Raw genomic sequence first — 144,179 nt, forward strand, 5'->3', positions numbered from 1 at the left:
GCTCATCCTGAACACTCTGTCCTCGAGGTTCCCGCCAACAGGTTGCACAGATGGCAACTCGTGCAGCAGTTGCATCAGTCCTTCAGGAAGAGGTGGTCCACAGAATACATACATGATTTACAGCAACGCAAAAAATGGACATCGGAAGGTGCTTGGCAACCTCAGATCGGCGATCATGTGCTGATCAAGGAGGATAATTTGCCTCCCTTGGTGTGGAGGCTGGGTGTCATTGACCAGCTGTTTCCTGGTCCTGATAAGTGCGTGCGTGTGGTGATGGTAAAAACTGCTAATGGGCAGATTATGAGGCCTATAGCAAAATTGTGTCCCCTACCTAAGCAGTGAATCAGTTCCCTCAGATCTGTGTAGTGGTCTGCCAAATTGCCTTTTACTGGAATAACCTCATAATTCATAAGATCAGCTTGGGAAGCTGTTGATGTTTCTTGTGGACTAACTGCTTTAGTATTGATTTCATGTTTTTATGCAGGATAATACTAATACTTTATTGTTTTGTGTCTTGCATGTTAGTACCAATCGTGTGTCACATGCAGCGTGACAGTGGTGTTTTGGTGATGTGGGCATCCCAAATGTTAGTGTATTCATGTTTTATGTGCATAGATATTGTGCCTAGTTATATTTTTATTGTTTACTTGTTTTGGTTTTGTTGTTTGTTAAAATTTTGGTATTTGTAAAATGAGAAAACTCATTTTAGAGTGGGAGTATGTTTGGACTCTGCTACTCACTCCAACTGCCATCTAGTGGCAGCTTCAAACTGGGCAGGTCAGACTGTCCAGTATAGTCTGCTCCCTGTCGGAAGAATTTGCAACCTACGCGCGGAAGTGAATCTCCCAGGTCCTTTGTGCGCGCAGGTAGGATTAGCCGTTGTAACGGCCGAGGCGAGCAGGTAGCTGCGAGGCCCCGTAGCGGACGGGCGTGTATGTCTCCCAGTTAAGCCAGGAGTCGCAGTTGGCGCACTGCCTATGCAAGTTGTAAGGTTTAATGTAATAAACAATTATACCAGACAACTTGTTCCGTCTAGTTATTATGAGTGGAAAGAAGGGGAGGACAGTGAGTCCTCTCGCACTATACATTCACACTCCAATGTGCCACCACGGGAGGAAGAGCTCGCGCGCACACTTTGTGACAAAAGATTATTTCAGTACAATAAAAAGTCTTTGGAAATCAACTTGGCCCACCTGTCAAGAAAAGTAAGATAACAAACACTTTGCACCACGAAATCGATGACATCTATGTGCAGTCTTGTGATCATACAAGTAGAATTTCATGAATTGCACGAGACTCAAGGAAAATGTTGGTGCGAATGGAAGCTATAAGAAACGCAGTTAACTAATTACTCTGTGCCACGTAATTATCAATTCATTTGAAGATTCAGAAGAGAAGAAACTAACAATTAGGCCCATTAAGACAGAAACTAAAGTGCAGATGTGTGCACTGTGCAGATCTACGCTTTTTCATCTTCAGGTTGAAGCAAACCAAGCGCTGTATCATGTGTGAGTTACAGAGACGAGCGAGTGCGCCGGGACTATTAGTGCCACATCACCTTAACGCGTCTGGCATGTAGTGCACAAGTATTGCACCACAATTTAGTGTGAAATTAAAAATCAAAATTTATGTTTAAAACTTTGCTAAATTATAGTTTAGTGTAATAATGTTCCAAATACCAAGTCTTGATGTTTTAAACTTAATAGTTTATGGGAAAATGCCGTTTTTAAGAGAAAAATCGGAGGCGCTAAATAATGACGCTAGGGAGCCAGAATTTGGTCAGAAGGTGCAGTTAGAAGTTATAAATAAGTGATGCTGGTTTCCAAAACCATAAAACAAAAATTAACACCAGAATCCATGTTTTTTGGAAAAATCAGAGGCGCTAAATAATGGACATAGAAACTTGAAAATTTGTTTTATGCTTCAGTACACCAAAAAATTATAACAGAGAGCCCACGTTGATCTACCTCTTATAGTTTTTGAGTAATTAAGTAAAAACTAATTTTGTAACTAAAATGTGCCTAAGTGTTGTAGATTAAGTACTTGAAATTTTAATGATAGAGGATTTTGGTTAAACCATATGATCAAATATATCAAATAATATAGCTACACCAAGTTTAAGACTTGTAACATAAATAGCAACTGATATAAGTCTTAGCAAAGGTATGGTTCAGAGGTAACAATCTACCGTTAGTTCCACTAAATAAATTCTATTAAGCAAAGTTTTCATTCTAGCGAGCTGAAACTTTCTGCGGGATGGTTCCTTTGAAAGGGCACGGCCGATTTCCTTCCCCATCCTTCCATAACCCGAGCTTGCGCTCCGTCTCTAATGACCTCGTTGTCGACGGGACGTTAAACACTAATCTCCTCCTCCTCCTGAAATTTTCTACGTGCTTTCAAACTGCTTATCTGCATACTAGCAAAAATTAAGAAGTTTCTGAAGTAATTGGTAACTATATTATTAAAGATTATGTGCCCAAGATAGCTGTCGTTTGCAGACTGCCGCCGTATGCAAATAGACAGAGACAACAGATGTTTTCTCGGTAGTCCGCACTGGCACCTTATAACATACAGCCTCTGAAGCAGTAGGAAGGTTCACTTCGCTCTCAGACACTGTGAGGTCCACGCCAGTTAAACGTCTTGTCGCGCTCTGCCTCGGATGACGTCAGAGCCGAACTGTGACAAGCGCGTATTTGGCAGTGAAAAAATGGTTCAAATGGCTCTGAGTACTATGGGACTCAACTGCTGTGGTCATCAGTCCCCTAGAACTTAGAACTACTTAAACCTAACTAACCTAAGGACATCACACACATCCATGCCCGAGGCAGGATTCGAACCTGCGACCGGAGCGGTCGTGCGGTTCTAGACTGTAGCGCCTTTAACCGCTCGGCCACTCCGGCCGGCGGCAGTGAAAACGGATAGGGAACTTGCGAGGACTGTACACCGTCCTGGATCGTTTAGAATTCGGTAAAATAACTGTTAGTGTGCCGTCCGTGTTAAATTCAATTCTACATGGCAAGTGGTGAATTTATTTCCACTTTTATGACGAGCATGAATTTTTGAACATTTATTGCGAACTTTCAGTTGTGTGATGTTAGTCAGGGCGAAAAACAATCTGGTAGGAAGTTACCGTAGAGGTCGCCTCTGAACTGCTGAAGGTGCTGTTAAATTAGAAAGACTTGTTTTCAATTGAACATAACGCAATTTTAAGTGTTGTTTGTGAGAAACTTTAATTAAATTAAATCTTGATTGTAACTTTAAACTTTTACTGAAGTCACAGTCCTGATCCCGTAAAGAAATGGGAAATAGACACTTTTCTTTCAGTGGGCTGGACCGGAATGTGTGGACTGGAAACTAAGGTCAGTATGTTTCCCTTCGCTTTCTGGCAGACCACCAAATTAGTTGCCAGGATAACGTGATTTAAGACGGCATCAAAATATTAAACCAGTCAAGTAACTTACTCGCCGCCCCACAAGGTCTATAGAAATAATGTATACAGTCAGCATATTCATTGCTTTCTTTTGTTTCCCTCTTGTTTAGTCTTCTAATGATGAACTGGATCCACGCCCATGAGTCTGATTGTTTCGTTGTATCCTTCCATCTACTATCTTTGTGTGTTAATGCTCAGTGCCCGCATCTCGTGGTCGTGCGGTAGCGTTCTCGCTTCCCATGCCCGGGTTCCCGGGTTCGATTCCCGGCGGGGTCAGGGATTTTCTCTGCCTCGTGATGGCTGGGTGTTGTGTGATGTCCTTAGGTTAGTTAGGTTTAAGTAGTTCTAAGTTCTAGGGGACTGATGACCATAGATGTTAAGTCCCATAGTGCTCAGAGCCATTTGAACCATTTGTTAATGCTCGGTGTTCAAAAAGCAAAATATTATGCCTGCTCCCACGAGGTATTAGAACGAGGTCACAAGAAGGCTAATGAATTATGATCAAAACACACTGAGACGCCGAGTTGTCTGTCGTCATGGGGTTAAGTAGACAGAAATGTTGGGTATTATTGGCTGCATCGCCGGCATCCCGTTGTCGTTTTCTCTTACTGACATTTTCATATTACCCTGAACACAAGACGCCGAGATAAATGTGTATATTCTCCGTGACGAAACATCCCACATTCCATTCATCCTGATCCATTCGTTACGTGCATCGGCAGCAATGAGTGTTAGGGAAGCTGTTGTGAGGTGACAAATAACAAAAACAATGGTAGTAATAACAAATCAGTAATCAATGATGTTTACTGCATTACAGACAATCGTTAACAATTAACAAAATAACCAAGAAAGGCTTAGCGTTTAATTGGCGCACTGCATTGGTGCTCTTACCACTTTGTTACTGAAGTCTGTTCTGGTTGTTTGCAGAGAGAAAGGAAAGAATCCTGTGGCCGTACATATCGCTAGCACAACGAGATATTACATATCAACTATCCTTGCTTTACATCACGAGACGAACATGACGTCACTGAGCTGATATTTGTAATATATTTCTGTTTTCTCTCTCTGTCTCTCTCTATCTTTTTTTTTCTTTATATTTCGAGCATCGAGAAGCGCGTGTAATAAACAAGTACACATATAATCTATTTACAGTTATTTTCATTAGGATACATAATGCAAAAATACACCTTTTAAGTAATTATTGACAGTCTATTCTTGAGCTTGCTCGCATTCAGTGGAGTGAAACTTATCACAGAAGCAAGCAAAACATAAATATTTCTTGCACCATGCGCAATACACGAACGACATCTCAGTGCACTGACGTGTTGTCTGATATATTGCTAGGAAAACATATCTGATTCACGTTGCTAAATACAGATCTATCGGATATCAATTTGGATGCGTACCAAGTGTATAAAAGTATATCTCGAAATACACAGAATGGCGCATAGAGGTATTCAACTGAAATATAGCCATTACCAAGATCGTAACTGGGCTTGACAGCATCGTCGTCTACCACCTTGACAACTCGCGCCTTCTCTCCGTATTCTCCTATGACACGAACACGGGATTCTCCTCGCATGCCACTACAGAAGTGTTCCTAGCACAGCTGAGAATTGGCAACATCGTCACAAACATTTGGCAACACTGTGACAGTGCAATCACTTCTGCATATGGTACCGAATTGACCCGCTAAATTCACTTGATATTCCCTTTCCATGTAAATGATTCGTGCTATATAATCCTCATGTAAACTAAGACACTGAGACAGAAAATTCAATTTTTTGGCTAAATAAATGCTATTCTTCACATAAGTGACAACTTTTATTATCATTCTCAATGCGTTGTGAGGCTGAGTGACCAATACCATGATGAGAGTGGGGTGCTGGTAGCAGTGTGTCCGTAGCCACGTGGTACGGCCCCTTGTCTTGTGTAGCAATGCCTCAATCAGTCGTCAGTGCTAACCGTGGTAGGACCCAGCGTGTGCGAGCATTTTCTTCTGATTTATTTTATGGAGCTGCGAATTTCAAGAAAAAATTCTGTAACGAAATCAGAAGAAAACCTTTACACATCAAGTCCTCTTGGTAGCTCGACTCAGTAAGTAGTGTTAATGGTCATAGATCACGGCTTTCTGACTGCCAAGCTGCTTCACAATACAAGCGTCTCTGAAGAAATTCGAATCAACCGTCAACGATGCGAATTTCAGTATTGTTCTTCACTGAAGACTCACATGCCAGGGTGATAAGTGTGAAGGAAATGAACCTCTTGATTACTATAGGGCCTCTATGCTAAATTTCCACAGTAACAATTAGGAACTTTATGCAGAAATTTGCTAACAGCAGCTCTAGCAACTTACTTTTTCTCCAGGTAGCTTCAAATATGGACAATTTTGTCGCCTTAAATCAAACTGAATGTTTTAAATATTACTTTTCAACAGCGTTCACTTCTCCATTAATTAATGTATGGGGCTCTTATTTTACTTGTACTTGATTGAACTAGAGATGTTGAAAAATTTGGTTCTAGACTGTGATTCGGATTCGTATCTCCTCTTTCGAGGAACTGATTCTCTCGGAACAGTATAGATCAATCATATCGTTGCTTTCCAATTGATACTTAAGCTATATTCGTGGATGATAAACAAGGACGGCAGGTGTGCGGTTCGATTGGCGCTCGCGCTCAGGCACAAAAATTTGTATCCTCATTTTAGATTCAAACACCTAGCAGCTGGTAAGAAAACCCAATACGTAACATTTCATTTTACTTAGTTAACAATCCGATTACGTGTTGGGTTCTTATCTCCATCACAGAACTTCGCACCATGTGCTTCATCTTTCAATGCATGCACACTTTGATACTTCTGAATGGAGGTACATCAGACATCTTTCGTGGTTAGTTAACAGGGACGAAAGGGTCTTCATAGAAGTCCCAGTTTATTAAAAAACTGTCGTCTTTTATTTTCAAGTTTAATTTGGTTACTGATATTGGCGAAAATTTCGGTAATTCATGAATCTTCATGGCTAGTCAGCAATATGATTAGATTAGATTAGATTAGATTAATACTTGTTCCATAGATCATGAATACGACATTTCGTAACAATGTGGAATGTGTCATTTTAATGAAAGATTTCTTTACATACCATGATTCAATTTCTTTACAACAATTTTTTACTCTCTCTTTCTCATTCTTTTTTATATTTATCTCTCTCTTCTCTCTCTCTCTCTCTCTCTCTCTCTCTCTCTCTCTCTCACACACACACACACACACATTCCGTTTTTATTTTTATTTGTTTGTTGTGCTCGACTATCGACCATGCACGAAAATGACTGTGAATGAGTTTCTTAGTTTCGAGTACACTTACGAAAGAAATATAAAAACAACTATGAGAGTTACTGATTTATGATGTTTAGTTTGCAATCAGTTCTGAGTATTAGTAACTACGCTCCAGTCCCTAAACCTAGTTACAGAAATGCGAATCAGAAGCATTACGTATTCCAGGCCTTGGCAGTCGTGTCTTTGAGACGCCAGCCTTGGTCACTTCCCAGCCTGCTGCAGAAAACATACATCGGTTCGTCTTCTTCCTGCTGCTACTGTTCGTCTTCTTCCTGCTGCTACTGTAACTGAGATTTGGCAACAAGGCAAGGTATGTTTGGCAATTCTGTGATCGACGAGCTACTTCCTGGTGTGCACGGATTGAAGCCTCAAAGTTCACTGGATTTTTCCTGACATTTCCATTGAATAATCTGAGTTATTATCGCTTGAGGTGTAACAAAAGATTGTAAATTTACGGTTTTCAGCCCAGGAAAGTCGTTGCACGTGGAAATCGCAACTAATCTCGTCCTTTAAATAGCGGTTTACGAGTTCTAGCCACTGTTGGCCCTATAAGAGGAACTGAATAGACATACCTCTTCGGCAGCTCTGTGGCAACGTGCTGACCTAACAATAGCGTCTATTACGATTCGCAGTTCCGGTCTCGCTCAGTGTTACGTTGTTATTCCTTCTGTGAAAGAGCTACAAGCAGTCAGATCAAACATCGATAAGGAAAATGCAAGAAAATACTTTCGGCTCACAGTGCAATGGTGAAAAACTTACAATGCTGCACAACAGGTAACGCTTCTTTCCACTGCTGACAAGCAAATTTTGGCTTTCTAGGAATACATAACTTTGTACTCAGTTTTATTAAAACAGACTTTCGTCGTAAGGCTATCGTGGGTAGTTTTATTTCATTTCTTATAATACAGTGCACAATTTTCGTAAGGTTTCTTTTAGTGTTGTTAAAACAACAGTATACGTGAGAGAAACAATATATGCGAATACTCTGATGTTGTCTATAACAGTCTGACAATGCACATGTAGTTTATTGATTACATGCATGTAGAAAACTTGATCTGGGTTAAAGCTGTCAAACAAGGTTTGGAGAAGAATAAAATGCCAGTACCACACGACAGCTAATGTAGAAAATACTTTGCTGATGCATTTTGGCACGATGCGCTCTCCCCATACGTAATACAAAAGTTTCGAGATGCATCTGCTGCCGGGCCGTCTATTAAACCCGAAAAGAACTAAATGTCACAGAATTTAGCCTTTTTTTCCACATGCGACTATTTTGGGTTGAGAAGTGGAGGGAATTATGTTGAAAGTTCCGTTAGATTGATAACTTCAGCAAACAAGAGAATTGCATTTAAAAAAATGTAACAGTGAATGTACTTGAACTCGCGATGTCTTATCTACGCTGTACGACGCTTAACGCTACACTACTAGCTGAGATGCAGCTACAGCCACTCCAGAAATCAACAATTCCTCCAGAACTTCCTTAGCCGGCCGCGGTGGTCTAGCGGTTCTGGCGCTGCAGTCCGGAACCGCGGGACTGCTACGGTCGCAGGTTCGGTTCCTGGCTCGGGCATGGGTGTGTGTGATGTCCTTAGGTTAGTTAGGTTTAAGTAGTTCTAAGTTCTAGGGGACTTATGATCTAAGATGTTGAGGTTCATAGTGCTCAAAGCCATTTGAACCATTTTGAACCAGAACATCCGCATTTCACAGTGCTGTGAGATAAGACATATGGCCAGATCTATACTTCTGAGAGACAGACAGTTACAGCTTTTCTTTTGCACTGCATGACGTTTTCAACAAACAGATAGCGCAATAGAGTAGCTCAAGTGGAAAGGAACACATCCTATTTAAATTTCTGCATCCTACACTGTTGGCAGTTCTGTGTAGGTGGCAGTTAGGTGATTTTATTTCGGTGATTACGAAATAGAATCGAATCTATGAATTTGGTAGCCGAGGCAGCAAGTTCATGGCGATTCGGTCGACCAAGTAATATTATGTACTGAACGTGCTGCAAACCACTACAGGGAGCCTGTGTGTCTGAATTCTCATTCAGTGTGGCGCAAAGGCGTTACGATAGAAAAATGAGTCGCAGAGAAGAGGATTTGGTGGTCTGTTGGATTGATGATGAGTGCATATACTTATGGTCTGCCGATGATTTTTGATAGGGAGAGACAGATTTTATTCTCTTCTGGCTACGCCATGTGAAGAAGGTCTAATGGCGTTGTGGTCTGAAATTCACATTAAACATGATATTCCTTCTCTACCAAGTAGAAATTAGGTTGAAACACAATAATGTCAGGAGTGGCAACATGTAGAAACTCTATCACCAGTAACCTTTCTTATACTAGTTATTTATTTCTAGTTACGAAACAAACGCTAAGTAGGGTCACAGGACAGTTATTCCAGCTTTTATTTGACCTTCTGTATGTCGATAAAATTGGTTCTGAACTGGGAATGCAATTCAGACCGTCCTCAATGCGGATTAAAATTCCTTCGTGACAATACAGCTCAACTACAAGTTGTTGATTCCTCAAAATCTCCATATGTTGCGCGTGAGTGGTTTCGAATCCTGACCCAGCACTAAAGTTTTCACTATGTATTATCAAGCTCTAGCGTGACAACACCTATCTGCTGGTGGGTAATAATTTTGATTTTTAATGTATTTTCATTCGTTGTCAACACTAACGATATCTGACGTTTTTGGCTCGCAGTGAGACACAGAACTATTTGCGAGATCACTGTAAGCTCAAGGATGTTATTCCGAGCTGCTGGTGGAGAAAAATTTGGTAGCTGACGTCTTTTTGTGCGTAGTCAACAATATGTGTGGGGTTCTCTTACCAGTCAAACGTGCTCACATGTCGCTGCTGGTGTATCAAACCCATATTTAAAGTTCGTTTTCTCTAGAGTATAACAGCGATATGTGCTGGGTTTGATTCCTGGGAAGGAAAAAATTAATGTTTCGTCTCGTCATTTCAGTTAAAACATCTTGCTACTGCCAAGAAAATCCGATATGTCACAGTTGATTGTGCTTCGATAACAATCTGATTAGGTTCTGGGTTCGAATCCCTGTCCAACACAAAGCTTTACCTCACGGCACTTCAAGTAAGTTACTTATAAAAAAGCAATATTTAACGTCCCTCGTAGTTCGTTAACAGGTATAATAGATGCTGGGTAGGAATTCGCATCTGTTAAAAATGTTTACGTTATGTAATTAAAGTTGATATTTGCTAACTGATACTGTCTAAAATCGAGGTATATCACTCTTTGTATGACTAGTCAGGAATGACTGTTAGTTTCCGTCAGTCAGGAAATCTTTGCTTAGTCTGCATGACCTGGGTTTGAATCCATACGCAGAACGAGACGGTTCGTCGTGTCATTTGAAGTTCATAGATATTCTCAACTAGTTGCTCGTGAATAACTTAAATTTTTAATGTCATTTTGTGTTAAGTAATAAGTATGGTATGTTACTTTGAAGAGGAAATAATGAATATGACGAACTTACTACGTGCATTACCTATCATACGTAATGATGACAGTGGTAACATTTCAGGTATGTCATTTATTGTAAGAAATGTGAGCTTACAAGCCTTACGGACAGTCTTATCTGTGATAAGGTGTTCCCAGATATTTGTAGTATCGTGGTGTTACTTTACATCTTGAGTTATTGCGATGCAGAGCAGTGTTTTCTAGTGGTGACTTGTTGGAACTAGTTTCAGTAGTCAAACGACTGTACCGAGGAGCGATTAGAGGACCTGCTAGACAACTTCGTTATGCGGGTTGCATGCGAATCAGGCGAAATGCAATTCAGATCGTCCGGAAACTTTTGAGCACGACTATACGTCCAATGTGTCTAGTACGCAGACAGATTGGTTGCCGGCACCAACTGGTCTTCTCCTGAACAACACACGGCGCCAGCACTGAGGCAGAACCAGCTTTCATCAGAAAACGCAACAGGCCTCCACCCTGCCCTCCAATGAGCTCTGGCTTACCACCACTGAAGTAGCAAATGGAGATGGTTTTGGATCAGTGAAATGTCCGCCACAGGACATCCGGCTCGCAACTGTCCTTGAAGTAATCAATCTGTAACAGTTCGTTGTGTCACTGTGGTGCCAACTGCTGCTCAGATTGCTGCTGCAGACACACGGTGCGCCAGAATCATACGCTGAACAAGATGGTCTTCCCTCTCGGTAGTGCCACGTGGCCGTCCAGAGAACGGTCTCTTTGCGACCTTACATTCTCACGACCACCGCTGCCAGCAATCATGTTGTAATGGTCGCCTAGTCGTAGATATAGCTAATTGCTATAATCGCACTATTTCACTCCCATTTACGGAGCTTGTTAGCACTTGATGTTAGGTTGGCGCCATTAAAATGCATTGTGTTGTGGTAATCGCTGCTACTTGCTGGATCGCTGCTGTGTCTCGATGCTGATGCTGGCTCTAAATCTGGTTGTCTAGGGTTAAAAACATGAGGTCCCGTGTTTTTTATGTGCTTTTGATGATAAAGAACGAGCGAAACCAACAAATATGTAAACTTCAAATGTTTATTACTCTGGTGGCCATCTTAATTCCACTGTCCACCAAAGACCATGACTCAACACAAAGTAGTACTTCCGTTACATGTTCTTTGCATTGTTTATCCACCTCAAACAATAACACACAAACACACTTTACAAAAGTGACATTCCGACTGCCTCCCGACCGTTCTTGCTGCTTGTATTTATAACATTGTCAAAGAACTACTAAAAAGAGATATAGTTTACAAGTCACATGTACATCTGTTATCATAATTTGTGCAGAAAAGTTATTAATTTGCATCGAGTGACATAATTTAACATGTTATTAAAATGACAGACAGATTTGTTGACTTGACAGAATAATTCTTTGTTACAAAAAGCCCGTTTTTTAGAAGTTTGTCAGTTGACTTCTCTAATTTGCATAAATAAGTAAATAACATGAATTATTAAAATTACATTGGTTTTCGTCTAAAATAGGATTGCTTACGTGAACACTGAGTGAAAACGCTCCTAGTGAACAAATAGGTTTCACTGGGTGATTTTTTATTTAAGGAGATCCAAAATACCTAAGTTGGCCACTATTTTTCGTGCTTCATATTAATTATTTAAGATGAACTTAGTGTTTTTACATGATGACATTTGCTGTATCAGTGATCAAGTGATATAAACTTTTGTGTAGGTCAGTTATTCAGTATAATTTAATGGGTTGACTGTTTATGGAGACATGTTATGCAATCATTGTTAACATACACAATAACTTTTCTATAATCATAAATACTCGTTAAACTGGTTGAATTTGGAGGGTATCGCATACTTCGGTACAGTAAAGCCTTTAATATGTTCCGTTACAATGTCCAGTGGCTACTTTTCTAAATGGCTCTGAGCACTATGCGACTTAACTTCTGAGGTCATCAGTCGCCTAGAAATTAGAACTAATTAAACCTAACTAACCTAAGGACATCACACACATCCATGCCCGAGGCAGGATTCGAACGTGCGACCGTAGCGGTCGCTCGGTTCCAGACTGCAGCGCCTAGAACCGCACGACCACTCCGGCCGGCGGCTACTTTCCTGCCAAGTCTTCCTGCAGTACTGTAGAAGGAACAGTTAGCTTCTTCTAGCTCTCGTTCAAACACAATGAGGTGTTGATAATAGCGTTTCTGTCGCCTTAAAGGTGTTCTTGACTCACATCTACTGACCACGTCCGATCTAAAAGGTAACTAACGCTCACAACTGTTTACAGCGTGTATATAAAGCAAACCTGATTTGCATCCTCTCATTGGAGTTGCTAGCGCCACTCTTATGCGACTGACGCGAAATTTGAATAGAAACACGCCTACCAACTTTCGTTTGTGCCACACAACTCCTCCTTTGTATTTCGATTTTTTTCCGTCAGTGTAGTTAAAAACAGCGTTTTATCGTTTGAGGCCAGTCTAACTGCACGATGGTCATAAAAGAAAGGCATTATGCCGTTAAAACTTACATGCAGTACAGCTCCTGTAATCCGTCACCTTTGTGATTAGGGTATGGGTCGGAACGCAAAAATGGTCATATTATCAGAAACTACAGCAAATCTCGTATTTACATTTTAAAAAATCTTTGAGCTCAAAAATTACTACTGTACACATGTATATTGCTCTCTAGAGCCAAAACGTTGTAATTAACAGTACAACAGCTGTTATTACATACTAAAAAAGAGAAATACTGTACAGTATGTATTTACTCTACTGTACTGTACATGCAGTACATATGTACAGTACTATAAAAATTTAAGGTAGCCTATACACTATTAAAAATTAGTTAGTAAGAAAGTCAGTTATCGATTTTTGTGTAGCAGATGAAGTTCTAGACTTAGCTGCAACATTCCTCCATTTGGTGATGCACAAAATGTATGTAGGTGTGGCAGTTGAGTTCTGCTCAGTGTAGTGAAGGGCAATATCTAATGCATTTTTGGCTCCACTGTGTGAAATGTACACAGGTGGTTAGTCATCATCTACGACCGAGTCCTCCTTCCCAGTTTCTTGATCATTTTTTTCCCCAAAAAAGCAGCATAGTCTGGTTGTCATTGAGCTCTGACTTTGTTACATTGGTTAATCCATGCCTCGATTTGACTGGTAAGGACATTCTATTTTACAATTTCTATATCTTTAACTTTTTCCTATGCGCCATTCTTCTGCTTGTCTTTGATCTGTCACTTTTGGTCATAACTTCCAAAGTTTATGCTAAGATCTTCACTGCATGTCAGGTTTCAATTCATCCCTTGACTCAGTAATCATATAGTTAGTATCTTTGACATTGAGGGATTTCGTAAGTTTCAAGTCCGTTACAACCTTCTTGAGGCTTCACTAAAATTGAGCTGATATACTTTCTGTGATACTGCCTCTTTAACCATTCTATCAGTCCCTGATCCATTGGTTGGATACATGGTTGGCTGGTTGATTTAGGGGATGGGATCAAACAGCGAAGTCACCGGTCCCATTGGATACGTGATGTGACATTTGGTGGATGGAAGATGGCTGTTATATCCCTTTTAACTAAATCCTCCTCATATGGATGTGATGGTGCATTATCCAACAGCAATAGAGCACTAACATGCAGCCTTTTTGTTCCAATTACTTTCCAACAGATGGAACAAACTCATCAAGAAATCAAGATTACAGTCCATCCAGGCCGATTTTTCGTTGCCGTAATAAACTGGCAAGGAAGATTAGTTAGTAGTGTCCTAGGCTTCTAACATTTGCCTATAACAAACAGGGGAAGCTTGTGTGTACCGTTAGCGATGCTGCAAGGAGCAACAATTCGCCTCTTCCATTTCTGCCATGGTTCATTTGATGCGGTGAGTGTTTTGGTTGGCAGCATTTCATAGTTTAATGCTGCCTCACCTACATTATAGACTTAGCAAGGCAATAGTTCATTTTCTCTGACAGTTTCTTGGAACTTCACAGAAAACTCCTCAGCCACCTAGACAGCTTCAGATAGTTTTTCATCAGAAATTGAAACACACCAAACGCCATGACAGTTTTACTATATTGATTGTGTTTTACGAAGTTTTAACAGTGTATCGTCTTTGTTTTATAGCCATCATTTGATTACACTGGAACAAACAATGAAAAGCTGTTTTTAACTATTTCATGTATGAATGTTGTCATTTTAAGATAGATTTTAGGAATGTGTGAAGCCATAATGGCATCAACAATGTTTTATGATCTGAAGATAGCAAGATTGTTATCCTAAACTAGTAATCTATCCAAATAAAGATTCATGTGCAATTTTAACATCAAGGGTTTTCAATCCCTAACATAAATTAAAAAGAATTCGAATTTATTAATGTAGTATTCAGGTAGGGCGCAACTGACCTGTTAATGTAGTATTTGGAGTAAGTGTTGTGAATATTTGTTTTTGTGCATGAAGCTTCTATCAACACAGTTTAACTCTTTTATCTTTGGTGACCAAATAGCTGAGACACACACCTTAAGTCTCTGCCATAACCTTTGGAAGGCTGTGCTTGTTCACATTTGTCACTGTCACATGCAAATTACTACACCAGTTACCTGAGGTACAGATGCAGTGTGTGTGATGGTGTGCAGCAAAAAATCAGGTCAAGTCCTCCAGTCAATCAGTACATTATCAGGCAACCTTTCTTTACATTTTAAACAAGAATGGTATCATGTTCTTTGATAATCTGATCACGTTTGCAATACCAGTAGAGACTAAAATGACTGATAGACGTGGTTCATTTTGAAAACAGTTGCATTGTTTGTCATTAAAGGCATTAATGTAAGGAATGAGTAATTTAACTGTTGTTACCAAAAGCCAATGCCTCGGTTGACAGTTTCCCCTAGGTAGTGGTAAGACATATCCAGTGTGGTCGTTGTAGCTATGGTCTGATGGGCTTTTGATACTTGGTGTAGATTTCGAGGTCACATTTAATGTGCTCAGGCTGGCATGAACACTTCAGAGAGGCAGCTGTTCCTGATGTGTGGGGCAAGATGGATACAGGGTGGAGGTGAGCCACTCAATTCTCCAAAAGTATGTGGACCAAGGATGTGGCATACCTTCCATGCAAACCAGACCCCTGCTAATGCCTCTCTTTGTACTTGTGCATACCTGTGCTGAACATGTCAAGATCAGTGCTCCCCACCATTCTGTCTGTCAACAACAGGATCCTAACCTACATTCACCACCAGCTGGCACAAGCCCAAACCAAAACATAATCTCTCTGCCTCCTTTGTGTAATAGCAAATGTAAGGGATACATGTGGAGTGTGGTTCATTCCAGAGACGATTGGTATGTAAGAGAGACTCTCACCTGGTTGAGTTTTGAGGCTGTTTGACCAGAGTCTTACAGGAAGTAGATATAACACTGTTTCCATAACAGATTCAAGAGACTACAGCTATCGTCCTTTCCCTCAAAATACACAGCGACAAAACAGAAATTACAGCATAGGAATCACACAGCCAATAGTTGTAAATGACTGTTTGGTACACTGAAGCAGGTTCTGACATCTCCAAGATGTCTTCATCAAAATGAAATTTTAAGAAACCATTAAATTACAATGCAAGAATGCAATGGTCAAAGTTTTGAGCAGAGATGCTCAAGTCAAAAATTAAAATTACACACATTCAAGCCTTTAGCATGTACGCCCTTCTAGGAACAACATCAGACCCAAATGCTTCAAGATGTTTAATTTTAATTTTTAACTTCAGCGTATCTGCTCGAAACTTTGACTATTGCTTTCTCGCAATGTAATATTAAGGTTTCTTAAAATTTCATGCTGATGAAGATATCCTTAGAGGTTTCAAAACCTAGGTCAATGTACCAATCAGTTATTTGCAACCAGTTTGCTGTGTGATTCCTATGCTGAAACTTACATATGGTTGCTGAGAGACAGCCATGTTTAAAACTGTAACACAGAAATTAGTGAGAATTATAAACTGGAGGAACGAATGGGTGCAATATAGAACCTATTCATAAAAAATAATTAAAAATGCCTTGTCTCTGGAGTATCACTCTTTGATTGGCCAAAGATCAAGCGTGGTCCTCTATTTGGAGCAGAGTGGACCAGAGACTCAGATGACTGCAACTGTATCAGATGCGAATTTATTGATCTCTGGTATTGAGTGGAGAGTTCTAGGGTTTTCCTTAATAATTCAGATGTGCGCTACATACAGGAAGTGGCTACTAAGGTAGTGGCATACACATCATATACAGGGTTTTTTTTTTTTTTGTTTTTTTTTTTTTTTACGCTAAAGAAACCCCTCCTCGGAATCAGAGACAAAATGCCTGCCAAAACTGAAGTTACATCACCCACAATGATCTCAGATAATCTCGTCCTCACCGACTGAATACAGAAAAGGTTAATATGACGCAAACTGAAGGAACACCCAAGGAAAGATCCCAGAATTATTAATGCTTATTGTAAGTTATAATATCCAGAGAGTATTAGGAACAGAAAGTTTGTTGAGGCTGGAAGTGAATAGCAACGAAAACCTAAGTTTAGACTGGTATGTTTATCGTAAGGATAGTCAAACAATGGAAACTCCAAGTTGGAATATCAATATTAGAAAAAGAATAGATTGCTACTCACTGTAAAGATGACCTGTTGAGTTGCAGACATGCACAACAAAAAGACTGTTACATATTACAGCTTTCAGTCAAAGCCTTCTTCAACAAAAAAAAACACACACACACATTCACACCTCTCGCATACATGACTGCTAGCATTGGTAGCTCTAATTGGAATCTGGAGATTTCAAGTGAGTATTTAAAGAGCTCGGTGCTGCCGGTGGTTGTGGTCAGTGTGCATGAGGTGGGCTTGTTTATGTGAATGTGTTTTCCTTGTTGAAGAAGATTTTGGTCAAAAGCTATAGTGTGTAACTGTTTTTTTTTTTTTGTTGTGCCTATCTACAACTCAATGGGTCATCTTTACAGTGAGTAGCAATTGTCTTTTTCCTAATATTGTTGATTATCATATGGTTAAGTTAGTCACCAACGGTGGTGGCGTATTTATTGCAGTAAAGAAGATAATATATAGTGAGATTATCATGGATTCTGAATGTGAATTAATCTGAGTGGGGGTAAACATCAAAGGTCAGTCAAAAACTGTAATTGCATGCTTTTATACATCCCCAGGCTCAGGAACTGTAGTGGCACAGCGCTCCAGAGAGAACTTGCTGAACATTATTAATAATTTTCCTGTTCATGCCATTGTAACAAGGGGTGACTTCAACTTGCTAGGGAGAGATTGAGAGAATCATGCCATCAAAACTGGAGCCAGAGACAGATATTATTGTAACATCCACAGTAATGTCTTGTCCAAAAATTACTTTGAGCAGTTGATTAGAGAACCAACTTGTGACAGTAATGTCATAGAGCTCCTAGCAACAAAAAGACCTGAATTTATCAAATCAGTTAACGCAGATGAGAAGGTACCAGTGATCATATGGCTGTGATAGAGGCTATAACCTCGTGTGTCACAAGGAATGTTAAGAGAGGTACGAAAATATTTTTGCTTAGCATGAGTGACAATGCAAAGTCAGCATCAAATATTCATTGCTGAGGACCAAGCTGTGTAGCACAACTGTAAAAAATTCAAAAGCAGCATTCAGTATATCTTCGACAAATATGTTCCGAGCCAGGTCTTAAGGGATGGGGAAGATCCCCGTGGTTTAATAGACATGTTAGAAAACTGCTATATAAACAAAGAGAGCTTCACTGCAGATTCAACAGAACTCAAAACCTAGTTGACAAACAAAAGCTGTTGTTGTTGTTGTTGTGGTCTTCAGTCCTGAGACTGGTTTGATGCAGCTCTCCATGCTACTCTATCCTGTGCAAGCTTCTTCATCTCCTAGTAACTACTGCAACCTACATCCTTCTGAATCTGCTTAGTGTATTCATCTCTTGGTCTCCCTCTACGATTTTTACCCTCCACGTTGCCCTCCAATATTAAATTGGTGATCCCTCGATGCCTCAGAACATGTCCTACCAACCGATCCCTTCTTCTAGTCAAGTTGTGCCACAAGCTCCTCTTCTCCCCAATTCTATTCAATACCTCCTCATTGGTTATGTGATCTACCCATCTAATCTTCAGCATTCTTCTGTAGCACCACATTTCGAAAGCTTCTATTCTCTTCTTGTCCAAACTATTTATCGTCCATGTTTCGCTTCCATACATGGCTACACTCCATACAAATACTTTCAGAAACGAACAAAAGCTGAAGGAAGTGAAAATGGGCATAAGGAGAGCAATGAGAGAAGTGTTCAATGGCTTTGAGAGTAAAAGTTTGTCAAGCCGTCTGAGCAAAAACCTTAGGATGTAACAATATTATGAGAAGGAAAGTTGCTGCTCACCATACAGCAGAGATGCTGAGTCGCAGATTGACACAACAAAGACTCTCACAATTACAGCTTTTGGCCATTAAGGCCTTTGTCAACAATACATGCCCCCCCCCCCCCCCCCCACACACACACACACTCTGCAGTCGTGTGTGCGAGTTGCGTTTGCGAGGCAGTGTGGTTTCAGTTGTCTGAGACTGCAGTCTGTGTGTGTGTATTGTTGACGAAGGCCTTAATGGCCAAAAGCTATAATTGTGGGTGTCTTTTTTGTGCCTATCTCCACTATATGGTGAGTATCAACTTTCCTTCTCATAATATTGTTACATTCAACCCTGGATTTTCCATTGTTTGAAAACCCTAAGTTGTTTTGATCTTATATAAAATAAGTGAGCGCTTTGCAATCCTCTATTCATTCACTCAATGACAATACTGCCACTGAAACTGATAATAAGAGAGAGAAGGCTGAAATATTTAGTTCAGGCTTCCAAAATTATTTGACTGTGAAAGATCGTAACACAGTCCTTTTCAATCATTGTATGAATGCCAAAATTGGAGCTATTGAGATAACTGGTTGTGGAATAGTTAAGCAACTGCAACTGCTTAGTAGTAGAAAGGCATCAGGACCAGATAAGATACAGGGCTATTACAAATGATTGAAGCGATTTCATAAATTCACTGTAGCTCCATTCATTGACATATGGTCACGAGACACTACAGATACGTAGAAAAACTCATAAAGTTTTGTTCAGCTGAAGCCGCACTTCAGGTTTCTGCCGTCAGAGCGCTCGAGAGCGCAGTGAGACAAAATGCCGACAGGAGCCGAGAAAGCGTATGTCGTGCTTGAAATGCACTCACATCAGTCAGTCATAACAGTGCAACGACACTTCAGGACGAAGTTCAACAAAGATCCACCAACTGCCAACTCCATTCGGCGATGGTATGCGCAGTTTAAAGCTTCTGGATGCCTCTGTAAGGGGAAATCAACGGGTCGGCCTGCAGTGAGCGAAGAAACGGTTGAACGCGTGCGGGCGAGTTTCACGTGGAGCCCGCGGAAAATTGGCGCATGCCACAATTGGAGACCGACAGCGCCGACTTCATCTTTCAACAGGATGGTGCTCCACCGCGATGTTCGGCATTTCTTAAACAGGAGATTGGAAAACCGATGGATCGGTCGTGGTGGAGATCATGATCAGCAATTCATGTCATGGCCTCCACGCTCTCCCGACTTAACCCCATGCGATTTCTTTCTGTGGGGTTATGTGAAAGATTCAGTGTTTAAACCTCCTCTACCAAGAAACATGCCAGAACTGCGAGCTCGCATCAACGATGCTTTCGAACTCATTGATGGGGACATGCTGCGCCGAGTGTGGGAGGAATTTGATTATCGGCTTGATGTCTGCCGAATCACTAAAGGGGCACATATCGAACATTTGTGAATGCCTAAAAAAACTTTTTGAGTTTTTGTACGTGTGTGCAAACCATTTTGAAAATATCTCAAATAATAAAGTTATCGTAGAGCTGTGAAATTGCTTCAATCATTTGTAATAACCCTGTACTTGTAAGATCCCACAAAGATTACACGAAAAAACTCGTTTCCCTTCTAAAAGCAGTTTATCATAGGTTGTTGGAGTAATGAAGGGTACCTAGTAACTTGTACAAAAGTGCAGATCATTCCCATTTTCAAGAAGGTTCATAGGGCAGATGCACATAATTATACACCTGTATCACTGATGTCAATCTGTTGTAGAATTATGGAATATGTTTTATGTTAAAGAATAATGACTTTTTTGGAGAACGAAAATCTCCTCTATAACAATCAACAAGCATTCTGCAAATAGAGATCTTATAAAACTCAGCTTGCTTTGTTCCTCTGTGAGATCCACAGCACTGTAGACTATGGCGCTCAGGTTGATGCCATGTCCCTTGACTTCAGGGAGTTATCTGACACCACCCCACATTGCCTTTTAGTGAAAAACATATGAGCTTACCCTGTTTTGGAGCAGGTTTGTAACTGGATTCAAGACTGCCTTACAGACAGAACTCAACATGTCGCTCTCAAGGTAACAAAATTGACAGATGTAAAGATAATTTCTGGAGTACCCCAAGGAAGTGTGATAGGATTGTTACTGTTCATACTACATATAAACGGTCTAGTTGAAAGAGTCGGAAGCTCTACAACACTCTCTACAGATTATACAGCTGTGTATAAGAAAGTAGCAATGCCAGAAGACAGTATCAATTTGTAGAATGACCTGCAGAGGATTGATAAATGGTACAGGTTCTGGCAGTTGACCCTGAATACCGTATTTACTCAAATCTAAGCAGCACTTTTTTCCGGTTTCTGTAATCCAAAAAACCGTCTGCAGCTTAGAATCGAGTGCAAAGTAAGAGGAAGCTCTGAAAAATGTTGGTAGGTACCGCCACAACTAACTTCTGCCGTCGAATATATGTAGCGCTACACAGGCATGCTTTGCAGGCACAAAGATAAATACTGACGCCAAAACCTCTGATTCAGTAAATAAATTTAAAAAAAGGTGGAAGACGAGCTTTTTTCTCTGCCCCGAGTTTCGACCACTGCATTTTCCTACATTATCCAACGAAGTAAATACAAACTCCGTATTGTTCATCTTCGAATGCAGCAGCATTTCAATGCAATGAAAATCTGACTGGCAAGACTGTTTGGGATGTTTGTCAATATGGCCAACTCTACGTTCCGAATTTTTTCCTACCTGTGAGAAGAGATGGTTGCTAATAGGAACTTTTATGAATTGTGAATCACATGCAGTATTCTCTTCACCATAAGAATAATACAAATATAACCATTTTACCATGTATTCTTTCGTGTTTGCTGCTATCTCGTTTAAATCCTGTCTGCCTAATAAACTACGAAACTAGTGTGAGACAACAGCAAACGCGGAAGAATATACATATCATGTCATGTTTATATTCGTATCATTCTTATGCCTAATAGTGATATTCAGAAATGAAGCACGGCAATTGACTAGATTTTTAAATCTAAGATGACTAATTTCTGTGCAGAATGTAATGTACAAAAGAGGCGTCTGCAAAGATTTTCAAACGGCGAAAAATTTTAGCTAAACTCTTGTTCAGAACATCTTATATCATATGCAGTCTATTATTTGATTCTTGTTGATCATTATCAAAGAAAGCAGCAGTGTAAGTAACAACAAATAGCAGTATCTTGCCATTGTTTCGCTAATGAGACAATTCCTCTTTTTTTTTTTTTTTTTATCGTAAGCGGCGGTAGTGCGCACAAAAGCAAGCCATGCCGCGAGCGGCGACAGGTCATAAACACACATTATCAGAATGCGACAAACAATGCATGACACAGTACAATAACGCATTTTCAGCTTAGAGTGACAAAGAGAACAGCACTTATCAGATCAAAGAAAAATAAACAATCGATTCAAACCAGACGAAGCACGTGAAAAAGGAAGGGTACCCGTATAAATACGGGTCTGACGCATAGCAATGGCTACTTGGTAAAGCTTAACTGTTAAGCTTACGAGTCGAACCAAACTACTGTAGCTGTATATTCATCCAGTTGACTTAAATTGTGTCTCATGTTACAATGGACCAACTTTGTTTCAATTTGGAAGTGTGGCCTAAAACTTCTCTCTCCCTTGAATTTCGAGTCTCAAATTTCAGGTGCGGCTTCGATTCGGAAATTTTTTTTTCCCTTGATTTCGAATCTCATTTTTCAGGTGCGGCTTAGATTCGAGTAAATACGGTATAAATAAATGTAACATATGAATAAAATAGAAAGAAACATTCCACATGGGAAAAATATATTAAAAACAAAGATTCCATGACTTACCAAACGGGAAAGCGCTGTATACCTGTCCTTTTTTCCACCTAAGAAGGTAAGTCTTTCCGCTCCCGGGACTGGAATGACTCCTTACCCTCTCCCTTAAAACCCACATCCTTTCATCTTTCCCTCTTTCCTGACGAAGCAACCGTTGGTTGCGAAAGCTTGAAATTTTTGTGTATGTTTTTTTTAATTGTGTCTATCTACCAGCACTTTCCCGTTTGGTAAGTCATGGAAGCTTTGTTTTTAATATAAATGTAACATATTGCGCACATATGGGAAAAAGAGCCCTATTGTACAAATACAATATTGATGACAAACGGCTGGAAACAGTATCTACCATAAAATATCTACAAGTAACTGTCTGGAGTGATCTTAAGTGGAACGACCACATAAAATAAATACGAGGAACAGCAGATACCAGACAGAGATTCATAGGAAGAACCTGAAGGAAATAAGACTCGTCCACGAAGGAAGTGGCTTTGATGGTGCTTGTTGACCGATTCTTGAGTACTGTTCATTCACTCGGGATCCTTACCCAGTAGGACTAATAGAAGGGGATCATTTAGCCAGCACGAGAACGTTACAAGGATGCTCAACAAACTCCAGATGCTACAAGAGCGCCATTGTGCATCATGAAGAAGTTTACTACTGAAATTTCAAAAACACTTTCCGGGAAAAATTGGGCCACTTATTACTTCCTCCCGCATACATCTCACGAGATGACCATGACAAAATTTGAGGCATTACGAGCTAACACAGATGTTTACTGACAATCATCCTTCCCACGCGCCATTCAGAAGTGGAACAGGTAGGGGGATCAGTTAGTGGTACAAGAAGTACCCTCTGCCACACACCTTTTGATGGGCTGCAGAGTATGATGTAGATAGATGAATTACATACTAGGAAAAGCAAATACCAGACTGACATTCATATGAAGGACCTGAAGAAAATGTAACTCATTCGCGAAGGAAGTGGCTTTTAACATGCTTGTTTGACCGATTCTTGAGTATTGTTCATCCAGAACAGTTAGTCATCTTACTAAAGTGTTCCCAACTTCTGCTTTTGTATATTAAGTGCAACACTGATGGTGGGACTTTTATTTAAATTGAAAGGATGTTGTAAATAAGAGCAGGAAAGCTGCTTCGAAAATCTTTTTGAGATGCAAAGGGCACCAATTTTGGCCATTAGATGGAATGATACCAAAATTCCCTACAGCCTGGTGCAAAGGATAAAACACACAATACACGTACATTGCTTTTGACACTATATGGTCATGTTTTGCAGAAGTGTGTGATGTGCTTGCCCTCGGCTTGGGCAAAGCGAGTCTGGGACAGTTCCTTGAGATGACCATCATTTGATTTGGTTTGCGGAAGCTATGAAGCCACTAGCATCTGACGAAAGTGCAGCTGTGCAGTTTTTCTCGGTCTGCCTCCACAGACCCAACGGTCGCAATTGTGTGAGCAGTTTTCCCACGACAGGAGCCCATTTCAACATTACTTCCACTTGTTGTACACTCCCATTCTTTCCACTCTGGTCGGACTCTTAAAATAAAGCAATCCTAGGGGAGACTAGCTGTTGCAGAGTAGTGTTCTGTTTCTACATTTTCTGTAAAATGTGCATTGTGTGTGTGTGTGTGTGTGTGTGTGTGTGTGTGTGTGGCGCGCGGGTTGCGGGGGGGGGGGGGGGGAGGGGAGGGGGGGCAGAGCTCACTTCAATGTATTGTTCCATTTAATTTTCATTCATCATCTCCAGGTCAGCGGAGATCTCGAGGGAGACAGACAAACTGGCGTCGGTAGCACAGCAGGATAATGTGGAAACCTGCCACGAAGGGTGCATGACACGTAGGGCGGGCAGACCCACTGGCAGAGATGTGTACTGGCAGTTGGCAGTAGGCAGTAGGCCAGTGCTGAATTGAAGTTCATCCACTACAGATCTCACAAAGTGTATCATGCTGTGTGGTGTGCAAAGTGCCTAGCCAATTGCCATTAGCTGTCCACACCAGCCGCACACCGAATCCTTCCCGTGCTTGTCTCCACGTGGGTTCAGACATCTCTGCTTCCCGTAGAACGTCTCACATGGAGAGTTCATTTACCTCTCACAGTGTTCTGCTCCCTCGCTATTAACGAGCCACCATCAGCCTGTGATGTATCCGTGCTGACTATGAGGCGAAGAGGTGTTGTCACACTTGTACAGGTCCTGAAGCCATTGCTAGGTGCTAACTTAATCATATTGAACATGGTTTGACTATTTTCTCACTGGTAAATGCATTAATTTATTCCAGTTACTTTTTTCTTCTGACAAACATAACTTTTATTAGGTTGAATAATGCTGGCAGGAAGGAGATACCTTATCTCTTGCAAAATACAGTCAATCCTCTATCAGAAAAATTACAGGACACAAACTTTTCCAGAAAGTAGGCAAAGAAGTTCAAATCGATTGTGCATGGAATAAATTATACAAGCAACCTTGTTGAGTGTGAATTAATGTCACATGCACAGCAACACCTTCTGGAAACAATCTCCCCACCAACACCCAGCTACCACCACCCAAATAGAGCAAGTCAAAACGCTGCTCAGTCTCGCTCGCTTCTAGCTGAGTACGCGGCTCAATATCGCTGGCACAGGCGCTGAGGTGGGGATGACTGACGTCACACTACGAAACTGAGCTGAGACGAGGATTGTCGAATAGGACACGTGCCGGCCCGAGACTGCGAGAGCGCGAGCTGGCCGAGAGACTCGCATTATTGTAACTTAGCGGTAAGCTGTAAACTGTCACGGGACTAAACTCAGCATGAGTGGTTCCGGATCCAGGACCAGTGCAATGACTACCATCACAAAAGATGTTGTGTTGAAGAAACTTGCTGATGGGACGTACTTTCTGATAAATAAAGTGGGAGTAAGGAATGGCAGTTCCAGTTGGGAAAAATTTAAGGTAAGCCCTTCAATTATTACTAAATAATTACAGAATTCGATACGTGATAGTATTTGATTAATCGAATCGCTTTGTTTGTCTAGCATTTTTAATGAATTGATATGTTTCTTGTGTCCGTAAACGAAAAAAAAAAAAATGTCTTCGTGAAACATACATGAACATGTTTATTACGACTGTTTCAGGTGGTTGTTGAAAGAGACACACACCTTCCAGTTGGTTACGTTCAGTGCCAAAATGGAAATTGTGGAGCACTGCTTGCTTACACAGGAAGCACAACTGGAATGAACAGACATAAATGTAAGGATAATCGACACTTGTCAAGAATTGCAGCTGCCGGTGCTGATAAAATATCAATTAGGGACAAATGTGTTTTAATGTGTGCAACAGACCTCCGACCATTTAATATGGTAAGTGGTGAAGAATTCATAAGCTTAGCTCAAGAACTGATAAATACAGGAGCAAAATATGGACAAATCACCGCCCAAGACGTGCTACCTTCCCCAAGGGCTGTAGCACGACATATTAAGGAATTGGCTGATGAAGTCAGGAGTGAACTTATTCCAGTAGTAAAAGACGCAATTGGTAAAAACCAGTGTTCAATGACATGCGATCTGTGGACAGACAGTTATCGTAAGACCCATTACCTGACTGTCACATCCAGCTATATTGATGAGTCAACGAACAAATGGATACTAAAAAACAGTGTACTCTTAACTACGAGGTTTCCAGATGTTGCCAAGACTGGTGAACATATCATTACGGAAATATATGAACAAATAGCAGAGTTGCAGATAATGTCCTCGGAACTAAGACGGGTTACTTTCATTACAGATCAAGGAGCTAACATCAAGAAAGCACTACAAGCACACAAACGACTTCTATGTGTGATGCACTGTATTAATAAAGCACTGAGGCACACATTCAATGAAGGTTTCTTAATGGATGAGATTCCTGCAGTGTATGACTCCATCCTGACTGTACGTAAACTAGTAGGCTTTATGAAGCGATCTGGCTTAGTCACGAGATTAGATAAAACCTTACACCATGATGTAGAAACCAGGTTGAACCGTGTGTACACGATGTTAGACTCATTCCATTCACAGAGAGACCAAATAGAGACAGTTTTGCGTGATTCAAACAAACACGAGATGATGACGTCGTATCAGAATGCGACTGTGGAAAGCGTTATTCAATTTTTGAAGCTTTTCAAAGAGGCCACAGACGGTTTGGAAGGAGACAATGGGCCAACACTACCATTTCTAGTGCCGTGGATTTTGAAACTGATAGGTCTCTGCGAAACCGGAACCGACGATGTGACAATGTGTAAGCTAAAGAAAAGGGCAGAACTGTTTGTACAACAGAAAGTTCTAAATGAACTACATGACATTCATTACGTGGCAACGTTCTCGCATCGCTGTTTCAAGGAACTATTAGTTTTTCCCGAAGAAAGAAGAGAAAAAATTCATCAAGATGTGCGAAAAATGTTAAATAACGTTGTTGATACGAATGTAACCAAAGAGGTCATGCCTTCTCCCACAAAAAAATTTCTAAGTTGGCGAACATTCACCTCAAAATCGAAAGATGAGATTGAGAAATATATGAACATGGAGAGTCCAAATGATGAGTTCACAGACCTCCTTTCATGGTCAAAAACAAATTCGTGTACCCTGTCGAAACTCAGCAAAGAGGTTTTCTGTATACCTCCCAGTAGTGCCTCAAGTGAAAGAAATTTTAGTAAGGCAGGGTTAGTACTGACTCAGAAAAGAAGTTGTCTAGATTCCGATCGCGTCAATGATATTCTCATCATCCATAACAGTAAGAGAACCAAATAACCTAAATTTGAATCACAGAAGCAAAGACAACTGACAACTGGTCTTCTGAGATGTGTACATAATCAAATATAATACTGAGAAGTGATAAGTAATGACTGCACAATTACGCAGTGAATATTACATACTTCATACAAAGTAAAGTAAATTGTTGTATAACTATGGTACTAACAGGAGAACAGACTCAACTGCAGTGCAATATCTTCAGAAATGGGACTGCTGAATTAAGGTTTCAGATTAATTTGCGAAACTATATTCTACATTATTCGTTTTGAATATGTACACTTTCTTTTAATAAAATTAATTTATTATTGTGTACTACGGTCATTTACATCGCCTGATTAGAAGAAAATTGGTTGTGTATAAGACGCTACTTCCTCACTAAATAACAGATTTATTCGAACATACTGTTTAGCAGGTGGATCGGTTCCTCAGCTGCTGCTTTAAATCCTTTTTTTTTTTGGGTGCTATTGTACAGTTGCCGGTACAACAGTCTTTGGTTGGTCAGTTAGTTAAATTTTCGATAGATCATTTGAATGATTGTTTTACGGAAATGATGTGGAAATAGCGTCTTTTTTTTTTTTTCTCTGGCTACCACCTTTTCAATAGACATTCTTCAATGAAACAGGAGGAGTTGTCCAGGAGAAGTAATTTTTAAGTTCGATTTAAAACTCACTTTGCTACATGCCAGACATTTTAATTTTTAAGTTAGATTTGAACTTACCTTGCTACCTGCCAGACATTTTATGTTATTGGGCAAGTAATCAGAGATATTTGTTATTGCATATTGAACTCCTTTCTGAGCCACTGACAGCTTTAACAATGGGTAAGATATTTTTTCCCTCTAGTGTTCTCCCTAAGGCCAACACTGTTCTTCTCAAACTGTGATGGGCTGTTTATAACGAATGTCAGTAGCAAATATATGTATTTTGACGGTGCAGTTAAAATGCCAATCTGCTTGAAGATTATTGTGCCTACATGATTTCCGTGAATGAACATCACATATTATTTTTACTGCTCTCTATTGTGCAATCAGTATTTTCTTTCTAAGTGATGAGTTACCTCAGAACATCATTCCGTAACGCATTTCTCTTTGTCGAGTTGAAGCATCGTAATCTTAAGGTTCTTTCAGATTTAGCAACAGGTGGATCCGGCATTTTGTAGTTTTTCTTATGTCTGTTGCTGTGGTTTGTATATTTTCAGTCAGCTTTGGCAGATTTACTTTTGTAATTACGTGAACTGGATTTGTTCGAATGTCTCAGTTTTGATTCGTTCGACCGAAATGTGTCTTAAATCTCCCAAAATGCATTCATACATACCAGCACAACTGTGACATGTCACACGTGCATGTTCCTTAATAGTACACTTGTAACTCGGATAGCCGCACACAGCACGATCCGCGTTCAGAACGGGCCCATGCGACCGGCGGCGCTGCGGGGTGGCCAGCCGAGAGTGTCGGGTTGCCTCGTTATCGAGACCGCGCTCTCGGAACACGATAATCTCGCAGGCAGCATTCTCGCTGCTCAGTCTCTCTTACGAGAACGAGCGGGAATACGGCAACAGTTGACAGCCTCTACACCCAAACCTTAACACTCTCTTTAGATCTTCTTTGCTTTAAACAGCGTTTCTATACATTCCTACCACATATCAGCCTTCCTTTGCTTAGGCACTGATACTGAATATCAAAAGTTCTCTCAACTTGTGTACGCTTCTTATTCTGTTGCAATTAAGTGTTCTACAAAAGGACAATGAAACACGTTACGAAATCCTGTATTACCAATTATTTTTTCAAATTGGTTTTAAGTGGAAACTGGGCACCACACTTTCTTTTGTTTCTATTCAGAATGGAGAGTTTGGCTCTTTTGGAGGTCAAATTTGACACACTCATATAGTTACTTGACACTCCCATATAGTTACAGAAATCAAGAAAGCTCAATACCCAGCAACTTAACTGTATTTACAGCCTCTCTGAATCATAACTTTTTTAAATATTTAAGAATATCACCATATGGCTACGACGATCAACCCTTCCAGTTACTTTTCCTTCCAACTCTGATTCAGATGATTGAAAGTTAAGATCAATCAGTACATACAATTTTTGTCGAATTATAATTACCAACTAAATTAGACTTCATCAGAACTTCTCCTTAAATATTGCTACCTGTGCATGTGGCAGTGATTCTTCAGTATGAAACCTTGATGAAAGATTATTAAAACGAGGTCATTCTGACTGTAAGAAAGCTACAGTCTAAGCAAATTAATAGGAGAATTCAATAGTAGAGTGTAGTATTACAAATCTGAGTGTTAATCATTTATAGACTCAAATATAAATGTAGTTCCAGTAATTATTTTATTTGTACAGTCTACATCTTACGTGATCTCACTGTCTTCAGTAATTCTTCCCAGCAAAGTCATGCAATAAGTGGTCAAAGAATGCTGCTGCAACACTGAAAATATATATTATTATTGCTTCATGACAGTGCAAGATGAACTAGGCTCTTGTTAACCATTCAATAGATCACATTATTTTACAACCACTATTGTGGAAGAACAGAAATCAGTATAAACTATATTCTTTCAATTTCATTTTATCCACAGTGCACAAAATATTATACTAGAACTAAATTACCATAAAATTTTCTTGCAATTCCATATACATTTAACAAAAATTATGCACATTCACAGACTCTCTCGACATAAAAAACTGGAACTTTATCAGATGGAAACTGTGGAACTAATTTGGGGAAAAAAAGAAACAGTTCACTGTGTTTCTCATATGAAAAATTAAAAGTAGTACATACACATATTCTTTACTATTATTAAGCAATCAGAAACAATACACCTTTTCTGACAGCAGAAGTAGCATTTATAATCAATGCAAATTTTCCTTTCGGAAGTCAACCACATACAATTATATTTATAACATAAGCTTTATAGGAACATAATGGAAATATATACAACAGAAGATGTCTTTTTAATAATCTGAATAGTCTCTCAAGAATTCACTGAAATTCCAGTACCACCCTATAGCCACAGTGAAATTCAGTCACATGATTTTAATATCAATATTAGTCTGATAAATTGAAATCTCAAACATGTCTTCAAATGTCACAATACATAAATGTTTTAGCTCCTTAAATTAACATTCATAGAAAAAACTGTTCTTTACACACAGTTCTCAGAACAAATTACCTCAAAAATTAATAACTTAAGGAAAAAATATCAAAACATTATATTTCATCTTATAACTTCCATTACCTTAAAATGGAGCATGGGTGGATGAATGTCACAGTTACAGCCACTGTTACAATATTGTCTACACTTCTGACAACAAGAATTCATTAATCTTGAATGTTACACACAATCACACAACTTATTATTTGTGGGCATGTGTTCGATGGATGAGCATCCCACAATTCGATGTGAAAATTCTACCACAAACATCACATGGTGTCTTATCATACACCCATACGCGCCGCTTGTTGAAAACCATTTTCTTCCCTCGACCTCTGCTGTATCCACTTACACCCCGACCTCTGCCATATCGATTTACCCCCCGACCCCTGCTATATCCGCTTACACCCCTACCTCTGCTATATCCACTCATACCCCGACCTCTGCCATATCCACTCATACCTCGACCTCTGCCGACACTTCCTGTTGGATGTCGTTTTGGTAACTCTTTCTTATCCTCTTGGGGAATTCTGGTGCCCTGTAAAATGGAAAGTATTACAGAACTGAAACATTATTTGTATGTGTTACATTAGCTAATGCAAGCAATATAAACAAGGGATCATCGTTGCTACAAAGACACATTTATGTTCCACTGATATAACAATAAGAATGTGCATAAATAAAAGCAATTTCATAAGTCAATAATTGTCAGTTAAAGAGTTGGTACATTTTGCTACACAATGTCAGATGCAGTAAGTATGGCTCTTGCTAATACTTTTTTTGAAAGTTTCAAGCAGAGATTTTCTGTTGGCAGCTACTTGAAACCATCAACTTGATATGCAACTAAGAAAAGGGAGCAAAAAAAATAAATGTTTTTTAGTTGAAGAATTGGGCATATGTGGAGATGAAAACCAAATCAGACAAATTTCATGAATACTCTGCATAGACACTGAAGAGAGAGTTTAAATATAGTCTAAGAGACACATGCTGCCAGCCAGTTCAACACACCAAGACCAAATCTATAAAATCGCATCCTAAAATAGAACAGGGTCAAAATACCATGAAGGAACACATTTCACCATGACTCTTACAGTTTTTGTTTTCCAAAACTAGTCAATTTCAGTACTTGCCTTATGTTACATCTCTGTTTTAGCTGTTCCTATCATGTAGGCAAATTGTAATTTATTTACTTACATTAAAAATTCTCTTCTTAATAACAATGTCGAAAGATACTTTCCATGAAGATAATATGCTAAGTTGCAGACAGGCACAATTAAAAGACATTTACTTATAACCTACCGACCACAGCCTTCATTGGAGAAAGACAAACATACACCATTCATTCACACAATCAAGCTTACTTTACACACATGACTGATGATTCCAGCAGCTCGGGCCAGAATGCAGCTAACAAATAGGGTGGTAGCAGCAATCTAGAGCGTTTGGGGAGGGGGAAGGGGAAAGGATAGCAGTGTACAGGTGACGGCAGATAGGAGTGCTGTCTGACATAGCATGCAGGGACTAGAATGCCAACAGGTGCAGTGCCATGAGGCTGTGGGGAAAGGAGGCGGAGAAAATGTAGCGAAAAAGAAAAGGGGGGGGGGGGGGGGAGATGGGCAAGTACATTGGCAGAGGGTGGCAAACTAAGATTGTAGGAGATGGGAATGCAGAGCACATGATAGGATGGAGGGAGGGGTGGGGGGGGGGGGGTGGAAGCTGTTGGGTGGAAGCTGTTGGGTGGAAGATGTGGAGACAGTGTGTTACCGTAGGTTGACACCAGGATAATCACAGGAGCAGAGAAGTGTTCTAAAGATAACTCCCATCTGCACAGTTCACGAAAACTGGTAGTGGAAGGGAAGATGCAGATGACTCAGGTAGTGAAGCAGCTGTTGAAATCAACAGCTGGTGAATGTCATACCAATAGAAAAATCTGAGCAATGACTGCAGCAAAGCTGGTAAATGACATGGCTGCTTTCACAGCTGGCCCAGCTCCTAATGTGGTAGGACAAACCTACCTGCCACAGGACTGGAATAGAAAGCACTGGTGGGTGGACAGGGCAGATCTTGTACCTGGGTCTTCCACAGGGATACGATCCTTGCAGCAAGGGATTGGGGTTGAGTTTGGGAGTAGTATAGGGATAGACCGGGATGTTAAGGAGGTTGGGTGGACAACTGAACACCACTTTAGGAGGAGTGTAAAGGGGCTTGGATAGGATGTCCCTCATTTCAGGGCATGGTGATAGGTAATGAAAGCCCTGGCAAAGGATGTGGTTCAGTTGTTCTGTTCCAGCATGGTACTGGGTGACGAGGGAGGCACTCCTTCGAGGCTGGAACTTTTCTAAATTGTGCAGATGGGAGTTATCCTTGCAACACACTCTCTACTCCCCTAAGTATCCCGGCCTCAACCTATGATAACATACTGTCCCTACACCCTCCACCCAACAGTTTCCACCCCCCTTCTGCACTATCACTTCCTCCCCATTCCTGTCTCCTACATTCTGTTTGCCACGCTCTGCAAATGCACACGCCTATCTTTCCCTATTCCTCTCCTTTTTCAATCACTTTTTCCCCATCTTCCTGCCCCACAACCTGATGTTGTGCCTGCTGGTATTCTAGTCCTCTTACACTACACCAAACAGTGCTCTTTTCTCCTCCCACCCATACACTCTCTCCCTCCCCCTTCCCCTTTCCACGTCCCCTCTACACTGCTGCTATCATTCCATGTGATCGTTGCATTCTGGTCCAAGCTGCTGCAGTTGCAAGTCATGTGTGCATGAATGTGTTCACTTGTGTGAATGGATGGTGTGCGTTTCTCTTTTTCCGACAAATGCTGAGACCAAAATATTATGTGTAAGTGTCTTTTAATGGTACCTGTCTGCAACTTAGCATGTTATCTTTATGGTACATACCAATTAACTTTCCCTACATTGTCACTATTTCTACCTGGCATTTCCACTGTTTGATTCTCTCTGTTTAAATAGCTATGTATGTAGACTGTGTGTCATTTCTTTTGCATTATGACATATGCATAGGCACCAGTATGGTAGATGTGCTTATGCACACAATATTATTTCAGATGTGAGATTAATTTTTCTATGATAGCAGTGTGTGATTGTTCCGTTATGTTCCCCATGTTTATGCATGTTTTGTCACTGTGACCTTGTAGGAGGTAGTGGTGGTGGTGGTGGTGGTGGTGGTGGTGGTGGTGGTGGTGGTGGTGGTGGTGGTCTGAAATTTAGATTTCTTAAAACATTATTGCTTTTCTCGAGGTACTGGTACAGTGGTACAGTATACTAGCACATATCGTGAAAAATCGAGACTGCATTTTTGTATCTGACTGCAGTTGCCACTTGACAATGGTATTTTTACTACAAATGACAAATTTTGGAAAAATAAAATAAAATTTAACAGCTGAGGCAAAATCTATTCCTTCATTCATTGTAACTTAAGTAAATTATTTAGGAGTGAAACTACAATTTTTTAGAAAAGAATACTTGAGACCTCGAACTGCAATACTGGGATTGACAGACATTTGCAATAAATGTAATGAACTTTTCAGGCTAGTTTATTTATATCTGTGGTGTTACATATACAACTCAATTTGGGGTTGCTGTAGTGATCACTACAAAATGGAATGAAGCAGTTATGAAATAAAGACCAATCACAGACTTACTACTTTAGTGAGGTTTAGCACAACGTCCTGCAAACATCTATATAAATGATTAAAGATCATGTCACTATGAGATTCCATTCCAAGATTTCAGGGGAAAGAAAAACAAGATGTGTTTATATCTAATCGACATTCATACTCTGCAAGCCATTGTGAAGTGCATGGTACATGGTACTTCCTTCTGTAGAATAATCCAATATATTGCGGTTTCTTCCTGTTCCATTTATGTTGGGATTGTGGGAAGGACTGCATGTGCTGTTATAAATCTAATCTCATTTTCGTGATCCCTTTGGGAGTGATATGTCTGAGGCTGTAGTATATTCCTAAATTTGAAAAGATATTTGTCAAAACTAACTTTGAAGTTATTGATGAAGAGAAAATGGGCACATCAATAAGCAGCTGGCTGAAGAAACCATTCAAATGATTAATGAGAGAAGAAAGGGCTCTCTAAGGTGAGAACATTGTCAATTTTCCAAACATATGTAAAAAAAAGATTCCAAAAAGGAAGAAAAAATCAATAAATAACATAAAAAAGTAAGTGCAGAAAGTGCAAGGAGACCATAAGGCTTGTCAACCTGATTTGAGGGTGCAACCCAGTATGCCTGTTGAATCTGGCTCATCATGTGGGTTTACAAAAACTCACATGGTGTCTGAGGTCTTCTTACACTTCACGGCTTATTTAGCTACAAAGAAAAAGTTTTAATGTGGATGTACATTTCTCATCCTCCAGAAACGCCTTTGTGGACTTTTTATAATAATTGGGTAAAACAATTACGGTTATATCAAGGTTCATAGTATAATAATTTGAAATTTTTGCAGTGGGGACGATTTATTACAAAAATAAAAACTTGGAAACAATTATCCATATAAACAGACATATAAATGTCTATTGTAGTAAATAATTTGTAGAAAATACTCACATGTGCACTGTCATGACAAATTCAGTTAGGAACTGCTTAATTGGAGTAAGACTTGGTGTTACATTTTATTTGTCATGGATGATTAAATACGATTTGAAAGGGACTACAGTTTCAAGTAGGATTTAGCAGATTTACTGAAGAGTGATAGTGATAATGAATCAATTTTCGGAAATGAGGATGAGAGTGATGCTGATGCCAATATGATACGAGAAGGTGTACAGGTCTGAGATAAAGTGGATGTGAGTGAATGTGCAGATGATGATAATGGTAGTCAGGAAACTAATGCACCTATTCTTGTATCTAGAAGTGGAAAGGTAACATAGGACATAGTACCACCTGATGTGCAAAAATGGTCAAATGTGTGTGAATTCCTAAGGGACCAAACTGCCAAGGTTCTCGATCCCTAGACACACTACTTAAACTAACTTACAGTAACTTGTGTTAAGAACAACACACACACCCATGACCGAGGGAGGACTTGAACCTCAGACAGGAGGGGCCGCACAATCCGTGACATGGCACCTCAAACTGCGTGGCCACTCCGCACGGCCCTGATGTGCACGAAGCCCTTTTCAAGGAATGTAACACATGAAATTGCACATATTCCATGTTACCTTAGACCAAAACTTACAAACACGGACAGATTGTCTCAGACTTTCTACTACCCATCACATGCAGGGTGTAATAGTAATGCATATCAATAATCATGCAGATGATAGTAAAATTATGCACCCATATATTGAACACTGGATTGAACTTGACTCTACAGAACTGTAGGCATTCTTTGGTCTACTAATAATGTGTGGCTCACACAAGGCATGTGGGAAAATGGCTTACCTGTTTTTTGAGCCACAATGAGCTTTTTAAGATTAATTAATTACATTATTGTTAAATAGTGTGTTTTAAAACAATTTCTGGAACAAAACAAAACTAAAATATATTTCAGACATAGCTAGCACACAATTGCAACTTATACGAAACTTAATTATAGGAAGCAACTAAGGTACTGTAATTTCAACATTGTCCATGCGTCTCTCAAAAAACCATTATTATTTTTGTGGAAATATTTTACATTTTACTGACATGAAGTTGCAAGAATCACTTTGGGGTCAAAAAAGACCCCAGACATACAATTTTCCAGAGCTGATACCATGCGAGGGTTAAACAATACGGAAGCCAATTTTGAGGTGTTTTAATTTGGAATCATGTTTGTAGGAAACAGGCATTTTGAAGACTAAGTAGTCATATTCATTAACTCGTTGGCACATTCTTAAATAAACATGGCCTATACAAGGATTGAATTTATTTCATCATTAGGAAGTGAATTAAAAAATTCAACGCTCGCATTTGGTAATCACTCACAGCAAATTCCATTATTTCTTCAAAATAAAGGGTGACCAGAAAGTAGAGAGGTAAAACTTGACACACGTGCCTGAAACCAAAAGAAAGTGCAAAAAGCAGCTAAACAGATGGTGCTGGACAACATTGTGTTAGTAATACCACATGAGAATTGTTAGTGTGACAGGTGTGAGGTATGCTGATGTGATAAGAACTACATCACCTTAGCATGGCTGATAAACATATAGTGGAAGGTACAACTTTTATGCAGGATGGTACTATACCCCATACTGCTACACTTGTGAAAGATCTCTTGCACACATCATTTGGTGAGGATCGTGGTGTTGTGTAGCTACAATGCTTGGCCTCCCAGGCCCCCATACCTCAATCTGCGTGATTATTGGTGGTGTTATCTGAAGTCTTCAAATCTACTACAATCATCCGACCTCATTATGGATGCTAGAAGACAAAATCTAACAGCTATTTCTCACCATACCTACTGATATGCTGTACAGTGCTGTTCACAACAATGTCCCTCAACTACAGGTATTGTTGATGAATGATGGCCGACGTGCTGAGCATGTGTTATAAAGATCACCATCACTTTGTTATGATAATTATTGCTTTTGTATCATACAATTCACCATCTGTTGGCCATTTATAGTACTTTTTTCTTTGGCTCAATAAAACGCCATTTCATTTCAAGCACTTGCATCAATTTCTACCTCTCCACCTACATTATTCTGAGAAGTCAACATTATGAAAAGGGTAACTGCAACTCACTGTATGGCAGAAATGCTGAGCCCTCACATGCACAACAAATATACTGTCAGAAAGTAAGCTTTCGACCAACAAGGCCTTCATCGGGAACAGACCCCCCCACACGCGCGCGCGCGCGCACACACACACACACACACACACACACACACACACACACACACACACACACACACACACACGCGCGCGCGCGCGCACAAACGCAAACGCATGACCACAATTCGTGGCTGCTGAGGCCTGAAGTATTGAGTTTTCAAATGTTAATTAACTTTTGGGTCACCCTGTACTTCACTATGTAAGTGATTCTGGAAAGGCAAGTGTTCTGGTGTATTAATATTCAAAGATGGAAAGCCTTTGGATCTCTCCCCTCTTACCCTTCAAAAACGGTAAATACAAATGCTTGTTCTTTCTTGTGGCCAGGAAAGCATTCCAATTAAATTTCTGAGAGTTCTTTAATTACTGAGAGTTTCTCTGAAAAAATATTTGCAAGTAGATCCCAGCTTTGAACATCAACATATCACTTGCTCTTTCCAGTACTGAATAATGAAAGTGACTTTACGAGGCACCATCTACCTTACAAATAAAGTCAAAATATCCAATCAGCACAAAGGAACTCGCGATGGTGGTAGGATTTATTGCTGCTGAAGGAAAATTTATAATGGACCTTCCTGACAGAATCATTTGGTAAATTCTATGAGTAAACAAACTGACAGAATAGGAAATTTATCAGACAAACATTTCAAAACATCAATGCGTACATGTGCAACAAAATATATACAAACTATGCCCAGTAATCATCATCTTGTTTTTGCCCAACACATCTTGTCCTTTTTCTAACTGCCAAATATTGGTTAAGTTGCTCTATCATGATGGCAGGTGTCTTTCACCATCAGTCTAATTAAAAGTTGATTAACTCTCTACAGTAAACTGATTTCTTAGGATGGATAGGATGTGTGACTGCTGTGTACAGACGCAGGAGGAACTGGCCACTGTTCGCGAACAGCTGAACGTGTTGATGGCCGCGGTCAGCCATCTTCAGGCTGCTGCCTCGGAGTGTAGCGGCAGCGGGGAGTCTGGTGCGTCACATGGTTCACCCCAGATGTTACATGCTTCACCCACAGTCCCTGCTGTCGAGACATCTTCGTGGGTACTGGGTGCGGTTAGGCCACCCTCTCCCCAAGGGGAGTGGCGGGTTCAGCGGCATTCGCGGCGCACGAGGTGGAGGGTCAATGTAGAGGCTGGCCGTGTGGCATCGCCCACTCGGCCTGTGAGTGGACATGGGGCCGCTCCTTCAGCAAGGTCCAAGCAGGCACATGGGGAGGGGGGGGGGTGGTTTATTAGTGATTGGGAGCTCCAACGTTAGGTGGGTGATGGAGCCCCATAGGGAAATAGCGGAGGGAAATAGCGGAAAGGTCAGGGAAGAAGGCCAGTGTTCACTCTGTCTGCTAGCCGAGGGGCTCATCGGAGATGCGGAGGAGGCCCTGCCGGCGGCGATAGAGAGCACTGGGTGTACCCGATTGCAAATTGTTGCTCATGTCGGCACCAATGACTCCTGCCATCTGGGTTCAGAGGTCATCCTCAGTTCATACAGGCGGTTGGCAGAAGTGGTAAAGGCGGAAAGCCTCACTCGTGGGGTGGAATCTGAACTAACTATTTGTAGTATCGTTCCCAGAACCGATCGCAGTCATCTGGTTTGGAGCCGAGTGGAAGGATTAAACCGGAGGCTCAGATGATTCTGCAGTGCAAATTTCTCAACCTCCATTATTGGGTAGAGAAATGTAGGGTCCCCCTGAACAGATCAGGCGTGCACTACACGCAGGAAGTGGCTACAAGGGTAGCAGAGTAGTGTGGAGTGCACATGTGGTTTCTTAGGTTAGAAAATTCCCTTCCTAGGTCCGACAAGACACCTCCTGAGACGCGGCAAGGTAGTAGTAGGCAAAATGCAACAGGGAATAACAATATTAATATGGTAATAGTAAACTGCAGGAGCGTCTATAGAAAGATCCCAGAACTCTCTCATTAATAAACGGTCACAATGCCCACGTAGTACTAGGGATAGAAAGTCGGCTGAAACCAGATGTAAACAGTAATGAAATTCTAAAACTCAGATTGGAATGTATACCGCAGAGACAGGCTGGACAGAAAAGGGGGAGGCGTGTTTATAGTGATAAAAAGTGCAATAGTATCAAAGGAAATTGACGGATATCCGAAATGTGAAATAATTTGGGCGAAGGTCACGGTTAAAGCAGGCTCAAACATGGTAATTGGATGTCTCTATAGGCCCCCTGGCTCAGCAGCTGTTGTGGCAGAGCACCTGAAGGAAAATTTGGAAAATATTTCAAGTAGATTTCCCCACCATGTTATAGTTCTGGGTGGAGACTTTAATTTGCCAGATATAGACTGGGAGATTCAAACATTTATAACAGGTGGCAGGGACAAAGAATCCAGTGAAATTTTTTTAAGTGCTTTATCTGAAAACTACCTTGAGCAGTTAAACAGAGAACCGACTTGTGGAGATAACATGTTAGACCTTCTGGTGACAAACAAACCTGAACTATTTGAAACAGTTAACACAGAACAGGGAATCAGCGATCATAAAGCGGTAACTGCATCGACGATTTCAGCCGTAAATAGAAATATTAAAAGAGGTAGGAAGATTTTTCTGTTTAGCAAAAGTGACAAAAAGCAGATTTCAGAGTACTTGATGGCTCAACACAAAAGTTTTGTCTCAAGTATATGTAGTGTTGAGGATCAGTGGACAAAGTTCAAAACCATCGTACAATATGCGTTAGATGAGTATGTGCCAAGCAAGATCGTAAGACATGGAAAAGAGCCACCGTGGTACAACAACCGAGTTAGAAAACTGCTGCGGAAGCAAAGGGAACTTCACAGCAAACATAAATACAGCCAAAGCCTTGCAGACAAACAAAAATTACACGAAGCAAAATGTAGTGTGAGGAGGGCTATGCGAGAGGTGTTCAATGAATTCGAAAGTAAAGTTCTATGTACTGACTTGGCAGAAAATCCTAAGAAATTTTGGTCTTATGTCAAAGCGGTAGGTGGATCAAAACAAAATGTCCAGACACTCTATGACCAAAACGGTACTGAAACAGAGGATGACAGACTAAAGGCCAAAATGTCTTTTTCCAAAGCTGTTTCACAGAGGAAGACTGCACTGTAGTTCCTTCTGTAGATTGTCGCACAGATAACAGAATGATAGATATCAAAATAGACGACAGAGGGATAGGGAAACAATTAAAATCACTCAAAAGAGGAAAGGCCGCTGGACCTGCTGGGATACCAGTTCGATTTTACACAGAGTATGCAAAGGAACTTGCCCCTCTTCTTGCAGCGGTGTACCGTAGGAATCTAGAAGAGCGTAGTGTACCAAAGATTGGAAAAGGGCACAGTTCATCCCCATTTTCAAGAAGGGACGTCGAACAGATGTGCAGTACTATAGAACTATTTCTCTAACGTCGATCAGTTGTAGAATTTTGGAACTCGTATTATGTTCGAGTATAATGACTTTTCTGGAGGCTAGAAATCTACTCTGTAGGAAACAGCATGGATTTCGAAAAAGACGATCGTGCGAAACCCAGCTCGCGCTATTCGTCCACGAGACTCAGAGGGCCATAGACACAGATTGCCAGGTAGATGCCGTGTTTCTGGACTTCCGCATACAGTTCCCCAGAGTCGTTTAATGAACAAAGTAAGAGCATATGGACCATCAGACCAATTGTGTGATTGGATTGAAGAGTTCCTAAATAACAAAACGCAGCATGTCATTCTCAAACTGAGAGAAGTCTTCTGAAGTAAGAGTGATTTCAGGTGTGCCACAGTGTCTTAGGACCGTTGCTGTTCACAATATATATAAATGACCTTGTGGATACCGTGGGTAGTTCACTGAGGCTTAGTGCGGATGATGCTGTGGTATATTGAGAGGTTGTAACAATGGAAAATTGTACTGAAATGCAGGAGGATCCGCAGCAAATTGACGCATGGTGCATGGAATGGCAATTGAATCTCAATGTAGACAAGTGTAATGTGCTGCGAATACATAGAAAGATAGATCCCTTATCATTTAGCTACAAAATAGCAGGTCAGCAACTGGAAGCAGTTAATTCCGTAAATTATCTGGGAGTACGCATTAGGGGTGATTTAAAATGAAATGATCATATAAAGTTGATCGTCGGTAAAGCAGATGCCAGACTGAGATTCATTGGAAGAATCCTAAGGAAATGCAATCCGAAAACAAAGGAAGTAGGTTACAGTACGCTTGTTCGCCTGCTGCTTGAATACTGCTCAGCAGTGTGGGATCCGTACCAGATAGGGTTGATAGAAGAGATAGAGAAGATCCAACGGAGAGCAGCGCGCTTCGTTACAGGATCATTTAGTAATCACGAAAGTGTTACAGAGATGATATATAAACTCCAGTGGAAGACTCTGCAGGAGAGACACTCAGTAGCTCGGTACATGCTTTTGTTGAAGTTTTGAGAACATACCTTCACCGAGGAGCCAAGCAGTATATTGCTCCCTCCTACGTATATCTTGCAAAGAGACCATGAAGATAAAATCAGAGAGATTAGAGCCCACACAGAGGCATACCGACAATCCTCCTGAACAATATGAGACTGGAATAGAAGGGAGAACCGATAGAGGTACTCGAGGTACCCTCTGCCACACACCGTCAGGTGGATTGCGGAGTATGGATGTAGATGTGGATGTCTCAAACAATATTACAGAAACTATTAGGGGGGAGGGGGGGGGAGAAATCATTTTTCTTTACTTACAGCTTTATACGTCAGATGCATGATGATGTGCCCACTATTTTGTTAATAGTCATAGTTATTGTGATATTTACATGAACGTAAGACACTGCACGAAATTTGGAAAAGTATTCAACGAAAAACAGAGGTTGCTATGACTTTGCATTTGGTGCGTATTACGTAATATGTTGTTGCACGCAAAATTTAGGTAACACATTGAATTTTTCTTTACACTTGGGTGGGGATATCTAATTGTCACCAATTCTGAAAATATTGATTTGACGTAGCTCACTCATTTGCAGTCGTGCCATGCCAGTGATAAAACCAGAGTGAAATATTCCTCAACATTCCCCATATTTTGCAAATGGTTTCATATATCGAAATGACATTTTGGCAAATGATAGCACGCAATGAGGAAAATATTTTACCATATCGTTATTATGCAAAACCTCATTATCTACCACATTAATCCAATAACTATAGACTTTTTTGTAAAAGAACATCATTTTTAACAGCCATCAACAGTTGGCGAAACAAGAAATTCTATGGGTTTTGGAACAACATATGTGAAGATATTACAAGCTTATTTTGTACCGAGAATGTGCTTCTTCATAAGCCACTAACTTTACTTTTCCTCAGTTGCTCACTTAATAAACTTAATAAACCACTGTTTCAGAATTCTCTCACAACTGTGTCTGCACATGTTAGTGAGGTGAGGCAGTGTAAACTCAGCTGTGTTTTGGCAAAAGAAGCAAATTTTGATATGGCAACCGGAGAAATGCGTAGGTTTTACTCAAAATTCGCAGCTCATGACGCTTCGCTGAAAGTTACAAATGGTTAATAAGCCAGGTGAAAATAAATCACTGCATTTTCAGCAGTATTCTTCTCAGATACTAATGAAAGCAGAGGTGAAAGTAGATCTTTTTGAATGGTCACCTTCAAAGTGTGGGTGTTGAGGGGCAATATAATATTTACAAAAAATGCGAGCGTAGGCTTCAGTTTAGAATGCCACTTTCCCCTCCAGCACTCAACATTTCCTCTACAGTGCTCTGAGGGACCCCCCACCATTGTCACTCCCCCCTCCAAATTCACAGCCGACTCTGCATCTAGCGTCCACAGCATCTTGCACACTATACAAGAAAAGTTGACACCAAGTTTTGAAACTAACTGTGGGCTAAGGTAAAGGGATCCACTGTCATGTATGCTTTTTAACATAGCACTACAGAAGGTAATAAGGACGCTCAAATCAACACAACAGGCACAATACACAATAGAATGCTGCAGCTTCTGGCATGGATATTACTGCAAGAACGGAACTAGCTGCTACAGAAACATATTGGGCATTGGCTGTAGCAGCAATAAAATGGGGCTGGAACTGAATATGAAGAAAACCAACCACACGTGAATAATGTGACCAGAACTAAATACAATGTTAAAATTTGTCAGGTGCAAACAGAACATGTTAGTGAATTTGTCTATCTGAGATCACTGGTAACATCACAGACTGACATTAGTATGGAAATAAAACAGCATATCCACCTAGCTAATAAATGCTATTATGGGCTGGCCACATAACCTAAATCCAGAAGAACAAAGTATCAACTGCATAAAACTTTAATACGCCCACTATTAACAAATGGCTCAAAAATGTGGACACTGACATAACAACATGAAGAGCTAATACAATGTTTTGAATGAAAGCTGTTATGCAAAAACTAAGCAGACAACTAGTGAAGATGGAGTGTGGTTCAGACAATGTAATTTTGAACTTCACAAAGTATACAAAGACCTTGAAATCATAAAGTTCATTAAAATAAACCACTTGAAATGAGTCAGCTAAGCTTTTCACGTGGAACATGAGAACCTAACAAAAATGGCACTGCTGCAAAATCCAGTGGAGCAAAGAAGTACAGGGAGACCAAGACTTCGATACTTGGATGACATATAAGATGATTTAAAAATTATAAGTGTCAGAGAATGGAGACAAGATGCTGGACAGGGACAAATGGAATGATGCCTTAGAGCAGGCAAAGCCCATCAAGGGCTGTCGAGCCAGGATGAAGAAGGATAAATGATATTTAGTTTCTGTCGGCGTTTTATTAAACTACAAGCTAATGAGGCAACTGGTTCTGACTGCTAATTTCTAACAAAAAATTAGAGTGAGGAACCAGTTCTCAGTGCATCTATGTGTCATCTACAACTCCCTTTCAGAAAAGAAAGCTAACTTGTTACAAAACAGGTTTCCTCTGCATCATTCCTTTCCCTAGCAACAAGTTATTCTCCTCATGCTAAGCATCCCCAATTAGAATCAACTGAGTTAACCCTTTCATGATCAAATTAATAAAATTTTGCATATTACTGTAAAAATTGGTTTTTGGTTTTGAAATTTTACTGAGTGAGGCCATATTTCTAAATTTCTATTGCTGTTTAGAGTTTTATGACTATTTTAAGGGGAACATACATGTCTCGCTGGACTCGAAAAGGAATAAATGATTCCATAAATTTATTTCTCATGACGTCCTGTGAGACATATGTCCCATTTAAAATAATTTTTTAAATAGAGATTAGCATCTTAATTCAAAACAATTTCAAGACAATAAGCCAGTTACAGTTTTGTCAACTGCTCACCATCTGAAAGAGATAAGATTTGCCACAAGACAAAATAGAGATGGTACAACCTCTGCTATATCCTGCTCTGCATACGTAGCAGAGTACACAGTTGTAATGGGAGCTGTAGATTGGTTTGACCACCAGAGAGAAAGATACACTACTGGTAGCAGGTCACTCAAATTGTGGCATTGTCTTTCTCATTTTCTTTTGGATGTTGCAACGGTAAACCGTTTCATCCTGTGGAACTGTAATAATGGAGGAAAAGACAAGCAGTCATCAGAAACAAACCACGAGTTTGTGGAGTTTTCTGTTTCATATCAAAATAAGGGATATAAAAAAAAATTATAGCACCAAATAAAATGTGTAAACATTTAGACACAAATATGAACAAAAGGCACAAATAGAAATTCTCTACACACACTGGCCACACGGCAAAAACAACTAAACTAATTTAAAACTATATGCACAAATCTGTATATTTCTAGCAAACAGTGGAAAAAAGATAATAAATACCTTTACTGAACTTATCTATTGCAGATAGGAAAAGAATTTCATAACACTAGCAAAACACAAGGCATAAAATGCACAACAGAAACAATTAAGTGATATCTCACACTTTACTGCCCAACAATGAGCCTGTGAATCAGTTAAATAAATTTGTATGTGAGGCACATGTCTCACCAGTCCCAAAAGGGGTTAAAATGTGTGCACTATATTTGTTGTTGTTGTTGTTGTTGTTGTTGTTGTTGTTGTTGTCGTCTTCAGTCCTGAGACTGGTTTGATGCAGCTCTCCATGCTACTCTACCCTGTGCAAGCTGCTTCATCTCCCAGTACCTACTGCAACTTACATCCTTCTGAATCTGCTTAGTGTATTCATCTCTTTGTCTCCCTCTACGATTTTTACCCACCGCGCTTCCCTCCAGTATTAATTTGGTGATCCCTTGGTGCCTCAGAATGTGTCCTACCAGTCGATCCCTTCTTCTAGTTAAGTTGTGTCAAAAGTTCCTCTTCTCCCCAATTCTACTCTGTACCTCAACTGTGTGATCTACCCATCTAATCTTTAGCGTTCTTCTGTAGCACACATTTCTAAAGTTCTATTCTCTTCTTGTCCAAACTATTAATCATCCATATTTCACTTCCATACATGGCTACACTCCATACAAATACTTTCTGAAACGACTTCCTGACACTTAAATCTATACTTGATGTTAACAAATTTCTCTTCTTCAGAAACACTGTCTTTGCCATTGCCACTCTACATTTTATATCCTTCTACTTCGACCATCATCAGTTATTTTGCTCCCCAAACAGCAAAACTCTTTTACTACTTTAAGTGTCTCATTTCCTAATCTAATTCCCTCAGCATCACCCAATTTAATTCGACTACATTCCATTATCCTTGTTCTGCTTTTGTTCATGTTCATCTTATATCCACCTTTAAAGAGACTGTCCATTCTGTTCAACTGCTCTTCCAGATCCTTTGCTGTCTCTGACAGAATTCCAGTGTCATCCGCAAACCTCAAAGTTTTTATTTCTTCTCCATGGATTTTACTTCCTACTCTGAATTTTTCTTTTGTTTCCTTTACTGCTTGCCCAATATACAGATTGAATAACATCGGGGATAGGTTACAACCCTGTCTCACTCCCATGCCAACCACTGCTTTCCTTTCATGCCCCTCGACTCTTAAAACTGCAGTCTGGTTTCTGTAAAAATTGTAAATAGCCTTTCGCTCCCTGTATTTGACCCTTGCCACCTTCAAAATTTGAAAGAGAGTATTCCAGTCAACATTGTCAAAAGCTTTCTCAAAGTCTACAAATGCTAGAAACGTAGGTTTGCCTTTCCTTAATCTATCTTCTAAGTCGTAGGGTCAGTATTGCCTCACGTGTTCCACCATTTCTATGGAATCCAAACTGATCTTCCCCGAGGTCGGCTTCTACCAGTTTTTCCGTTTGTCTGTAAAGAATTCGTGTTAGTATTTTGCAGCCGTGACTTATTAAACTGATAGTTCGGTAATTTTCACACCTGTCAGCACCTGCTTTCTTATGGATTGGAATTATTTTATTCTTCTTGAAATCTGAGGGTATTTCGCCTGTCTGAAACATCGTGCTCACCAGATGGTAGAGTTTTGTCAGGACTGGCTCTCCCAAGGCTATCAGTAATTCTAATGGAATGGTGTCTACTCCCGGGGCCTTGTTTCGACTTAGGTCTTTCAGTGCTCTGTCAAACTCTTCACGCAGTATCTTATCTCCCATTTCATCTTCATCTATGTCCTCTTCCATTTCCATAATATTGTCCTCAAGTACATTGCCCTTGTATAGACCCTCTATATACTCCTTCCACCTTTCTGCTTTCCCTTCTTTGCTTATAACTGGGGTTCCATCTGAGCTCTTGATTTTCATACAAGTGGTTCTCTTTTCTCCGAAGGTCTCTCTAATTTTCCTGTAGGCAGTATCTATCTTGCCCCTAGCGATATATGCCTCTACATCCTTACATTTGCCCTCTAGCCATTCCTGCTTAGCCATTTTGCACTTCATGTCGATCTCATTTTTGAGACGTTTGTATTCCTTATTGCCTGCCTCATTTACTACGTTTTTATATTTTCTCTTTTCATCAATTAATCAATATATTTTCTGTTACCCAAGGGTTTCTACTAGCCCTCATCGTCTTACCTACTTGATCCTCTGCTGCCTTCACTGTTTCATCTCTCAAAGCTACCCATTCTTCTTCTGCTGTATTTCTTTCCCCTGTTCTTATCAATTGTTCCCTAATGCTCTCTCTGAAACTCTCTACAACCTCTAGTTCTTTCAGTTTATCCAGGTCCCATATCCTTAAATTCCCACCTTTTTGCAGTTTCTTCAGTTTTAATCTACAGTTCATAACCAATAGATTGTGGTCAGAGTCCACATCTGCCCCTGGAAATGTCTTACAATTTAAAACCTAGTTCCTAAATCTCTGTCTTACCATTATGTAATCTATCTGATACCTTCTAGCATCTCCAGGCTTCTACCATGTATGCAACCTTCTTTCATGATTCTTGAACCAAGTGTTAGCTATAATTAAGTTATGCTCTGTGCAAAATTCTACCAGACGCCTTCCTCTTTCATTTATTATCCCCAACCCATATTCACCTACTACATTCCCTTCCTATACTTATTGTTTGTAAATTACTTGTAACTTCTGAACTAACAGAAATCTTAAGGCTTTAGACTGCCAATGCTTTGTGTCTGACCACTGTCAACAGTAATAATAATAATAATAATAATAATAATAACAAACAATGGAAAATCCAGGATGGAATAATAATAATAATAATATAGATGAGTTTTGCTATTTGGGCAGTAAAATAACTGATGCTGGCCAAAGCAGAGTGGATATAAAATGTAGACTGGCAATGGCAGGAAAAGCATTTCTGAAGAAGAGAAATTTTTTAATACTGTATTTAGACATCTGTATTAGGAAGTCTTTTCTGAATTTATTTGTCTGGAGTACAGTTGTGTAGGGAAGTGAGATATGGACAATAAACAATTGAGACAAGAAGAGAACAGAAGCTTTTGACATGTAGTGCTCCTGAAGAATGCCGAAGACTGAATGCTGACAGGCACAATTAAAAGACATTTCCATAAAGCTTTCGGCCACATCCTTCATTAGCACAAAAGAAACACATAGCATTCATACTCACAAGCAAACACTGTCAGGCACACGACTGCCATCTCTGGCAGCTCGGGCCCTGGCATTCCGGCCAGAGGTGGCGGTTATGTATGCATAGGATGTGCTTATTTTTTTATATAAGTGTCTTTAAACTTGTCTGTCTGCAACTTAACACATCTTCGTTTCGGTAAGCAACAATCTAGCATTTTCTACATTGCTGATATTCCTACCTGGAGTTTCCACTGTTTGAAGACTGGATGGGTAGATTACGTAAACTATGAGGAGGCACTGAACAGAATAGGAGGAAAGAAATTTGTGGCATGACTTGACAAAAACAAGGCATTGGTTGAGAGGAAACTTTCTAAAACATCAAGGACTCACCAATTTAGTACTGGGGAAAAGTGTGGGGGTTAAAAATAATAGAGGGAGACCAAGAGATGAACACAGTAAGCAGGTTAAAACGGATGTAGGTTGCAGCACTTCTTCAGTGATGAAGAGACTCGCAAAGGATAGAGTAGCATGGAGAGCTGCATCAAACCATTTTTTGGACAGAAGACCACAACAGCATCAGACAGCAGCACCACAAACACCACCACCAGCAGCAGCAGCAGCAGCAGCTGCTTCATTATTGCTAACATTTGTAACCAGAACTACAGTCTTATGAAATAGTGATGGTTGGTTGGCTGGTTCAAAAGGGGAAGGAAAGGGACCAAACTGCGAGGTCATCGGTCCCTTGTTCCCAGTAGAACAATTAACCAAGGGAAAGAAGACATACGGCATAACAACAGGAGAAAGGAAGAACCAGAAGAATGACAGGACAAAACACACTTTTAAAAAAAACAGGGGATGGAATAAACAGGGAGAAGAGATTAAAAACAAGAAAGCAGATTACCATGGCTGGCTGACCGTGAGAATAAAAAGAAATAGCCAGCCACTCTGCAACACATTAAAACCTCCACCCTAAAAGCCCTACAGTGGAGGACATAGAGGGACAAAGGACATGCGCTAAAACTCAGATCAAATGACAAAACCCCCCCTCACAAATAAAACATAAAACTGAAGCTGCTGGTAATGCACTGTTGCCTAACACTGAAGATAGTGTGCTGGGATGGTTAAAAGTCCGCCGCAGAGCGGCTAAAAGTGGACAGTCCAGCAAGAGGTGGACGACTGTCATTTGGGAGCCACAGCAACACTGAGATGGGTCCTCGCAACAGAGGAAGTAACCATGAGGGAGCCACGTATGGCCAATGCGGAGCCAACAAAGGACAACTGATTCCTTGTGAGAAGCCCACAGGGAAGACTTCCACACATCCACAGTCTCCTTTAAGACATGCAGTTTGTTGTGCATACTGTTATGCCACTCAGTCTTCCAAAGCCGAAAAACCTAGCGGCGTAAGGCAGAATGCGTATCAGTTTCAGAGATGCCCATCTCCAGGAGCAGTTTTCATGTAACTTGTTTGGCCAGCCTGTCATCAAGTTCATTGCCTGGGATTCCAACATGTCCTGGGGTTCACACAAACACCACTGAACGACTGGACCATTCCAGGGCAGAGATGAACTCCTGGATGTTCGCTCTCAAAGGATGGCGAGGGTAGGACTGGTTGACAGCTCGTAAGCTGCTCAGGGAGTCAGAACAGAGAAGAAACGACTCAACATAACAGGAATGGATGTACTGAAGCGCACGAGATATGGCCACAAGCTGTGCAGTGAATACACTGCAGCCAATGGGCAAGGAATGCTGTTCAACATGGCCTCTGTGGACAGAGGCGAAGCCAACATTACCATCAGCCATCGAGTCATCTGTGTAAACAACTTCAGAGCCCCAGAACACGTCAAGAATCGAGAGGAAGTGACAGCGGAGAGTGGCAGGGTTAATGGAGTCCTTAGGGCCACGCATAAGGTCCAGATGAAGTTACGGCCGAGGTGTACACCATGGAGGTGTACATGAATGGATCTCAAGTAGAGGTGGTAAAGGGAAGGACTCCAGTTTGGAGAGAAGGGATCGCATGCGAACTGCAATCGTGAGCCCTGACCTGGGCCACCGATGTGGGAGATTAACTGCTGCGAGTGGGAAAAGGAGACGGTAATTTGGACAATCATTAGAACTACGAATGTGTGCAACATAACTGGCGAGCAGTTGTGCACGTTGAATCCACAATGGAGGGACTCCGGCTTCCACCAGGACACTGGTCACCGGACTTGTTCTAAAAGCTCCCATCTCTAGGCGAACACCACAGTGGTGCACTGGGTCAAGTAAACACAATGCTGAGGGCACCACCAAACTGAAAATCAGACTCCCATAGTCAAGGTGGGATTGAACAAGAGCTCTGTAGAGCTGCAACAGCGTAGAGCGATCTGCACCCCAGTTGGTGTTGCTCAGGCAGCAGAGAGCATTGAGGTACAGCACTTAAGCTGACGAAGGTGAGGTAGCCAAATCGATGAAGTGTCGAAAACCAGTCCTAAGAATCGATACATCTCCACTACGGTGAATTGATCATCATTAAGATAAAGTTTAGGGTCCGGATGAATGGTACGACACCAACAGAAGTGCTTGACACATGACTTCGCAGCTGAAAACTGCAAGCTGCGGGCTAGAGCACATGAAGGCGCCTTGTCAAAGGCTCCCTGTAGGCGCTGCTCAGCCACACCAGTACTGGAGGAGCAATATGAAATGCGGAAGTCATCCGCATACAGAGACGGGGAGACCGATGGCTCTACAGCTGCTGCTAGGCCATTAATGGCCACTAAAAATAGAGGTACACTCAATACAGAGCCCTGTGGAACGTCACTCTCCTGAATACGGGGGCAACTATGGGTTGCACCAACTTGGACACGGAAAGTAAGAAGCGACAGGAAGTTTTGGAGACCCCATTCATACAATGTGGCAAGGATATGATGTTGCCAGGTCATATTGTATGCTTTACGTAAGTCAAAAAAGACGGCAACCAAGTGTTGCCACCTCGAAAAGGCTGTTCAGATGGCAGACTCTGAGGACACAAGATTATCAGTGGTAGAGCGACCCTGGCGGAAGCCACACTGACATGGAGCCAGCAGGTCATATGACTCCAGGACTCAATCCAACCGCCGACATACCATATGTTCCAGCAGCTTACAAAGAATGTTGGTGAAGCTGATGGGCCAATAACTTTCCACATCAAGTGGGTTTTTACCGGGTTTGAGCACTGGAATGATGGTGCTCTCCTGCCATTGCGATGGAAAGGCACCATCGCACCAGATCCGGTTGAAGACGACGAGGAGATGTCGCTTGTAGTCAGATGAGAGATGTTTAATCATCTGACTGTGGATCCAATCCAGCTCAGGAGCTGTGTCAGGGCAATGTGCAAGGGCACTGAGGAGCTCCCACTCACAATGAGGAGCTGGGGCATTATAGGGTTCACTGTGGCGTGTAGTGGACGAGAGGAATTTCCTTTCCATCTGCCATTTGAGGGTGCAAAAGGCTGGGGGATAGTTCTCTGATGCAGAGGCTCAAGTATAGTGCTCAACAAAGTGCTCGGCAATCGCGTTTCCATCAGTAGAGAGCACATCATTGAAGTTAACACCAGGGACACCTGTTGCGGTTTGGTACTCAAAAAGACGTCTAATCTCCGTCCAGACTTGGGAAGGTGACAGATGGCACTCAATGGTTGACACATATCTCTCCCAACACTCCTATTTCCATCATTTTACAAGCAGGCGAACATGGGCATGGAGCTGCTCAAAGGCCTTTAGTGCTCTAGGGAAGGGTGCTGCGTATGTCACTGTTTAGCTGGCCGATGCTCTTTAATTGCCTCAGTGACTTCCAACAACCACCAAGGGACTGTCTTTCACTGGGGGCACCTCAAAGAATGAGGGATCGCATTTTCCGCCGCAGAAATTATCGTTGTAGTGACCTACTCAATCACAACATCAATGGCACCATGTGGGGGAGATTCAACGGTGATAGCAGAGGTGAAGGCTACTCAGTCTGCCTTGTTTAAAGTCCATCTGGGTAGGTGTCCACAGGCATGACACTGAGGGAGTGACAGGAAGATGGAGAAATGGTCACTACCACAAAGGTCGTCATGTGCTCTCCAGTGGATAGATGAGAGAAGTCCTGGGCTGCAAACCGATAAATCAATAGACGAGTAACTACCATGAGCCACACTGAAATGTGTGGTGGCCCCAGTATTTAAGAGGTGGAGGTCGAGTTGGGGCAGTAAATTTTTGACATCTCTGCCACGGCCAGTAAGCATGGTGCTACCCCACAAGGGATTATGGGTGTTAAAAACTCCCAAAAGTAGGAAAGGTTTAGGGGTTGATCAATTAGTACAGCCAATACGTTCAGGGGTACCACACCATCTGGAGGGAGATATATGTTGGAGACAGTTATTTCCTGCATTGGGTCATATCCTGACAGCCACAGCTTCAAGAGGAGTTTGAAGGGGCACAGGTTCACTGTATAGCGAGTTTGGGACATAAATGCAAACTTCACCTGACACTATTACATTCGCTATGGTTCTTGTAATATCCCAGGTAGCCACGAAGGGCAGGCGCCCGCATTGCCGGGAACCAGGTTTCCTGGAGGGCAATACAGAAAGCTCAACAGCTGCTGTAGCTCAGCCAGGTGGTGGAAGAAACTGCCACAATTCCGTTGGATGACATGATCATGAGACTGGGAAGGCATGAAACACTCAGTGAGGTAGCCTACACCTCAGGGTCACTTGCTACCACCAACTTATTTCCTGAACGGGCTATATCCATTGTGTCTGAGAGTCTGGCGAGATCTAGATCCTCACTGGACACCAGCACCTTCACCTCGTCCTCAGATGCAGAGCTTGTAGGCAGTGGTGGTGTGGGTGCCACCACAATTCCCTTGGTCTTGGGGGTCTTCTTTCTGGACTTCTCTTGGTGATCCTTGGGTTTCTCTGGCTGGGAGGGTTTCACTGATTCAGTCTCTGGGACAGAGGACGATCATGAAGCCCTACGACCAATTGCTTCTGGGCACCTCAGCCACTGACGGGTGTCATCTTTCCCATTATCAGAAACCTGGAAAGGGAGTGACTCAAGGAACCGCTTCCCAGTGAGAGGAGCCGAAGAAGACTTGCGCTTCTCTGGCTGAGAAGTGGGGACTGGTGTCCCCGATGCTTGGGGGACAGTGCTCGCGAGGTACGTGGAGAAAGAGCAACAGGGAGGGAAGTGGCCCCCACCATCAAAGGGGCAGGTGTAGACTGGAACTCGCGGAACTGATGTGGCTACAACTGTTCTCGTAGTGGTGGCATAAGAGAAGGTCATAGCCACAGGATGTAGGCGCTCAAATTTCCTCTTGGCCTCAATGTAGGTCTTTCGGTCCAGGGTCTTGTATTCCGTGTTTTCCTTTCTCGCTGTAAAATCCTGCAGTCTGGTGAGCAAGGGGAATGATGCTCTCCACAGTTGACACAGATGGGAGGCAGGGCACATGGAGTATTGAGATGGGATGGACATACACAATCTCGATATGTGATGCTGGAAGAACAGCCGAACTTCCAGCACTTAAAGCAGCGCATTGGGGAGGGATATATGGCTTGACATCACAGCAGTAGACCATCACCTTGACCTTCTTGGGTAATGTGTCACCCTCGAAGGCCAAGATGAAGGCACCAGTAGCAAACTGATTATCTCTCGGACCCCGATGGACGCACTGGACAAAATGAACTCCTCGCCACTCTAAGTTGGCGCACAGCTCATCGTCAGGCTGCAAAAGAAGGTCCCTGTGGAATATAATACCCTGGACCATGTTTAAGCTCTTATGAGGTGTGATGGTAACAGAAAAATCCCCCATCTTGTCAAACACGAGTAATGCCCATGACTGGGCAGAGAATGCCGTTTTTATCAAGACTGACCCTGATCGCATTTTGGACTAGCCCTCCACCTCCCCAAACTTGCCCTCTAAATGCTCTACAAAAAAGTGAGGCTTCATTGAGACAAAGGAGCCCCCATCAGCTCTCGCACATACAAGGTACTGGGGCACATAAGGTTTGCTGCCATCCTTAGCCTGGCATTCCTCCTATGGTGTGGCTAGGGAGGGGATCAATTTAGGACCATACTTCCTTGCATTGTACTGAGACTTGGAACAGTTAGAGACTGGTGGCATTTGATCACCAGCAAGTGACGACGTGCTACGCTTCATTGCACATCATCAGCCCCGATTCCACCCACTCCGATCAGGAGCCCTCCCAGCTGCAGCAAAGGTCACCTGGCAGGATGGCCATTGCTGCGAGTCCCAATGCTCCAGGATGATGGACATCTAACCCTTGGCATACGTGGGGAATTAACGGCACAGGCATCAGCAGAGCTATCCCTGTGTAATCAGGGGGCTACAACCAACAGGGTACATGGCGGCCCCACCACAACAGACTGGCTACCATGCTGGTTATGAGGTGCAAAGAATTCTTTGGTCATCATCGACGCAGAATTTGACACTGTGTAGTGGGTGAAGGAAAACATGCCCAGGAAGGTGTCCTCACTCAAGAGATGGTGGATGAGCGGGACTGCAATGTCACCATGAGGAAGTGGGCTAAAGATCTTAATGCACAGTGGACACGATGCGCACCCTTCCCCAATTGGCTTGCTATTCAGGAAAATTTTGAAAAATAGAGGTCAAACCCTACAGGGGACCATCAAACAAAGGCCGAAAGGTGTGAGACTCCTTTTAGTTGCCTCTTACGACAGGCAGGAATACCTCAGCCTATTCTAACCCCAGGGCCCACAGGGGGAAATAGTGATGATAACTATCATCATAAAAAAATAATTTAGTTTCATGACCAAATCAGAATCCAACTATTTTGCTTTTATCCCTCAGAAAATTTCGTTTTACCCCTCAGAAGGTAATAACCCTCAGGTTGCGAACCACTGCCCTAAAGTGAATGACATTTTCATATGGGAACAAGGTCTTCTATCCTACTTTGCGCAGATAAAACACAGTTTATGATAACTCCCACTGGCCGTAACCCGGAGACTGGGGAAACAACAGACTGTTCTGCAGGTCAATAACAGCAGAGTTCACGATGTGAATGGCTAACCAAAAAGTAAGTCCAGAGCAAAGAAAATTCATCCTTTGCATATAAAACATTGCAAGGAGTAATCCAATCACAAATGTAGTACATGCAAGATAAAAATTCTACTGCTCAATGGCTTGTAACTAAAGGCTTCAAAGACAAGTAAGGGACTGATGGCTGGTGTGTCAGGTCGCTGTATTTGCAGGCAGTCTCATGTCATGTCATGTCAGTGGACGGCTCCACGTGACATGCTGTGGATGCGCCTTCTACAGGAGCAAGCAGCCACTGTTAATTGTAAGTAGTTCGAGTATCTCTGGCCGTTCTCCATAAGGATACTCAGACTGGGTGGGGAATGTGAATCAATGTCTGATACTAAACAGAGAAAATGCCAAATTATGTACTGTGAAACAAATTCAAATATTTGCCAAGCACAAGCTACAATTTACAGCCGATCACAATTTCTTACTCAATACAAAAGAGATCGATTGTAAAATATTATAATGGCTAAGAAACTTCACAGACACTGCTTCATCAAATGAACTGTTCCAAATATCCATGTTTTATTACCGAATGCCATGGAACTCAATATACAGGGCTATTACAAATGATTGAAGCGATTTCATTCTCTGTAGCTCCATTCATTGACATATGGTCACGACACACTACAGATACGTAGAAAAACTCATAAAGTTTTGTTCGGCTGAAGCCGCACTTCAGGTTCCTGCCGCCAGAGTGCTCGAGAGCGCAGTGAGACAAAATGGCGACAGGAGCCGAGAAAGCGTATGTCGTGCTTGAAATGCACTCACATCAGTCAGTCATAACAGTGCAACGACACTTCAGGACGAAATTCAACAAAGATCCACCAACTGCTAACTCCATTCGGCGATGGTATGCGCAGTTTAAAGCTTCTGGATGCCTCTGTAAGGGGAAATCAACAGGTCGGCCTGCAGTGAGCGAAGAAACGGTTGAACGCGTGCGGGCAAGTTTCACGCGTAGCCCACGGAAGTCGACGAATAAAGCAAGCAGGGAGCTAAACGTACCACAGCCGACGGTTTGGAAAATCTTACGGAAAAGGCTAAAGCAGAAGCCTTACCGTTTACAATTGCTACAAGCCCTGACACCCGATGACAAAGTCAAACGCTTTGAATTTTCGGCACAGTTGCAACATCTCATGGAAGAGGATGCGTTCAGTGCGAAACTTGTTTTCAGTGATGAAGCAACATTTTTTCTTAATGGTGAAGTGAACAGACACAATGGGCGAATCTGGGCCGTAGAGAATCCTCACGCATTCGTGCAGCAAATTCGCAATTCACCAAAAGTTAACGTGTTTTGTGCAATCTCACGGTTTAAAGTTTACGGCCCATTTTTCTTCTGCGAAAAAAACGTTACAGGACACGTGTATCTGGACATGCTGGAAAATTGGCTCATGCCACAACTGGAGGCCAACAGCACCGACTTCATCTTTCAACAGGATGGTGCTCCACCGCACTTCCATCATGATGTTCGGCATTTCTTAAACAGGAGATTGGAAAACCGATGGATCGGTCGTGGTGGAGATCATGATCAGCAATTCATGTCATGGCCTCCACGCTCTCCCGACTTAACCCCATACGATTTCTTTCTGTGAGGTTTTGTGAAAGATTCAGTGTTTAAACCTCCTCTACCAAGAAACGTGCCAGAACTGCGAGATCGCATCAATGATGCTTTCGAACTCATTGATGGGGACATGCTGCGCCGAGTGTGGGAGGAACTTTATTATCGGCCTGATGTCTGCCGAATCACTAAAGGGGCACATATCGAACATTTGTGAATGCCTAAAAAAACTTTGAGTTTTTGTATATGTGTGCAAAGCATTGTGAAAATATCTCAAATAATAAAGTTATTGTAGAGCCGTGAAATCGCTTCAATCATTTGTAATAACCCTGTACTTAAGTCAACCAATCAGAGTTACATATCAGTATCAATAATTTCACCTTACAAAGCTAGAATTAATTTAATATTGAAACCAAATTACTGTCAACTGTGTACAATTTCATATTATCCACTTGTACTCAAAAATGTTAACTGGTGATATCTTTTCAAGACATAAGCCAAAGATAAAAAATAGGAAACTGGTTGAAACATTGTTACCAGACAACACAGCTATTCGCCTGATGTCGTAAGATGATTTCATCAAAGGAATTTGCTGAGAAAGCTTGGATTTCCCTATACTAATGATAATTATGATATTTCTGACAATGACCTTTGCAATATTTTGGTATATGTTAACTGCCACTGCAGTGGACTTTTGCCCCTTTCTGTTCTATGATGAATTCTTTACAACCGGATAAGAGTTCCCATTTACGTTTATCAAAGGCACCATCATTACAAACGCTCCTCAACATGACTAAACAGTCAAAGAGTACATTTATTCTGAACACACATCTACACCACATCAGTGATCACATGAAGTATGGAATTTTCAGTATGAACACTGGAAAGTCCTTGTTACACACACACACACACACACACACACACACACACACAAGTAAACTGTGTTTGAAAACAATGTACCTGGAGCTGGTCCGCACTTTGTGGCTGATTGTGAGAAAGGCAAACGCAATGCCGCCACAACGCAATACATGAGCGGAAGATCCTTAGGCATGTGCCACACTTGAAATTCTCAGCAGGCACTTCATTTTCTGGCTCTTCATTTACTGCATTCAATCTCTGTCAAGTCAGAGAAACAGTCATTAGCAAGTGTCCAAAATGATGATTAGTCTAAATACTATTTATGACCTAAAATTTTGGAAAAAGCAAATATAAGTTATTCTCTGAAACATATTTTATTCATATAATAGAGGGAAAAATTCCACGTGGGAAAAATATATATCTAAAACAAAGATGTGTGACTTACCAAACGAAAGTGCTGGCACGTCGATAGACACACAAACATACGCACAAAATTCTAGCTTTCGCAACCAACGGCTGCTTCGTCAGGAAAGAGGGAAGGAGAGGGAAAGATGAAAGGATGTGGGTTTTAAGGGAGAGGGTAAGGAGTCATTCCAATCCCGGGAGCGGAAAGACTTACCTTAGAGGGAAAAAAGGACGGATATACACTCGCACACACACACATATCCATCCACACGTATACAGACACAAGCAGACATAACAGAGGCAAAGAGTTTGGGCCCAAACTCTTTATGTCTGCTTGTGTCTGTATACGTGTGGATGGATATGTGTGTGTGTGCGAGTGTATACCCGTCCTTTTTCCCCCCTAAGGTGAGTCTTTCCGCTCCCGGGATTGGAATGACTCCTCCCTTAAAACCCACATCCTTTCGTCTTTCCCTCTCCTTCCCTCTTTCCTGACGAAGCAGCCGTTGGTTGCGAAAGCTAGAATTTTATGCGTATGTTTGTGTGTCTATCGACGTGCCAACGCTTTCGTTTGGTAAGTCACATCATCTTTGTTTTAGACATATTTTATTCATATATATTACCTCAAGTGAATTATGATGCATAATATAAACTATATAGCAGTAGGCAGGACACATTCTGAGGCCTCCTGAAGTCATCAGTTTGGTTATGGAAATGGGTGGGAGGTAAAAACGTTACAGGAAGACCAAGGCATGAATACAGTTATCAGGTTCGAATGAATCTATGATATAGTAGCTATTCAGATATGAAGAGGCTTCACAGGCTAGAGTAGCATAGAGAGCTGTCTTTGAAGTGAGGATGACAACAACGACAACAACAACAACAGAAATTAGGGAGAATAATGCACATCTGATTCCATGGAAACTACAGCACTGTATATTCAGTTGCTCTAAGGAATACCTGAGTGAAGAACAGTTGGCAACATTAACATCTTAGAACTAGAGTAATACTTTAAATAAACAAACACTGAAATAATGACGCAAATGAGATTCAGTGATCACACAAGTGTAGCACAGTCAACTTGCTGGTGATTACATACCTGGGATTGTGATTTTAACACAAACAGTGCCAGACAAGATGCCTGTCTGATGACACCAAGGACTAGATGCTACTTCCCCCATCCAAGTGCAGCACAACACATTACATAAAAATTCTAGCCTGTTAGAAGTACTTTGAACTCATATCTGCTTAGGGATATCATTCTTATCACGGAATGTTTGTTAGTGTTTGCCACACTGTAATCTGATGATGTACTGATAAGTGTACTAGGAAATGTTTTACATGTTGTTATACAAGCAGCGGAAAGGTTCAAAACAGTGCATAAAAAGGTTGGACAAAAATAAGGAAACACGGAGGAAATGCATGCTGCACATAAATGCAGATGCTATCCAAGCCTACAAATTGTGTTGTTGTTTACGACCACAAATGGCACCTGTGCAATGTCCTCAATGCATTGCAACTGTCAGTCGTGCTCAGAACAGTGTTCTATGTAATTTTGAGTGCATTATGTCGGAGACGAGTAGAGTTGAATGTGGGCAAACTGTTGGTTCTTGTATGGTGGGTGCTTTCATAACCAAGGTAGACAAGTGTTTGGTGTTTCAAGAGCCACTGTATTAAAGATTTATACCACATACAGGAAAAGCAGGAAACGTCACCATCTAAGTCACAATGCAGGTAAAAACATGTATTGAGTGATCCTGACAGTTTTGCAAAATTACCCCACAAATGCTCAATAATATTGAGATTTGGTGGCAGACTGTCATTGCGAACCCTGTCAGCACCAAAAGCATCACAAAGTGAGCTCCATAAGCAAGGAATTGCTGGGAAAACTGGAATTCCAAAACTACTCATGAGAGATGCAAATGCCCATAACAAGGAAAATGTGGCATCAAAGCCATAACACCTGGGCTATGGTGCAATGGAAGAAAGTCCTTAGGTCAGATGAGTCTTGTTTTACACTGTTTCCAACTTCTGGCTGAATTTATATCCCACGAATGAAACACGAACCCCACTGTTACTCTGCAATGTCGCATTACCACCATGGATTATGTAAACCATTTTGGCTGAGCAGGTCCATGCCATGATACGACATTATCCAAGTCGTCAGGGCCCCTGTCACAGAGCTCGCATTGTCCTCGACTGGTTTCGTTGGTGTGAAGCTGAATTATCACCTCCCCCCTCGCCACCACTCCCCCCCCCTCCCCCACCACCACCACAGTCATCAGATTTCAATATTATCGAACATTTGCGGTCTACTTTGGAAAGCAGAATGCATAATCACTATCCACCTCCAGCAATATTACCTGAATTTGCCACTATTTTGCAGGAAGAATGGTACACAATTCCTTGAAAACCAAACATAATCTGTATTTATCCAATCCACAGCAACTGGAAGCTGTTTTGAATGCGAACATGTTTCCTATACTGTATCAGGCATCCTACAGCATATCAGGCACAGTGAGGTGTTGTGTTTTTGTGTTTCTGTATTTTCGTCCATCCCCTGCACTCTACGGTGAAGTGACATTCATTCCAGAAGCTGATTAGTGATAAGAATGGAAATTCAGCAAGCTTATTTTCTTTCAAGTTGGCAGTTTTTATATAAATGTACATATTTATTTAAATTCATGAAGTATAAGGAATGATAGATGACTAACCATCATTCACTTTTAAGGTAAAGATTTGAATGAGCAAATACATAAATAAAAATGGATATATGACTGCTTGCATAGACTGTCAAATCTATGTTGTTTTCCCAGACAGGAAGTTTAAACATACAGGTGCATGCACATTTCTGTTGTGTTGTGTGAGCTGTTTTTAAACAAAATAACATGGTCACAATGCTCTTTATCAATGAAAGAGCAGTGTAAAATTAATTAATTTTGCTGATTATAGTAGCTACCTCATACTACTGTTCAAATATTTGAGTAATTCCACACCCCGGAAGATTGTCATCTATTATGAGTTCTATATGCTAAGTGTCCTTCCCCATGAACCATGGACCTTGCCGTTGGTGGGGAGGCTTGCGTGCCTCAGCGATACAGATGACCGTACCGTAGGTGCAACCACAACGGATGGGTATCTGTAAAGAGGCCAGACAAACGTATGGTTCCTGAAGAGGGGCAGCAGCCTTTTCAGTAGTTGCAGGAGCAACAGTCTGGATGATTGACTGACCTGGCCTTGCAACACTAACCAAAACGGCCTTGCTGTGCTGGTACCGCGAACGGCTGAAAGCAAGGGGAAACTACGGCCGTAATTTTTCCCGAGGGCATGCAGCTTTACTGTATGGATAAATGATGATGGTGTCCTCTTGAGTAAAATATTTCGGAGTCCCCCATTCGGATCTCCGGGCAGGGGCTACTCAAGAGGACGTCGTTATCACGAAAAAGAAAACTGGCGTTCTATGGATCGGAGTGTGGAACGTCAGATCCCTTAACTGGACAGGTAGATAAGAAAATTTAAAAAGGGAAATGGATAGGTTAAAGTTAGACATAGTGGGAATTAGTGAAGTTCGGTGGCAGGAAGAACAATACTTTTGGTCAGGTGAATACAGGGTTATAAACACACAACCAAATAGGGGTAATGCAGGAGTAGGTTTAATAATGAATAAAAAAAATAGGAGTGCGGGTAAGCTACTACAAACAGCATAGTGAACACATTATTGTGGCCAAGATAGACACAAAGCCCATGCCTACTACAGTAGTACAAGTTTATATGCCAACTAGCTCTGCAGATGATGAAGAAATTGAAGAAATGTATGATGAGATAAAAGAAATTATTCAGGTAGTGAAAGGAGACGAAAATTTAATAGTCATGGGTGACTGGAATTCGAGAATAGGAAAAGGGAGCGAAGGAAACATAGTAGGTGAATATGGATTGGGGCTAAGAAATGAAAGAGGAAGCCGCCTGGTAGAGTTTTGCTCAGAGCATAACTTAATCATAGCTAACACTTGGTTCAAGAATCATGAAAGAAGGTTGTATACATGGAAGAATCCTGGAGATACTAGAAGGTATCAGATAGATTATATAATGGTAAGACAGAGATTTAGGAACCAGATTTTAAATTGTAAGACATTTCCAGGGGCAGATGTGGACTCTGACCACAATCTATTGGTTATGAACTGTAGATTAAAACTGAAGAAACTGCAAAAAGGTGGGAATTTAAGGATATGGGACCTGGATAAACTGAAAGAACTAGAGGTTGTAGAGAGTTTCAGAGAGAGCATTAGGGAACAATTGATAAGAACAGGGGAAAGAAATACAGCAGAAGAAGAATGGGTAGCTTTGAGAGATGAAACAGTGAAGGCAGCATAGGATCAAGTAGGTAAAAAGACGAGGGCTAGTAGAAACCCTTGGGTAACAGAAACAATATTGAATTTAATTGACGAAAGGAGAAAATATAAAAATGCAGTAAACGAAGCAGGCAAAAAGGAATACAGACGTCTCAAAAATGAGATCGACAGGAAGTGCAAAATGGATAAGCGGGGATGGCTAGAGGACAAATGTAACGATGTAGAGGCATATATCGCTAGGGGGAAGATAGATACTGCCTACAGGAAAATTAAAGAGACCTTTGGAGAAAAGAGAACCACTTGTATGAATATCAAGAGCTCAGATGGAAACCCAGTTCTAAGCAAAGAAGGGAAAGCAGAAAGGTGGAAGGTACAAGGGCGATGTACTTGAGGACAATATTATGGAAATGGAAGAGGATGTAGATGAAGATGAAGTGGGAGATACGATACTGCATGAAGAGTTTGACAGAGCACTGAAAGACCTGAGTCGAAACAAAGCCCCGGGAGTACACAACATTCCATTAGAACTACTGACGGCCTTGGGAAAGCCAGTCCTGACAAAACTCTACCATCTGGTGAGCAGGATGTTTCAGACAGGCGAAATACCCTAAGACTTCAAGAACAATATAATAATTCCAATCCCACAGAAAGCAGGTATTGACAGATGTGAAAATTACCTAACTATCAGTTTAATAAGTCACAGCTGCAAAATACTAACGCGAATTCTTTTCAGATGAATGGAAAAACTGGTAGAAGCCGACCTCGGGGAAGATCAGTTTGGATTCCGTAGAAATGTTGGAACACGTGAGGCAATACTGACCTTACGACTTGTCTTAGAAGAAAGATTAAGGAAAGGCAAACCTACGTTTCTAGCATTTGTAGACTTAGAGAAAGCTTTTGACAATGTTCACTGGAATACTCTCTTTCAAATTCTAAAGGTGGCAGGGGTAAAATACAGGGAGCGGTTGGCATGGGAGTGAGACAGGGTTGTAACCTATCCCCGATGTTATTCAATCTGTATATTGAGCAAGCAGTAAAGGAAACAAAAGAAAAATTCAGAGTAGGAAGTAAAATCCATGGAGAAGAAATAAAAACTTTGAGGTTCGTTGATGACATTCTAATTCTGTCAAAGACAGCAAGGGACTTGGAAGAGCAGTTGAACGGAATGGACAGTCTCTTGAAAGGAGGATAGAAGATGAACATCAATAAAAGCAAAACGAGGATAATGGAATGTGGTCCAATTAAGTTGGGTGATGCTGAGGGAATTAGATTAGGAAATGAGATGCTTAAAGTAGTAAAGGAGTTTTGCTATTTGAGGAGCAAAATAACTGATGATGGTCGAAGTAGAGAAGATATAAAATGCAGACTGGCAATGGCAAGGAAAGCGTTTCTGAAGAAGAGAAATTAGTTAACATCGAGTATAGATTTAAGTGTCAGGAAGTCGTTTCTGAAAGTATTTGTATGGAGTGTAGCCATGTATGGAAGTGAAACATGGACGATAAATAGTTTGGACAAGAAGAGAATAGAAGCTTTCGAAATGTGGTGCTACAGAAGAGTTCTGAAGATTAGATGGGTAGATCACATAACTAATGATGAAGTATTGAATAGAACTGGGGAGGAGTATGTGGCACAACTTGACAAAAAGAAGGGAAAGGTTAGTAGGACATGTTCTGAGGCATCAAGGGATCACAAATTTAGCATTGGAGGGCAGCATGGAGGGTAAAAATCGTAGAGGGAGACCGAGAGATGAATACACTAAGCAGATTCAGAAGGATGTGGGTTTCAGTAAGTACTGGGAGATGAAGAAGCTTGCACAGGATAGGGTAGCATGGAGAGCTGCATCAAACCAGTCTCAGGACTGGAGTCTCAGGACTTTTCCACAACAACAACAACAACAACAACAACAACAACAACAATGCTAAGTGTAAGTGGTGTAAGCGTAGTGGTAAGTGCCTTTGATGCCTTTCTAACAAGATCATTACAGATGGGGCACAAATCTGGATAGTGCAATGCAGGGGATGATGAGACTCGACCACATTCATTACACGGCTCGTAGCAGATTAACTAACTTTGAGAAATGGCACCAAATGTACATCTGGGTAGTCAGGAATCACAACACAATTCTTCTCCTTAATGTATGAAGTTCAATTACACATCCTTGGCTCAGTTTCACAAATATCAGCATTGCTCCAAAGTTGAAAGAACTGCCCACTACATACTATGGTATTAGATTACCTAAACAGATAGGTTATGTACCTTATTCATTCTTTTGATATTTTTTGGAATTTTGAACTACACACAGTGCTTAAGATAGCTGTGTGTCTTGGATGAACACAAAAATATTTCTGTGTTTAGAGTTCACAACTTTGCTCCTGATGTCAAAAACTTGGATATTACACTGGAAGATAATTTATACCTCTTACACATCCAAGAATGTTCCATTTATCAATGAAAGAAGCAGATGTTTAAACATAAAAGCATAATATTTAAAATGTAAAGCATTTTCATACACATTTTGTCACTGACAGGAAACAGATCAGTAAAACTGTCAAGCACTGTCACAGCCACAGAAATTAAACATACACTGATGGGAAAAGGATCTTCACAACAAGAAGGAGATATGCAACATAAACAAAAGTTGGTAGGCGTGTTTCTACATCCGAAAGATGTTGTCTATTCAAATTGCACATCAGTCGCCTAAGAGTGACACTAGTAGCACCACTACAAGGACGCAGGTAATGTTATAGCTTTAAATACGTGCTGTAACAGCTGTGAGCAATTGATACCTTTGGGACTGAACGCGGCAAGTTGACGTCAGTCAAGAATGCCTTTAAAGAGACTAAGACGCCATTATCAACACCTCACCGAGTTTGAACCAGGTCGTGTAATAGGGCTACAGGAGGCTGCTGGCAGCGGTGTTCACAAGAATGTACAGTCCAAGTAGCCTGGGCTCCAGACGGCCACATGGCACTACCGAGAGGGAAGACCTTCGTGTTCGGCGTACGGCTCCGGCACGTGTACTGCATCTGCCAGATGTGGCCGTGTGTTGGTTAGGAGGAGGCCAGTTGAGGGCCTGCAGCCAATCTGCACGCTACACACACCTACACTTGGAATCACGGTCTGGGGTGTGATTTTGTATGACAGCAGAAGTAGACTCATATTTATTCCACACACTCTGACTGCAAATATGCAAGCTAATCTGTTGTGCTGTGACACATGAGTAGCATTTCAGGGGTGTATTTTTCAACATTTTTTTCATGCCCGCCCACGTATCTCTATTATAACACGACGTGCTCTACATAGTGTTGTCGTGTTGTCTTGGCCAGCTTGATCACCAGATTTGTCTCTGATTGAGCACATACAGGACACCATTGAACAACAACTCCAGCATTATCCACAACCAGCATTAACTGTCCCCGAATTGGCAAACCGAGTGCAACAGGCCTGTAACTCAATCTCACACTGACACCTGGCACCTGTACAACACAATGCATGTCGTTACCATGCTTGCATTCAACATTCTGGTAGTTACATTGATTATTAATGTCATAGCATTTCACATTTGTAATGGCTTACCTCACACTTATATTAACATGTGACTTGCAATGTTAATCACTCAAATATGTTACCTAGACAAATGTACTCCAGAAATTTCATTACTTTACATTAATTACATTTTAGTGTTGCAATTTTTTTTTTTTTTGTTATTGTATATCTAGCACTTCCTGCCTACATGAGTTTTGCCTTCTCAATCAGATCACCTCTAAAACACTTTCTAGCAACACTGACTGACATATCAAGGTTTTAGTGGACAAATGCTTGCTCAGCCTACATGGGAAAAAGAACCTTCCATGTTGATACTGAAAAAAAAGAACTAAATATGTGTATGAAAAACGAATTCACTTATGACAACAGATATTTTTGGGAAGGAATAGTAGGTCACTCAGATTGGAGGTAGAGAGGAACTAGGGTGGGAAGTGTGGCCCCTCATTCCAACTACATCTCCCCCCTCCCCCCCCCTCGAGAAAGGAACTAATGGTTCTGAAAGCTACATTCTTTTTTTAATTTTTCCTGCTAAAGGTGAATACTCACAAGCCACTCTGCTTCCCTGTAAAACTTAAATGTCTGTGAAGTAACTAAGGCAATACTGAAATTTCCTGGCAGATAAAAACTGTGTGCCGGACCGAAACTAGAACTTGCGACCTTTGCCTTTCATGGGCAAGTGCTCTACCACCTGAGCTACCCAAGCACGACTCACGACCCATCCTCACAGCAAGTTCCATACCAGCGCACACTCCACTGCAGAGTGAAAATCTCATTCTGGAAACATCCCCCCCGCTGTGGCTAAGCCATGTCTCCGCAATATCCTTTCTTCCAGGAGTACTAGTTCTGCAAGGTTCGCAGAAGAGCTTCTGCAAAGTTTGGAAGGTAGGAGATGAGGTACTGGCAGAATTGAAACTGTGAGGACAGGTCGTGAGTCGTGCTTCGGTAGCTCAGATGGTAGAGCACTTGCCCTCGAAAGGCAAAGGTCCTAAGTTCGAGTCTCGGTCCGGCATACAGTTTTAATCTGCCAGGAAGTTTCATATCAGTGCACACTCCACTGCAGAGTGAAAAATCTCATTCTGGTAAGGCAATATTTTTCCACTAATCCATTCCAGACTGTTCTATACAGTTATCTGTATCTGTTCAAACCTACTGAGGAAGGAACTAGTTTGCTGATACCGTGGTTACTTAGTGACACATTGTCTACCTCATCTCTCTGTCTCTCCATTAACTGTGTGAATTCCCCAGTGATATTCTGATCAATAACTGTTATTAAAATAACTACATAAACAGTAAAGCTACCTACATTACAGACAGTCCGCACATGCAAGCGCAGGGCTTTCTCGCTGGGCAGCTTCTCATCACAAATTAGGCACACGTTGTCAATGTGCTTACGCTCATGGTTAGCTAAGGACATTGATGTTGGTAGCTCCTTTTTGCAGTATCGGCATATGTATGGGCAACCCGGAGATTCAGGACAAGGCGCGCGCAAATAAAGAGAAGTAGAACGTCTCTTTCGCCGCTCCTCTGTCAAGCACATCCTGCAAACAAATTTTTTAATGCAAGACATAGTTTAATATTTATAGAACAATAGTCATACAAATGACTGTAATTGAAAGATTGAAAGATGTTTGCATAATATGTTTTTGAAAGTTTGCGTGTCAACTTAATCTTGATACTAGGACCTTACTAACCACAACTTGAGTTGCAGGTTACTGACAAGGACTGCTAAACCCTGTGATCAACTGATCGTAATGAGCATCAGGAAACTAATCAAAGGTCACTCCGAAGTAACTCCTGTGCAGGGTATAGGTCACTGTGCCCCTGCTTTTGAAAAAAAAAAAAAAAAAAAAAAAAAAAAAAAAAAAAAAAAAAAAAAAAAAAAACCTGAGGTCACCCGCTATCGGGTGGAGAAATGTAGGATCCCCCTCAATAGGTCAGGCGTGCACTACACGCAGGAAATGGCTACAAGGGTAGCGGAGTACGTGTGGAGTGCACATGTGGTTTCTTAGGTTAGAGAATTCCCTCCCTAGGCCTGACAACACGCCTCCTGAGACGCGACAAGGTGGCAGTAGGCAAAACACAACAGGGAATGACAATATTAATGTGGTAATAGTAAACTGCAGGAGCGTCTATAAAAAGGTCCCAGAACTCTCTCATTAATAAACGGTCACAATGCCCACAGAGTACTAGCGACAGAAAGTCGGCTGAAACCAGATATAAACCGTAATTAAGTTCTGAACTCAGATCGGAATGTATACCACAGAGACAGGCTGGACAGAAAAGGGGGAGGCGTGTTTATAGCGATAAAAAGTGCAATAGTATCAAAGGAAATTGATGGAGATCCAAAATGTGAAATAATTTGGGCGAAGGTCACAGTTAAAGCAGGATCAAACATAGTAACTGGATGTCTCTATAGGCCCCCTGGCTCAGCAGCTGTTGTGGCAGAATACCTGAAGGAAAATATTTCAAGTAGATTTCCCGACCATGTTATAGCTTCGGGTGGAGATTTGAATTTACCAGCTGTACACTGGGAGACTCAAACATTTGTAACGGGTGGCAGGGACAAAGAATCCAGTGAAATTTTTTTAAGTGCTTTATCTGAAAACTACCTTGAGCAGTTAAACAGATAACCAACTCGTGGCGATAACATATTAGACCTTCTGGTGACAAACAGACCTGAACTATTTGAAACAGTTAATGCAGAACAGGGAATCAGCGATCATAAAACAGTTACAGCATCAGTGATTTCAGCCGTAAATAGAAATATTAAAAAAGGTAGGACGATTTTTCTGTTTAGCAAACGTGACAAAAAGCAGATTTCAGAGTACTTGACAGCTCAACACAAAAGTTTTATCTCAAGTACAGATAGTGTTGAGGATCAGTGGACAAAGTTCAAAACCATTGTACAATATTCATTAGATGAGTATGTTGCAAGCAAGATCGTAAGAGATGGGAAAGAGCCACCATAGTACAACAACCAAGTTAGAAAACTGCTACGGAAGCAAAGGGAACTTCACAGCAAACATAAACATAGCCAAAGCCTTGGAGACAAACAAAAATTACACGAAGCGAAATGTAGTGTGAGGAGGGCTATGCGAGAGGCGTTCAATGAATTCGAAAGTAAAGTTCTATGTACTGACTTGGCAGAAAATCCTAAGAAATTTTGGTTTTATGTCAAAGCGATAGGCGGATCAAAACGAAATGTCCAGACACTGTGACCAAAATGGTACTGAAACAGAGGATGACAGACTAAAGGCCAAAATACTAAATGTCTTTTTCCAAAGCTGTTTCACACAGGAGGACTGCACTGTAGTTCCTTCTCTAGATTGCCACACAGGTGACAAAATTGTAGATATCGAAACAGATGACAGAGGTATAGAAAAACAATTAAAATCGCTCAAAGAGGAAAGGCTGGCAGACCTGATGGGATACCAGTTCGATTTTACACAGAGTACGCGAAGGAACTTACCTCCCTTCTTGCAGCGATGTACTGTAGGTCTCTAGAAGAGCATAGCGTTCCAAAAGATTTGAAAAGGGCACAGGTCATCCCCGTTTTCAAGAAGGGACGTCAAACAGATGTGCAGAATTATAGATACATATCTCTAAAGTCGATCAGTTGTAGAATTTTGGAACACGTATTATGTTCGAGTATAATGACTTTTCTGGAGACTAGAAATCTACTCTGTTGGAATCAGCAAGGGTTTCGAAAAAGATGCTCGTATGAAACCCAGCTCGCGCTATTCGTCCACGAGACTCAGAGGGCCATAGACACAGGTTCCCAGGTAGATGCAGTGTTTCTTGACTTCCGCAAGGCGTTCGATACAGTTCCCCACAGTCGTTTAATGAACAAAGAGCATATGGACTATCAGACCAATTGTGTGATTGGATTGAAGAGTTTCTAAATAACAAAACGCAGCATGTCATTCTCAATGGAGAGAAGTCTTCTGAAGTAAGAGTGATTTCAGGTGTGCCACAGGGGAGTGTCTTAGGACCATTGCTGTTCACAATATACAGGGTTATTACAAATGATTGAAGCGATTTCACAGCTCTACAATAACTTTATTATTTGAGATATTTTCACAATGCTTTGCACACACATACAAAAACTCATAAAATTTTTTTAGGCATTCACAAATGTTCGATATGTGCCCCTTTACTGATTCGACAGACATCAAGCCGATAATAAAGTTCCTCCCACACTCGGCGCAGCATGTCCCCATCAATGAGTTCGAAAGCATCGTTGATGCGAGCTCGCAGTTCTGGCGCGTTTCTTGGTAGAGGAGGTTTAAACACTGAATCTTTCACATAACCCCACAGAAAGAAATCGCATGGGGTTAAGTCGGGAGAGTGTGGAGGCCATGACATGAATTGCTGATCATGATCTCCACCACGACCGATCCATCGGTTTTCCAATCTCCTGTTTAAGAAATGCCAAACATCATGATGGAAGTGCGGTGGAGCACCATCCAGTTGAAAGATGAAGTCGGCGCTGTCGGTCTCCAGTTCTGGCATGAGCCAATTTTCCGCGGGCTACGCGTGAAACTTGCACGCACGCGTTCAACCGTTTCTTCGCTCACTGCAGGCCGACCCGTTGATTCCCCCTTACAGAGGCATCCAGGAGCTTTAAACTGCGCATACCATCGCCGAATGGAGTTAGCAGTTGGTGGATCTTTGTTGAACTTCGTCCTGAAGTGTCGTTGCACTGTTATGACTGACTGATGTGAGTGCATTTCAAGCACGACATACGCTTTCTCGGCTCCTGTCGTCATTTTGTCTCACTGCGCTCTCGAGCGCTCTGGCGGCAGAAACCTGAAGTGCGGCTTCAGCCGAACAAAACTTTCTGAGTTTTTCTATGTATCTGTAGTGTGTCGTGACCATATGTCAATGAATGGAGCTACAATGAATTTATGAAATCGCTTCAATCATTTGTAATAGCCCTGTACATAAATGACCTTGTGGATAACGTTGGTAGTTCACTGAGGCTTAGTGCGGATGATGCTGTGTGATTTAAAATGGAATGACCATATAAAGTTGATCATCGGTAAAGCAGATGGCAGACTGGGATTCATTGGAAGAATCCTAAGACAATGCAATCCAAAAACAAAGGAAGTAGGTTACAGTACACTTGTTTGCCCATCGCTTGAACACTACTCACCAATGTGGGATCCATACCAGATAGGGTTGATAGAAGAGAGAGAGAAGATCCAATGGAGAGCAGTGCACTTCATTACAGGATCATTTAGTAATCGTGAAAGCATTACTGAGATGATAGATAAACTCCAGTGGAAGACTCTGCAAGAGAGATGCTCAGTACCTCGATACGGGCTTTTGTTGAAGTTTTGAGAACATACCTTCATCAAGGAGTCAAGCAGTATATTGTTTCCTCCTATGTATGTCTCGAGAAGAGACCACGAGGATAAAATCAGAGAGATTAGAGCCCACATGGAGGCATACTGACAATCTTTCTTTCCACGAACAATACGAGACTGGAACAGAAGGTACCCACTGCCACACACCATCAGGTGGCTTGCGGAGTATGGATGTTCAAATGGCTCTAAGCACTATGGGACTGAACATCTATGGTCATTAGTCCCCTAGAACTTAGAACTACTTAAACCTAACTAACCTAAGGACATCACGCAACACCCAGTCATCACGAGGCAGAGAAAATCCCTGACCCCGCCGGGAATCGAACCCAGGAACCCGGGCATGGGAAGCGAGAACGCTACCGCACGACCACGAGTTGCGGACAGGAGTATGGATGTGAATGTAGATGTAGTTTGTTTCATGTTCCATGGATCACTCTGCATGACATATGGTAATGATGTGGAAGGAGTCATTTTACATTCACACCACAAATTATCTGTAAATATAGCTACGCGCTGAACACTTTTTTTAAAAACAAAATGTACAGATGAAAACTACATGAAAGGTATTCACTACAATTTACTTGCAATAAAAAAGGGAAAAAAGTTATTACACTTCTTCGTGGTCAATCTCTGTTGGGCATGCCTCCTTGTCGACATCCTTGGGTTGTTCTGATGGTCTTGTGGCTGGGGATGATGCATCACAGCTGGGAGGTTCTGTCTTTACACGTGGCAGTGCCAGTGATGGTAGTCGGAACCTGCCATTGCCATCTGGTGATGAACTCCAAGATACCTGGCAGGGGAACAACAACAATAATAATAATAATAATAGTAGTAGTGTTGATGAGACAATATTCAGCAATTAAGTGAAGCTTTACTTTAAATACTGGTATCATAAGATATTTGTGCATTAAAGTTTGAGCCTAGTTCCACAATATATATAATGGGGTCATCCCACGCCAAGTGGACCAAATGTTCCCACTTTACCATCTCAAACTAGAATGAAATTTTGCATACATGTTTGCTACAAAATAACACAAAGTTGTACAAAATATGAGCTAAAGGACCTGATGTACCTTCACTCATGACATGCGCAATTTCAGAGAGAGCGCGTCCATACAGTTCCCAGACCCGCTTATACTGGCACATGGTTATGCCGACATTTCCAGGTTTTCCAAGTAGGAGATGCAAACCTTTCTTTCCTGTCTTTTGACGTGCACATATCAGTTGTTGCGCCAACTTGCACTTCAGGCAAGAACCACCAGCTTATCATTTGACAAAATGTGCAAGCTTCTCTCAACTGATTACTGTGACAGAACACGTGTCACTGCGACACATGTAGAATTTTACCACCATCAGAAATGCCCAAAACAATCTTACAAAGCCCGGGCTGCGAATTACACAGTTGAGCCTTCATTGTAAATTTGCCACAAGTACCACTCACAAATCCTATGCTGACCACATGGTGCGTGGTGATATTATTTGTCTGGCACCGGATAGGGAAGTTGGCAAAAAAGCACTTCAAAGTGAGAATCCGAAGCTTACAGCCATGCTCTATATAGAACAGTCCTTTGAAATGTCACAGGTCACAGGTGACCAGATTGCTGCTTGAGGGGAAGTATCAGATTGCTGTGTGAGGGGAGTGTTGCTCAGTCAACTCGTGTTGGGCATGCTGCAACTGTTCAGGATGACGGGTAAGCCATTGCAGCAGTACAACCTTACAACCTCCATCGCAGCACTGCATGGAGCAGCGTCGGTTATGGCCACAACAGCAACAGGCCGCGTCACAACAACAGCCGCATGTTCCCCTTCTGTCTTGCCTATACTGCTTTGTATGACACGAGTTTGCTGGGTGCCCTAAGCGTTGGGTAGTTTGCAACAAATGTTGAAACAAAGGCCACATTGCATCGGTGTGCAAACTCCTCTTCAAATGTGGTGCGCACTGTCAATGTGCATAAACTATATCTCTATAATGACTGTTTCCCTAAACACATTGTTTATCGACTTGCATATGTTTAATAAACTGCTAAAAATGCAAGTGGATACAGGAACTGCAGTGAATTCAGTAAACACACAAACATACATGGACTTGCGTGCCTCTCCCCTCATACAGGTTTCACGGGTGTCGGTTTGCTCCAATTAACAGCAGAATCTGGTCCTAGGTCAGTTGTCCACTCCTGTCTCTTACAAATTTGTTGTTCGCTCTCTCACCTGCCTTGTTGAGGATTCATTCTCATACCGCAGACCTGTTCTGGTTAGAAGCATTTCCTTTCAGCTTCTCCATTGTCATGAGGTAAATTTAGTGTCAGATTGAGTTCCATATCAGCAGCTGGAGACCCTCTGCTCTGAACTTTGTCTCCGTTTTCCCCTGGGCTCAATTGTGGTACTGGTTTTAAGGCCCACGTTACCATGAAAGAGTTTGCCTGTCCTCATTTGTTTCAGGTGTGGCAGGTGCCTGTCGCGTTGTGTCGCTCTGTCAATGCCAAATTAGACGGTTTGGACATCACTCAATGTCACTCGACCTATTTCTTCCAGGTAATGGGCTACACAACTAGTCGTCGTTAAGAAGATAATGGGTAAGCTTCACCTCCGTAGCAACATCAGTGGCACAATTAATGCACTGTCCGTGACAGATACATACCCTTTGACCTGCCCTGATGAGTTGCCCACAAAATTGCCAGGCAGCCACTACTTCTTCAAGATTGATTTGTCAGAAGCATACACTTCCCTCTGATAAGGTTACTGAACATCTTCTCATTGCCAATACACCTTTCTGCCTGTACCAATATCAACGCTTGCCTTTTAGCATCACTACGTGCTAGCAATTTTTCAGCATTTTTTAGAATAGCTTACAAGCTCTGTACCCAGCTGCATCAATTACCTCGATGATATATCACTTCAGGTATTTCCACCAAAGACCACCTTAGCAATCTCTGATCATTGTTTTCTGTTTTGCAGTCTGTGGGTCTAAAGTGCAGTTTATCCAAATCTCAATTTTTTCAGCCGCCAATTGAGTACCTATGTTTTGAGGTTTCTCATGCAGGGGTCAAGCCGTTGCATGGCCATACTGATGCAACCACAGCTTTGGTGCAGCTGACCTCAATTAAGGAACTGCAGGCGTTTCTAGGTAAGGATGCATCCACTGTTGCTCAGCCTCTGTATGTGCTTTTGTGTAAAACTGTGCCTTTTTTTCTGGTCCCCAGCTTGTGACCGAGCGTTTGCTTTGCTTAAGACTAAGCTTCAATCTGCATTGTGTCTGGCCACTTTTCCGCCAGGTCGGCATCTAGAGTTGGCTACAGATACCTCTCACACAGTGTTGGTGCATAAATACATGGATGGGTTTGAACAACCCATTGCTTACGCTTCTAAGACAAACTCCCGCTCAGCAGTGATATTCTCAGATTGAAAAGGAGTCTTTAGCAATAGTGTTTGCCCCAAGAAATTTCACATCTTCTTATGTGATTCTAAGTTCCATGTAATCATGGACCACAAGCCATTTGTTGCCCTTTTTAACCCTTCAGCTTCCATGCCGGACAAGGCAGCACATCATTTGTGGCGATGGGCTCTCTCCCTTCCTCTCCTGTTATCATTACCAGATCTATTACCAGCCGATGGCACAACATGGCAAAACATCTACATCTACATCTACATTTATACTCCGCAAGCCACCCAACGGTGTGTGGCGGAGGGCACTTTACGTGCCACTGTCATTATCTCCCTTTCCTGTTCCAGTCGCGTATGGTTCGCGGGAAGAACGACTGTCTGAAAGCCTCCGTGCACGCTCTAATCTCTCTAATTTTACATTCGTGATCTCCTCGGGAGGTATAAGTAGGGGGAAGCAATATATTCGATACCTCATCCAGAAACGCACCCTCTCGAAACCTGGCGAGCAAGCTACACCGCGATGCAGAGCGCCTCTCTTGCAGAGTCTGCCACTTGAGTTTGTTAAACATCTCCGTAACGCTATCACGGTTACCAAATAACCCTGTGACGAAACGCGCCGCTCTTCTTTGGATCTTCTCTATCTCCTCCGTCAACCCGATCTGGTACGGATCCCACACTGATGAGCAATATTCAAGTATAGGTCGAACGAGTGTTTTGTAAGCCACCTCCTTTGTTGATGGGCTACATTTTCTAAGGACTCTCCCAATGAATCTCAACCTGGTACCCGCCTTACCAACAATTAATTTTATATGATCATTCCACTTCAAATCGTTCCGCACGCATACTCCCAGATATTTTACAGAAGTAACTGCTACCAGTGTTTGTTCCGCTATCATATAATCATACAATAAAGGATCCTTCTTTCTATGTATTCGCAATACATTACATTTGTCTACGTTAAGGGTCAGTTGCCACTCCCTGCACCAAGTGCCTATCCGCTGCAGATCTTCCTGCATTTCGCTACAATTTTCTAATGCTGCAACTTCTCTGTATACTACAGCATCATCCGCAAAAAGCCGCATGGAACTTCCGACACTATCTACTAGGTCATTTATATATATTGTGAAAAGCAATGGTCCCATAACACTCCCCTGTGGCACACCAGAGGTTACTTTAATGTCTGTAGACGTCTCTCCGTTGATAACAACATGCTTTGTTCTGTTTGCTAAAAACTCTTCAATCCAGCCACACAGCTGGTCTGATATTCCGTAGGCTCTTACTTTGTTTATCAGGCGACAGTGCGGAACTGTATCGAACGCCTTCCGGAAGTCTAGAAAAATAGCATCTACCTGGGAGCCTGTATCTAATATTTTCTGGGTCTCATGAACAAATAAAGCGAGTTGGGTTTCACACGATCGCTGTTTCCGGAATCCATGTTGATTCCTACATAGTAGATTCTGAGTTTCCAAAAACGGCATGATACTCGAGCAAAACACATGTTCTAAAATTCTACAACAGATCGACGTCAGAGATATAGGTCTATAGTTTTGCGCGTCTGCTCGACGACCCTTCTTGAAGACTGGGACTACCTGTGCTCTTTTCCAATCATTTGGAACCTTCTGTTCCTCTAGAGACTTGCGGTACACGGCTGTTAGAAGGGGGACAAGTTCTTTCGCGTACTCTGTGTAGAATCGAATTGGTATCCCGTCAGGTCCAGTGGACTTTCCTCTGTTGAGTGATTCCAGTTGCTTTTCTATTCCTTGGACACTTATTTCGATGTCAGCCATTTTTTCGTTGGTGGGAGGATTTAGAGAAGGAACTGCAGTGCGGTCTTCCTCTGTGAAACAGCTTTGGAAAAAGGTGTTTAGTATTTCAGCTTTACGCTTGTCATCCTCTGTTTTAATGCCATCATCATCCCGAAGTGTCTGGACATGATGTTTCTAGCCACTTACTGCTTTAACGTAAGACCAGAACTTCCTAGGATTTTCTGTCAAGTCGGTACCTAGTATTTTACTTTCGAATTCACTGAACGCTTCACGCATAGCCCTCCTTACGCTAACTTTGGCAACGTTTAGCTTCTGTTTGTCTGAGAGGTTTTGGCTGCGTTTAAACTTGGAGTGAAGCTCTCTTTGCTTTCGCAGTAGTTTCCTAACTTTGTTGTTGTACCACAGTGGGTTTTTCCCGTCCCTCACAGTTTTACTCGGCACGTACCTGTCTAAAACGCATTTTACGATTGCCTTGAACTTTTTCCATAAACACTCAACATTGTCAGTGTCGGAACAGAAATTTTCGTTTTGATCTGTCAGGTAGTCTGAAATCTGCCTTCTATTACTCTTGCTAAACAGATAAACCTTCCTCCCTTTTTTTATATTCCTATTAACTTCCATATTCAGGGATGCTGCAACGGCCTTATGATCACTGATTCCCTGTTCTGCACTTACAGAGTCGAAAAGTTCGGGTCTGTTTGTTATCAGTAGGTCCAAGATGTTATCTCCACGAGTTGGTTCTCTGTTTAATTGCTCGAGGTAATTTTCGGATAGTGCACTCAGTATAATGTCACTCGATGCTCTGTCCCTACCACCCGTCCTAAACATCTGAGTGTCCCAGTCTATATCTGGTAAATTGAAATCTCCACCTAAGACCATAACATGCTGAGAAAATTTATGTGAAATGTATTCCAAATTTTCTCTCAGTTGTTCTGCCATTAATGCTGCTGAGTCGGGGGGTCGGTAAAAGGAGCCAATTATTAACCTAGCTCGGTTGTCGAGTGTAACCTCCACCCATAATAATTCACAGGAACTATCCACTTCTACTTCACTACAGGATAAACTACTACTAACAGCGACGAACACTCCACCACCGGTTGCATGCAATCTATCCTTTCTAAACACCGCCTGTGCCTTTGTAAAAATTTCGGCAGAATTTATCTCTGGCTTCAGCCAGCTTTCTGTACCTATAACGATTTCAGTTTCGGTGCTTTCTATCAGCGCTTGAAGTTCCGGTACTTTACCAACGCAGCTTCGACAGTTTACAATTACAATACCGATTGCTGCTTGGTCCCCGCATGTCCTGACTTTGCCCCCCGTTGAGGCTGTTGCCCTTTCTGCACTTGCCCGAGGCCATCTAACCTAAAAATCCGCCCAGCCCACGCCACACAACCCCTGCTACCCGTGTAGCCGCTTGTTGCGTGTAGTGGACTCCTGACCTATCCAGCGGAACCCGAAACCCCACCACCCTATGGCGCAAGTCGAGGAATCTGCAGCCCACACGGTCGCAGAACCGTCTCAGCCTCTGATTCAGACCCTCCACTCGGCTCTGTACCAAAGGTCCGCAGTCAGTCCTGTCGACGATGCTGCAGATGGTGAGCTCTGGTTTCATCCCGCTAGCGAGACTGGCAGTCTTCACCAAATCAGATAGCCACCGGAAGCCAGAGAGGATTTCCTCCGATCCATAGCGACACACATCATTGGTGCCGACATGTGCGACCACCTGCAGATGGGTGCACCCTGTACCCTTCATGGCATCCGGAAGGACCCTTTCCACATCTGGAATGACTCCCCCCGGTATGCACACGGAGTGCACTTTGGTTTTCTTCCCCTCCCTTGCTGCCATATCCCTAAGGGGCCCCATTACGCGCCTGACGTTGGAGCTCCCAACTACCAGTAAGCCCACCCTCTGCGACTGCCCGGATCTTGCAGACTGAGGGGCAACCTCTGGAACAGGACAAGCAGCCATGTCAGGCCGAAGATCAGTATCAGCCTGAGACAGAGCCTGAAACCGGTTCGTCAGACAAACTGGAGAGACCTTCCGTTCAGCCCTCCGGAATGTCTTTCGCCCCTTGCCACACCTTGAGACGACCTCCCACTCTACCACAGGTGAGGGATCAGCCTCAATGTGGGCAGTATCCCGGGCAACCACAGTCGTAGTCCGATCGGGGGATGCGTGGGACGAGCTGGCCGTCCCCGACAAACCCCCATCCGGACCCCCACAGTGATGCCCATCGGCAACAGCCTCAAGCTGTGTGACCGAAGCCAACACTGCCTGAAGCTGGGAGCGAAGGGATGCCAACTCAGCCTGCATCCGAACACAGCAGTTGCAGTCCCTATCCATGCTAAAAACTGCTGTGCAAAGAACGTCTGAACTAATCTACAGAGAGCGCAAACAAAACGACACAAAATTGAAACGGTTATTAAAATACAAGATTGCCTAGTAAATGCAGTAATGCTGCCACTTGTGCACTGCTGACACACTGCTCGGCGGCGGAAGGAGATTATGCGATTTAACACTATTCGAGTACTAAAACGCGATGCTACAACTCTCAAATACTATAATACGCCCGAAATTTATGAATTAAACAATGCAAGTACCAAAAACACGCAAAGAAATTAAGAATTAAACTATGTAACAAATGAGTGAGCTAGGAGTATACGACTTGCTGCTGCAGCTGCTTATCCAACGGCGGCAGGGAGCACACTGACTGTGACCAACCGATACTGGCTGTTCAAAACAAAAACAGATGACAGACGACTACGCGAATTTACACTATTCAGGTACTAAAACGCGATGCTACAACTCTCAAATACTATAATACGCCCGAAATTTATGAATTAAACAATGCAAGTACCAAAAACACACAAAGAAATTAAGAATTAAACTATGTAACAAATGAGTGAGCTAGGAGTATACGACTTGCTGCTGCAGCTGCTTATCCAACGGCGGCAGGGAGCACACTGACTGTGACCAACCGACACTGGCCGTTCAAAACAAAAACAGGTGACAGACGACTACGCGAATTTACACTATACACTATTATTTACACTATACACTATTAACTGATGCCTTATCTCGCCTTCCGATCGGGATGGACCCAGGGTTCAATCAGGATGAGTTACTTTGTTTCTATTTAGATACTGACAACCAGAATGCGGTCAATGGTTTTCCCCATCACTAATGCCATGATAGCGTCAACCGTCACCATGGATTCTGTACTTAGTTGAGTCCTCTAATTTGTGCAACATGGTTGGCCAGAGAAAACCCCCAGCCATGTCTCTGATCCTTTCATAATTACTTCTTCCTCCAGCACCGCCTTTCTGTGTTTGATGGGGTTCTTTTGTTAGCTATGGAGGACACTGCTCCACGAGTTGCTATTCCTGCTTCCTTATGCCGTAATGTACTGTGGCTTCTGCACGTCAGTCGTTAGGGGACCTCTTGCACTAAAGATTTGTCCCGCCAGCATGTATGTTGGCTGGGCACAGCTGGGAACACTACGCAGCTTATCGTCACTTGCACTAACTGTCTTCAGCAACAGAAGCCCCTGTGGGCATCTTTTGCCCCTGGCCAAGACCACAGCGCCATGGGAGCTTCTACATGTTGATTTTGCTGGGCCCTTTCAAAATCAGTATTGGCTCATTGTAGTGGATGCCTATTCCACATTTCCATGCATGGTGTGTTGTCCATCCATGTCTGCAGCGGCCACTACTTTGGTCCTGTCCAAGATTTTTGCAATTGAGGGACTTCCGTATACATAGTTACTGATAACGGCTTCCAAGTTTGTTTCTCAAGAATTTGCATCTGTTTATCATGTTAGTGGTTTTTGCCATCTCACAACTCCCCTGTTTCATCTTCAATCTCATGGTAAGACCAAATGCATGGTTCAGACATCTAAAACTCAGAATAGCACGCCAACCCGCCCCCTCCTTACTTCTGCCCCTACTCGACAGTGTATGCCTGCTACATGATGCAGCAGCCGCCGTCGTCGGGTGATGAAATGGATGTCAGCACAATCATTGGTGTTTTCCTCCCTGACTTGTAATCTCGGTGCCTTGCGAGATCAGTGTTTTCTTTTTTTCATGGTATCAGTGCTTTTTTTTCTTCTTCAGAGTGTCATGTTTTTACATACATATGTAGTTTTCACACCCCCTAAGAAAGGAGTAGTGATGTATCATCACTCACGTCTGTACAGTTCACAGATTCATTTATAGGGGCCACCTGAGTCAGCCCCCTGACGTGCTCTTGTGAGCTGCTAAGGAAACAGCATTATTTAAGTGCTCACAAATGAGTGTTCAGTCTATTCCTTATGCTGTATTGCTCTTGTCCAGTCAATGTGTTCAGTGCTATGCACAACCTGTTCTTTGAAGTACTATGTTTCATAAATTTTGTTTGTTCTCGCTATAATATGAGGAAATTAAATTTAAAGAGTGAAACAAAGCAGAGGTACACTGAAGTGTCGGGCAGCAAAAATGAAGCATAGTGACAATGCTTACTCATCAGGTTACCTTCCATTAGGAAAGTGGGTGCACTCAGCGACTGTTATGTATTTATAAATGATAGAGTGCAGCAATCCATCGTCCTTTTTTGTTTGCAGGTTTTATGCAAATCCTGATTTCGGCTGGAGCCTAGCCATTATCACTACACTATTTTTTAATCTAGGTGCGTGTTAGTTCCCTGTTGCTAGCACCTAGCCATTATCAATGCTCTATTTTTTTTATCTCGATGCATGTTAGCGCGCTGTTCCCAACAGGAACAGTATATTGTCAGTATTTGCCTTAGTCATCGCAGTATACCAATTACCAGAATCCCTTCCACTGTCAAGAAAACACTGGCAATAAACTTTCGAGTACACAAAATAAACTTCACGTTTTTTGTTGCTGGACCAATGTTTTCCAACAACTGTTTTTATTCCTATTTCATTTCGAACACGGCACAATGAACACATGTCGCACCTTCAGCAATAAACTGTGCACAAAATAAGTTTAATTCTCTTTGAAGATTGAAACTTTGCTGAGAGTTCATTTTCGCACTTGCTTTTGGTCACCATTCAACCAAGTTGGCACTCGAAACTTCCTGGCAGATTAAAACTGTGTCCCAAGTTCGAGTCTCGGTCCAGTACACAGTTTTAATCTGCCAGGAAGTTTCATATCAGCACACACTCCGCTGCAGAGTGAAAATCTCAATCAGGAAGTTGGCTCTCATCTTGAAAAAACTTTCGCATAGTTGATGCTTCATGTAAAATATATTGTACACTTTTTTCTGATATGGCTATGAGATCTGCTATTTCATACACCTTTAACACAGATAATATGAGGCCACATTGACACTTTCTCCACAACAATTTCCTTTGTGGTTTTTAATTTAGAATGTCCTTTAGGTGAATCATCTTCAGGAGAAATACAACCACATTTTTATTCAGTCACACATTCCTTAAATGTTTGAAGGTGGGACTAGACTCGCTCTAAACCTTTATCAATTTTAGACAGATTTCCATCGGCAATCAAGTACCCAAAACAATAAATTTTATAACAACACAGTATTTCAGAATACCCATTTAACAAAACAGAGGGCATCTATACCATTTTGAGAACTTTTCACCTTACCCTCACATTGCTTTATACAACAAACTACGTAACTTGATCTTACTCTATCTATTTCAGACAAAAGGTGTGTATCCCATAACTGTCTGTAATCTTGCTGCATCTTATCACATTTCAGTGCTGACGATCTGAATTCATTGAACAGTTCCACTTTGTAAAGGCACTCTCCACAAATAAGCTGTGACAATCCATTGCCAGGGTGGATCTGAAAAACAGAAACAAATGCTAACTGTATTACTGGAGCTTGCAGCAATTTATTTTTCAGCATGGACAATGTGTATTAAAACTACCTGCTGAGGAAAAGCTAGAGAACACATGAAGAAAATTTATTAAAGTTGATATCAGTGTAAATATATCATTTTGTTAGATGCATGTGGGATATGTCCCTACACCACGTTTCACACTCCCCTTTCCCTTAATATATAACACAAACAAAACATAGCACAATACCACAGTGCACTGAACAAGTGCTCACCTCAGTCATCAAAAAACAGGTACATATTAGAACAGGTCAGAAGTAAACAATGGCTACCCATCTCCCCTACAAATTTGCCAAGGACGACAAAACGTGATCCTCATATTGCCCACAACACACTGATTCCATGTCCGCATCACATCACTGACCCCAGTAAATACAGCAAACAACAAGTCTTTATTTGCAACAGTTGTTACAGTAGCAAAATACATAGAAAATACCACATGTGGATTTTTAATTATACAGTTCACTTGTATAACTTGTAATTAGTAGTTCTGGTGCAGCAATGGAAGAATCTCTTGTCCATTAAAATGTTAGTGAAAGCTTCTCTGACTTGTTTTGATCATTCTGCGTCTAAACTTCAGCTAGTGTTTTGCAGGGTAAGCAACTGAGCTGCTACACACCATATCGTGGAATGCCATGTTCAATATTAACGCACAGTTCTGATGTGTCTTGTACAAGTTTACTGCATTATAGTATCGAGCCATTTTTTCTCCTTGCACTTCGTGCAATATAGTGAGACAATATTATTGAGTCAATAATAATGAGCATGTGAGGGCTGTTTTAGCTAATGTACAGGCAAACTTAATATTTTGTAGAATACTCTTCATTGATCATATTATTTTGACTCAACAAACTGCAAATATAAATCATGTCAGCACTAAAACAAATTATATCCCTTAATAAAATGATTTAGGCATAAAGAGTGTCATTTTAAAACATGTGTCCACTAATTACTGCTGATTACAATTACTTTGGAACTATTTTCGTGAGATATGTGAGTTAGAAATTTACAATTCTTATTAGCCATTATCAATATTTTTAACTAGATATTTCATACAAAGAAAGTCAAAGTACAAAACTATTACAGATCTGTCAAAAATCAAAATGTATGGAAACAACTTCAATGCTGATGCTGTTGTGTCTGATCAGATTAAACAAATTAATGAATAAATTACAAGGATATGTACAAAGTGGCTGGTCAATTCCTACCTTCAGGAGGCGAATTTGCAGTACGCCAAGAGACAGTTACTATCACTATATAACACAGAAAAATGCACTAATCTTACATTTTGAGGTGACTTGGCAGTTACATACACAAAGTTTAGCAAAGTTGTGAGCTGCAGGTTGCAACAGTTAAGTATAGGGGACAGATCACAGCTTTTGAAAGTAGAAAAATTCAGGAAATCCAGCAAATAATAGCTTTGGTATGAATATCTTCCAAATTTTCACAGTGGAAAAAAGCATTTAGACTACCCCAAATTTTCTGGAGCAACCTGACATTACAGCAACAGATCGAAAGAAGAGTTAAGAAACTGAAGACTTTCTTACTGCTGGGTAACAAAAGGGTGATGCAAAAAGAGTGCATGGATTTCAAACTAGTATAATTAGCTCTATTTTGATCACTTACAAAATGTTCTCATATCACTACAGTTGGTAATGTACCCAATTTATTAACTTTTACTTTTTAACATTTTAAAAATAACGCCAGGCAGATAGGGGCCTTGTTCGTGAACACACATTAAAAGTTTAAACAGCAGCAATTTCCTGACTTATTGCAACTTTCAGGTCACTGAGTGTAAGAGGTTTGTTACAGTACACTTCACTTTTTAGGTAACCCCATAAGAAGAAGTAAAAAACAAACAAATCTAGTGAGCGTGCTCGACAGTGGACATCGCTGAAATGTGAGATTGTGTGTTGGGGAAACATTTGAAGACCTAACATCCTAAATGTGGTAATGACCAAAGGCAATGTTTTGAGATACAACAAAAACAGTATTGTACGACACAATGCTGCAGTACCGGCGTTATTCTGATGACGTTGCACTGATACAACTACAGCCATTACTAAACACATCAGATGAGTTTGCAATTGTGAATAATTACTACCATCAGCTGTAGAATGAAATGAAGACAATGAAAATCTGTGCCGGACCACGACTCGAACCCGGATTTCCCGCTTATCGCGAGCGGTCGCCTTACCATTTGGGTATCCAAGCACGACTCACGGCCATACCCAAACTTCCACAAGTCATCAACCATACGTCTACGATCTGTACTCTCACAACCATTATGTATATTCCCGTACAGATCAGACGTTGTGTTTGAAAGTCACATGCGCAGTATCGGTAGATAAATGCACTATTCCAGTGCCAGTGTCATTCTGATGACAATGCAACATGGTGACCACAGCCATTACCAAACACATCAGATGAATTCACAATTGTGAATAATGACTACCATCCGCAGTAGAATGTAATGACGACAGTGAAAATTTGTGCCAGCCCAGGACTCGAACCCGAATTTCCCACTTATCATGCGCAGTTGCCCTACCATTTGGCTATCTGTTCATGACTCACGGCCAGACACAGACTTCCATGTGTTGTCAACCATACGTTTACGATCTGTACTCGTACATCCATTATGTGTATTCCCATACAGATCAGATGTGTTGGAAAGTCACATGCCCGGGTTCAAGTCCCAGTCCGGCACAAATTTTCACTGTCAACATTCCATTCTACAGCTGGTGGTAGTCATTATTCACAATTGTAAATTCATCTGATGTGTTTAGTAATGGCTGTGGCCGCCACAGTGTATCATCATCAGACCACCACCAGCACTGCAATATTTTATTTATCTGCCGATACCGGGCATGCGACTTTCAAACACAACATCTGATCTGTACGGGAATACACATGATGGATGTGGGAGTACAGATCATAGACATTTGGTTGACGACATATGGAAGTTTGGGTCTGGCCTTGAGTTGTGCACGGATAGCCAAATGGTAAGGCGACCGCTGGCAAAAAGTGGGAAATCTGGGTTCGAGTCCCAGACCAGCATAAATTTCCATTGTCATCATTCCATTCTACAGCTGATGGTAGTCATTATTCGCAATTGCGAATTCATCTGATGTTTATCATATGACATACGAAATTAGAACACACATTTTACTGTATTAATACATTTATTAATGTCCAGGAAATATTAACTATATCACAAGTCCAGAGAAAAATACACTGAATTGTCCAGAAAAAGAAAATTAAAAATTTGGGAGCAGAAGATGTCTTAACACATGATCTTATTCAGACTAAATGTGCAAAGTCCAACAGAGACAATGATTGACAAAACATACCTAAATATAAGAGATTTAAACAACATGCAACAAATATCTTCTGTTTTCAGTATCATTACACAGATCAGTAAAAAACTGCCGATGGTGATGCGGTGCAAAGGATACCACAGCAAGCAAATCTTCAGCAGACAATCATCGAACATGTGGCAATACTGAAAGTTGTGTATGAATGAAATTGCAACAATTTTTCCTTTCTTAGAACGATTACACTTTCCCATTGTTCAATGTCACTGAATGTTCTTTTGACATACACTATTCTACGTAAAGGATTTTAATTTATGCAGCTGAACTGATGTGTACCTTTTTTGTGTTTATGACTATTAGTGGCAGCCAGGAAGTTAACAAAGTCCTTTTCTTCCATTTTGAGTGTCTTAATTGGTAAAGAAAAGTGTGATGAAGTAAATACTTTTTGTACACAATTGGTTACATAACTTTTTTCATACGGGAGATAATGAAAGGATAAATACTTTATTTCAGTCCCTGTAGTAATGTATGACATCACCAACAACTTTAATCTTAGCACAATTCAGTGCACCTTTAGCACATGTGGGCACAGACTAGACTCTGATTCATTTACTTTATGACGATTCCTCGTCCTAACAACCAACGGCATTGAAGACATATAATACGATGTACCACGGTCTTTGTTATACACTTCACATATCTGACATGTGCGATAAGCAATAACTTCTTGGCTGTTAAAAGTCTCCAGCCCTGATACAGTCTACACTTTACCACCACATAGTAGAGCCCCAGTAACCCAACCATTACTATGTGCTCTAGCATCCGCATTAGTAAGTGTAAAATTCAGTACGCTTCCACAAAACACTGAAGGGCCATGCAGAATAACTTGCACACCTATTCCACTCTTCATAGTAATAGCTATATTATCCATAGCTTTATATACTGTAAGGCGTGAATGCCTTCTCCTCCTAAAATAATGCGGCATAACTATTCTGTGTCGATGCTTCTGCACTTGCGACTGCTCGACGACTGATGCCATCTTATCAGAAACATCACTTATACAGCTGCAAGTTATCGCTAACCGCAACTTCCAGTTGGTCCTATGTGTACGGCTGCCAGCTTTCGTGTCACAACTTCTGTGTTCATGCTCTTGACAACAGTGAGGCAATAATGTGTTTGTGGCATAAGGATGAAGGGTATCAAGGAGATAACAATATAGCAAAACCCTGTACTTATATACACGGTTTTTGCTTTGTCCACAACAGTTCACTCCAAATCACAAGTTTCTTTTTGTTACCAGTTACATTGACAGTATTTTCAGTGCAATTCAGGACATGGGACAGACATCATGCTATGTTCTTAGGTCTACGAGACCCTTCACCCTTATGTCACGAACACATTATTGCCTCACTGTTGTCAAGACCATGAACAATGAAGTTGTAATATGAAAGCTGGCATTAGTAGAACATATCAGAGTGTTTAAAAGTTGGAATAAACAATACTTTTTGCATATCAACTGCTAATGTATGTGTGTTACTCCCAGGCATATGAAGATGTCACATCATTTTTCATGTTTGTCATTGCACTTTCTGCCTTCCCATGGTGCAGTTCTAGTGTCTTCTCAGCTTTTCTGTTCTCTTGTGAGTGTCCTTTCCCCTCAAGGTGCTACGAGTCAAATGTCTTAGAAGTATCTGACCTTGGTCTTCCAAATGATAGATTTGCAAAGTATTTAAGAAATACCCTTCTATACTCCGTTTCATTAACTTTCATCTCCGCTAATTTGACTTTAAATGCTTTGTATAAGTGACTAATATTGACATCACAGGTGAGGTAGTCTTTAGAAGACTTTCTTCTACTACAATCGGTCTCCTCCAATGGAACTCACGTATGTTGCTTTACCCATAGAATAACATGCTCAGTATATTTTTAGTTGTACACACCACCTCTGTTATCATAAATGTCGCAATCCTTCTCTCTGAAACACAAAATACGTCGTCTCAAATGAAAAACAGCCCCCAGTTGCACTAAATTATGTTTATTTTATAGACAAACATATGGCCTGTGGGTGATGTTAGAAATGATCACTTTGCTAAAAAGAGGTCTACAGATATCTGTGATGGCATGCTGGCTCCTATTTTGATTGTACACGAGGTGGGATTCTTCCTAAAGATCAATCATAGGGCTCAAAGATGGCTTAATGTAATGCTGAAACTGGAAGCAAAAATCAAATAAAACTGGAAATTTAAATGGCTGAAGTTGTTTTGATTTGACATTTTATAAGGCTCTGGTGTGGTCGGCAACAGTCTCGTGGCAGTCAATGTGTTTATCAGCTGCCTCCACAAAGTATGAGGATATTATTCTTGCAGCACAGTTCTGTCCACTAAATACTTGTCCCATAAAATCATCCCATATGGAATCAATGAAGGAAAATGTGCAAAATAAGTTAATTTTGATATGCTTCATCATCATCATTTAAGACTGATTATGCCTTTCAGCGTTCAGTCTGGAGCATAGCCCCCCTTATACAGTTCCTCCATAATCCCCTATTCAGTGCTAACATTGGTGCCTCTTCTGATGTTAAACCTATTACTTCAAAATCATTCTTAACCGAATCCAGGTACCTTCTCCTCGGTCTGCCCCGACTCCTCCTACCCTCTACTGCTAAATCCATGAGTCTCTTGGGTAACCTTGCTTCTCCCATGCGTGTAACATGACCCCACCATCTAAGCCTGTTCGCCCTGACTGCTACATCTATAGAGTTCATTCCCAGTTTTTCTTTGATTTCCTCATTGTAGACACCCTCCTGCCATTGTTCCCATCTACTAGTACCTGCAATCATCCTAGCTACTTTCATATCCGTAACCTCAACCTTGTTGATAAGGTAACCTGAATCCACCCAGCTTTCACTCCCATACAACAAAGTTGGTCGAAAGATTGAACGGTGCACAGATAACTTAGTCTTGGTACTGACTTCCTTCTTGCAGAAGAGAGTAGATCGTAGCTGAGCGCTCACTGCATTAGCTTTGCTACACCTCGTTTCCAGTTCTTTCACTATGTTGCCATCCTGTGAGAATATGCATCCTAAGTACTTGAAACCGTCCACCTGCTCTAACTTTGTTCCTCCTATTTGGCACTCAATCCATTTATATTTCTTTCCCACTGACATTACTTTCGTTTTGGAGATGCTAATCTTCATACCATAGTCCTTACATTTCTGATCTAGCTCTGAAATATTACTTTGCAAACTTTCAATCGAATCTGCCATCACAACTAAGTCATCCGCATATGCAAGACTGCTTATTTTGTGTTCACATATCTTAATCTCACCCAGCCAGTCTATTGTTTTCAACATATGATCCATAAATAATATGAACAACAGTGGAGACAGGTTGCAGCCTTGTCTTACCCCTGAAACTACTCTGAGCCATGAACTCAATTTACCGTCAACTCTAATTGCTGCCTGACTATCCATGTAAAGACCTTTAATTGCTTGCAAAAGTTTGCCTCCTATTCAATAATCTTGTAGAATCTAGGAACCCAGTCATATGCCTTTTCTAGATCTATAGAGCATAGATACAATTCCCTGTTCCACTCATAACACTTCTCCATTATTTGACAACCTCTAAGAGGCCTAAACCCACACTGATTTTCATCCAATTGGTCCTCAACTAATACACGCACTTTCCTTTCAACAATACCTGCGAAGATTTTACCCACAATGCTGATTAAAGAGATACCTCTGTAGTTGTTACAATCTTTTCTGTTTCCATGTTTAAAGATTGGTGTGATTACTGCTTTTGTCCAGTCTGATGGAACCTGTCCCTACTCCCAGGCCATTTCAATTATCCTGTGTAGCCATTTAAGACCTGACATTCCACTGTATTTGATGAGTTCCGGCTTAATTTCATCCACCCCAGCCGCTTTATTGCACTGCAATCTATTGACCATTTTTTCCACTTCCTCAAATGTGATCCTATTTCCATCATCATTCCTATCCCATTCTACCTTGAAATCTGAAACATTACTGATCGCATTTTCACCTACATTGAGCAACTCTTCAAAATATTCCCTCCACCTGCCCAAGGCATCCACAGGATTCACCAGCAGTTTTCCTGACCTGTCCAAAATACTTGTCATTTCCTTCTTACCTCCCTTTCGAAGACTGCTAATTACACTCCAGAATGGTTTTCCAGCAGCTTGACCCATAGTCTCCAACCTGTTTCCAAAGTCTTCCCACGTTTCTTCTTCGATGCTGCAATTATCTGTTTGGCTTTGTTTCTTTCTTCAACATAACTTTCTCTGTCTACCTGGGTTCTGGTATGTAGCCATTTTTGATACGCCTTCTTTTTCCTTTTACAGGCTGCCTTAACTGTATCATTCCACCAAGCTGTTTGCTTCATCCTACTTTTACACACTACTGTTCCAAGACATTCTTTAGCCACTTCTAGTACTGTGTCCCTGTACCTTGTCCATTCCTTTTCCAATGACTGTAATTGACTACATTCAACTAACTGGTACCTTTCTGAGATCGCTGTTATGTACTTGTGCCTGATTTCCTTATCCTGAAGTTTCTCCACTCTTATCCTCCTACATATGGACCTGACCTCCTGCACTTTCGGCCTCACAATCCCAATTTCACTGCAGATTAAATAATGATCAGTGTCATCAAAGAATCCCCTGAATACACGTGTGTCCCTCACAGCCTTCCTGAATTCCTGATCTGTTATTATATAGTCAATGACAGATCTGGTTCCCCTGCCTTCCCAAGTATACCGGTGAATGTTCTTATGTTTAAAAAAGGAATTTGTGATTACTAAACCCATACTGGCACAGAAATCCAAGAGTTGTTTCCCGTTCCTGTTGGCCTCCATATCCTCTCCAAATTTACCCATAACCTTTTCATACCCTTCTGTTCGATTTCCAATCCTGGCGTTAAAATCACCCATGAGCAGAACACTGTCCTTGTCCTTTACTCTAACAACTACATCACTGAGTGCCTCATAAAAACTATCCATCTTATCTTGATCTGTCCCTTCACAATGCGAATATACTGACACAATCCTAATTTTCTTGCTAGACACTGTCAAATCTATCCACATCAGTCGTTCGTTTACATACCTTATTGCAACTACGCTGGGTTCCATTTCTTTCCTGACGTAAAGCCCTACACCCCATTGTGCTATTCCTGCTTTGACTCCTGACAGGTAGACCTTGTATTCTCCCACTTCCTCTTCTTTCTCACCCCTTACCCGAATGTCACTAACAGCTAAAACGTCCAGCCCCATCTTACTTGCAGCCTCTGCCAGCTCTACCTTCTTCCCAGAGTAGCCCCCATTGATATTAATAGCTCCCCATCTCATTACCATTTGTTTTCCAAGTCGTATCTTAGGAGTCCCTGGTTTGTCAGTTAGAGGTGGGACTCCGTCACCTCCAAAGGTCTGAGGCATTTTGCTCCGATTGTTGCCAGCATCATATTTAAAGTACCAGGGAAGCAGGTTGCTAGCCTTACTTGCCCCGAGTCCCATTGGGTTTTACCCCTAACGGCTGAGGGGCTAACCGGTGGATTTGGTAGTCTTTGCCGTATGAGCACAAAGGTGACCACGACTCAGAATATGTCCGAGATGCCCAGCCTTATTCCAAAGTAATTGGTATCCCGACTGTCGGGACCACTTACTTGGCCACTCATATGTTGCCCGTGGTTCATGAACTAGGACATGACTACAGGAACCCACACCATGAACCATATGCTTTCATCAGAAAAATCAGCAATGTGGACAATGTTACTGAACTCAAGTGTTTGAGAAGATATATGATTTCCAATCCAAATTCTGATCAATATTAGCTCCCACAAATTTTGAACAACCACTTTTATGTATTTCCTTTTCCCTGTATTACGTTGTTGTTCTTCATATATATTATCTTGTACAGAACTGACTGAACTGTGTGTTGTTTTTAAATAAAGTAATAGACAATTAACTAAGAAAAATCACTAAAACCTTTGAACATTTCATTTATTGCTCTTACTCTTGTTAGATATCTGTTGGCTTGATTACGATGCTTGCATCATAGCTAAACAGTGCAACTTCTGCTTTACCAGTGTATCGTATTGTGTATTGTGATTTAAACCGGGGTCTTAGAAACGACAGAGAGGTTTCATCATCCCGCCGTAGTCCTCAGTGGTTCACAATCCAACAACAGACCACAGCAGTCCACACACCTCACCGCTGCCCCACACTGAACCCAGGGTTATTTATTGTGTTGTACGTCCCCAGTGGAGGCAGTGTGTGACAGGAAATCTCTTTATCTGTGGGTATACAGCTTTTAAATGCACATCATTTAAATTTGTGTGATAAATTGGATCAATATTATAAACAGTTACAAATCTGAGTCTGTGCTGTGCACTTACAACTTATTTCTACAACTAAAAGTTTAAGTGAAACATTTTCATGATATTGAGAGATTTAATGAAATCTGTCTGGCATTGGGTAGAATGCCAGATTTTTATAAAGATAACACAATGTGTGCTGCAACGACTAACATGCATGGTCACTCTTTGATCTGGTACTGTAATCAGCAATTTTATTTTAAGTAAAAAAAGTAAAAAAATAACTGGTTCCAATATATAAAAGCAGGCAAGGTGTGATTTTTTATTTCTTTAAAACGGTTTGCATCATTTCCTTCAGCTTGCATGTTTCATAATTCATATAATTGTCTTTTGTTCGAAAAATATGTAAAAATCTGCCAACCGGTTGCACAGGCTTTCTATATACCTTGACCAGGTTTCATCACCTCTAAGGGCGACTTCATCAGAAGGCAAGGTAATTACATGAAGAAAATATCGTCAAAGATGTACAGTGATTTAAGAGGCCTGCGCCCCAAGGAGAAAACGTAGCACTTCCAGCACTCCTTTTTACTCTGCTTAATAAAGTAGTGAGCCTTAGCATGGAGACACTTAAAAGTGAGGAGGTTGGTATGCAAAGGGTGTTGATTAAATTGCTGCAGCACCCATCGGCGGTCCTGAGTGGCAACTGCTACATCCTTAGTCCACCACAGTACCGACTGATGCCAAGGGAGACCTGTGGATAGGGGGACAGTAGTGCCATCTGCATGAAGAATAGTTGCAGAGATGCCCTGCACGGCTCTATCAATGCAATTCAAGAGAAAGAGTGGTTGATTGGCTCTGCGGAATGCCCAACAAGGGAGTCTGTCTGCCTGACAGTAGCAGGGGAACAAAAGAATCACCAAAAGTGATCACTATCACAAAGGTCACCATCTGGTGACCAATGTAGGGAAGCCACGAGGGCAGGGGAGGAGATTGTGAGATCAATAGCAGTAGAGATGGCATGAGCAGCACAGAAGTGGATATGGGAACCGTCATTGATGAGACACAAATCAAAGTCGTAATAAGCTGGTCAATTAGAAGACCCCAAGCCGTTGAAGTGGCACTCCCCCACAGGGGGTGAAGTCCACTGAAGTCCCCAAAGAGGTGATATGGGGGCAGAGAGTTGATGTATTAAGGTAGACAGTTCAACATAAGGAAGTGGCCTATCTGGAGAGAGGTAGACATCGCAAACAATGACTGCTGGAGTCTAACTGCACTCTAACTAATATTGCTTCCAGGCTGGCATGAAGGGAGATCCTATCACTAATGACGTCAGCGTGAATCAAAGTGCAGACCTCTCCAGATGCTATCCCAGGGATGGCACAGTTCTGACAGAATGTCCAATAACCAAAAAACATTGGAGAGTGCTCGTCACGGAAGTGTGTTTATTGAAGAGCAAGACAGAACTCAGAATAAGAGCAAACAAGGCATTGTATTTCCGATTGGTGACAATAATATCCATTGCAATTTCAATGGATTATCAAGTGGCAAGAGTCCAGGTTAGACATAAAGAAGCTGTGGGAGGTCATGTTACTTGACTCCTTTGGAGGTGGCACTTATTCAGCCAGGGAGGGGGAGCAGCTCCCGTAGGAAAGGGGCACAACAGAGGCAAAAGTTGAAGAAAGTAACACTGGATGGTGTCTGTAATATTTTTGGCACGCCTCATCATGAGATAGGCGATCTAGGGACTTGTACTCTCGGAACCTCTTTTCTGGTAAGCTGGGCAATCTGGCAGGCGAGGAGAGTGGCAGTCATGACAATTGACACGCACAAGTTGTGGAACACAGGGGCTTCCCTCATAGAGTGGGTGTCCACAGTCACCACACAGATGGCCCACTGTACAGTGTGAAGACTTATGCCCACAACGCAAGTACCAAAAGCACCTCATGGGTGCTGGGCCATATGGCTTCACATCACATCAGTAGTACAAAACCTAGACCTTCTCTCCCTCGAATGCCAGAATGAAGGTGCCATTATCGGTGCAGTTGTCTTTATGACCCTCCTGCACATGTCAAACAAACTGAACGCTGCATTGCTCCAGATTAGCCTGGAGTTCCTCATCATCACTTTGCAGGATGAGGTCCCTATGAAAAATCACTCCCTGGACCATATTCAGCAACTGGTGAGCAGTGATAGACACTGGGACATTGTCAAGATGACCACAAGCACATAGAGCTGAAGACTGGGTGGCGGTAGAAGCTTTGATCAACAGGGATCCCGATTGCATCTTACTAAGAGACCCCACTTCAAACAACTTGTCCTCAATATTGCCCACAAAAAATAATGGCTTTGTGGTGGTGAAAGTGTCCCCACCTGTCTTAGTACAGACGAGGTAGTGGGGAAAGTGTTTCATCCCATGACGGCAAGCCTGGCCCTCCTCCAAGGACGTAGCTAGGAAAGAGAAGGCTGCCAGCTCATACAAAGCAGCATTCAATGATCCTTCACCACTTGAAGAGGCAGCCAATTCGGAATGGTCAGATTTTTGCAGTCTGATACACTTCATGTCCCAAACATCTGCCCCGATACCACCCACTCCGATCAGGGGCTCTTCCCATTGGCACCACCCACTCACAGCGTGGGCTGCCTGATACGGCCTTTGGCAAGATGATATTTTTTACATTCAATCATTTTCCTTATGGAAATACTGTTCTTTTTTCCCCTGTCTCTTCTCTAATGTATATTTTCAGTTTTATTACCATCACTCAATTACACTGGTCATGAATGATGAAAAGCTGTTTTTAACTATGTGATAAATGGATGTTGTCATTTTAAGAAAGATTTTAATGATGTGTGAATCCGTAATGGTACCAACACTATAGCTTGTATCTGGTAATTTATTTATTTATCTGCTCTCGAACCCTGATACAATGTTACGTGCAGTTCTGTAAGCTGTTTTATGTTGCTAACACAAGAAAAAAATCTGCTTTATATCTTAGATCTGAAAATGGGTAGATTGTTGGCCGAAATTAGTAATCCATCCAAATAAAGAAGATTTCATGTGCAATCCTTACCTCTAGGGTTTTCAATCCATAAACATAAAAAAAAGAGATTGACTTGTTCACAAATATACATTCCAGTAACAAAATTAACTTCAGAGAGTCTTTTTCTGGTTTTTCTGTAATGAGAATAGCTTTCCCATCTATCAACATGATGTTTGTAGTGCAACTTTCTATGGAGAAGGCAGTAGCGCGGGGAGTGGTAGGGGTGAGGGGGAGGAAGAGAGGGGGAGGGATGGAGGGGGGAGGGATGGGTGGGTAGAGGGGGAGATCGGGCAAGAGGGGGTAGGGGCAGAAGGTGTAGGGGCAGAGGGGGAGGGTGGACAGAGGAGAGATGGGGGTACAGGGGGGAGAGAGGGGGGACAAGGGAGAGGGGGGGGGGGTTGGGATAGGCCTAAAGGTTTGAGGAGAGACTGGAGATCCTGCTGGATTTTTGGATAGGATCACTGTGGCAGGGTTGGTAGATGGATGAATTTGACAGCTGGTGGAGTCCTTCCACCAGGTAATCCTTATGGTTCAAAACCACAGTGCTGGGGCCTTTGTCAGCAAGTGAAATTGTAAGGACAGCATAATGTTTTGGTGGTGGACTGCGGTTCTTTCTGCAGCTCTGTGGTTAGCTTGCACATTGACGGATTTGGGGAATGATGATGAGGCAAGGTTTGAGGTTAAGAAATACTGGGTGATTTGGGGGCAGTGGAGGTGGATCACGGTTGGATGGACGAGTGAACTGAGTCAGCCGGGCTCAATATTGGCCTTTGGTTGAGTGTGATTGGTAGGGTTGGTGTTGAAAAAGAATTTCCACTATAGTGAAATTGAGAAGAAGAGAAGGTCTTTAATAAAGTCCAGCATGATTGAATTTGGGAATGTGGCAAGAGATAAGGCCTTTGGAAAGGACTGATACTTCTGTGGGACTAAGAAGTTTTTGGAAAAAGGTTCATGACTGTTCCACTTCATTGCTATTTTCTGTCTTTATATACAAGCAATACTCAAAATAAGTCAGTTACTACTGGGTGGAATTTAATATTCCAATTTTTGAGCGAGTCCTTTGAACCATACAGAGCCTTTCTAAGTTTACAAACTTTACCATTCATTTTATTGAAACATCCAGTATATGTAGAAAATTAATAGGGTCATTGATGTATGCCATGTTAGGTTGCTATTAGTGCAGCAGTAAGTATTCTAAGCAGGTAACAATCAAGTGAAAGTCTGGACTTATGGAATGCTTTAAAATGCCTAAAACTGAGTCTTATGCTAGGGAAAACTGCACCAATACTATAATTGGTTACGTTGACTCTGATTAGGCTGGTGACAGTAGATAGAAAGTTGACAGGTGGTTATCTTTTTGAAGTTTTGGATTGTAGTGAGTCACGGGCATCTAAGAAGCAGCCCAAGTGTGTCTGTCACCAATAGAATCAGAATTTTTAGCTATAAGTATGACAACTAACAAACCCTGTTGGTTCAGTAATTTGTATTACAGTCTTCCTGAAACTCAAAGAGCTGTTCAACTTTATGAAGATAACATGCCAGTGATAAGCCTTTGGAAGAACCCAAAATTTCACCACAAACTTAAACATATAGATGTCAAACTGTTATTTGCTAGGGAGAAAGTTTTCCTTTTGGAAGTAGTGTTAAAGCACATTAGCGCAAATGAGCAACAAGCTGATGTTCTGACAAAGCCTCTATGTAAAATAAAATCTGAAAAATTTAGAGCCTTGCTGGGACTTACTTAATCTTTTAATTTAGTTTTAATAAAATCGTTAATTTACACTCAGGGAGGTCATTAGTTGGAGTACCAAAGTTTCACCCAGTAATCTTGAGATTGCCTGTAGCAAGGCCTACTATTTCGAAATAGCAATTGTATTGACATCTGCAAATGCATAAAATAGTAGTTTTTCTGTCACTAACTCAACAGGTGACTTCAAAATCTCTTTCATAACATAATTTGCATACAGAGGCTACACCCTTATAATCTAAATTTTCTTTTACATAAACATTAAATGTTGAATATGAAGTGAAACACTTAATATACCTTTAAGCTTCTCCAGAAAAATGTTGTAATTTGTGCCCTCATGTGTCTTTGACAGACCACAAAAAATCCTAATTTGCAAAATCTTGTCATTTAGATATTTTAATACAGGGCCAGTGAAACATGGTAACAGATGAGAGGATGCTCTGGGATCATGGTGACTGACTCAGAATCATACTTGTAGATATACTCAATTGCTAAATGGGTTAATAAATATTTATCCTAGCACCTTTCTTAAATATAGGATCTAACAATGGCATACTATAGTCTGCATGGAAAGATACCTTGTGAAAGTGATGCACTGAATACATGCCTCAGTACAGTACCTGTATCTGAAGAACATCCTTTTTAATATTGTACTCATGCAAAATTATTAAAGGATGAAATATAACCACAAATTACAAGCTCAGTTCGGCATAATTTGCAGGTAGACTTGTTTTAACTTTAAGAATATGGTGCTAGCTTATTTTCAATACTGTCAGCTCCTGTTGTTCCATGGCACTGTTTTCTATGTAGCCAAAGTGTGTCGGCATTATTAGCTGTCAGTGAAAATGAGTAAACAGTAATAGCAAGAAAATAATTCTCTGTATCACATCACAATGTGCAGTACATCCACCATGACCTCTGCATCTGCTTCACCATAATTTGCACACATTATGGTGCTAGCACAAGAGAATTTTAATTTTTTTTTCAACTCCATTTATGTCTTAACACTACCTTCACTTCACATGTGATTATTTTACACTTTTGTAACTCAAATTTTGCACCTTTCCTTAACTCTGCTTTGGCTGCTGCCTTAACTATTTGCTTTTACTTGTCTTTCCTCTGTTAGATCAGATTAGATTCATTCCAATTGATCCGTAGTGAGGAGGTCCTCCAGGATGACATGTCAGAAAAACAATAATACATGAAAATATTTATAACTAAAACAAATAAGCTAATGTATCTTTTACAGGTCTCAAATAGAATGATCGTCTTTTTCTTCTCTGATGAACACTCTATGAAAGGATCATTTTACAAAACTCATTTACTAAGATCCATTAATACACTAAATTTAAAATTTTAAAAAAAATTATTTATAAGGTAATAAACATATAAGAGAACTACTACAATACTTATTTACAATGAACACATTACTGCACTGAAATGGTGCAGAAGTTAGATTGTACTTTACACACACACACACACACACACACACACACACACACACACACACACACACACACCAGTTGGTTCTACTGAGAAATTCATCAATGGAATAGGTGTTGGCCACCAATAAATCCTTTAGGCTTCTCTGAAACTGAATTTCATTGGTAGTTAAGCTTTTTATGGCTGTTGGCAAGTTATTGAAAATGTGTGCTCCTGAATAATGCACACCTTTTTGTACAAGAGTAAGTGAGTTTAAAGCCTTCTGAAGATTATTCTTATTTCTAGTATTGATTCCATGAACTGAGCTGTTGGTTTGAAAAAGTGATATATTTTTAATGACAAATTTCATTAAGGAATAAATATATTGGGAAGCAGTAGTTAGTAAACCTAGTTCGATAAACAGGCCTGTGCAGGAAGTTCTTGATCTCACACTACGTATAATCTTATTGCACATTTTTGTGCCCGGAAAACTTGGCTTGATGAATTACCCCAAAAAATAATCCCGTATGACATTATAGAGTGAAAGTAAGCATAGTATTATAGCCTTTCCATTTTTATATCCCCTATGTTTGACAGAATTCGCGCTGCAAATAGAGATTTGTTTAGATGCTTCAGCAGTTCCGAGGTGTGCTTCTCCCAGTTGAATTTATTATCAAGCTGTAATTCCAAGAATTTAACACTGCCCACTTCTTCTATCTGCTTGTCATCATATGTTAGGCATAAACTTGTGGGGGCAGCCCTTACAAGTTCTGAACTGCATGTAGTGTTTTTTTTTTCGAAGTTTAGTGACAAGGAATTGGCTAGGAACCAGTGATTAATGTCCACAAATATTTTATTAGCCAATCTTTCTAAGACTACATTTGATTTGCTATTTATTGCAATGTTCATATCATCATCGAACAAAACAAACTTGGCATATGTTAATGTTACTGACGAAAGGTCATTGATGCACACAAGAAAAAGTAATGGCCCTAAGATGGAACCTTGTGGGACCCCACATGTAATTAGTTCCCAGTTGGATGATGCCTGATAGCTTAATGCATGTTTCTTTCCTAATAACACCCGTTGCTTTCTGCCAGAGAGAGATAAGATTTGAACCATTTTGCAGCATTTCCTGTTACACCAAATATTCTAATTTACTTAAAAGGGTATTGTGATTTACACAGTCAAATGCCTTTGACAAATCACAAAATATACTAGTTGCCTGAATTTTTTTGTATAATGAATTAAGTACATTTTCACTGTAAGTGTAGGTAGCCTTCTCAATATCAGAACCCTTTAGAAGTCTAAAATGCGACTCTTGACAGCATTTTATTTGTGATAAGATGGTTATAAAGCCGATTGTACATCACATTTTCTAAAATTATTGAGAATGCTGGCAAAAGTGAAATTGGACAGAAATTTGACTATTTATTTATCTCCCTTCTTAAACAGTGGCTTAACTTCAGCATACGAGGTGCATTCAAGTTCTAAGGCCTCCGATTTTTTTTCTCCAGACTGGAAAGAGATAGAAACATGCGCATTGTTTTAAAATGAGGCCGCATTCATTGTCAATACGTCCCAGAGATGGCAGCACCATACGGCAGATGGAATTTTACCGCCAGTGGCGAGAATGAGAACTGTTTTAAATACTTAAAATGGCGATGTTTTCCTTACTTGAACAGCGTGCAATCATTCGTTTTCTGAATTTGCGTGGTGTGAAACCAATTGAAATTCATCAACAGTTTAAGGAGACATGTGGTGATGGAGTTATGGATGTGTCGAAAGTGCGTTCGTGGGTGCAACAGTTTAATGAAGGCAGAACATCGTGTGACAACAAACCGAAACAACCTCGGGCTCGCACAAGCCGGTCTGACGACATGATCGAGAAAGCGGAGAGAAATGTTTTGGGGGATCGCCGAATGACTGTTGAACAGATCGCCTCCAGAGTTGGCATTTCTGTGGGTTCTGTGCACACAATCCTGCATGACGACCTGAAAATGTGAAAAGTGTCATCCAGGTGGGTGCCACGAATACTGACGGACGGCCACATGGCTGCCTGTGTGGCATGTTGCCAAGCAATGTTGACGCGCAACGACAGCATGAATGGGACTTTCTTTTCATTGGTTGTGACAATGGATGAGATGTGGACACCATTTTTCAATCCAGAAACAAAGCGCCAGTCAGCTCAATGGAAGCACACAGATTCACCGCCACCAAAAAAATTTCGGGTAACCGCCAGTGCTGAAAAAATGATGGTGTCCATGTTCTGGGACAATGAGGGCATAATCCTTACCCAGTGCATTCCAAAGGGCACTACGGTAACAGGTGCATCCTATGAAAATGTTTTGAAGAACAAATTCCTTCCTGCACTGCAACAAAAACGTCCGGGAAGGGCTGCCCGTGTGCTGTTTCACCAAGACAACGCACCAGCACATCGAGCTAATGTTACGCAACAGTTTCTTCATGATAACAACTTTGAAGTGATTCCTCATGCTCCCTACTCACCTGACCTGGCTCCTAGTGACTTTTGGCTTTTTCCAACAATGAAAGACACTCTCCATGGCCGCACATTCACCAGCCGTGCTGCTATTGCCTCAGCGATTTTCCAGTGGTCAAAACAGACTCCTAAAGAAGCCTTCGCCGCTGCCATGGAATCATGGCGTCAGCGTTGTGAAAAATGTGTACGTCTGCAGGGCAATTACGTCGAGAAGTAACGCCAGTTTCATCGATTTCGGGTGAGTAGTCAATTAGAAAAAAAATCTGAGGCCTTAGAACTTGAATGCACCTCGTATTTCAACAATTCAGGAAATATTCCATTGATAAACGACTGGTTACACAGATGACTTAATATGTTACTTAACTCAGAATGACATTCTTTAATTAACTTTGTTGATCTTTCATCATATTCGCTAGATGTTTTTGATTTTAAAGAATTTATGATGGACATTACTTCTGCTGGGGTAGTGAGGGTCAAATTCATATCATGGAAGTTACTTGAAATGTCTGGTCAGAGGTGTCCCATGGCAGCATCTACAGAGCCTGACAACCCCATCTTTTCAAGGTTGTTGTGGTGTGCGACGTCACGGAATTTAGTTTGTGAGAGTGGCGTGTTTGTAGGTGTCGTTTTGATGTGATCGGTGGTGCTCTCTGGTGGTGTGTTAGGTGATGTTTTTGGTTTAGTTTGCGAGTGTGGCGTCTTGTGTGAATTTTGGTAAATTGCTTTTTTTATGTCTTTGGTAGATATGGATATGACTGACAGGGCCAACAATTTTCAGTTGTCGGCTATGATGGGGGACAGTGCGTTGTCTCTAATAAAATTTCTTCAACTGTTCAGATTTTTGGATGAAGTCGTGAAGTGTTCAGTATGTCGTGAAGAAATGAGGCTTACGAGTTCTGGCGACTCGGACCAGGGACGGCTGTATGTGGAGATGTCGTAAGGATAACAGGTCAAGGAAAGTGTTCGATACCAATGTGTGGTTGTGAATGTTGGTATTGGTATCAGGAGATGTTTTTGAGCTATATAGGTCAAGGGAAGTGTTAGGTCCTAATTTATGGGATCGGGAGCTGCTGTTGAACTATATAGGTCAAGGGAAGTGTCCGATTCCAGATGATATTGTGTTTAATGGTATTTGGGGAGTTCTGTGATGTCGGTTTTTTTCGTTGTTTAGTATGGGGGTAGGTGTCTAAATTTGTTTATATTTAGTTTATCCCCACCCAAAGACCCCCTATTTCCCGCACTTGTCCCATTAGTGTCATTAGGTTTTTGTGGAACGTGTGTGTATGTGTTTGTTTTTTGATGTATTTTCGTCCTCATAATGTGTACGAAACGACTTTATATGCGCCATATTGGAATCGTGGTTTATGGTAATTTCCGCCATATTTGTAACGTCAGGTCAAAGCAGACTGGCGGGATCGGACACTTCCGTATTTCCATTTACTCTTAATCCTATTTGCCCCTCTTCATGTCTTGTTCTACCGGTCTCCTCCTCCACTATTTCCCATACTGTCTTTATTTTGTTATTTGATATGACTATCTTTTGCTTGTAAGATATTTGCTTTGATGTCCATATCACAGTCTTTAATATTTTGCAGTATTTCTTGTAATGTGCTATAGCATCAACATCAGGACTGTTTCAGATTGACAGATACAGTTTCCTTTTTGTTTTACAATATACCTCTATTCCTTGTGTAATCCATGGCTTCTTTGTAGACTTTGCTCTAACCCTGGTTAGTTTTGGGGGAAAACAGTGTTCAAATAAGGTAAGCACTTTATTAGCAAAAGCGTTATATCTTTCACTCATGCTATGAGCACTCTAAACATCACACAAAGGAATGTCTCTGAGAGTTGTCCTACAATAATCAATTTTTGGCTTATTGATTACCCTCTTGAGTTCAGATTCAGCATTTAGGCCTACTGCACATTTTGTCTCATGTATGCTATGACTGTGCCAACAGAACAGTGATGCCATTAACATGACAGGGATTCAAGCTTCAAGAAATGACCAGCGTAAGAGATCACCAACAAAACAAAGGCATCAGCAAAACAAACTAACAGGACCTTCATGGAAATATGAGGTTGGCCAGTGATGATGTTATTAACACCTTTAAACATATTTAAAACTTGAAAATGTCAGACCACAATGGAAAGCTTGTGGGTTTTCATCACAACTACCACCTTGCAACCCAAGTTACACTTCATGTTACACAATATAAATGATACAATCAAATCCACCACCCAGAAAAACTAAATGTACTTTTATAAACAGAACACAAGAATGATATCTACAACTGAAACATACACATTACTATATCAAGGATGACATACACACAACATACGACAACACACCTCAAAAAATTGCCTACACTAGATCTAACTAATTTTCACTTTGTCCTACTGCATCTTCCTAGCCCAAGGCTCCTACTCAACTCCTGAATATTTTCATTTTCTCCCACACTTTCTCTTCCTCTGCATTAAAGAAGTGGTGTTTCAGAAAGCTAGTGCTTCTGTAATATTTTATTTGTTTGTTGCTTCTGCAGTGCTTTGGTAAGAAGAAACGTTTTCAATTTTTTAATAGACCTTTGTTACATTTGAGATTACTTCCTTCTTGTTCCCAAACCCTAATTATGTCCATTTCTGACACCTGCAATAACCATTACAAATGTTTCAATTCACATCTTTAGCCACATAGATCCTTCAGAGATGTCACATGAGAGAAGTTGTACATTAACACAACGAAGCACAGTGACTACCGTGAGTCATATCCATGAGCTACAGCAACTCAAACAATAATTTACTTTGCTGGTACTTGTTGGTTGGTTAGTTTCAAATTTCATGGATCATTTGCACAATAAATTGTAATGATGTGGAAAAAGTCATTTTAAATTCACATGAAGAATTATTTTTCAACCATGGTTTGATTTATGCTTTACAAAATAATGTACTCCTTACATGCACAACAAGCCAACATTGCAGTTAACAGTCAAGTAACAGCTACTGTTAAAGATAAATGTCATAGATCTGGAAAATCATCTGCAGAAGCAGAACAGTAAGCTCTTTTTGTACAAATGGGCAATACAGTGAAAAAATCTACATTTTTAATTATGAAAATATCTACTGCACTAGCTAAACACATCACTATTATGCAATAAGGTTATTCTAGTAAGTCTATAAATATTCTACCCCGATCTGGAAGCTGCACATAGTGACTAACATGCATCCAAGACACTCATAAATAAATACTTTGTAATATGCAATGATTAGGCTACGTATATAAAAAGATATCCCCCCCATGAACCATGGACCTTGCCGTTGGTGGGGAGGCTTGGGTGCCTCAGCGATACAGATAGCCGTACCGTAGGTACAACCACAACGGAGGGGTATCTGTTGAGAGGCCAAAAAAACGTGTGGTTCCTGAAGAGGGGCAGCAGCCTTTTCAGTAGTTGCAAGGGCAACAGTCTGGATGATTGACTGATCTGGCCTTGTAACAAAAACCAAAACGGCCTTGCTGTGCTGGTACTGCGAACGGCTGAAAGCAAGGGGAAGCTACGGCCGTAATTTTTCCCCGAGGGCATGCAGCTTTACTGTATGATTAAATGATGATGGCGTCCTCTTGGGTAAAATATTCCGGAGGTAAAATAGTCCCCCATTCGGATCTCCGGGCGGGGACTACTCAAGAGGATGTCGTTATCAGGAGAAAGAAAACTTGCGTTCTACGGATCGGAGCGTGGAATGCCAGATCCCTTAATCGGGCAGGTAGGTTAGAAAATTTAAAAAGGGAAATGGATAGGTTAAAGTTAGATATAGTGGGAATTAGTGAAGTTCGGTGGCAGGAGGAACAAGACTTTTCGTCAGGCGAATACAGGGTTATAAATACAAAGTCAAATAAGGGTAATGCAGGAGTAGGTTTAATAATGAATAGGAAAATAGGAATGCGGGTAAGCTACTACAAACAGCATAGTGAACGCATTATTGTGGCCAAGATAGATACGAAGCCCACACCTACTACAGTAGTACAAGTTTATATGCCAACTAGCTCTGCAGATGACGAAGAAATTGAAGAAATGTATGATGAAATAAAAGAAATTATTCAGATAGTGAAGGGAGATGAAAATTTAATAGTCATGGGTGGCTGGAATTCGAGTGTAGGAAAAGGGAGAGAAGGAAACGTAGTAGGTGAATATGGATTGGGGCTAAGAAATGAAAGACGAAGCTGCCTGGTAGAATTTCGCACAGAGCATAACTTAATCATAGCTAACACTTGGTTTAAGAATCATGATAGAAGGTTGTATACATGAAGAACCCTGGAGATACTAGAAGGTATCAGATAGATTATATAATGGTAAGACAGAGACTTAGGAACCAGGTTTTAAATTGTAAGACATTTCGAGGGGCAGATATGGACTCTGACCACAATCTATTGGTTATGACCTGTAGATTAAAACTGAAGAAACTGCAAAAAGGTGGGAATTTAAGGAGATGGGACCTGGATAAACTGAAAGAACCAGAGGTTGTACAGAGTTTCAGGGAGAGCATAAGGGAACAATTGACCGGAATGGGGGAAATAAATACAGTAGAAGAATAATGGGTAGCTTTGAGGGATGAAGTAGTAAAGGCAGCAGAGGATCAAGTAGGTAAAAAGACGACGGCTAGTAGAAATCCTTGGGTAACAGAAGAAATATTGAATTTAATTGATGAAAGGAGAAAATATAAAAATGCAGTAAATGAAGCAGGCGAAAAGGAATACAAACGTCTCAAAAATGAGATCGACAGGAAGTGCAAAATTGCTAAGCAGGGATGGCTAGAGGACAAATGTAAAGATGTAGAGGCTTATCTCACTAGGGGTAAGATAGATACTGCCTACAGGAAAATTAAAGAGACCTTTGGAGATAAGAGAACCACTTGTATGAACATCAAGAGCTCAGATGGAAACCCAGTTCTAAGCAAAGAAGGGAAAGCAGAAAGGTGGAAGGAGTATATAGAGGGTCTATACAAGGGCGATGTACTTGAGGACAATATTATGGAAATGGAAGAGGATGTAGATGAAGATGAAATGGGAGATACAATACTGCGTGAAGAGTTTGACAGAGCACTGAAAGACCTCAGTCGAAACAAGGCCCCCGGAGTAGAAAACATTCCATTGGAACTACTGACGGCCTTGGGAGAGCCAGTCCTGACAAAACTCTACCATCTGATGAGCAAGATGTATGAAACAGGCGAAATACCCTCAGACTTCAAGAAGAATATAATAATTCCAATCCCAAAGAAAGCAGGTGCTGACAGGTGTGAAAATTACCGAATAATCAGTTTAATAAGTCACAGCTGCAAAGTACTGACACGAATTCTTTACAGACGAATGGAAAAACTAGTAGAAGCCGACCTCAGGGAAGATCAGTTTGGATTCCGTAGAAATACTGGAACACGTGAGGCAATACTGACCTTACGACTTATCTTAGAAGAAAGATTAAGGAAAGGCAAACCTACGTTTCTAGCATTTGTAGACTTAGAGAAAGCTTTTGACAAAGTTGACTGGAATACTCTCTTTCAAATTCTAAAGGTGGCAGGGGTAAAATACAGGGAGCGAAAGGCTATTTACAATTTGTACAGAAACCAGATGGCAGTTATAAGAGTCGAGGGGCATGAAAGGGAAGCAGTGGTTGGGAAGGGAGTGAGACAGGGTTGTAGCCTATCCCCGATGTTATTCAATCTGTATATCGAGCAAGCAGTGAAGGAAACAAAAGAAAAATTTGGAGTAGGAATTAAAATCCATGGAGAAGAAATAAAAACTTTGAGGTTTGCGGATGACATTGTAATTCTGTCAGAGACAGCAAAGGACTTGGAAGAGCAGTTGAACGGAATGGATGGTGTCTTGAAGGGAGGATATAAGATGAACATCAACAAAAGCAAAAAGAGGATAATGGAATGTAGTCGAATTAAGTCGGGTGATGTTGAGGGTATTAGATTAGGAAATGAGACACTTAAAGTAGTAAAGGAGTTTTGCTATTTGGGGAGCAAAATAACTGATGATGGTAGAAGTAGAGAGCATATAAAATGTAGACTGGCAATGGCAAGGAAAGCGTTTCTGAGGAAGAGAAATTTGTTAACATCGAGTATAGATTTAAGTGTCAGGAAGTCATTTCTGAAAGTATTTGTATGGAGTGTAGCTATGTAAGGAAGTGAAACATGGACGGTAAATAGTTTGGACAAGAAGAGAATAGAAGCTTTTGAAATGTGGTGCTACAGAAGAATGCTGAAGATTAGATGGGTAGATCACGTAACTAATGAGGAGGTATTGAATAGGATTGGGGAGAAGAGAAGTTTGTGGCACAACTTGACCAGAAGAAGGGATCGGTTGGTAGGACATGTTCTGAGTCATCAAGGGATCACCAATTTAGTATTGGAGGGCAGCGTGGAGGGTAAAAATCGTAGGGGGAGACCAAGAGATGAATACACTAAGCAGATTCAGAAGGATGTAGGTTGCAGTAGGTACTGGGAGATGAAGAAGCTTGCACAGGATAGATTAGCATGGAGAGCTGCATCAAACCAGTCTCAGGACTGAAGACCACAACAATAACAACATAAAAAGATATAGCAACATCAACGTAAACTAATGGTATATTTTTACTAAACCTAAAGAGAGATGTCACATTGCAGACAGGTACAATTAAAAGACACTTACATGAAGCTTTCCCTTCATCAGTACGGGACACACATCATTCATATACACAAGCAAGCACACCTCATGCACGCAACCATCAACTCCCACATCTCGGGCCAGAATGCTAACTAAAGTTTCCGTTGTTTAATTTTATATTTTTTATGATTTTCAAACGCTTTGGTAATCCCTACATAACAGACATGAGAAAATATAAACAATGCTGTAAGCATCAGTGTAACTTCATAAATGCATTGGCCTATAGAGGAGCAATATCAGCTTAACTTAACCTTTAAATTGACATATCACATAATCTTATTTATCTCAATCACACTACATTTTAAATTATTATACTGAATATAAGGTTACTCCAACAGAACAGTAACTTCGTTGTACCGTATCCTGTGTGGGGTCTTTTCTTGGGTGATAATTTCCGTAGTAATTATAATAGGGAGGGTTATTAGATAAATAAATGGCGTTACAGTAAAATAAGTGTCCGTACATGGCTGATTCTACATTATTCTGTAAAACTTGTCCGTAAGTATGCACTCTAATCGTGAAACTGCGGTCTGTTCCACTTCCCTTCCCCTCTCATAAATGTTTGCTGATCTATAAACAGCGCTCAGATTATTCAGTCTCATTATCTAACAGAAAAAGATAATCGTGCAGAGTTGTTACCCATCGCTCACATGTCATTAAACTAATAAAGAATTTCATTTTAACATCTTGACATGGTCTACATTCATTACGCTGATCAAGGAAAAATTCTATAGTGAACAAGGAAGAACTAAAAACTAGTACTTACAGATATCGGCACCAGTTGTGTTATCTTCTCATATAGATTGTTCGAACCAAATATCGGTATAAGCGGTGCAGTTTTCCATAAACACAACCGGCAAACATTTGACGCAATCATCTCCTCCATAGCGCTTTGTTTTCAAACACACAGCACGCTACAGCTTGCCGCCTGCGGATGACGGCACAAGCAAAGATTTTGTGGCAGTGATATTTTTCATGTCTGGTGCAAAGTGATGTCAAAAGCGCGCGAGCGTTTTTTTGGTCATGTGTTGTATTTTATCTTTGCCGTAAGACTATAGAGTCTCCTAGTTTTTATTACTTCTTTTTTGTTTTATTAGTTTTTTCTCATTGTGAGTTTTTGCGTATAAATATTTTTTCGTTAACTCATTATACCGGACGGCTATGCAATTATTTGTTGTAGGCAAGTCGCCTACATAATTGGTGACCTCCGATTAAGGAATTTTAAATCTTTCGTTAGCTACGTCGAACATTAACTGCAAAAGCAATGAACGACGACGGCAAACGATACGGTTCGATAACGGAAGAAATTCATAGGCTTCAGAATGAGATAGAAACTTTACAGTTGCAAATTTCGAAAAATATGAACTTCAAGCATATACCGGACCAAAGGAATGACGTTGGTTCAACAACCATGGCACACACCAGCAAGGCAACATCATCGGAAACTGGGACTACTGAAGCACAACCACAGCAAGTAACAGCAATGGAACTACCCGCTGGTTTCAACGCTTCACCAACTCAACGGTTGCAATTACGGGCGCCCCCATTCATGCCTTCTCAGCCACACACATGGTTCACGGTAATGGAAAATATATTTCTACAACAAAGAATAGTCAGTGATCACGAGAATTCACCTTGGTGATAAGTAATTTGAATCATCAGACCTCGGCTTTGATATCTGACATTATAGTGAACCTGCCTACAGAAGGAGCATACTGTAGACTGAAAGAAGAATTAATTTCTCGGTGTGTGAAGTCAGTCGCCATCAGTCAAACAAGTACTGTACCAAGAGAAACGGGGGGATAGGACCCCGCCAGAATACTGGCGTCATTTACGCAGCCCAGTAGATAGTTCGACAGTCTCTGATAGACTGTTACTCCACGTATAGCAACAACAGCTACTAACGCAAGTAAGAACTACACTAGCTATATACGACGAAAGATCAGTTGACAAACTGCTGCTCGCTGCACACAGAATCTAGGAGACGCACGAGCCTCCTGCAACAGTCGCAATGACGTCGACAGATGCCACATACGGTAACTACCATTACCAGCAAGACCAAACTGACGATATAACAGTAAACTGTTATATCGAAATTAGAGATTTAAAAACTGCAATAGAGGATTTGCGAGCACAGCTACGCACGCCACAACGACCACAAGTTATCTTTAAGCGCAATAAAGACCGGGCTGGGCGTGAAACACGAAGTCAACAAGAAGACGAGCGTGTTTGTACTCAAAGACTTATACAATTGCTCTCACATAATGTTGCGAACAGACTCAGTCAAATCGCCTTTACAGCCACCATATACGGGCCCATTTCAGGTGCTGAGTAGAAATAAGCATGCTGTGGATATAATGTACAATGGTGTTCCGACAAAGGTATCGATGGAACGTGTCAAGCCAGAATGGGTTTTACCCTCTCCGACCTCTGACAACACGCCTGTGCATCAACACATGCTCGACGCAGAGCATACCGAAACACCGCTCAGTACATCGTCCGAGACAGGTGAATCACCACCGCAAACAACAACACCGCCCCCGAGACACCCGACGCACACCAGAGCTGGCTGTCGAATAAAATTCAAGTATCAAGATATCCCTGGGGCTCCACACTTTAAGGGGGGGGGGGGGCTGTGTGGCAGTGATATTTTTCATGTCTGGTGCAAAGTGATATCAAAAGTGCGCGAGAGCTTTTTTTTTGGTCATGTGTTGTTTTTTATCTTTGCCGTAAGACTATAGAGTCTCCTAGTTTTTGTTACTTCTTTTTTTTTTGTTTCTTCTCATTGTGAGCTTTTGCAAATAAATATTTTTTCGTTAACTCATTATACCGGACGGCTATGCAATTATTTGTTGTAGGCAAGTCACCTACAATTTTGACACAATCGTGGTCTAATCATGGAGGTAAAAATTCTGCCTCCATGGATCTAATTGCTGATCCCCCCCTGTGAATTTCCAGCAAAAAATCCGTTCCAATCGAAAGTTTTGGTTTTTCCACCGACTAACTTAGCTTCTTCAACAGCAGAAACGAAACAATGCAAGCCATATGTTAAATGTTACAGGATTCAAGTTAGCTTCTTATTTCTGTATAGAAAATATGGAGAAAGGAGGAGTTGCCATAGTTGTCAGAAACTGTTTTGATGTCAAGAAAATTGTTATTAATATGTTTTGCTCAGAGCAGCACTTAGAAACTTGTACAACAGAAGTAGTTTTTCATAATAAGTCCTTTGTAATAGTAGGTATATACAGATAACCTTAAGGAAATTTTAACCTCTTCAAAAAAATCTGGAGGCTCTGCTGTCCCATCTCATAGTAAATGACAAAGAAATAGTGGTTGCTGTTTTTTTTTTTTTTGCGTTGTGTCATCGTCAAATGCTACCGCCTTTGGCGGCTGTACTTAAGGTGAGAGGTGATTATCAGGATCAAGGATCAGTTTTATTTATTCCTTTGTGGGACAGTGAACTCGTTACGGTTCTTTTGCCCTACATTTCATTTAATATTTGGAGGCTCGTTGGTCCTACGTTGAGTTTTGGTTGAGTTAGTTATTTAAGATGGCTCTTGTAACTCTTACTCTGTGCCAAGGTTGGGGGTCTACGGTGGCTACGTCCTCTAGTTGTAATGTTGTAGGCCTAAGGGCGTCTGTTTTGTCGATGATGCTCTGAGTTCTATCTTTTATGAGTTGTGAGATGTATTTTACGGATAGTTCGTTATGGAGTGTTTGTGTCCTACTCCATCTAGGCGCTTGTAGAATAGTCCTGAGACATCTGTTTTGGAGTCTTTGGGGTTCTGTAATGTTGGTTTGACAGGTCATTCCCCTGGTTGAACAACCATATAGCATCATTGGTAGGATTGTCGCCCTGTAAAGTCTGAGCTTGGTTGGAACATTCATCTCGGTGCTGCTGAGTATTGAATATAAACTGTGTAGTGTGCGGATAATCGTGTTTCTCTTGTCTTTGATGTGGCATATGTAGGTTAATTTATTGTCTAAGGTGACACCAAGGTATTTAGTGTGTGTAGTCCAGTCGACTTCCTGGTTGTGGATGGTCAGCTTCCGTCGTAGTTCTGGCCGGCGTCTTGTGAACATCGCTGCCTTGGTTTTTTGTGCGTTTATTTCGATTTTGTTGTCAGTCGCCCAGAGTTGCAGGATGTCTAGTTGATATTGAAGCCGAGCTATTGCTGTGTTCAGATTTCTGCTGCTGGATAATAAGGCAGTGTCATCAGTGAACTGCATGAGTAGGTGGTTGCTGGTGATTTTAATGTGGATTTATTGAAAAGCTCTGTCAGTGAATAATTGTTGCAGTCAGTAAAACTATCATTTAATTTAGTTCCTACTGTGAATTTTGCTACTAGGATATGTAAATACTCTTGAGACTGCTATCGATAATATCTTCGTAGCCAAATCTAGGGAAAAAAGTCATATCACAAAACTAATAGTAAATGGGCTATCTGATCATGACATGCAGCATCTTGTGTTAAATATGAGCTTGTCATGATAGAAAACCTATTAAATCTGAGTATGGGAGGGTAAGAAATATGTCAAAAATTGAGAACTTCAGGAAATTGCTCAAAGGCATGAACTGGATAGATGTTTACAATATGTCTGACTCAAATGGAAAATACAAAGCATTCATTAACAAAGCTACCTCCACTTTCGAAAATTGTTTTCCGCTAAAGGTAACTCAAATCACACAGAAGTAAAAAAATAAACTGTGGATTACACAGTGAATAAAGATATCATATGGGACAAAAAGGAAAATGTATCCGCTGTCTAGGAACAGCTCTGATGTTAGAATTGTAATGTATTACAAAGAATACAGCTAAATATTGAAGCAAGTAATACAGAATTCGAAGCAGCTTTATTATGAGAAAAAGATAATTACATCAGGCAACAAAATAAAAACTGTACGGGGTGAAGACAGAGACAGATGGGGCCAAAAAGGAAGAGGAACAGATAGCTCTAAAAACAAATGGGACTTTGGTAACAAGTACATGTAGTGTTGCAAACGTTTTAAACAAGTGCTTCATTTCTGTTACTGACAGCTTGGGGTTATTGGGTTCTGTTAACAGTGCAATGGAGTATCTGAGACAAGACTTTAAAAATAACTTCAATAAAATGGAAATGACACTCATTTCTCCCAAAGAAGTAGCATCCATCATAAAGTCCTTAAAATCTAAGTATTCCAGTGGGTATGATAACGTATCAACGAAGTTAATCAAAGAGTGCTCATGCAAGTTGAGTACTATCTTAAGTTACTTATGTAGTCAATCTCTTAACAGCAGAACATTTCCAGACTGGCTAAAATATGCTGAAGTTAAGCCTCTTTATAAGAATGGGGATAAATAGATATCATCAAACTATGGACCAATTTCACTTTTGCCGGCTTTCTCAAAAATATTAGAAAAGGTTGTGTTCATGTGTCTCCTTAACCCTTAAGCAGTCGCGCAGGGTTTTTCACAACACCCCAGTCATCCTTATCAATGGATTATTACATAATGCATAAGAGTATAACGTCATGTTCTTTGGCACCTTGGTAGGACGTAATATGAAAGCTTTGAGTAACAATAGAATCTACAATGGAAGCGCAAGTTCCAAGAAAACACGCAATAATGTGTTGTGGGGTGTTGTCATCAGCCTGCACGACTCTTTATGTTGCAGTGCTGCGAGAAAGCGCACTGTTTGTTCCGTAGCAGCAGCTTGTATTTTGTCACTCTGTCCAGTTAAAACAGCTATGGAAATAGAACAAGAAAGAGTAAGAAGCTTCTGGGAGAGGTCTTAGCCGAAACGTTTGAAGGAGGAGAAGAGGAAGAGGAGGAAACAGACAGTTGTGAAGTTCTCTCTCATCACAGTGACACGGAAATGGAGGATGGAGACAACCTGGAACTGGAACCGCAAATAATTGCAGTAGTTAATGAAAGCAAGTATGATTTTTTTTATTGGAAAGGAAAAGGTTACAAAATGGATGAAAAGTTGTCATAGTCGCAACACAAGAACTAGAAGTATTATTCATCTCCCTGTCGTGAAAGCTATCGGAAAGTCTGCGAAAAGTGCTGTGGCCTGTTTTCCGATATTTCTAAATGACATAATAATTAGAACGATTACATCGTGCACAGATATTTACATACAACACATTGCATCAAATTTCACAAGAGACCATGATGCCAACCAACAAATGAGGAAAAAATCAAATCTCTTCTGGGTCTGTTGATATTGGCTGGGAATTACAGGCAGGACACCAAAATCTGGAAGACTTATGGGACACAAATGGTTTTGGAATTGCAATATTTCATGCAACAATGAGTTTACAGCACTTTCGTTTGTTGTTGCGTTGTTTAAGATTCGATGATATTCGAGACAGACCACAGCGTAGAGAATTTGATCGCCTAGCTGCGTTCAGAGAAGTGTTTGAATTATTCATGTCAAACTGTGTCAGTAATTATACTGTGTTTGAATATACGACTGTGGATGAACAGCTGGTAGCATTTAGAGGCAAATGCAGTTTCCGACAGTGTATTCCAAGCTAGCCTGCGAAATATGGTTTTCACCTTATGTGACACACGAACATGGTATACTTTGTGGATGGAAATCTACGTTGGTAAACAGCCAGAGGGTCCCTTTGCAGTGTCAAAGTCGCCTAAGGGGATAGTAAATAGACTTGTACAGCATATCGAAGGTACAGGACGCAATGTGACACTAGACAACTGGTTTTGTTCCATACCACTGGCTGAAGAGCTCCTGGAAAAGAAGCTTAAGTAGTAGGAACTCTTAGAAAGAATAAGAGAGAGCCCCCTCCAGACTTTATTTGCACGAGAGTTCGTGAACTTAGAAGCAGCCTTTTTGGGTTCAGAAACGATATCACCATAGTTTCATATGTGCCAAAGGAGGGCAAAAACGTTATTCTCCTTTCATCTTTGCATCATGACGGCGCCATTGACACTAATACCGCGGAGATAAGAAACCAGAAACTATCACGATATATAATAAGACCAAAACAGGTGTGGACACAAAAGATGAAATGTGCGCTACTTATTTAACCTCAAGGAAAACTAGACACTGACCACTTGCCCTATTTTCCCGAATGATTGATACTGCTTTCATTAACGCCTTCATCATATACGTAAATAATAACAACGAGAGGATATCCCGATGAATGTTTTCACGTGATGTTGGAAGATCATTAGTAAATCGCATAGTGCGCAAGAGAGCAGCCACTCACTCCCAGCCTAAACAACTTAGACAGAAATCCGCTAAACTGGCGGGAATTGAGACAGTTTAAAGGCACATTTGTAGGATAGGTGTGGAAATATTGTGGCGTGAAACCGCTGAAACATTAGAATAATTACGCAGTTCAGTTGTCTTGCCGAGAAGACGGCACCTTTTTTGATCTGGAAGCCGTCCTGATCGGACGTATATCTACCATCGCTGCAAATAATTCTTTGGCACACCACCATTATTATATATGAAGGGCTTATTCCAATAGTGGTACAAGTCTATTTTTGTTCGTATTCAGATACAGAGTCCTAAAGTTAAAAGAGAGCTGAAAAATCTGCAGTTGAGATACCAGAAATATTCAAGCATGTGGGTTCTTGCTAGAGATGAACCTTTCTTTCTGTTTTTCGGCTCATTAATTTCAGAAGCGTTATAGACAGAAAAGCGGAGGTAATGGACTTGTCCCACTATATACTGAGATGCAATCTCACTAGGCATGCTCATAGTTGCACATAGCAACAGAATTAATGAAGTGATGTGTCTGTGTTATTCAATTTAGTATAATATTTTGTGAATACAGTGATATTATTTAATCTTTTGTTTCATTGATGTTGCAAGCTTGTTATAAATTATATCAAGGTCCAGTACGAACAAAAGCTTTGCAATTATTCAAACTACGAAGTCCGATATTAACCATAAAATCACGGTCAATTTACAATGAACAGACCTTTCGCAAAAAGCTATTGTCAAGCTCGCAAAGTTTGTATAAACTGATCACATACTATTATTAATAATTATTATTATTTATCTGCTGTCTGATATTCAAAATCCAGACAGGAAAAACCACGGCGAGAAAAATCAAACTGGCGCCTTCATGTCCGGACCTTTTATTGTCTTTGCTACATTGTTTTTCTTTGTTGCATGGATAATAGGATCATATCTGACGAGCCATTGCAATTGAATATTTGTAAAGACCAAACAGAAAAATGAACCATTGAAATTGATAATGAAACCTGGAATCTACACTGCATATTTGGGTGCAAAGTAAGACATGACATTTGTACATTAGCATGCTAGTCCAAGCACAGCTTGCTTTCCAACTTTGTGAAAGTTTTCCATAACCATAGCAGTCATTTTTGCGCAACATCGTGTATTCCAAATTATTTTTATCTTATAGTTTCTTACAATTCAGTCATACCATTCCACAAAATGGACGAATTGTGTCATGTGCAACGCAAAATGGCAAACAGCCATTAATGTTAATTTATTGACCATTAATGGTAATTATTGCTCAGGTAAGCCAATATTGTTGCTATATAAAATTAATTTTATGAATTCATTCTCAAATGTGTTTAAAGATTTTTCTTGCAATATACATTACGTGTAGCATGATGGTGATGTGTAAGCAATTAGCAACACGAGAGACAACAGTTGCAAATCAAATCCAACTTTGGCATTGGACAAAACAGTGACAATGACTCCCAAGGTGACTTCAACACTATCGATGAATCAGCAGTTTACATTCCTAGTGACGGAAATCTCGTAAACAGACCGACCACTAGTCAAATAGCTAAATCCAGCTCAGAGCCCATTCTTGCCCGTGACATCATGTCAAACAACATGGTGGGGCAGAGCAATTTCAGCTGCCAAATTTTGCCTGCATGTTTGACACTATTATCAAGCAAATGACTGAAAACAAAAATCACATGACATCAATACATAATCAGATGACTAAAAACAAGGAAGACATTGATGTTATCAATACATAATCAAATGACTAAAAACGGAAGACACCGATGTGCAAGTGTTATCAATACATAATCAGATAAATGAAAACAAAAAAAGACATTGACGAACACATGACAGTTTTAAACACACAACTTGATGAGATTAAGGCTAAATTAAGAGCACTAAAAAGTTGTAACGGCACTTTGTGTGAAAGAGTAGACGAGATTAACACGAGACTGAGCGGACAAGTGTCTGAACTTGACTCAAAATTTTCCGAATTGAACTTGTAGCAGGAAAAAACCACTAAAGATGTAAAATATATTCAAACTGAAGTCAAACATTTAAACGCTACAGTCAAAAGCTGTTGCCACTCAAGTGAAATCTTATTCATCAATTCATGACTCAATAAAAAACATGCACTACTGTAATTGAAGGCAAAGTTAACACTATGGATAAAAGACTAACAGACGAACTCTAACCACACACTGACAACCATTTTACCAACATGAATAAAGAATTTCATGACTGGGTTGATCAGAAAAATAAATATTTCGACCAATGTATAGAGGAAAAATTACCGACGGTTGTGCACAAGACCATAGCCGAATTTGTTAAAAACAATAAACATGTCATAGCTGAGGCAGCTCAGTCCAGCGCAGCATGACAGAAACAACTAAACGACACCGTAGGGCCAGAGTGTAGTAATACTAATAATCAAATTACTTGCTTTGGTAATGAAAACAAATACAGTTATGACACTATTCTCCGTGCAAAACACACATCTCACAACCACTGTACACACCTGTACACATAACACCTAATTACAATGGCGTCATTTATGGGCAGTACGTTCCTTTCCATTCACCAATCGAGCATACAATAATTACAGTGAAAGCAATTGACATTACAGTGTCAAAGAAGAAGAAAGTCTGATTAAACATCGCCAATTTCAACCTTCCAGCCCAGAAAAACATACTGTACATCCTGTAATTTTTCGGAAAGCATTTAGAAATGCATTCCCAAGAGCATGGAGCGACCGAAAGAGAATTTCTTACGTTGTATTTTACATCCAAGGTGACGCAACTGTCTGGGCTTATAATGAAGCCAACAGATGCGTGACATATGAGCAATTTGAAAGAGCTTTCTTGGCCAAATTTTTGGTCGCAGTCGGTTCAAGAATGTCTAAGGAAACAGGTTATAGAATCAGAGCCTTTCAATGCTAAACATTGCAATTTGCGACGGTATTTTGAGAAATATCTGAATATGGGCCACATTCTCGATGAACCTGTAACTACGAGTGATATATTCCGTACACTAAAAGCCAGATTGCTTTTTACATTAACGAGAAGTTACTGCATATTCCAGACAATGATGCAGAATATTTTCTGTCTGTGCTTGATTCTGTTGATATGTTACATGAGGATCAACGTTCCGCACCCAAAACAGCTGTCACAATGTGTACATCAGTGGCATGCAAAAAGCACACGCTAGCCAACTTAATCCTGGTGCGCCGGCCGCTGTCGGTTACGTAGTGCAGCAGAATCAACACCTTCCTTCCGCAAACCAATATAAGTACTGACATCAGCAGACACACCTCATTACGAACAATAATCATAACATATCGTACACAACGAGTGACAACCCACACAAGAGGCGTTGCAACAATAGCAATGGAAATAACAGAAGCAGAAACAACAAAAACTGGAACAAAAACAGAAACAATTATCAGCCTTTACCAAAGCAACAGCAAAACTGGAATAGTAACTACGGTAATGCATACCAAAATACTGGCCCACCAACTCAGTACAACATCAAGACAGGTCCATGGCAAATACCGCCACAGCCTCTACGAAATCAAAATTGGGCTTTTCCCACCAATGACAGGTAAGTCAAGGTGCTCAACCGCAAAAGCCACTACAGATTGGAGAGTGAAATACACAATACCCTAATGTAAATATGATAGATGTGTCAAGTGAAACTCCACATCGACCTGTATCATCACCTGCACCAATTACGACAACGTCAAACTAAAGACAGTCATTACTGGGCTGTTCCATAAGAATATGGACACAAACCTTAAAATATAAAAATATTCTTATTACAAATCTGATTATAATTTCTGTTAGTTGAAACACAATTTTTTTAATTTTAAGCTTCATTTTCTGTTAAGAACTGCTGGAACTGAACAAATGGCTTTATAGCTTGTCTAAAATTTCAGCTTCTAGATACTCTAAGAAATTAGTTTTCAAAAGTACTACAATGATGCATTGTAAAGTAATTTATTAATAGAATATATCTGAAAACTTTACAAGTATCTTAGGCCAGCCCATTTCGACAGCTTATACTGCTTTTGTTTAATTAGTTAAGTCCGCAGGCTGATTTATTCTTTGTTGCTATCTCCTGTCATTCAATTACCGAAAAAATTGTGAAATTTGTTTTTCAGGGTCAATGCAATTCTCTAGAATCCTGAAAATAGGCATGCAAATACAGATTTATGAGGTAGATAAAAGTCTCACTGCAGAGAAAAAAATATTCATTATAAACAATACTTTGCAGTGGTAATGGAATGACATGCATGCAGTAACGGAAGGATATAAATGGAGTAACTGAATGACAATAATTTTATACCTGAATTTGACTGACATTACTTAAGATGTTGTAGGTCTAATACATTTATATGTTGGCTATACTGTAATTTTGTACATTGCCTATACTGTTAGTAAAAATTGGAGGGAAAACGAGGAAATCCCACAAACCAAGAATGTACTTTTCCGAGAGAAGAAACTTACATTCAGTGAGTAACTGCTGAAAGGTGAATTAATAAGCTTCTTTAGTAAAGATTGCAATTAAATGACTAAATGGCTGCATACTACATGTAGAATGGAGTTAATTAGTTTGATAAACAGTATTTCTTCTTCCATAAGCTATGCTTTCTATGGGAAGCAATAGCAATGCCAAATTATAAGAAAACCTCAATATTGCCTATAGAAAAACAAGTTACTGGCTTCCTATGCAGTGCAACAGAATGTCAATTATCTTTGAAGGTCACTACGTATTATGCCGAAATAATAGAGACATTTTTATGTATTGTGTTGTTAGAAGATCACTATACTGAATAGAATTTTTTTATTTAAAATCGATATTGGCTTCTTTCTAACAATTACAGGATTTCCACAATAATTCTCAAACAAGATATTTTATTTTTACAGTTGTTATCATGCCTGTCACATCAGTTGAGAAAATGAGATAATACCTGAAACAACTCAAGGAGAAAGGGTTAAGTGATGATATTAAGGAGAAGGACAGGGAAAGGAAGAGGCTGAAATGCAAAGTCAACTCCTGCTCAACTTCAGAAGCAAGGAGAGAAAGAGAAACCTAATCAAAGAAAATTCAGAAATAAAGTTACAGCCAGCTGTGAAGGCAATGGTGGTGATGCTTGCGTCATCTACACCAATAGTCTATATAAATCTCCTGCTACATTAAGGAAAGCGGTTAAACATGTGGAGATTTGTTTACCTAGAAGTCCAAGACAGTGCAAGAAAGTTGTCTAGGAATTAGCTGCTGCTCATGGAGTTTTAGAAAGTGAACGACAGGTGAAAAATCAGACTCAACGCCTAAATCCAGACACAGAAGAAGGTGTTGCTTCTTTTTATGTTCAAGATGACTTTTCATGACAATCTCCTGGAATGAAAGATTATGTGATAATGAAGGATAAGGAAGGTGGAAAAACCAAAGTCCAGAAGAGATACATGATCATGACTTTGAAAGAAGCCCATGCTATATATCAAGATGAATTCCCTGATATGTCAATAAAATTCTCCAAGTTCTGTGCCTTGAGACCAAAGTTTGTGTGCACCTTACAGGATACACCGCACAACATGTGTCTCTGCTGCTACCATGAGAACGTAAAGCTACTTTTGAAAGTTATAAGTGAGGTTGTTTCACAAGTGAAAACCACATTTTCTGACTTCAGGGGCACAGTAGTCTGCAATCAAGAGAAAGACGTTTGCATTATGTCAAAATGTGAAAAGTGTGCAAAGGTATCTTTGAAAGATAAGCATTCTTTGGATGAGAACTTAATGAAGAAGCTGATAAAATGGACCCAATGGCAAATAGTGAACCAGCGAATCACTCTGAAAGAGATTCATGGTATTGTTGGTCAGAGTCGTTATGCTCATTCAAACATGCTATGCCAATTCTTACAACATACATTTATTAAAAGACAACAATCAAAATTTTTTGAAAACAAAATGAAATCTTCAAACAAGAAGAACATCTTGGTGCAAGTAGATTTTGCAGAAAATTACACTGTTCAACTGCAGAATGAAGTCCAGAGCGCCCATCAGTCAAAACTACAAATTACTTTGCTTAAAGCATATGTTTGGGACCCACAAAATGATGGATAGACTGGTGCTGTTGTTAGTGGTGCACTTGATCATATAAAATATTCAGTGCATGCTTTTCTAAGTAAAATTGTAGAGCACATTATATCCACAAACCTAGAGGTAGAATCTGCCACATTCAGGAGTGACGGTGCAGTCAGTCAATTTAAGCAGCGTTTCCTGTTTACCGGCTTGACATTTTTCAGAGAACGCTATAGAATAAATATTTAATGGAACTTCTTTGCCACATCACATGGCAAAGGTGTCGTGGATGGGATTGGTGAAACTGTAAAGCATGCAGTCTGGAATATCAGCAAAGCTGGGAAACACATACTATCTGGTGCTGAGGACTATGCAAAAGTTGCACGTGGAAGATGTCGTGGCATAAACATTTTTTTATATCTCTGCGTTGCAAATTTCAGAGAATACAGAGGAATTAGATCAACTGTGGATGGGAATAGTTCCAATACTGCAGAGAAAAACCATCCATGATGTTACACCTATCACTCCATATTTTTTTGAGTACCAGTGTTACTCGCTATCTCCCCAGAGGTTTGTGCACAATTTCAAAAGCTATCTTCAGCCAAAGAAAATTCACAAGAACTGATCAGTCATACAGCTTTGCATCAAGGGGATTTTGTTCTGGTTTCCTATGGTGTAAGAAACAGATCAAAATTTTTGTGGGGCAGGTAATTTATGTTGAAGATGGTTACGAAATTTTATTTCTTACAAAGAATGATGCAAATGGAACAATATTTACATTTGCCTCAAAGGAAGATAAATGTTGGATAAAAAAAGACCAAACTGTAGAGAAACTAGTTGTACCTACTATAGATCAGAGGAATAAGTACCATTTTCCCTACCCAATCATCAGCACAGAATAAAACTGGTAATTTTCAAGTGAAACTGTCATTCCATTACTATTAAGTTTCTTTCTGTTACCAGCAATTTTTTTTATTTTGTTAATAAAATATTAGTTTCATCCATTTACGTTCTATGCCATTTTGTTTCCCATTATCCCCTTCACAATATAATTTTTCTGAATTTTTATAGGAAATGGACGAGCTGAATTATTGTTGCATTGTAAATTAGAACAATATGCATGTCTGAATTGTGTCCTTCCGGTACTAGAAAGTTTTTTTATGTAGGTCTCATTATATGAATGAAACGTCAACTATTAAATTACAGAACTTGCGTTCCTTTGCTTATGTAGAGAATTCAGTATTACATTTTTTGTCTTTTATCATGTTTCTTGGTCTTTTCTATCCTTAATGTGCAAAACCAATCACTGAGTGTCATTCTGTTACTCATGGAACTACCCTACTGTGCCCCAGGTCGTGGCTGAAGGAGGTTTGGGGGGGGGGGGGCCAACTTCAATATAAAATCATTGTTTGATACACCCACTGATGAACAACACAATGATTATGTAGCAAATAGTTTTAAGCAGCAACCGCTGTCATTTATACACTACTATCATGATGAGAGCTTATCTGATGAAATACTGCAGGAAAATACACAATGTCGTTCATCTAGCAACGAAATAGTTTCAGCTACAACAAATGGTATAGTAGGAGGAATTCCAACCAGTATTGTTTTGGACACGGGAGTGGCTTTTAGTGTTTTGTCGTATAATTTCTGTAAGAAAATGATTGAATTTGAACCTGTACCAGAGTTCCCTGTTCAAAAGTCTAAGATTTTAACTGCTGTAGGTAATAAGGTTAATAGAGTTCCGAAACAGGTTTTTGTGACCATTAAGATGGGTAATGGAACAGTACAATGGGCATTCCTCATGCTCCAGAATCTAGTTACTAATTGCATTACAAGTTTAGAAATCTAATGTGAGAAGGACAGTATTATTGACTTCTCGTAATGTAAATTTTTCCTTACACAAAAGGGCAGTGAAATCACCATTGACTTGGATACCTGGACTATCAAAGATGGCAAGTATTGTACAGGGGTTTGAGGAAACAAACGTACAGGTAATCGCACCTGATAAGGAATACGATGGCTTGAAAACACTGATTAGCCATAGGTTAAGTGAAACCACTGCTATTACTGGTGATGAACGCAATGAGCTTTATCAAGTACTAAGTATCTACAGGTATTTACCAAACTACCAGGTGTCATTAAGACATAGATTTATAAAATTAAGGTCAAGCCTCACCAAGTTTTCTATGACAAAACCTATAATGTACCACTATCTCAACGACCTGCAGTGTGGCAAGAACTTAAACAGATGTTAGAGTGGAAAATCATTGAACCTTCCACATTTCCCTACTGTAGTCCATTACTTATTGTCAAAAAACCTACTTGAAATATTAGAGTGGTGTGGGACGCACGTGCCATAAATAAATTTATACTACCTGAACTCACTAAACCAGAAAATTTAGAGGAACAATTACAAAATTTTTTAGATGATAAGTACTTTTCCATGATCGACTTAACAAATTCGTTTTGGCAAGTCGCGATCACGCCTGATTCCAGAAAATATACTGCTTTTATATTTGGGGGGGGGGGGGGCAACATATCAATTCTGTCTTCTTCATTTCGGATCTAGCATCAATTCAGTTGTATTTATTACTGCTTTGGATACTGTGCTTGGTGATGAGTTAGTTGAGACTGTTTCACATTATGTCGATGATCTTTTGATAGCTACTTATACTTCATGTACATCTTCACATCCTTAAGAAGATTCTAGATAAATTTGCACGAGCTGGTGTAACAGCTAATCTAAAGAACTCAAAATTTGCTTGTAGTGAGATAAGGTATCTTCGACACGTAATTAATGCACAAGGTATACGCCTTGATCCAGGTAAGTTGGACGCTATTGTCGTTGCACTAAAAAACAACTGAAAACGTTCTAAGACTCTCTTCTTTCTTTCGACGTTTCCTGTCACAACAACTATTGAACAGTAAGCATCTCCTAGATTTAACTATCAAGAATTAGGTAAGGATCTGGTCTGAGCAGTGCCAGGAAGATTTTAATAACACTAAGCACACATTGGTGAATGCAAACATTTTAGACCATACAGACTTTAGTTTAGATTTTTGTATGACATGTGAGGTGTCATGCAGTGGCTTGAGTTGGTGTCTATTTCAAATAGTTGAGAACGAGAAGAGGAACAGGTAAAAATAATTGTATTTCCAAGCCGTACTTTTAATTGAATGTGAACGTACTTATTCAACTACTGAGCTTGAAACTGTTTCTATTGTCAGGGCGTTCAGAAAGTTCAAATATTATTTTTACAGGAAACACACGAAAATTTATACAGATCACCAAGCTCTGACATTTTTGTTAACATGTTAGTTATTTCATCCTAGATTATCACACTGGCCTTTATCTCTGCAGAATTATTCATTTGAGATTGTATACATTAAAGATAAAGACAACAACAATGCTGATGCTTTGTCCCATCTTCCACAAGGTATAGACGATTGTAAAACTGTTCTTGATAATGTCAACGACTATAGAATATTCCTAATGCAGCATAAACAATATTACCAATATAACATTGATTTGTGCAGAAATATGACATCTTTACAAAAAATTTGATCCGCACTGGAACAAGGTAAGAACTTTAGTCATAGATGAACCTGACCACCCATTGTCTAGCCGTTATCTTATATATAATGATGTGTTATTCTATCGTCGTCATCCTGATGGCTCTAACTGGTGTGTATGTATTCCCAAGGACTCAGAACACAACTTCATCTGGCACACACACTTAGTTTGTGGACATTATGGAACTGAATCTAATCTAAACACAACTACTTCAAACAGTCACTCCTCTCCTATCTCCTATCTATTTAGTCATTATTGTGATACATAATGCAGTTAGAATATATAATGCGGTATCATTCTTTGACATTTTTTCAGATTTGTGCTCCATCTGCCACAGACACAATGTGTCTCATTAACATTTAATGCAGTGTATCATGCTGAAAGATCAAATCAACTTGCTGACATTGGCCTACTGATTAAACCACTTACTCATAACACTGAAGGTATGAAGAAGAAAAATAATTAAGATGTGTTGAGGATTAATTATTTTTTTACGTTTTGATGTTGTATGTTGTGCATGTGGTTATATTCATGTTCCATGTTCTTTAATAATGTTGTACGCTCCATACTTAATCCTTAATCAGTCAGTTATTCTTGTCAAATAATTTCAAATTTTGTACATGGCTGGAGCAGCAACCATAGAATGAAAGCTTCTTGTAGAAACAGTAAATAGCCAATCAGTTGCTAATAGGATGGATTACTAAGTTTTCAACGTTTATAAAAACTTTTTCTTCAGAAGGAAGTGTGGACAACTGGATTACATGTCGTGGCCAAGGCACGTTAAAATATAGCAGAAAGTCATCAGTCAACATAAAATGTCATCTCTATATTAAATTAAAACATACACTACATGATTCTTGTATATGGCAGTTCCTTGCCGATGTACAGCCACTGCTATATGGAGGTGAAATTTTATTTTTGACTGACGCCTTTTGGCTATATTTTAATGTATCTGGACAGCCGCTGTGGCCGAGCGGTTCTAGGGGCCTCAGTCCGGAATGGCGCTGCTGCTGCTACGGTCGCAGGTTCGAATCCTGCCTCGGGCATGGATGTGTGTGCTGTCCTTAGGTTAGTTACGTTTAAGTAGTACTAAGTATAGGGTACTGATAACCTCAGAGGTTAAGTCCCATAGTGCTTAGAGCCATTTGAACCATTTTACATGCCTGCGACAGCATGTAATCCTTTTTTCCATATATCCTGAAAGAGACGTTTTTATAATCGTTGAAACCATGGTAAAGGGGTTTTAATAAACCCTCCAATTTCAAACTAAGTAGCTGTTTACTATTTCTACTAGAAGACTTGCAAATATGTTACCAGTACATTAAAGTGTTTATGACAAATGTACGGATGTGTCCTAAAACGTATATATGATGAAGGTCAAATGTTACTTTGCTATATTTGCTAATCCTTTTCATTTGTGAGGGTTAAAAAGTTTGTATGCTACAAACCAAATGGAAAATAATATAAAATTATATTAAAGTGTATTCCTTTAAACATCACGCTTTCTTATCACTAAGGTCAGAGAGTTTCAAGAGCATACCAATGTCTATTGTAAGTTTCTTTTATGAACATCGCTACTACTCTACTAGCATACCCCATGACGAATTTCATTAAACCCCTGAAAAACATAACTAATAGTGAAAGTCTGTTCTTCCAGCATATCTGTTGAACTGGATTATACATCAGAAAAAGTGTGTCAAACAAGAAATTTTTGACAAACCAGTTTCTGCCCGAGTGAGAACGTACAGGGTGATTCAAAAAGAAAGAACTATGGACAAATTTGGAAAGAGACAAACACATTGCACATATCACTGGAATCAGAAAGGTTCAAAGTTACAAGTTAGGACAGACATTTTACCATGCACTCAACATGAACACCATGTCCTGCTCGAGAAATGATAGTCCATTTCATTCCACACAATAAACAAGAGGTCCCTGTTTATTGAATCAATAACTTCAACATTTTAATTCCACCACTCTTGAAGAGTAGCTGTGACCACAGACTGTGGCTAAGACGAAGACTATCTTTCATGTGTCCACAAAGAAAAAAATCGCAAAGTGTGAGGTCTGGTGACATTGGAGGCCAAAAGCAATGAACAGTGGATTGACTTCACATGTAGCTCCAAACAACAGCGCAGCTAAACTTCGAACCTTCCTCTACCCAGTGACATGTATAATGTGTTTCTATCTTTTATAGTTTGTCTGTGATAAACAACTTGAATCCGTTCTTTCGTATTGAAACACCTGGTATAGTGCACAAAAACCAATATCTCAGTCAGCTGCTGGATTGCTAGCATTTTTATTTATGGTATTCATTTTTAGGCAAATAGGCTACATTACCTTCATATAATAAAAATCATATTGAAAATTTTAAAAAACTCCAAAAAGTAAAAAAAAATAAATATGTATTGCCCCTTTAACACAATTGGTGAAGGAAGTTTAGTACTTGGGGTAGTAGCTGCTTAAAATAACGACTAACAGGTCATATGATTCCATACAAATACATTTTATAGTCGTACAAGTTACAAACCACCTTGTCACAAACATCGATCAGATCAAACTAATTGCAGGACCAGAGAGGTTAGTTGAGCTACCTTTGGGCAGCGATTGTTCTGAGTGACTCCACAGAGCTATGTCCTCACAGACAGACCCATTTCCCCACCCACCCCACTCTCGTAGTGCGGAGTATGTGTGAGACAGCTGTGTGCACCAGCAGGATGTCAGTGCGGTGGAGGTGTTAATCGCTGAAATGTCATAATCTGCCAGAGGGTGCAGTATGCAACCAAAGCGCGAAGTGGGAGGAGCCACCTAAGGCTGAGGAGAGGGAGATGGCGGTGCGATGGTACATGACCAGCAAGGCAGTGCGAGGGGTGATGTCATCATAAGCGACGGATGAGGAGTCAGCGTTTCCATTGTGATAATTAGAGACAGAGGTAGAGGCGGTATCATCCCCAGCATTGGCGGCGTGAGCGTTGAGGGCTTTATGAGTCTTAAAGTGAGATTTTAAAACCGCTGTATCAATGAAGGAGGGCAGGGACGTGGCATGTCCAGTTGACTTGAAGACTACGCTGGGACCTGCCTGCTATACCGTCCCCAGTGAAATGCTAAGAAAAGACTTTAAGACACTATTTATAAAGAAGAGACATTTAAAAATTGAATAATAAGTAGACACTAGCCGCTCAGGAGAACATGTATTTTTCTCATGTATCCATATTATAATAATTTCTCTGTGTAAGTTTCGAGGTCAATGAAATATAGAGATGCAATCGAAACAAAATGATCGAAGGAGACGACACGATAAGCTCTTTTGTTAATTTTTTAGCCGTCTTCATTTCTTCTCTTGTCTTGGTTGTGTGTAGACGGACATCTTGCGAGTGCTGGCAAATGTAGCCATATTTGTACTAATTAAGCAGATAATATATTGATTTAATATTATTGTTCACTTTTAATTTGTAAGAAGTGATCTCGATTTCACGTCCGCCTTCCTTGAATTAACCTCCATTCGAGTAATTTACAGTGCAACAATCGCAGCGGCCGATGCAGCCAACGACGCCATTACATGGCGATATTAACTTATAAAAATTAACAGAAGCGAAAAACTCGCCCGCTATTAACATAATATACATTTTTCTCCACAGCCGCCCGACGCTGCAGAAAATACGTAGCTTAAAGATTCTTATTTTAAGTACAACAGCCGAGAGCCAGAGCCAGGACTCCGACTACAATGCAATGGTTAACGGAGGTAAGAAAAATTACTCTCGCGCGTGCGTGGGCCGCAATTGTAATTAATATCTAAAGATCTTTTGCTTTAAAGTGAGGTGACTAGCCGAGGAAATTAATATGAAAAGTTTATTCTATTGTTCAAGTTATATGCTCATATTTTAAGATTCGGCGAGTCTTACAGTCATTAACGTAACAAATAGTTTAATAATTTCCACTGAAGATTAATATTGTTAAAAAAGAGACAACTTCACAAAAGTATTTAATTGTATATCAAAATTGAATGAAATATCATTTTAATTAAGGCCCACCACGTAAGTCGGCAACAATGACCATTACCAAACAATTTGTGTAGTAAATAATAAATTAAATTACGACGGCCGACGGACGCGAGACTGGCGCCGCAACTTTGGGGCCTGATCAAAGAAAATACGAGATTTATTAATATGATACATACTATTGTAATGAATGTAATTATGTATGTGCCCTAATTGTTGTAAAATATTAATGCCTATATGAATTCTTTTACATGTACCACAACAAAACCACACCCTGAGGAGATCTGGAGAAGAGAAAGTGTGGAAAAGAAAAAGGATTACGTGAAAGAGAAATAACAAAGGTAAGGCCTATTGTGCAAGCATAGTGTGAAGCTCTGTGCAGAATATCGAACCCATATGCACATGAGTAACCTTCGGTGAAAAAATAGTGAGTAGAGCGCAAATTAAATTGTGTGTATTCGTGTATTTATGTTTTTATTTTTGGAAAGGGATAATTATTCGTGTGTGTGTCAGTGTTAAGGATTTGTCAGTGGCTTAAAGTGAATTTACTATGGGAAAAATAGGACAACCAAAGGGATCTGTTCCAGACGAACAAAATCTTGTTAATATGGAGAGTGAGGTTCAGGAGCGAAACGTGAGCGAACCCCAAGCCACCGCCTCGGATAACTTAATTTCCGGAGCGAGGGGCGAGGATTTGGGGACGGCGAATGACGCTCCACAACAAAATGAGAATGTACTAAGGACGACCCTAATGCATACTCGGGGGGGGGGGGGGGGGGCAATCGAGTGCTAGATTATGTGGGGCACCAGTATGCTCACTGACTGCAGACCCATTTGCAGAATTTCTGTGAAGGTTAGAAGAAAGAGATAGGGAGAGAGACGAGAAACTTGTTCAAATGCTCCACGAGCGTGAGCAGAAAGATAGAGAGCGAGACCAAAGACTAGAAACGAAACTAAACAGTATCCAAAGCGAACTTGCCGAGACGCGAGACGCTTGCAAAGAAGTACCTGATCTTGTGCAAAACCTAGCCGGCGAGATGCAAAACTACAGATATCGCAGCCCAGGCTAGAAGACAATGTCCAGACTTTAACCAACCGCGTGGATAATGTGGAGATAGATGCACGGAAAAGTATTGATACATATTTGGAAGTACAAGCTCAAAAAGTCGAAAAAGAGTTTAATGAATGGCTAGAAGCAAAGGATCGTGAGATATCTGCAAAGATTGAAAGCGATGTAAAAACAGCTATAGAACAAGCGACTGCGGCCGCGAGTGCAAATATTGACGCACTACACGTTGAATTAACGCTGATTAAATCCTGTGTGACTGCGGAGTTGCCGAACTGGCAACAGGAGGTCGCGCGGAGACTCTCTGTGTTAGAGACCTGTATGAGAGTACAGGGCTGTAGTCTAGACAGATAATGAATGAATCCGACTCCGCGTACTGATTACTATAATAAAGCGCAGAAGGTATGCAGGGCGCGAGTACGCAACCACAACCTAATGTGAATTACGGGCATGAACAATATGTGATACCGTGCAGCGCACATCATGAAGTAATGAATGCCACAGAAAGTATGCAAAAAGGAGGACAATGTGATAAAACACAGGACATTCCAACCCTTCAATAGCGAAAAACGAAATGTCCTCCCTGTGGTATTCATTAAGAGCTTCAGGAATGTGTTTCCCAGGATATGGACGGAAAGACAAAGATTACAGTTCGTGATCTCCTTTATTCAAGGTGACGCGGCATTTTGGGCCACCGACGTGTCCGAAAAATGTCTAACGATGCAACAGTTTGAAGGTGCATTCTTGCAAAAATTCTAGTCCGATAGCGTCCAAGAAAGACTACAAGGAGTTGTAGAGTCCAGAAATATACAAGTTGGGAACGTTAAGGAAATATTTTGAAAAGTATATAAACAAACCAGGTACTGGGACGAGACCATGTCCGATCGCGACATCATCAGATTAATAAAAATAAAGCTGCCAGTGAAATTAAAAAAATATTTCATCAATGTGCCGGAATATGATATAGAACAATCCATGGAAATAGTGGATTCTGTTGATTTATTGATCGAAGACATGAAAACCGAAAACAAGTGGAACCATGCAGGCTGTAATCAACAAAAAGCCAATTACAATGGCAGCAACAGTAACGGTAGTAACATCGGGAATAGGCAAGAGCACCGGCAACAGAATCGAGGCACAAATTATGGCAATGGTTATAACAGCAACGGTTATAATCGTCAAAATCGGAAGAGACACCATGATGGACGCATGACCAGTGGATATAATGGTAACGGCAATCCGTAATGGCGGAACGATCGAAACCAGTGGCGTGGTTATAATGAACCGACACCACATGGCAACATGACACTGCGCCATAATGGAACGCCAACCCAGGTCCATCACAGAACATGTCAGGAAGTTACAACCGAACACCGCAAAACCAGAGCCATACACAATATCAAAAACACCATCGGGGAGGCAGGGCGGCCAACCCAACAGTAGCAATTTCAACAACCAGAACCACAATGTGAGATTAGTGGAAGTGACAGACAACTGTCAACCCACTAATGCTCATTCGTTAAACTAAAAACAGCCAAATACGCTCTCCGTTGTTGGCTGCAGGATGGTGTAGCGAGGGCACATTCACTGACAGCCATAAACTTTGTATACTGAGATACAATGAGGGAATAAAAATAGAAAAGGAACTTGTAGACATACCGCAGACATGTAACCGAACTGGCAAAAGTGTTGTACAGATATGTACAAGCAGATATGTACGGAGCACCAATACAGATAATAGTCGATACCTGTGCGTCAACGAAACTCATGAGTGCAAATCTTTACAGGTACTTGAATCACAATAATAGAATACAAGTATTGCCAGTGAAGAATTGACGGGTAACAGGTACAATAGGTGCACAATCTCATATCATAAAGCACCAGGTGCAAGTCGAGTTTACGATAGGAAACGAAGCAATGAAAAGCTCGTTCCTAGTAGTTAAGGGATTAGGTGTTGATTGCATCCTGGGAATGGAATTTTTACGCGAGATGGACGCAAAAATCGACCTCTTGTGCGGGGAAGTAAGCCTTATGAATGAGGGTAGACGTGTAATTTTGCCATTGTTGAGGACACGGGAAGTGCACGGTAAATATTGCCGGAGCTTTCAGTCCAGATTAGAAGGCATACAGGTAATGAATTTATATTCTGACTTAAGTACAATAGAAGCATATTACAATGAGTTAATAACTGAAGACAGAGAGGAAAAGAGGAAACTGATAGCCATGAAAGTCATAGAGTCAGAATATTTGACTGAAGCACAACAAAACGAATTGACTCAGCTACTTACAGATTATGAGAATGTGTTTTCGGAAAAACCCGGTGTTATCGAGGGCTACACCTATAACATCGAAGTGGTACCTCACGATACTTTCTGTCACGCAAACTACACCATCCCGTGGTCAAAGAATGAGGCAGTTACGAAGGAAATAAGAAAAATGCTTGATTGGGGGTAATTGAACCATCTCTGTCTCCGTACAGCAGTCCGCTCGTGGCAGTAGCGAAAGCGGACGGCAGTATACGTCTCGTGCTTGATGCGGCGCGTTATTAACAAAATAATTGTACGTGTCAGAACGCGACCAGAAAACCTGGATGAACAGATACAGAAGTTTTATAGAGTTAAATATCTGACCTTTGTCGATATGCATTCGTCGTATTGGCAAATCCCACTAACTGAATCATCGAGAAGGTACACTACATTTGTGTTTGCTGGCAGTAGTTACCAATTTAAAGTTTTCCCATTTGGATTAAATGTCAGTGCAGGTGTCTTCATTGCAGCACTCGATACAGTATTGGGACCAGATTTGTTGGACAGAGTAACGTTGTATGTCGATGACTTATTAGTAGCTACTCCCGATTGGGAAAGCCACATGGACACGCTGAGACGCGTACTAAAAAGATCTTCTGAGGTGGGCGTAACCGCAAACCTCACGAAATCCAAATTTGGCAGGGAATGAATAAAATTTCTTGGGCATGTTCGAATCAGGCACAATACCTATAGGTATTGTGCCTGATTCGAAGAAAATGGCAGCAATTGAGAACTTCCCTCCTCCTAGAACCAAGAAACAGTTAAAGGCATTTCTGGGTCTAGTGTCATTTTTCAGACAATTCATACCTGACCAGCTTTTAAATGATGATACACTTTTAAAATTGTTGAGAAAGAATACACTCTGGATATGGAATGAACTGTGCCAGCAGTCATTTGAGCAAATACGACAAGCCTTTTTAAATGCTAATCTACTGTCACATCCTGACCTGTCAATTGAATTTTGCCTTGCTACAGACGCTTCCACTGTCGGACTAGGCGCTTGTTCATTCCAAATTGATAAGGAAGGTGGAAACAAGAACGTAAGAATAATCTGTTTCGCAAGCCGAGTTTTGTCAAGCTGTGAACGATCATATAGTCACAGACTTCGGAACACTAGCAGTAGTATGGGCTATGAAGAAGTTCAGATATTATATGTACGGAAAAAATTTAAAAATTTTCTGTGATCATCAGGCCTTAAGCTTTTTGCTGACATGCAGGTTAACGCACGACAGGTTGACTAGGTGGATGCTTGCTCTGCAGGAATATCAATTTCAAATAATATATATAAAAGGTCGTGACAACGTAGTACCTGATGCTTTGTCGCGGTTGCCGCAAGGTCTACCTGAGCTAACAACAATACTAGAACAGGTAATAGAGTACAAAATTTTAGTAATGAAAGACTCTACTTGTCGCAAAAAGTTCCTGCAGGCGTGCAAGCAACTGCCTAGGTTGCAGGACGAAGATCGCGCCTTGGGAAAAGTCAAGCAGGAACTCTAGCTTCGGGTGGAAATCAGATAGGTAGCCATTATTCTGTGCTAACAATGACTTGTGGAGTATTTGTGTACCGGAAGTATGTATCAATGATTTAACCTGGCACGTGCACCTTTTGTGGGGACACGTGGGCATTGAAAAATGTAGAGCTCTTCTCGCAAGACAATGTCATTTTAGCAATATGAAAAGAATAATTCAGAATGTTGTAAGGACATGTGTAGTGTGTCAAAGGACGAAACCTACAAATCTGCCCACTGTAAGTGAATTGCATTCTGTTGTTCCTAACAAACTATTACGACTAGTTTTTGTTGACATTATAGGGACACTACCCACTGGCAGAGGTGGTGTGAAATATATATTTGCTGTACATGATGCCTTTTCCAAATTTCTAAAATTCTATCCTGTAAAAACTTCAACGGCCACACCCCTCATTCAGAAATTACGAACAGATTATTTTGTTAATGTTGGCAGACCACAGATCATTGTATCCGATAATGCCACCTATTTTACTGGTCTCAAATGGAAAAAGTTTCTACAAGAGCAAGAGCAAGGTATTAAACAGATTTTTGTTGCCCGATTTCACCCTGAGAGCTGTCTTGTAGGGCGTACCTTTCAAGAATTGAACAGGTTCGTGAGAACTTACATTCCAGATCGCCACACCAAGTGGGCAGAATACGTTTCCTCTTTTGAGGGACACCACAATAGATTGCCACATTCAGCCACCGGTTATACTCCACTAGAAGTCATGTTTGGAAAGAAGGAAACCGACGGCTGGCTGACACCATTACCGACTGTACCATGACAAGTTGTACCTCAGAATAAATTATAGCTGAGACTTTGAATAATTTAACGAGGTGCGCGGAGCGCCGAAAGGAGAAGCATGATAAGAAGATAAAGAAGATAACACTGTATCAACCAGGTGACTTGGTGCTAATAAGGACTCATCCCAAGTCATCTCTATTATCGAAAAAGAATGAGAAATAGCAATCTCTGTATGCCGGGCCCTACAAAGTCGTAGACATACCTCATGTGACGTAGAATCTGAAGAGGTCAAAGGACTCTATCCATACAAAGACTTAAAGAAGTTCGCTCACTTTTACATATGTGAGTAGTAGATTAAGTTTATAGTGTATTTTTTCTGTGTGTAAATGTTCAAATTTTAGTGTACGATGTAAAGACAATGTGGCACACAGGATTAGTGCAATTCAGTTTTGTAGATGTCAAGGAATAACAGCAATTTTAAAGCAATTGCATTTTGAAAGAAAAATGAACGTAGGTTTAAGAATATTTTACAAATTTCATTTTTTAAAAAAATGCTTTAAAAATATTATTTAAAAAAACATGCAACAGCATGTAATGATGAAAGAATTTTTCATTAGTGTGTCATGAATATTTTTGAACTGTAGTAGTAATGAAACTTATGAAAGTCAATACTATAGTGTATATGTTATTCCATGTATTTATGTCTATACCGATCCTGAAACATGATCAATCATAATTTACTACAAAACATGAGTGCAAGGTGTACATCACCCAAGGTACCTCATGTGTTGTGGACAAGGTACAAAGCAAATCAGTAAACGCGATTAACGCGAAGCACTGTTAAAATATAATGCCATCTGCTAAGGCAGAGATTTGCACGAATTTATCGTGTAAACAAAAGTCACAAATCTAACACTAATCTAGGAACTTGCACGCTAGGCCTAGATTACAAAATGCGTAAAATAATGCTAGAGGCAAAGTTATGTAAAGTCGATCCTGGCTCTGGAGGGCAAGTACGCAATGAGTAGGCAGACATGACATGGAGACTTACCTCAGATGAGACGGAAATACAATTGTATAGTCAAAAGTCTGAAGGCAAGTACGACTCTGTAAGTGGAAAATGGAACGATGAACTTAGTGCGAAAGACTGGTAAAATCCAGCACGAGCCAAAGGCGAGTTCAGGCTGAATTAAATACATTAGTGTTTGTGAACTAATCGAAACAGTTACTTTAAGCAGCGTGAAAAACCGTGAAGGTGAAACTGTGAATACGGACAGTGAAGTGTTAGTACTGAACGTTCAACAGTGGTGAAGACGCCAAACGCCAATATTACGCACGAAAAACTGTGAAATTTCTTATAAATGTAAACTGTTAACGTGAAGTGAACCCACAGTCAATATTTTTGGGACAGACTGTAATTTCAATGAGTACAATAAAGCGAGATTGGAATGCGATGCGTGGACTGTTGCAAAACAGCGACCGCAGAAACGGCGAATGTTTGTGCTAAGCTCGTATTGGGACACTCACCAGTGCCTGCGAATGCGTCGAAAACACAAATAGTTTTATCAAAACAGAAACTGACGTGTAATGAAAACAGTGTCGCATCAAAACTGCATTCATGTGAGAAGATCCATTTCATGTATTTTGCAAGACAATGCTGGCTTGACACTCGGAAACAGGCGAAAACTTAACAACTGCCACACTAATAAATGTCCCTTCCCACTAGCGTAGGCGCTACAGTCTGGAGCCAAGCGACCGCTACGGTCGCAGGTTCGAATCCTGCCACGGGCATGGATGTGTGTGATGTCCTTAGGTTAGTTAGGTTTAATTAGTTCTAAGTTCTAGGCGACTGATGACCTGAGAAGTTAAGTCGCGTAGTGCTCAGAGCTATTTGAACCAACCCACTAGCGTAACCATCTGCAGCGGGAGGGAAATATTACGTTGTTTGCGTGTACGTTTCATGTACTATGTCGGAGATGCGTAGCAGAGCTGACTCCTACCAACAAGCGCGGGAAGGGGTGGGGGTCTCCCGCGCATCGCTAATTGTACAGCCGATCAGCTGATTCTGAAGTTCCACGACGGCGAGAGACACGCTGGCGTCGGGCGGGCGTTGACCTCTCCGCAGCCGCCGCGAACGCCGAGCATCGAACACACCAACCGGCGTCGTCTCGAGCTAAACGTCGCGGCGTAGAGCATCAACGACACCGCAATCAATAACTGCGATATATTAATTGTTATAAGAACCTCATTTCTTTTCGTAGTGCAACGAAACATTGCTCGTAACGTATGCACATCCTGTACTCTAATGACATCCCAAAAAGAATTAAGTGAAAGTAACCAAAGCGGTTAGTCTGTCGCTCCGCCGAGGTTTTCCCCGAGGGTTTCCCTACGGCCGCGCCAAATGGGTAGCGAACACTTGATACTTCTGAGACTGCAAGAATTACAGACTAACTCGAAGTTGTATACCTTCGAACGCTACAACCACAAAAAGAAGCAGCCAAAATGACTGTACAAATGTAAAATGTCATAACGTAATTGTCAAACCAATTGTATTCTATGTCCTTTTCTTTTGTACATGACTATATTCGTAACCAATTGTATATTATACTGTTATGTAACTAACTTCATCTGTATTACTTTGTGTACAACAAACATCACTAAGTACAACGACTAAAACATACGATGTGACACATGTAGGCTGTGAATGAAAAAACTGCGTGTGTGTGAACACTGTGGACATGAAATAGGAAATATTTATGTCAAAAAGGGAATTAACACGAACATTTTTATGACAAACATTTCGGGGGGCAATATCGCGTCCCCAGTGAAATACTAAGAAAAGACTTAAAAAAAACAGTATTTATAAAGAAGAGACATTTAAAAATTGAATAATAAGTGGACACTAGCCGCTCAGGCGAACATGTATTTTTCTCATGTATCCATATTATAATAATTTCTCTGTGTAAGTTTCGAGGGCAGAGAAATATAAAGGTGCAATCGAAACAAAATGATCTAAAAAGACGAGAAGATGCGCTCTTTTGTTAATTTTTTAGTCTTCTTCATTTCTTCTCTTGTCTTGGTTGCGTGTAGACGGACATCTTGCGAGTGCTGGCAAATATAAGCATATTTGTACTAATTAAGCAGACAATATATTGATTCAATATTATTGTTCACTTTTAGTTTGTAAGAGATGATCCCGATTTCATGTCCGCCTTCCTTGAATTAACCTCCATTCGAGTAGTTTACAGTGCAACAATCGCAGCGGCCGATGCAGCCAACGACGCCATTACGTGGCGATATTAACTTATAAAAATTAGCAGAAGCGAAAAATTCGCCCGCTATTTACATAATATACATTTTTCTCCCCAGTCGCCCGACGTTGCAGAAAATACGTAGCTTTAAGATTCTTATTTTCAGTACAACAGCCGAGAGCCAGAACCAGGACTCCGACTACAATGCAATGGTTAACGGAGGTAAGACAAAATACTCTCACGCGTGTGTGGGCCGCAGTTGTAATTAATAAGTAAAGATTTTTTGCAGAATGAGATTTTCACTCTGCAGCGGAGTGTGCGCTGAAATGAAACTTCCTGATAGATTAAAACTGCGTGTCGGACCGAGACTCGAACTCGGGACCTTTGCCTTTCACGGGCAAGTGCTCTACCATCTGAGCTATCCAAGCACGAGTTACGCCCTGTCCTACAGGTTTACTTCTGCCAGTACAGGCAAATGTCCCGAGTTCGAATTTCGGGCCGGCACACAGTTTTAATCTGCCAGGAAGTTTCAAAGATTTTTTGCTTTAAAGTGAACTGACTAGCCGAGGAAATTAATATGAAAAGTTTATTCCATTGTTCAACTTATAAGCTCATGTTTTAAGATTCGGCGAGTCTTACAGTCATTAACGTAATAAATAATTTCCACTGAAGATTAATATTGTTAAAAAAGAGACAACTTCACAAAAGCATTTAATTGTAAATAAAAATTGAATGAAATATCATTTTGATTAAGGCCCACCACGTAAGTCGGCAACTGTTGTGAATTGGCAGGAGCCAATTCACGGAGTTTGGAGGAAGCCGGAAGGCACGCGATTAAGCTCACGCAGGCTGGCGTGAGGTCTGGAACAGGTCAGAGAAATAAGACTAGCAAAACAAGAGTAACTGGTAGAATACTTAACTTTAATCCACAATTGGTGAACATCTCTCGTTACTGTACAGGCTTCACAATATTAATTATCAAATGCTATGGCGCCTTGCTAGGTCGTAGCAAATGACGTAGCTGAAGGCTATGCTAACTATCGTCTCGGCAAATGAGAGCGTATTTGTCAATGTAGCATCGCTAGCAAAGTCGGCTGTACAACTGGGGCGAGTGCTAGTACGTCTCACTAGACCTGCCGTGTGGCGGCGCTCGGTCTGCCATCACTGACAGTGGTGACACGTGGGTCCGTCGTATACTAGCGGACCGCGGCCGATTTAAACGCTACCACCTAGCAAGTGTGGTGTCTGGCGGTGACACCACAGGCAACAATCACCATTACCAATCAATTTATGTAGCAAATAATAAATTACATTACGACGGACGCGAGACTGCCTATTTGCAAAACTGTCGGAGATGACTAACAGTGAGTCGTATAAGGTGATACTGATATCTTCGGCCAGAAAGTCGCTTGCATTTAGTTGTACTTTGAAGTGAGTGTCTGTTGGCTGCAGAGACGCTGATGCTGGGCATGCCACTGGGGAGTTGGCTAAAGTGCATGCAGAATTCAGTTAGTTTAAGGACAGAGCAGTGGTCTTTCTTGTGAGGATAATGTCAAACGTTTGGGTGTCCCACTTGAGTGTGCAGTATAGTCTACTGTAAGGGGGGTGCAAAGCCAACTTGAAGGCATCTGTGCACAGCGTAGCATATGGAGCAAGCGTTTAAGTCCCTGTGAACAAATACTGTAAGTAGTGGCCTGTGGATGTTGCATATATCCTCACGCATTCACAGCACTCGTTCCAGCAAGTCATGGTCCAGTGTAGCTGCACCTTGATTGGCAAATTATGCAGGAATTCTGAGTATCGGCCAATCTCTGAGAGAAGAAACACAGCGGCTGTGTTACACTGGTGCTCTCTTGTTGCAGTACCGTGCCAACTGCGTGGTCGCGGGCACCTGCGACGATCACGAGGTGCGCGTCGAGCGATGGAAGGGCGAGGGTGGCAGCCTGTGCGAGGTCTGATTTAATCTTTTGTTTGTATTTCAGGCATCCAAGTCTGGCGCCGTGTGGCGGTGGTGCTCTTGCCGTACAGTGGCTCAGTCAGAGGCAAGAGTGTTTTAGCAGCTTGTGGGAGATGACACCTGCAAAAACTGATGACTCTGAGGTAACGTCGTAGTTCTTGGTAGTCTGAGGGGGAGGGAGGAGGCAGATTTGTTCCCCTTCCTCTGGCATGGGATGTATCCCAAATTGTGGCAGCCAAATTTCCAACGAAAGTGACACACGATTGCTGTAGTTGGCATTTATCGTTTTTAATTACGACGCCATGTACCGCTAACTTCCCAACATAGTGCTTAAATGAATCTCATGTTCACCTCCCGATGAGAAAATTATCGCATCATATAGACATGCAGAACAGAACGTCATGTTGAATAGAAGGCCGTCAATATGTCTCTGCCTGGTCTGGGCCGCGTTTTTTAACCCATACAGCATCAATAAAAACTCCAGCAGACAGAATGGCGTGATTATTGCAGTTTTTGTTATATCCTCTTCAGCCATAGATATTTGTAAATAGACCCTTTTAAAGTCAACAACACTGAATATACTGGCACCAACAACTTTGTGCATAAAGTACTGTAATTTCGGTTCTGGACAACTGTCTATCACAGTCCAGGCGTTGAGGTACTGATAATCGCCACACAATCGACTACTGGACAACTGTCTACCACAGTCCAGGCGTTGAGGTACTGATAATCGCCACACAATCGACTACTGGACAACTGTCTACCACAGTCCAGGCGTTGAGGTACTGATAATCGCCACACAATCGACAAGTATTAGCCTTTTTTTATGACGAGCTTGATAGGAGAAATTTAGGCGCAGTTGGATGGCCATGTGATACTAGCACGCAAGAGTGCATCCATGGCGGCTTTTGCTGCTTTGAATTCGTCGGGAGGTAGGCGGCGGGGGCGATGATGGACCAGCAGGTTAGGGTTGATGTTGGTGCGATGAAATGTCCCATCATGGACAGTACAAACAGTCTGCCGCTGGATGGGCTGGCATGAAGTGGGGGCTGAGGGCATAGCAATAGGTATTATCGAAACACCATCATCAATAGACAAGCCAGTCATGAAGGCACTGTCAGTAACACTGGATGTGTATCAGGCGAGCACAATTAAGTAACACCATTTGATTGACCTGTTTTGAAGCCACTGTAATGTCTTCATTGTTGGGCAATGGATGTAGATGTTGCAGAACGGTGAATTGCTGTTGAACCACATGAAGCTGCTAGATGTCTCAGCGATGCATGAGTGGATAACATTGTCAGTTGTTCGCATATCTGAGTTGGAACACCGGAGTTCAGAGTGAGTGGCATATGTCATGTAGAGCTTATTCAGAAGCGTCTGACATTTGAAGATAAGATCGAGAGGCGTCTCTGACTGCCAAGTAGGAGACGGCAGTGTATCATTGGCAGGGAGGGAGTCACAGATCTTGCCGCTGATCAGCCATTGGCCATTGTGGTGCAGGAGCAGAGGGTAATTTAGGTCTGGCAGTAAAGACGGACCGAGCGAGGTGGCGCAGTGGTTAGCACACTGGACTCGCATTCGGGAGGACGACGGTTCAATCCCGCGTCCGGCCATCCTGATTTAGGTTTTCCGTGATTTCCCTAAATCGCTCCAGGCAAATGCCGGGATGGTTCCTTTCAAAGGGCACGGCCGACTTCCTTCCCTGTCCTTCCTTAATCCGATGAGACCGATGACCTCGCTGTCTGGTCTCCTTCCCCAAACCAACCAAGTAAAGACGGTTTCCACCGTTTCACCAGGTCCATGGCACAGGTGCGGGGTTGCCGAGATCGAGAGTGATAGAGGCGGTGGTACCAGAGTCATTTGCTGCGCTCAATTGCATGGACGAATGTGGAAATGTAGTGGGAGCGAGAGATGGAGGAATCATGCTGACATCGACTCCAGTGTCGACTAGACGGTAACAACTCAGTAATTTTTCGTAAACAGAGAGGCGAGAGCCATCCAGTCGTAGATGAGACCTGTGTACACTATCATGTAGTGGTGATCTGTGGCGACTTGAAGAGGATGAGCAACGTGGTGCCCCGGTATCAGGCCATGAGATCAGTCTGGGTATGAGCAAGGCTGTCTGCAAAGTAGAGCATCAGAGCCAAAGCGAGTGTGGAATGAGCAGAGGTGATGCGCGCGGGCAGGTGTTGTGCCCAGCCAACTCGCATTGTTTTGACTGAAAGCCATGGGTCGGCAACTTGGTGGAGGCACACTGGTGGCAGTCTGCACTGTAGTTGTTCGTTTATGTTCATCGCCTGGGGGACAGCAGTGGGTGCTGGCTCGGCGAGGTTGGACGAGTTCCAATAGCTGTCGGATGGACGGCGTCTGTGCGACAGGAGGTGCGCAGTAGTGGCCAGGAGCACAGGTGGGACACTGGCTAGGCTTGGTTGCAGTCACGTGTTGTTGGCAGTGTAGTTGGGGATGCTGTCAGCTGTAGCAGGGTCATGATGAGAATTAATCAACGATTGGTGCTGTGCAAGCACTAGCATTCTGTTAGACAGGCATAGTTTGAAATCTAATGGAGCATCCTCATATGTGAACATTGCCGACTGAATGCTCTGTAACAGTTTTAATAGCCACAAAGTTCACAGAGCATGATCCAGGAGTATGCTCGTATCAATCTTCAGGCAAAGCTTGAGCCACAGTGCAGAAGGTATACTGTGACCGACCAAATTCTCACTTATCACTAGATGTACTGTTGCTCCGGCGAGCGAGATAGGCGTTAAAACAGAAGCGCCTTGACAATCTCACACTTGTTTGTGTGTGCACATCAAGCAGAAAGTCACTAATGAAATCAGCGTTATCATCAAGGTGGTAGAGAAATACTGCAATTTGTCATTGTCCTCAGTGATGCCTGTGGACCGCAACACACACTCACTAAACGCGAACCACAGCATAGGTGAGTTCATGTTCATTGGAGGGAGTTCCAGCCAAGGACATGCGGAATGGTAAGGTTAAAATGGTTCAAATGGGTCTGAGCACTATGCGACTTAACTTCTGAGGTCATCAGTCGCCTAGAAATTAGAACTAATTAAACCTAACTAACCTAAGGACATCACACACATCCATGCCTGAGGCAGGATTCGAACCTGCGACCGTAGCGGTCACGCGGTTCCGGAATGGTAAGGGCCATGGTTATGTGAGGATGGCACCATCAAGAGGAGAGCGTTCCCTGATACAGTAGAGTGGCAGGAGTGGAGCTGTTGTGGAGTGGCGTGCTGTAAAATGCAAAGAGGTAACCAGCATGATAGGCGCAGAGGGTACAGAAGCTCTGGGGCAGAGAGCATCATGATGAGACGAAGGTATGTGCGGTGTGTTACATGCGAGATGAGCATGAAGGTCGGCATGACCAGCAGTATGTGGTGCTTAGTGCTGGTCCAGGGGAACTGCCGGATGCTGTGAGTACATGGTATGCTCACGAGGTAATGAATCTGGTAAGGCAGCTGTGCTGAATCCGGATGTTACACACACATGGAGGAGCTGCAATGTGTGCATGTCATTCCTTGTGGTGGTGGCTGCAAGCGAATGTTGGCTGGGTGGTGGAGATGCGACGTCACTCAGGTGACGTGGCAGCGGTCGAGATGCAGATGACGTGGGCAAATGCTGTATGATGACATAGCCCATGTGAGGTTGTAGTTGTTGTGGTCTTCAGTCCAGAGACTGGTTTGATGCAGCTTTCTATGCTACTCTATCCTGTGCAAGCTTTTTCATTTCCGAGTAACTACATCCTTCTGAACCTGCTTAGTGGATTAATATCTCGGTCTCCCTCTATGATTTTTACCCTCCACACTGCCTTCCAATACTAAATTGGTTATCCCTTGATAATTCAGAATGTGCCCTACCAATCGATCCATTCTTTTAGTCAAGTTGTGCCACAAATTCCTCTTCTCCCCAATTCTGTTCAGCACCTCCTCATTAGTAACACGATCTACTCACCTAATCTTCAGCATTCTTCTGTAGCACCATATTTCCAAAGCTTCTATTCTCTTCCTGTCTAAACTATTTATCGACCATGTTTCACATCCACACATGGCTGCAGTCCATACAAATACTTTTAGAAAAGACTTCCCGACGCTTAAATCTATACTGGATGTTAACAAATTTCTTTTCTTCTCTTGCCAGTCTACATTTTATATCCTCTCTACTTCGGCAGTCATCAGATATTTTGCTCCCCAAATTACAAAAATCATCTACTACTTTAAGTGTCTCATTTCCTAATCTAATTCCCTCAGCATCGCCCGACTTAATTGGACTACTTTCCATTATCCTTGTTTTGCTTTTGTTGATGTTCATCTTATATCCTCCTTTCAAGACATTGTCCATTCCATTCAATTGCTCTTCCAAGTCCTTTGCTGTCTCTGACAGAATTACAATGTCATCGGCAAACCACAAAACTTTTACTTCTTCTCCATGGATTTAAATTCCTACTCCAAATTTTTCTTTTGTTTCCTTTACTGCTTGCTCAATACACAGATTGAATAACATCAGGGATAGGCTATAACCCTTTTCAATCACTGCTTTCCCTTCGTGCCCCTTGACTCTTATAACTGCCATCTGGTTTCTGTACAAATTGTAAATAGCCTTTTGCTCCCTGTATTTTACTTCTGCCACCTTCAGAATTTGAAAGAGAGTATTCCAGTCAACATTGTCGAAAGTTTCCTTTAAGTCTACAAATGCTAGAAACGTAGGTCTGCCTTTCCTTCATCTATCTTCAAAGGTAAGTCGCAGGGTCAGTACTGCCTCACGTGTTCCAACATTTCTACGGAATCCAAACTGACCTTCCCTGAGGTCGGCTTCTACCAGTTTTACCATTCCTCTGCAAATGATTCGTGTTAGTATTTTGCAGCCATGATTTACTAAACTGATAGTTCGGCAAATTCTACACCTGTCGACACCTGCTTTCTTTGGGATTTGAATTATTACGTTTTTCTTGAATTCTGAGGGTGTTTCACCTGTCTCATACATTTTGCTCACCAGACCTTAGAGTTTTGTTGTGGCTGGCTCTTCCAAGGCTATCAGTAGTTCTAATGGTTGTCTACTCCTGGGGCCTTTTTTTTATGTACTTTGGCCTTCAGTGCTCTGTCAAATTCTTCACGCAGTATCGTATCTCCCGTTTCATCTTCATCTATGTCCTCTTCCA

At 41.1% G+C, this 144,179-nt stretch overlaps 1 protein-coding gene and 1 non-coding gene across 4 annotated transcripts; both read right to left on the reverse strand.

Moving 5' to 3' along the window:
• Positions 1–29,527: 29,527 nt before the first annotated feature.
• On the reverse strand, positions 29,528–108,237 carry LOC126163112 (uncharacterized). Of its 3 annotated transcripts, none has more exons than XR_007535160.1 (7): positions 108,052–108,237; positions 82,032–82,190; positions 71,846–72,024; positions 67,169–67,403; positions 57,671–57,826; positions 44,524–44,700; positions 29,528–30,912 (listed from the first exon to the last, which is right to left on the reverse strand). XR_007535160.1 is itself a non-coding variant. In XM_049920035.1 (6 exons), exons 1-6 carry the CDS (start codon positions 108,169–108,171, stop codon positions 30,577–30,579), a joined length of 1,185 nt encoding a protein of 394 aa, XP_049775992.1. In that variant the 5' UTR covers positions 108,172–108,237; the 3' UTR covers positions 29,528–30,576. The 3 variants fall into 3 exon arrangements, 1 of the variants encoding a protein (XP_049775992.1); XR_007535161.1 differs by having other exon boundaries at positions 44,474–44,700; XM_049920035.1 differs by lacking the exon at positions 44,524–44,700.
• A 29,151-nt stretch (positions 108,238–137,388) lies between these two features.
• Trnas-uga (transfer RNA serine (anticodon UGA)) lies at positions 137,389–137,465 on the reverse strand. Its single transcript has one exon. It is a non-coding gene; the product is annotated as a tRNA-Ser (tRNA).
• Between the last annotated feature and the right edge of the window lie 6,714 nt (positions 137,466–144,179).

The sequence above is a fragment of the Schistocerca cancellata genome, chromosome 2, assembly GCF_023864275.1.
Source record: "Schistocerca cancellata isolate TAMUIC-IGC-003103 chromosome 2, iqSchCanc2.1, whole genome shotgun sequence".
Classification (NCBI taxonomy): domain Eukaryota; kingdom Metazoa; phylum Arthropoda; class Insecta; order Orthoptera; family Acrididae; genus Schistocerca; species Schistocerca cancellata.

What these genes read in the sequence shown, in the direction of transcription:
- LOC126163112 (XM_049920035.1), bottom strand. Translation starts at nt 108,171, where the DNA reads ATGGAGGAGATGATTGCGTCAAATGTTTGCCGGTTGTGTTTATGGAAA. An exon ending in GAGATTGACCACGAAGAAGT is followed by an intron (nt 67,404 to 71,845) that starts GTAATAACTTTT and finishes ATTTGTTTGCAG; the next exon opens with GATGTGCTTGACAGAGGAGC. An exon ending in AAAGTGCGGACCAGCTCCAG is followed by an intron (nt 30,913 to 57,670) that starts GTACATTGTTTT and finishes TCCATTTTACAG; the next exon opens with GGCACCAGAATTCCCCAAGA.